At 41.0% G+C, this 116306-nt stretch overlaps 6 protein-coding genes across 6 annotated transcripts; 3 read left to right on the forward strand and 3 right to left on the reverse strand.

Annotated features, from left to right (window-relative positions):
- Nucleotides 1-7307: 7307 nt before the first annotated feature.
- On the reverse strand, nucleotides 7308-10098 carry LOC128711906 (cleavage and polyadenylation specificity factor subunit 6). Its single transcript, XM_053806796.1, has 6 exons — nucleotides 10033-10098; nucleotides 9019-9774; nucleotides 8795-8941; nucleotides 8172-8662; nucleotides 7784-8089; nucleotides 7308-7484 (listed from the first exon to the last, which is right to left on the reverse strand). Exons 1-6 carry the CDS (start codon nucleotides 10096-10098, stop codon nucleotides 7319-7321), a joined length of 1932 nt encoding a protein of 643 aa, XP_053662771.1. The 3' UTR covers nucleotides 7308-7318.
- A 1269-nt stretch (nucleotides 10099-11367) lies between these two features.
- On the reverse strand, nucleotides 11368-15760 carry LOC128715511 (40S ribosomal protein S9). The gene is made up of 3 exons (XM_053810418.1): nucleotides 15538-15760; nucleotides 15115-15301; nucleotides 11368-11545 (listed from the first exon to the last, which is right to left on the reverse strand). Exons 1-3 carry the CDS (start codon nucleotides 15758-15760, stop codon nucleotides 11368-11370), a joined length of 588 nt encoding a protein of 195 aa, XP_053666393.1.
- Nucleotides 15761-17223: 1463 nt separating this feature from the next.
- Nucleotides 17224-19155, forward strand: LOC128713948 (peroxisomal targeting signal 1 receptor). The gene is made up of 3 exons (XM_053808822.1): nucleotides 17224-17586; nucleotides 17649-17795; nucleotides 17860-19155. The coding sequence occupies exons 1-3, from the start codon at nucleotides 17224-17226 to the stop codon at nucleotides 19153-19155; spliced, it is 1806 nt and encodes a 601-aa protein (XP_053664797.1).
- Nucleotides 19156-20367: 1212 nt separating this feature from the next.
- LOC128714161 (3-ketoacyl-CoA thiolase, mitochondrial) lies at nucleotides 20368-22394 on the forward strand. The gene is made up of 5 exons (XM_053809036.1): nucleotides 20368-20386; nucleotides 21003-21436; nucleotides 21515-21820; nucleotides 21895-22250; nucleotides 22313-22394. The coding sequence occupies exons 1-5, from the start codon at nucleotides 20368-20370 to the stop codon at nucleotides 22392-22394; spliced, it is 1197 nt and encodes a 398-aa protein (XP_053665011.1).
- A 15916-nt stretch (nucleotides 22395-38310) lies between these two features.
- LOC128713623 (uncharacterized) lies at nucleotides 38311-87204 on the forward strand. Its single transcript, XM_053808485.1, has 3 exons — nucleotides 38311-38852; nucleotides 48389-50555; nucleotides 87001-87204. The coding sequence occupies exons 1-3, from the start codon at nucleotides 38311-38313 to the stop codon at nucleotides 87202-87204; spliced, it is 2913 nt and encodes a 970-aa protein (XP_053664460.1).
- Nucleotides 87205-91015: 3811 nt separating this feature from the next.
- Nucleotides 91016-93440, reverse strand: LOC128712196 (5-formyltetrahydrofolate cyclo-ligase). The gene is made up of 4 exons (XM_053807092.1): nucleotides 93327-93440; nucleotides 93105-93218; nucleotides 91666-91810; nucleotides 91016-91251 (listed from the first exon to the last, which is right to left on the reverse strand). Exons 1-4 carry the CDS (start codon nucleotides 93438-93440, stop codon nucleotides 91016-91018), a joined length of 609 nt encoding a protein of 202 aa, XP_053663067.1.
- Between the last annotated feature and the right edge of the window lie 22866 nt (nucleotides 93441-116306).

Consider the following 116306-nt stretch of genomic DNA (forward strand, 5'->3'; position numbering starts at 1 on the left):
AGGAAAAGGACAGCCAGCCTGTGCTGTGGTCAAAGAGAAACGCTAGTATCAACCAGGAACTACGAAAATTTCGCAATGGAATAGTCACAGCTGTGCGAAGCACGGTTATATGAATGTGTTAACGACAGTTAACGGTCATCTGAGCGTACGTGTGTGTTTTTTTTCCTTAACTGTACAGCTTTACTTTTGTTTTGTTATCTCTTAAAAAAAATTAACAATTCATACATCACATGTGAAATGGCCCGCGGCGGCAGCAAGCTAACCGATTCGCCGGTAGAATTTATTTAACCACGCACGACTGTATGCGCTAGCAGCAACGTACGAATAGTTTGCTGCGTTAGAAACCCAACCCATCATTGACCCCATGATTGAAACAACCAAATTATTAAAGTACTGTCCCTCAATACTTTAAAGATGAATGAATGCGCCTGCTGTAAGTAAAAAAAATCTGTTCATACAATATTTCCATTCTTCATCATAACACGTGGTCACGGGTGATCCGGTAAAGTATGGGAACGATATCGTATGCTTTCCTCTCGCATATACACGCATACGAAATGTGCACGCACGATCGTGTTCGGGAACTAGCCGATAGTTAGAAAGGGGGCTTCCCCAAAACCAGGAAGGAGGTGAGGTGTGCTGTGTGCGTGTGTAGATCGCGGTCCAATGATTGTTGATTTGTCGATCGTAATGCCCCCGAGTTATGTAGCAGCGGCTCTCACGTGAGTTTGATAATAAATATGCAGTAACCCCTCCCCGGATGTGTGCGAATATGTATGTGTGTGTGTGGATTTGTGGAAAGATACAAATGTCTGTAAAGTGTAAAAGAAGTACTAATGTTTAGCCGTTAAAGTAAACCCGCAGCGCTAAAGGACCGGTAGTGCGCGTTTTGGGTAATAGTAAGGGAAACGAGAAAGATGCGCGGGCAGTAAGTAAGGAATGATCAGTTTAGAAAGTAAGAGTGATAACTGCTGATTGTGTTTGTGTGTGTATATGAATAGGTTGAAATAGGTTTGCGACACGGGAAGGGAATAGAATTCATATGTAAGGCGCGCGCCACCTGTTCTCTTACACCTTCGAAATATAGCAAGATTCGCAATGAACTGGCAAGTGATTCATATGCATCATGGGTAATTGCAATGATACAATATACAGGTGGTAACAAAACCAATGAAGCAGTCCATGCTTTTGTTAGTGAAAAAGGAGTTCAGTAGTTTAATTAAGCTTTGTTTCCCCTTACTCTTCCCATTGAACCAACGATGGCTGCATACACGCCATGGCTTCACTCTGGGGTTGTTTTGTTGTTTTATTTTCTGTTCCTCTCTATCTCGCTTGTAAGTTATGTTGTAGAGGAGGGTTGTTTGTTGAGTCTCATCATGATCTCGCTTGTCATTGCGCAATGCTTCCGGGATCCGTGAGTTGGTTTTACGATGATATTTTCCATGCAATCAAAAGTAGAACACTAATTATACACACCCCCAACAGTAACAGACATTTCTGGCCATCCTTATTGGAGTAGCTTTTTCCTTCAGCAAGTAGGTCTGTGCAATAGCAGCAGTTGATCCATATTCCTCACAACACAACAATCAAACACGCGAAATAATGTTACCAATATTATGTTCCAATATTATATTATGTCCTACCTTCTGCCGTGCACTGCTTTCTTCAAATTCCCGATAAAGGACAGTAGGAATCCCACCCGTGCAATGCACGCGTAAAAGTTGATTTCATTGTTCATCGTTAGGGACGTTAATGTTTCGTGGCCGAGACGATATTTGAATCCGAATTTTTTGTATACTTTTTCCCACATACGTTCGTTGTGTATGCGGCGGTAGGAAGTGCAACAGGGCCACCACTAGGATGTATTACTTTTCCTATGCTTTATCTAATTGTTATCCCAACAAAACTTTAGTTCAACATTGAATGGTTCTAAAAATGGTTTATGGGCCACGCGGATATTGGGAGAGTGTTTGTACAAATGGAGGCGGCTATTGAAACCGTGATTAGGAAGTAAGTTAAGCAAGGAGAGTTAAGAGGGCACGAGCAAGAACGACACCAGAATAAGCAATAGACTAAAATCAGCCGGCAGGAAGAAAATGAAAAAGAAGGAGCAAGATGTTAATCTTTGTTTTTTGGGAAGGATTTTGTAAAATTTTAGTTTTTTCTCTCCTCCTGTCCAACTATGTACATTACAATGCCAATACAAATTAAGGTTCATATGCTTCATGTTGTCCAGTTTCTAATGATAAAGTTTTGGGCCGGCGGGACCTTCCCCACTTCTTAGCCATCAGCTTTAGAAGCGGCTTTTCCGTTGCAAAACACACACACACACACACAAACGAAAGCGATCCTGCACACGCGGCACCGTGTAATGGCACGAGCGTACATTTGTTACTGTGTTCCATAGGTTATAGCTGCTGAAGCTGAATAATAAATACTTTTCTTTACGCAATTATCACCAAACCTTCGAATACCTTCGTCAGTGGAAGCAATAGCAGTAGACACAGTGGTAGTGTGGTGAGGACGGGTTTGAGAAACGATTGGCCACGGCACGTGTGGAATACAATAACGTTGTGGTGTAAGGATCATAGTTGGTAGGCCAACGAAAGGGGGTAAAAAGGTAAACAATAGGATCACATAATCGAAAAGTACAGTACGAATCAGGATCAACACTTATCACGAGGCACGGAATAAAGAAGAATGTAAACATGAAAATCCTTTGTGAAAAAAGCCCCCGCTGTAGTACGTAAGACACAATGGATATAGTTAAGTTTGTTGAGCAGCGGAAGCAGAAGTAGGGAAGCAAACGTGGGGAAAACATACTAAAGATAATAAGCGAGTAGTTGATAGAACAGTTAAAACGAAGCGTAAACATACAGAAGGACAAGCAGGGGAAAAGCGGATGGGTGTAATATGAGATGCGGGACGTTGTAAGATAGGTGCATCCCTCCCTTTGCTTTGTCCCCGTCACGTGTTGTCGGTGGCAAATTGTGGTCCAGGATCAATCTCATCATCCCAAGGCGCCATCCTCCCCCAGACAAAAAGAAGCAAACTAATGTGCGCCACATGTGGGAGGAATAGTAAAGCAACTTTTTTTCCTTTCATTATTCTACTCAAACTGCCTGTCCTCTTGCTATCTCTCTTCTCTCTTTCGCTCCATCCTTAAACACACTCTGAGTTCTGGGAGAAATTAAAAAAAAACCCACACCGGAATATTAATGCTTTAAGTTTAATGCTGAGGAAGCACGGTGCAGTAGAAAGAAGCTGGGAAAGGAAGGAACAGGGACAGGGGGTGGTGTGGTGTAGTAGTAGTGTAAAGTAGTGCAGCAAAAACAACAACAAAAATAAGCAGAGTGTGATCGCCGCAAAAGCATATATAAGAAAAGGGTACGCGATTGTATTTAGGCTAATATTTTGTGAAATCACTTGTGAATAATCTGTGAGAAGGAAAGCGTAAAGCGAAAGAAAAGTGTCGCTGATCAAAAGGGGTTAAAGGAGGTTAAGAAAAGAAGCATAGGAAGGATGAAGGATGAAAACACAAAAAAGGAAAACAAAAGAGATGATAAGAGAAGAGAAGAGACAAAAACATAAAGAAACGGAAGTAAAATAAACATTTAATTTTAAACAATTTCGCTTGTTCGTTCGTGCAACATACTTTTTTTTTCTTTAAGAATTGCTTTTTGTTTGCTATTTCGTATACTATCACAGCATCAGACATTTTTGGTATTATATTCAAGATTTAACTATTGATAACTGTTGGTTTTTTACTCTAAGTTTATCCTTTTTTAGTTATTTTTCGATGACTTTTAAGATTTTACAATAGTAAAATTTACATCAATTGACAAAAAGACTTAAACAATATTATTCGGCTGTTGCTTTTGAAGCAAAGAACATATGAACCGGGGTAAGTACATACCAAAAAAAAGGTTTTGACTAATGCACGAAAGTAATGGTAACATATTTTTCCACCGTGTATTAATTACTTCACACACTGTTTGACACATTCGCATTTTTTGGTTTATCCTTACCTTACTGAGAACACCGTAGTGTAACGATTTACTAGGGGGCCCACATGGACCATATTTTTCCATAAAATGTTAATTTTGTTATGCTACGAAGCCGGTAGGCAAGTAGCTTCCTTACGATGGAGGCCCGGTCCAAACTGAGATTCGAACCAAAACCTTCGGTGTATTAGACCGAACACGCTTACCCACAACCCCGTGGGACCAGCCTCGAGAACGTATTTGAATAGTTCCCGGTTGGTGTAGTTCCAGTCAGAAAGAGAGTTTCATCACAATGTTCAATATTATTACATCGCTTTTAATTGTTCAACATGTTACAATTCTTACAGTATACAGTACACATTGCAATGGGGTTGATATCCCCTATGCAGAAAGAGGAATTATTGATTTCAAACCCCCTAAGCATAAAATGTATCATGAAACAAACAAAACTGAAACTGACATCACAGTTGTGGAAGACATCATCGTACTCGTAGCACATAAGAATGGCGGATACAATTATTTAAGCTTCGGTTCTACTGCGCTTGAAAGCGGAAGACATTTTAAGGGACGGTATTTTTCATAAAATTTTGAATAAAAAGCTTTCAACAGTCCCTAACAGTGATATGGATGAATTTGTTACCGAATTGACTTGTAACAGGAGTAATTGTTCTGTATATAAAAGGAATATTATATTACTAACGCAATGCGAATTGATCGATTGTTGCACTAACATCCTTTTGCATTGCTTCTTTTCGAAACAAGTACAATGGAAGAGAGAAGGAAAATCATTTGCTATCAACTACCTGATATATTGAGTTCCGAACGTCCCTTCGAGTTACATAGTATAACAGTTCGAGATACAGTAGTATAACAAGCGTCAGTGCTTCGTAGTAGTGAGATACATCGGTTCAGCCTTATGTCATATTACTCCGATTATGGAATGTCCTTACAGTTAGGAACAACGAAACCAATACAGTTCTTTCAAAGTGCAATGCCGGCTTTATCCTAAAACGAAACAATAATGACTCATTGCGACAGTTGTTGGATCGATTAAATAAAGGACTTTGCGCAGGAAAGCTTTCAGTACAATTAACTCTTCTAACATATATAGCTCGTGAGATAGTGAAACATCGTGTGCATCCATTGACACAGTCTTCTGAAGCGGATGATTGCGTACAATTCCTTTTCGTGGATCGACGATGTATTCGATCTCTAAACGCAACGCATTTATATACAGTCTAGTTTCTAGTTAGAGCAAGCAAACAAACGATGTGCTTGTTCAGAATCTTGCATTACAAAAGTGATTCTTTCAGAAAATTGTATCTTCTCCATGCTTCCCTCGGATGATCGGGGTTTGCACACACGTGTGTGCGGCTCTTATAGAGTTACAGAAGCTTTCCAAAAAAAAGCCACGCATACGATCATCCATCCATGGATGCGATATTTCGTTACACAGTAACGAGCTTACATGTTTATGCCAGCACTTTGCAAATGGAATACTCATTTAAGATTTGCTTCCTTAACGTACGTTGCAGCTGTTTTGTTGGTGGCAAAAAGCAGAGAAACAGTTTCTGTTTTTGCCACATATTCTAACTACAAGCTACCCATTAACGAGATATGCTACAATTCAAACTTACACAAGTACACATGTTTTTCAGTACGATCGAGTACATTTTGTCATACGGCAGTCACAGCTTGTTCTGTTTTCCTTTCAAAAACAAATCAGGGGCGAACACCTTTTTCACCTTGTGTTTCGATCAGTTCCGTCCCTCTAGTCTGCAGCTCGCATTAAACCCCCTTTCCATTATCGCAAAATTACATCATCACCCTTCTTCAACACTTTAGTCTCATTAATCTACTGCGTGGTTTTGTACAAAGTTTTTTTTTTACAGCACACAAAGTGCATCTATCACATGCGTTTAAAGGAAACTAATACGAATAACTAAAAATAAACACAAAATCGAACAGTATAAATTAGTCGAAGTATATAATAAATATGATTTTCGTTTGTATGGGGGATTTTCGTTGAACAAGCTTATCCTCAACAGGTGTGTTTACAATACATTCGCTTTCGTTCTCTCTATAATCCGATACTGGTGTAGTAATAAAAATGTAGGGACAGAATACACAACACGGTACACAAAGTTTGAACAATGATTTTTTTTTTTGTATCTTTTTTGATTTTTTTTCTCTCTGATTACGTTTATAATTATTGACTTAAAAAGGGGGGGGTTGAGTTACAATCTTCTTTGCGGATCTGTAGCGTCGTAGGGGGTATATCTGGCTGGGTGTCGTCACTTTATAGAATATTGCACCGCATGCTGCTGTTGCTGCTGCTGCTGCTACTGGTGGCGGCGACAGTTGAAGTTTCTCGGCACTTGGTACTGTCGTCGTTACACTGTCACTGCTAATAGCTGCAAGTGCTCGGTCGATCGTTGTGTGCAGGAGACCGGCAGCCGAAGGATAACACGGACAAAAACACTCCACAAATCCACGATCGTCCACTAGCACGGCAATACGGTGAAGTGAAGTTAGAAAGCACCCCCTTTACGGTATGAAACATTCACTCGCACTAGGAAGGAGGACAAAGGGAATAGGTTATGTGTTGTGTTTGTTTGGGGGCATACGTGTATTATAGTTGGATTTATCCACGCTACAAATCTTTGTCAGCATTCAAATGAATGAATTGAGCTGAACCATTTTGCTACTTTCCCACTTAATTTTCCTACGCAGCAGTAATGGTTGCATATTTTCCCATGTGCTCTGAGTTTGTTTTTCTTCTTGTATAGAAATAGTCATAATTTATGTGGAATTAAAAGTTTTCCGGCTTGCTCACCACACTGAACTGTGCTTCTTTGGCTTCCTCGGTTTATCCTCGCGGTAAACTAGATTCTTGCTCAGAAGGACACTAGGGAGCCAAATTCAATCGTAGGTGAGATGCACTCATTCAACTTTTTTTATCAGCTGCTTCCATTTAGGATTGCATTAGTTTTTTTACACTACACCAAAAGAATGGTATGAAATAATTCAATTTAATAAACAAAATCATGAAAAACTCTGTGCTAGCGAAGTGAAATGCTAACACTTGAACAGTTCAGCGAGAAATGATAATTCTTTTTCTCACAACAACCAAACACCAATTGTCGGCATGGACGAAAGTCTGGCTTCAATATTTTCACCAGATGTTTGCTTGTGTAGTGTAAAAAGTTGCTAGGCTTGCACGTGAAACGTGCGATAGATTCATTTTCGCATTAGCAACCGAAGAAATAATGTAACGGATGGGAGGATGGGGAAATAATCATTAATTAGTGCTATTAATGTCGGGATCGGTGATCTTCGCGGCGCTCACGATCGCGATCGCGTTCCCGCTCACGGTCCGACGAACGATAGCGATCGTCATTGTAGTAGCGCTTGGAGGAGCTGTCCGTTGCATTATCGGTGGCCGGTTCCGGAGATTTTCTTGGGCGGGATCGACGTGAGCTAGCGTGGGATCGAACAAAAAACCAAAGTTCGATTAATAAATATGCATATCTAATTATAACATTCGTTCATTATACGACTTAACTTATGTTCAATGTATCAATTTTACCGTAGTTAAAGCATGATTTTACACATCTATTATGTAGCACAAGCCCGAAAATAAATACAAACGTAATCGAGCTTTTTCAAATGGTTTGTTAAGTAACCACCAATAAAACACACTTTAAGCGCATGGAATTGGTTCTTGCGTTAAGGATACCCAGTCCATCACACAAGCATATACTCCACCGTCTACCTACCCATCACGTTCGCGATCACGATCCCGATCGCGTTCACGATCCCGTTCGCGATCGCGCGATCGTTCCCGGTAGCGTGACGTAGAACGCTCCCGACGCTGACGTCTGTGCGAGCGTTCGCGCGAACGGGACCGTTCCCGACGGGTGTAACTCTTCGTCTCGATACCATGCAGAGTGTCCTGCAACGAAACGATCAATATTTTGCACCGCTCGTCTTGGGCGACCTTCGACTGCTTGATGAGCGAGATAGCTGTCTCAAGGGTTTCCGTTGCGCTCGAATATTCGCCAGCAGCGGCATCCGATACGGCTCTGAAACCAAGATGAAGAAAAGTACGCCATTAAATAGAATGTTTTTAGCAAATAAAACATTACAACGCGGAACCCGCTTTACCTGGCAATGGCGGAACTGCTAACGGTGCGATTCCTGGTCATAATCTCTTCAAACTCCGCCTCGCTCAGCTGCGGTGTAATGGTGTGCTCCGGGAAACCACCCGGTGCACCCGGTGGCTTACCACCCTGTACCGGCCACGGACCACCCCGTGGAGCTCCTCCACCTTGTGGGTTAAAATGTTGAGGAGGTCCTCCCCCTTGTCCCTGGGGTCCATGGGGCGGTCCTACCGGGCCTCCGCCGTTTGGATGGTTCGGAGGACCACCGCCTTGATTAAAGAACGCAGGGTTTACGTGCGGAGCAGGTCCTTGCGGACCCGGTGGTCCTCCCATCGACCCGTGCAGAGGTGCACGGGGCCCATGTGGTCCACCCTGCATGTGCGGCGGTCCCTGTCCGGGCCCACCAGGATGTCCCGGAGGATAACCGCCATGCATCGGCGGTCTGTTCCATTCGGGGCGTGGCCCGCGCGGCATACCGTTTGGTGGTCCCTGGAACTATAAATTAAAGTGGAAAAGAGCATGCGTGCATGTTAGTGACAAACGGAACAGGATCCAGGGCACGATTATGCTACTCCTAGTGATGATGAGAAAATGAAGCGAGCAAGACCAAGGCTACTGATAACTTGCCATTTGCGGCCTGTGCTGCATTGGGCCTGGACCGCCCGGGCCGCCTGGTCGTGGACCGTTCATACGTGGTGGACCATTCCATTGGTTTTGATTCTGGAATCGAGGCGGTTGTTGCGGTGGTCCATTCCCTTGATGCATTGGAGGTCCCTAAGGAAGAACACGTTTCATGGGCGGTGAAACTTAAGCATTACGAAAAGTCAAACGTGACAAGCACGGACGCTTACCTGCGGTCTTGGTGGACCACCCGGGCCGCCATGCGGCCCCTGCATGTGCATCGGACCGGACATGTGCGGATGCGGTGGACGCATTCCTGGTGGCATGTTGGGGTTCATCATACGTGGCTGCGGTCCGCCCGGACCTCCCATACCGCCTGGACCTCCTGGTCCGCCCGGTGGACCACCGGGGCCTCCCATGCCCGGTCCACCATGGCCACCTCCAGGACCACCCGGCCCGCCCGGACCACCCATCGGCATGCCCGGTACTGGAGGCCGTGGTCCATTAGTTTGTCCCGGCGCCGGCGGCGTTGGTCTGGTCTTCTGTTGACTCTCAAACTGATTCAGTGCTTGCTTCGTAGGCATCGTTACGACCGGATTTTGGCCGTGCAATTCTTTCTTCGGCAATCGATCCATCACCAGGCGCAGACTGTTCTCCGACCCGAGCGAAATAACGCAAAATCCCTTCGACTGACCATTGGCCCGGTTTTCGAAAAACTTCACCTCCTGGAAGTCATTTACTCCAACGTCCGCCACCGAATCCGTTATATCTTGGTCCGTCGTCCACCAGGGCAGATTACCCACGTACAGCTGATGACGCCGTGGAATGTGGCTGATTGACCAAGCGCCGGGATGATGGTGATACGATCCATTCGTATCGACTCCATCGCCTCGATCAATCGACGGCCCTCTGCCCGCATTGTTGCGGTCTCCGGAAGGTACGATTACATCGTCGTACAGGTCGCCACTATCGCCGCCAAAGTCGTCCTGCAAATAAAGAACCACAGTCTACCATAAACAACCCAATCCTCCTTTACATACGGTTCCTAATTTTCCGTTTTTTTCTTCCTCTTCCTCTTCACAAACACTGCATTTTCCGAACGCACACACATACACACGCACACATGTACACAAGCGCTCTCGCGTAAAACACAAACGCCACAATTATCGCCATTCGGACAAAGCGTTGCACGAACGCCTTCCGCTTCGATACAAACGCTCATCCATTACGCCACTGCTACTTACATTATTCTGTGCGTAATCCTGATCCAAATCATCGGCATACAGATCGATTTCAACGCCATCGGCCATCTTTCTCTCCTTCAGTCAACGCGACTGTGTAAGCTCTTTTACACGGGACGACGGCGACGACACCACCACGGACAGGCAGGAAGATAGCAGCCCTCTACCACTACTATATCACTACCAGCGATACAAAACCCGCTGCTCTTGTGCTGCTTCGCCGGTTTTACGTCTGCGTTATTGGCGTTACTTTGCACTTACTTGCGGGGCAAAATGTTCACGCACTGCAGCGCCTTGCATGCTTTACTTGCACGTTCAAGTAAATTGAAACGTTTGACGACACCAACTTTGCGAGAATATGCGGAAATTCAACCGAAAAACTAGATTTTATTTTCACGATGAGGTTCGACGTTCCCCACTCCGGCTAGCCGCTGTTCGTCGATGGTGATGTGCGCGCGGAAGCAATTGAGCGAGAAGCGAGATTCACTCCGCTCCGGGCTTGGAACAGTATCGTTCCCGTCTGCAACTGGTATAATTTCTAGATTTTGAATGTTTTTATTTTTTGTTCACTTCAATTCGTTGAAAATTAAATGTTTAACCACAGAAATGTTTGAAATAATACAAAGGTTTTTTCAACACATCAATGTATTGCATTACAATTATTAAAGTAGATTAAATCTATAAGAATTTATTACATGTACAGCTGCAATGTACGAATTAATTGCTCGGTAGAAAAGCATCCGGAATCACACGACAGGACCATTCGAACATACCATCCAGACCAATCACACAAAAGGCTGACTATGCGGTTACGAGTAAATAAAGTTCAAGAAGCCAGGGCACTTGACCTGAGGTTGTGCCGATAAAGAAGAAACGTATCGGTTTAGCGATTGGATAATGGAACATAAACGACGTAGCAGAGATTCCGGTTTTGCCGCGTGTAGAAAAGAACCATGAACCGCTCAGCCATGCAGCAGAACAGATATACTTGTGGTTTGACATAATTTGAGGACGATAGCTCCAATAGGAATGAACTTCTCAAAGCAGCATATTCTGTATTCTGAATACGGACTGATGAAACGACCACATCTGCTCTAACGTGGTCAACTGTAAGCGGACCGGTAAAAGATCTCCCGAAAAAAATCCATTCACGAAATAGATCCTATATTTTGTCATCTAAGATAATTAAATACAATCGGTTATCGAATGTACACTAATATACACAAAAAAAAGTATAGCTAGACGAACGCTTTACGTTTAATGATTTGTATTTTTTTATTGCATTTCGCAAAGCAGCAGCAGCAACAGCATAAGTGTTTTGCTTAATAGAGCGAACGTTTAATCTTCCTCCTCCTCTTCAGCGCCACCGCTGCCACCCTGTCCCTTCTTCAGGTTCTTCCTCTTGACGCGACCAGGGCGACCACCGCCGAACGGCGACTTCAGCGAGAAGTCAATATGCTTCTGCGAATCCAGACGGACGATGAACGAGGGAATGTTCACGACCTGCTTACGGACACTGTAAAATAAAGTGGTGCAAATTATCAAATTAAATTCATTGGATCAAGAGTTTCTTAAAATTACATGTTTTGATCGAATTGTGTGGGCTTACAGCTGGCGAAAAAACGTAATTAACCATGCATTATTCTAGTATTCCACAACTGCGTTATGCAACATACAAACGATTGCTTCTGTATACCATAATCATTTTAGTTACAAGCATAAAACTTCTAAACTTTCGTGTGTAATGTTTCTAGCTTTACGGCCCTTTTTCTCCCATAAAAGAGAAAACGGTTCCAAAGAAGAATTTATATTTCCCAAAGTAATTTGAATTGGCCCTCTTACCGAATTGTATTTGTCAGCAGAGGGTGATCTCGGGATTAATAGTGATAGCATCTACAAAATTTACGATAGCTTTTCATATCAAAATTCGTCAGTTCATTACAGTTTGAACAATAGAAAGAACATCATGATGGTGTCACATAGTAACACAGTTGATAGATTAGCACATTGCACTTAATGTTTCTACTAGCTTATCGGCCCTTTTTTCCCATAAAAGAGAAAACGGTTCCTAAGAAGAATTTATATTTCCCAAAGTAATATGAATTGGCCCTCTTACCGAATTGTATTTGTCAGCAGAGGGTGGCCTCGGGATTAACAGGGATAGCATCTACAAAATTTACGATAGCTTTTCACATCAAAATTCGTCAGTTCATTACAGTTTGAACAATAGAAAAAACATCATGATGGTGTCACATATTAACACAGTTGATAGATTAGCACATTGCACTTAATGTTTCTAGCTTATGGACCTTTTTTCCCATAAGAGAGAAAACGGTTTCAAAGAAAAATTTATATTTCCCAAAGTAATTTAAATTGGCTCTCTTACCGAATTGTATTTGTCAGCAGAGGGTGGCCTCGGAATTAATAGGGATAGCATCTACAAAATTTACGATAGCTTTTCATATCAAAATTCGTCAGTTCATTACAGTTTGAACAATAGAAAGAACATCATGATGGTGTCACATATTAACACAGTTGATAGATTAGCACATTGCACTTAATGTTTCTACTAGCTTATCGGCCCTTTTTTCCCATAAAAGAGAAAACGGTTCCTAAGAAGAATTTATATTTCCCAAAGTAATTTGAATTGGCCCTCTTACCGAATTGTATTTGTCAGCAGAGGGTGATCTCGGGATTAATAGTGATAGCATCTACAAAATTTACGATAGCTTTTCATATCAAAATTCGTCAGTTCATTACAGTTTGAACAATAGAAAGAACATCATGATGGTGTCACATATTAACACAGTTGATAGATTAGCACATTGCACTTAATGTTTCTACTAGCTTATCGGCCCTTTTTTCCCATAAAAGAGAAAACGGTTCCTAAGAAGAATTTATATTTCCCAAAGTAATATGAATTGGCCCTCTTACCGAATTGTATTTGTCAGCAGAGGGTGGCCTCGGGATTAACAGGGATAGCATCTACAAAATTTACGATAGCTTTTCATATCAAAATTCGTCAGTTCATTACAGTTTGAACAATAGAAAAAACATCATGATGGTGTCACATATTAACACAGTTGATAGATTAGCACATTGCACTTAATGTTTCTAGCTTATGGACCTTTTTTCCCATAAGAGAGAAAACGGTTTCAAAGAAGAATTTATATTTCCCAAAGTAATTTAAATTGGCTCTCTTACCGAATTGTATTTGTCAGCAGAGGGTGGCCTCGGGATTAATAGGGATAGCGCATCTACAAAATTTACGATAGCTTTTCATATCAAAATTCGTCAGTTCATTACAGTTTGAACAATAGAAAGAACATCATGATGGTGTCACATATTAACACAGTTGATAGATTAGCACATTGCACTTAATGTTTCTACTAGCTTATCGGCCCTTTTTCCCATAAAAGAGAAAACGGTTCCTAAGAAGAATTTATATTTCCCAAAGTAATATGAATTGGCCCTCTTACCGAATTGTATTTGTCAGCAGAGGGTGGCCTCGGGATTAATAGGGATAGCGCATCTACAAAATTTACGATAGCTTTTCATATCAAAATTCGTCAGTTCATTACAGTTTGAACAATAGAAAAAACATCATGATGGTGTCACATATTAACACAGTTGATAGATTAGCACATTGCACTTAATGTTTCTAGCTTATAGCCCTTTTTTCCCATAAGAGAGAAAACGGTTTCAAAGAAGAATTTATATTTCCCAAAGTAATTTAAATTGGCTCTCTTACCGAATTGTATTTGTCAGCAGAGGGTGGCCTCGGGATTAATAGGGATAGCATCTACAAAATTTACGATAGCTTTTCATATCAAAATTCGTCAGTTCATTACAGTTTGAACAATAGAAAGAACATCATGATGGTGTCACATATTAACACAGTTGATAGATTAGCACATTGCACTTAATGTTTCTACTAGCTTATCGGCCCTTTTTTCCCATAAAAGAGAAAACGGTTCCTAAGAAGAATTTATATTTCCCAAAGTAATATGAATTGGCCCTCTTACCGAATTGTATTTGTCAACAGAGGGTGGCCTCGGGATTAATAGGGATAGCGCATCTACAAAATTTACGATAGCTTTTCATATCAAAATTCGTCAGTTCATTACAGTTTGAACAATAGAAAGAACATCATGATGGTGTACTCTAGCTTATGGCCCTTTATTCCCATAAAAGAGAAAACGGTTCCTAAGAAGAATTTATATTTCCCAAAGTAATATGAATTGGCCCTCTTACCGAATTGTATTTGTCAGCAGAGGGTGATCTCGGGATTAATAGGGATAGCATCTACAAAATTTACGATAGCTTTTCATATCAAAATTCGTCAGTTCATTACAGTTTGAACAATAGAAAGAACATCATGATGGTGTCACATATTAACACAGTTGATAGATTAGCACATTGCACTTAATGTTTCTAGCTTATGGACCTTTTTTCCCATAAGAGAGAAAACGGTTTCAAAGAAGAATTTATATTTCCCAAAGTAATTTGAATTGGCTCTCTTACCGAATTATATTTGACAGCAGAGGGTGGCCTCGGGATGAATAGTAACAACTTGAATAATATAGGGATGACTACTTAATACATGGTTAATAACGATTTTTCTCGCACGCCAATAATCATTGAGGATCTACAGCAGATTTTCTCTCAAAATGAAATGTTACCTCATCCGAAAGCGGAATAAATGTGCCACTTCGTTGGCTCATGATGCGTTCCAGCATCTTGCACATGGAAGCTATACTTTCAAAGCAGATCTCAGCAGTGAATATTCATGTTCGCCATGGTGATCATGCCAAAATCTGGATTCTTAAGCACATTTTTCTACTGTGTATACTCAAAGACACGCAGACTATGCAACACCATGGAGGGAACTGAATTGGTGTGAGGCGTTAGAAACCGAAAGGTCATTAAACCCTACAGAGTCTAAGTGGCACTCACGATCATTTGCAATGGTACGAGACCAATGCAAAATCTCTCTAGAGAACTGAACATATAACATATTTCGATAAGTTTCCACGCGATGATTAATCGATCTGTGATTGCCCATCAAGGATATGCAGTACTTACCGGATGTGTCTCTGGCGAATCAGAACACGGGCATGATGGTACGACTTGGCCAATCCCAGCTTGAACACTTGCGTCTGCAGACGACGTTCAAGGAAATCCTCGATCCGCAAACCGAGAACGTAATCGAGCTTCATGCGGGATTCATCCAGCACGCCAATACGCACGAGACGACGCAACAAGGCATTACCTACAAGCAACAATAAATGATTGAAGTATGCTCCAAACTATGCAACCATGTGGTTTTTGGCTGGCTATGTCATTCTAATCAGTACCGCTAGGGCGGCATAATTATTTTCAACAATAATCGTCGTTCTGCCAAGAGGTGTCAGAAAAATAAATATGTATCTCATCACAAAACAAAAACTGTATGGAACAAATGAAAATGAACAAGCAATTTCAACAGGTCACACCACGTTTCCTTACCTTGGAACAGACGCTTCTCATCCTTCTCTTCCAGCGTGAGCAACTCACGGGCAGCCTTGCGGATCTTGGCAAGCGTGTACTTGACACGCCATACTTCACGCTTGTTGCGTAGACCGTATTGGCCAATAATCTTCAATTCCGCATCGAGACGCGGCTTTTCAAACGGACGACGTGGGGTAACGTAAGTCTTGGAGAAGACCGAAGGAATACGGTGGTTCACCATATTTGCTCACAGCGCGACGAACACAGACGTGTTGCCTCGTTGAACTTATAACACGGAAAGAGAAAGAGCCGCCGCAAACCGGAACCAGCATGGTACAATCTTTTGACAGCTGTCAACGTTGAAGCTAGTGATGGGGGTAACCGACAGGTTTTGTTCCGTTCCAATTGATCCAATTGCTGGTTGTAAAATATTTTCGCGAAAGTAGTTTTTTAGCAAATATAAAATAACAATAAATCATTCACATAGTTAACATTGAAAAAACCAGCACGTGTGTGTGCCTCGGAACTGTTTTAACGGTTAATGACGCCTGAAAAAAAAATTATGAATTTTAAAAACTGTTTTCAATTGTTCGTGTGTATTCCAATTATCGTAATTCATGCAATGGTGTAGAATAGGTCAAACATTTATTTTATTGCAATTTTATTGTAATTTTATTGGCAACACTGCTATCAAATCAAAGATGACCCAACTATCATGTTATTTATGAAGTGGCGATGGGAAATACGATTTCGACGCAGAAAACTATTTGGAAAACGTACAGCAAATTCAGAAGTTTCCGGTGGTCTTCCAAAATACTTCAACGTGTTTGAACTTTTCAAAGTACAAAAAGATGCTCGTACTTCTTCGGTTACTCTGAATCACGCATAATTAATCCGAATAATTTCAGCTACTTTTTAATTTTTCGAGCTATTTCAGATTCATCGGAAATAACTTTGGGAATTCCGGGTTTTATTATTTGCTATTCACTTCAATAGTTCCACGTGTTGTACGGCACCTTCTGGGTGCTTAGTTGCACCTATTAAAAGATTAGTTTGGAACAGTTCCAAGGGATGATCGGAAGCTTATGTGGAAAGGGTTTTGTTAATTGGGTGCAAGTTTTCTTGCTTTTTTTTTGTTATTTTGACATCCATGACATTTGATGTCAGGCCAGTTGGCCAAAACAACTATTTTGACAAATTTCTAATAAAAAAAAATATTATTTTAGCACTAAACTGGTAAACAGCAAAATTAGCAACGAAGTGGCAGTATCAGATTGTCTAGCTGAAAAATAATCATGACCTACGAGCTCTAGTACCCCGCTCTTCGTACCAAAGGTCATCGGTAAGCGGACAGTCGGCAGACAGCTTTACGGCAGGAGACTGTTTGTACCGCAAGGAATAGGAAGAAAACATTAAAGACCTGGTTGGCTCTTATCAGTTTATCAGGTCTTTTCATGATCACTCCCGAAATTGGCAGCGATAGGTGAAATCTTCGCCTTTTTTCGCTATTGAACTGAATCTGTACAACAGCTACTTCGTCTCAGTTGGTGTTTGCTTCAATGACAAGCGTCGATTCTGGTTGGCAAAGAACTAGCGATCGAATTGTGGCACGAAACAGGGTCTTGGCGTAATTATAACTTCGGAAGATAGAGTGGCCTTCAAAATTCTATGTGATTTGGAAGAGATCGAACTAGCGTATTGAAGATGTCCTTCAAGGATCTTATCGAACCGGAATGTGGAGGAGCGAACCCGTTGATGAACCTGGGCCGGCAGGTGCGGCGTGATGTTGCCCTACAGGACGAAGGTTTGGCGGGTGGACGAAGTTCTTTCGCCGGAGCAGATCGAGAGCTTGTGAAGGAATACATGGACCAAATAGCACCGGGTCCACAAACCTTTCGCATGGATGAGCTGCTGAAGGAGATGCGTGAAATTGATGCCCACAACCATCGGCAGCAGCAAATGGTAGGGCCGGGTCGATCAATCGATATGGTAGGACCTGGTGGAGCTTGGGCCGAGGAATTTCGCTCTGATGCCGCCCATCCGAGAGAGGAAAGCAAGCTTTCGAGTGTAAGTAATGATAGCTGATCAATGATCGTATGATCCGTGCTGATTTTCTTTTGTTAAGCCAGGTTTGGTCTCAATCGCAATTGCCACCAATTCATGCCAATATGCGAGAGGCCACGAATCAGCAGCCCACCATTCGGCAAGCGGCCAGTGACATGATGTATCACGCTTACGGTGGACAAATGTACAATCCAAACATACGTCAGAGTGAGGTAAGCAGTGTAGTTAAACCCAACTTTTAAGTGTGTTCCCTAAGAAAATTGTGCCTCGTTCCAGTTTGTACGCTTTATGGGCAACGTAAGTGCGGGAAATGTGCGGATCAACGATGGAAGTGTTGAGGTGTCGCACAGCGTATGGGAGAATCGATTCGATGAACTGGAAGCAAGCTCGTCAAAGAGGAAAGTGCAGCAGCAAGAACAAAAACCAGCCGAAACACAACAACAGGAAGATGACTGGGCGAAGGCATTTGTGGACGAAAAACAGGAACAGGATGAAGCCTCAGACAATTTTAACAAGCAGTTCTGGGAGCGTCTGCAAGACGAATGGCGAACGCTGTCGGAGGGCGAGGGCAAGCATCCGTGGCTGTCAGAATTTAATGATTTTTACGATCCCTTCAAGGAGTACAAATTCGACGAAGAAAACCCGATGGAGGACGTGGAGAATGCGTTCGAGAAGGGTAAAGCGTTCCTGGAACAGGGTGACATTCCGAGTGCAGTCCTGTGCTTTGAGTCAGCCGTCAAACAGGATCCGGAGAATCCGGAAATTTGGGAAAAGCTAGGCTTTTCACAGGCAGAGAACGAGAAAGATCCGAACGCGATCGCTGCATTCAACAAGGCACTTTCATTCAACCCCAATAACATGCCGGTTCTGATGGCTTTAGCCATATCCTACACTAACGAGGTGTTGCAAAACCAGGCCTTACGGATGTTAGTTCGCTGGATGAAATGTAATCCGAAGTATGAGCATCTGGTACCGCCGGAGATGCTTCAAGCGGAGGATTCGCCCATAGCAAGCTCGCTGATGGGCGGACCGAAATTAAAGGACGTGCAGGAACTCTTCATAAAGGCTGTACAACAGTCACCAACCGAGATCGATGCGGACATACAGGAAGCGCTTGGCGTGCTGTTCAATCTATCATCTGAGTTTAACAAGGCGGTTGACTGTTTCAATGCCGTATTACAGGTACGTCCGGAAAGTTCCAAGGCGTGGAACCGACTGGGCGCCAGTTTAGCCAACGGCAATCGTGCATTGGAAGCGGTTGATGCGTACCAGCGTGCACTCGCGTTCCATCCTGGGTTCATTCGTGCCCGGTTCAACGTTGGCGTGATTTGTGTCAATTTGAAGGCGTACAAGGAAGCGGCAGAACATCTGTTGACGGCGCTGAACATGCAGGCAAACTCAGCCGCTCGTTCCGGGCTGAAGGTGCAGTCGATGTCTAATCAAATGTCCGGTGCAATCTGGAGCTTGCTGCGCATGGTGCTGTCGCTTATGAACAGGAAAGACCTGCATATTGCCGTAGAGAAACGAGATCTGGAGGTGCTTAATCGAGAGTTTCCGATGAGCAACGACTAACGGACGGGTACATATAGCCGTGGGCGACGATTGATCGTGGTAATGCGAAGCGTACTTTAGCATCAAACCGTTGATAATTAGATTCCCGCCAACAGCGCTACACTTGCACTGTAACGGGTGGGTAGGGTAGTGGGAACTAGTATAAGTGCAAATTCGACAAAGTGGAACGGGCGAATAATTTTATCGCAAAAAAAAAAAAAACATTTGGGTGTTTGTCAAAGCGAGATTTATGTTAATTTTATATTTTGTTATGAACGATTAAATGTATCTTCGTTTCTGTATTTTGCTAGCATAATTATCTAAAGAAGACGTAACAAACGCGGGCAAATGGTTACATTGCAGCTACACTCCGCGTGCGTCCGTTTGGGCTTCGATTGTGAGGAAAATGATTATAAACGTACCTAAACATGGAGTAATTTGGTGGGACGAACGCGTAGAAATGGTTAACAAGCGCGATAAAACGTTGAATGAAGTCCCTACAATTTTACTAATAGTTAAATATACACATTTAAACGGTGCAATACCTGGTTGAAGCAAGGGACATTCATAAATTGTGTAACATTGTACTAGCAATCCTGCCGAAAGAATTTATATAAAGCAGTTCAACACCACCAGAATTGTACAGCGATTATTGGATATTATCAATTAAATGCTCTGCAAACCAAAACGAACTCTCTCGGTTCTGTTTGAGAATGGCTGCCGAATAAGATATTTTTGCACAAATTGTCTTTCTTGAAAATTGTATTCCTTCGCAACAGTAATTAAATTTGCTTTTTAAATAATTTTACATCATTTTAACGTACATTTTAAAACTGAAGCTATCTGCTGGTCTAGCGCCGTTCCAATAAGAACTCAATCAGATGGCTTCAACGTTACTCTTCAAACAACGAAAAGGAAGATGATAAACATCCCAATCTGCAAACAAGCGGGAAAGAGAGCGATACTGTTCCCCGGTATCTGTTCGCAAATTAAAAAAATAAAAAACAGAAAAAGACATTACTATCGGCCGTAAATAATAGGACCTACCGTCGTTTCATTGCTGCTCCATTTGCTTTCGCTGCAAGTTACAACGGTTGTGTATACCGAGATCGGTTGTAATTTGTTGAAATCGTATTAGATAACATAACTTTAATTTACGTTTTTATTCTGTGCAATAACGTATCTTTTTATCTGTGTGTAAAGTTCATTTAACCCCGTCATCACCCTTCAAAAATGGCAGCACTAACTAAAGGTAAGGTCGGCATCTATACGACAACTAACGCCTTATAGGAAACGATTAATAACATAAAACACAGTAGAGAATTATAATTTCCATGTCAAATCGTTTTAGTTGAGAAGTTTCCACTATCTTGACCGTGTCTTTCGTTTTGGATGGACTTTGATCCTTCGTATCATTCAGCATCACTGCCGGTTCAAAGTCCGATCTGATGACGTAGTGAAAGCAGCAACTCTTTTGCCCATCCTGTTGCATATTGGGACATTCTTTTACCGCGTTGATCGTTTGATCTACAATTTCGGCAAGGTTTCAAGCGTAATGTCCTCAGTGTCAAAAATTGCTTCAGTAAACGCATGACTTGTAGAAACATCCATTCTAGAGCTCATTTATCACCATCAAACAGTATCAAACAACACGCGAATAAGGCTCTCGGACAGGTTGATAAGGAAGTGGACCCATTTTTTCTGTCTAACCATCACCCGCACGGTGATGCTGATAATCCTGATAATGATACTACCTCTATCGATAGTACAACGGTGTGTTGCTTGTCAGCAATATGTCCGTGCTTGTTTTGCCCACAATTTGTACACTGATCGTGATCTTCTTATCTGCTTTGCCCCTCCCCCATCAGGAGTTTTCATTGTAGCGGCCAAGCGTACCGCTTTCGGCACCTTCGGTGGAGCTTTCAAGAACACCAATGCAACGCAGCTGCAAACGGTTGCGGCTAAGGCAGCCCTCGATGCGGCCGGTCTCAAGCCGGATCAAGTTGATTCCGTCAACATCGGCCAAGTGTTGGTGCTTTCGTCGACCGATGGTGCTTTTCTACCCCGGCACGTGTCACTCGGCTGTGGCATTCCGATCGAGCGGCCAGCTCTCGGCGTGAATCGTCTGTGCGGTTCCGGGTTCCAGGCGGTGGTTAATGGAGCACAAGACATACTTGTGGGTTCGGCACACATCTCGCTCACCGGCGGAGTTGACAATATGTCCCAGACTCCGTACACGCTACGAAACAGTCGTTTCGGTATTCCGTTAGGCACAAGCCCTGCGTTGGAAGATGCACTATGGGTAAGTCGAGATAGGAAAAACACTATGTTGATAACTTTATATGTTGATGCCTATAATCGTTATGCCCGTTTATTCTAGACCGGTCTGACTGACTCTTACTGCAAGCTTCCGATGGCACTGACGGCCGAAAATCTCGCCGAAAAGCACAAGATTCCTCGTGAGAAGGTGGACGAGTTTGCTTACCGTTCGCAGCAGCTTTGGAAAAAGGCAAATGATGAGGGTGTATTTAAGACGGAAATAACTCCGTTCAAGCTAAAGGTTAAGGGAAAGGAGGTTAATTTTGCCGTCGATGAACATCCGCGTCCACAGACCACACTGGAAGGATTGACGAAGCTTCCATCGCTGTTCAAAAAGAATGGTGCCGTTACTGCAGGAACTGCTTCGGTAAGATTAGCTCGATCAGCTGTAGAAGTTCTTTTTAAATTATTTTTCAAAAAAACATTCAATGTTCATTTCAGGGTATTTGTGATGGTGCGGCGGCAGTTGTGGTCGCTTCGGAGGAAGCGATCAAAAAACACAACCTAACACCGTTGGCACGATTGGTAGCGTACAGTACGGTCGGTGTGCCACCGGAGATTATGGGCATTGGCCCAGTACCAGCTATTCGCAACGTGCTGAACGTGGCCGGCCTCAAAATGGATGATGTGGATCTGTTCGAGATCAATGAGGCGTTCGGCGTGCAGACGTTGGCTTGCGCGCAGGAACTCGGCCTCGACATCAACAAACTCAATCTAAATGGTGGTGCAATCGCACTGGGTCATCCACTTGGCGCTTCCGGATCGCGTATTACTGGCCATCTAGTGCATGAGTTGAAGTAAGTATGCTAACTTTATTTAATGGACAAATACAATTTTCATAATCTGTTATCCTATCTAGACGAAAGAACCTCAAACGGGCCGTCGGATCGGCATGCATTGGAGGAGGGCAGGGCATTGCACTGCTGCTGGAAGCTGTTTAGTAGAAGCGCAAACACTAACAACTTACCTCGGAAAGAGCAATTGGAAACGTACCTCAAAACAAAGTTTGTTTATTTTGCTAAAAAAATAAGTTGAAAAAAGATTGTTTGTAGTATATTTAAGAATCTTCAACGAGTAAACAGTGCATTTTTGTCTTAAACATAGAAAACAGTATAATTCATTGCTATATTGAATTTCATATGGGGAACGGGATTTTAAGCTGGATAATGGATAATTATCCATTTCGGGTTTCTTCCGAACATGCAGTCAATCGTGAGCGACGGCACGCGAGCAGTTTATGAATACATTATTGTAAAGGAAGCACCCTCCACGTAAATCCAATAGACATTATGCATAGTCAATAATGTGATCGCGTTAGTAGAAGATGTGTGCTTTGCTGTTTAATGCAATTTGACAGAAATTGGTTCATGAAAACAAACCATATAGCTCTCAGTATGTATGGAAGTCAATATTCCTGCACCGGTTTATGAAATTATTCCCTATTCTGTGCTTCAAAAATTGTGATCTTGATTTTTTTATAACAATCGTTCATACATGCTCATCTGTTCGTCCAGTCTGGGCCGATCGGGATCATTAACCGGTGTTTCGTGTCAGTCAACCAGGCTGATAAATTAGTGCATACGCATTAAAAGAAGAAGCAAACGCGACTATACGGACTCACACAGATACATGAAGTAAGCAAGACCAAAGAGGCTTGAAAGAAAACACTTTTGCTTTCGTTTGAGTTCTGATTTATCTCGTCGGCGATCGCCGAGCGCTCGATCGCACGCAGAAGTACTCAGGTTTTGCTGATTTTTCTCATCATGCTCTGGTGAGAGAGCATCGACGCCCGAGATATCGCTCACCGATCTTAAGGTCTGTTATGAGAAGATGCGTTGTTTGCAGAAACGGTTTTGCAGACATTCCCCTATGAGGGTAATTCCCGTGGGGGAATTATATTGTTATATTGTCAGGTTGTAAAAAACAAATAGATGTTTTTTTTGTTTTTTTTTTCGAAAATCCAAATCTTATAATCTTTTGGCAATGAATTCAAATCAATTCAACTCGATAAATAACGCACGAGTAAGATTAATCTCATTCATTCATTCTTAATCAGTGCGGACTTAACTAATTAAAACGCATTTTTCTCAAAACATTGTTTCTAAATCCCGGATAACGTAAATTTATTTGTACAGATATTTATCTATATAATATCTTATTATATCTCGGAGATATTCTTCGGAGAAAATAATTATTTTAGAGTTTAATTTCACCTTTTGGCTATACTTTACCGCAAAGTACAAATCTAATGTTCCGAATTATGAATCGTTTAAAATTTACACTAATATACACTATCTGTCAAGCGGGCTGCTCATATGTTCAAAAAAATTAGTGCGCGTTCGGTAGTTAGATACTACCGGGACAGCGAACGGGGCAACCTACTTCAAGGAGTATTTACAGATGGGTTTGCTTCCTCGGTAGAAGCAACACGAGCACCCTGCGCTCTTATGGTTTGCTCTAGTTTCGTGTGTGTTTCGTGAAAAAAAAAATCTGGTGCCTGCATAGGAATCCTCCAAGCGCATTGGAACTACCGCAAGTACCGGGCTATTTTAAAGCATCCACTATAGAAGAATCCCAAAGTACTATCCCGATATGACAGTAATATTAGGTTTATTTCTTGGTATACATTAAAATCCTATGAAATCCCATTCTACTTAGTCAATCTTTTAATGCCTGAGATCGGAATCAGTGGAAGATGATTGGAAAGCTACTAAGTACCTTCATTGACCAGTAGAAGCTGATTGATCTGAGTAGATCTTTCATAAATTTATGAATTCAATGACAGAAATCAATGCAACTTTATGACATAATTAAAGAGATAATTGCTGAAAACTCATAAAAGAAAGCAATGTAAACAAGTTTCTTACATGATACATGATATATGATACTACCAACAACAGCAACACTTTCCGCGGACCGACAAGAAACGTAAAACCACAGCGGAGTGGGATCACGCATCGCCAACCGGCTCTGCGCCAGGTGAGAGAAACTAAGCGGCTAAGAGCGCAGTTTCAGTGCTTTTGGCCGGAGCCGGTGGGATTGCGCACGCCATATACGAGCCCACCATTTGGCCGTTTTGGGGACGACCGTGGTATCGCGTTGCGTGTGCTATTGTTTCTCGCCAGTCGCTTCGTTACCGTCGCATAGAGCGTTGCAAACTTTCGGCGGCATTATCGGTGCTGCACGGTGCAACACCCGGTTCGATCTTTTTCGCGTTTATCGTGTGGTTTATGTGTTGAATGGTTAATTTATGTATTTTTCCGCGCTTGTGCATTATGTGCTTAGTTGAATGATTTCTTAGCGGTGACATCGGTGAGTTCATGTGAGTGTGTGTGCGTTTGTGTGCATCCGTGGGGAAAAAGTGATCAACGCGCGAATGCAACCAGCGCGAAAAGCAGGTATTAAAATGCATCTTTTATTGCACACATAAAATAAATTTGTGTTCGGTAGCAAGGTTTTAAGAGCAGCAGCAATCAAAACCAGTGCTGCTTGCTTTGATGGAGAAAACCTCACTCAGATACAGGACGAGCACCATCATACGATCTTCTTCATCGATCTTTCATTTTGTGTGATCCGGTTTCGTGCGCCATTGTGATCAGAAGTAAAAAGAAAAAAAACGTAAAATGGTCGACTTCTGGGGTGTGTGTGTGCGTGTATGTCCTGAGACCACATGTAATTATAATCCGTGTTGCGTTTACTGTTCCGTCACCATTGCGAGTAAGATCCGCATAACCTCGCAAAAAAGGGAATCCTTTTGTAGGATTTGGTTCGGGAGCTGTGATCATTAATTAAGGAAGGGATTATTATCAGTGTATTAATTTTTGTTCGATAATTTTCATTGTGTGACTTTTAAAATCATCCTGGTAAAAAACCCTCGCAAGCAAAGAGCACTTTTTACGGTGTTGCATTTCACACTTCTGCAGACTACTGGGAAATGCACATTTAACGGAACGGAAAACGGAAATCATGCGTGCTGGTGTGCGTACGTTGCACGTCTGAACGTGTGAGCTATCGGGGGAACACGTGGAACGCCGGGGGTGTGGACGGGGAGTTTTCGCTGCCCGTGAATTTAGCCGTGAGGATGATCGTAGGAGGAAATGCAACGCGCGTTTTCGGTATTTTTTTTTTGTTACTGCCGTTGTTGTTAGCCCATGATAGTGTAGTGAATTTGTTGAGCGAACAAGCGAAAGCGAAAAACAAATAATAGAAAATGCCCCCCAACACGGCAAGAAAATGGCTGGTGAAGTGCAGTGAAGTGGCGTGCCAAAATAAATAGAAATAAAACGAATTGTACTAGCTGTGTGTGTGTTTGTGAGGTAAAAAGAAAGCAAATGAATGAAGAAGGCCAGGTGACGATAAACAATACCAGATTAGGAAAGTTTTGAAAACAAAGCTTTGGAAGGAAAGGGAAAGAAAATACGTAGAAAAGCCCAAACAAGAACAAACAATGAGATAAAAAATCAATTGCAGAAGAAAACCAAACAAACAAACAAATCCTTTTTGCATCAGCCCTGTGCGATAGTGCAGCTTAAAATATAGGTAAAAAGCACAACCTAACAACGGCAGCGAATAATGAATAATCTATATATAATGAGTGCAGCTGGAAATTGTATGTGCCGTTCGCCCGGGCAGCCAACGTTTAGCTTTACGAGCTTCGAATCAGGGACTGATCTGGATTGCGAGCTTTGGCTTTTCCGATTAGGGGTGGAATTTTCCCAACCACACATACCGTTGCATACCGTACGCGTCGAATGTGGCGGAACGGTCCAGAAAGGCGAAGGTGGTTAAAACAAAACGTGTCGGAAAGAACTGATTTCTTCGATTCCATTGAGAACCAGTGATGAAATGGGAGTAGCAAAAGTGTTGGCCCAAAAACAACTGGAAACAGCCGGTATCGAAAAAAGGTTTCCATTTAATATAACTCCTGGTTTGAAGCCAGGGAGTTCGCGTGCCGTCCCGATTCGCTGGCTGTTGGATCCGTTTGAAGACGTGCGAGTGAAGCAAACGCACCGTATCAGCTGGTGTTGCTCGGGGGATAATTAGTGCTTATTAATTGCTGGGGATGTTTATGATTGACTTAGTGCTCCTAATGTGTTGTTAGAGCTTTAATGCCACTATCGGGGCGGGGAAAAGATTTACAGTTGGCCAGTTATCAGCCGGATGGTTCTTTGCGTGAATTTTGGTATCGTTTCCCGGTTCAGGGAAAAGAGAACGTCGTGAGCTGGAGTTAATCCTTGATGATTAAATTTGCACCATATTTCTCCTCAGGGTTGACGAACATGCCTACAAACACACAAACAGCCATCGGGTCAGATGTTCAGGGCGTAGTGATTTATACTGGCTGGCTATTAATCTGAAACACGGTTTGCCGTGTGGCAGAAGATCATAAATTTTCTCACCGATTAGAGTATGCTGGGTCGATTGATGCAGCTGGGCTGAGATGGACCATTTAGAAGGATGTCATTCGACACCGATCAACTCGATCGTTAACATTAAGGATGAACTTATGGATTTTGTACCTTTTTATTATTTTTGAAGAAGATCGACAAAAGTGATTTTTTTCTTTTATATTTTTTTTATGATGAACTTTTCAAACATTCCTTTTTATTTATATTTACTATATAGTGAACTTTTCGATTGATTGGTTATAAATTAATGTGTTTTTTTTGTAAAATCTTGTTCATTTGTTTTGGAATATTTCTGTTAGTTTTTTGAATTTCTATTCAAATTATAAATTTAAAGAATATTTAATGTACTATTATTACTTTATACAGACTGTACTTTATACAGATTATTACTTATACTTTTATTTTGTTTTGATAATTTTATTTTATTTTATGAACTTTATTTGTGCTTTTGAAATTATGTTGGTACAATTTGGTTGTTTAAATTTAACCAAAACACAATTATAGTTAAAAAATAACAAAATATAATTCTAATTCTACAAATCGTATACTGTATCTATAGACGGTTCTTCCTATAAGCGGACCGAGCGGCCGCGGAGGGCCCCGAGTTGAAGAAGATGTGAAAGCATTACATTCCGATGTAATTTTTTGAATAGTATTTTTTGTGCACACACAAACAGTGCACTCAAATGTTGTTTGATATAAATATTGAAGATTGTACTTGGCCTGTTCGTGAAAAATTAATAGGCGCTGGTTTATACAATAAACTTGTTAAGCAGTGTAGATCTAAAGCTTAAAGACCATAACGAGCAGTATGGTTGTAATACGAAATGTTTAAATTTGTGAGGATTTCTGAAGGTAAGATTTTTTATCAAAAACTTGCGTGAACACATAAATAATTCCTTTCATACTCCAAAGCTTGCGAAAAATTTGTTAAAGGCATTAAAACTAACAGAGATGTGTTAACATTGTATGAGTAATTTTATGAATTTATTATCTTTTAATATGGCAGAAGTACGGTCATTCTTTGCAATTAAATTAATTCAGAAATATTGGAGACATTTAACAACATTAGAAAATTGAAAGATACATTAAAAACTGATATGATTTATTTATTTATTTTCAAGTATTACTGTTATTAGATTGCATATATAATGGGAGACGGTTAGGGGCCCCATTAGGTACCACCACTTGGGGCCCCGAAAAGGGTAAATTCACCTCTGACTGTATCACGCAGAACTATTTAATACCTTCGAAAATTGGCACTGTTTATTAGCTCGTTTTGCCTATTTCATGGTGATTAGTGGCGATGATTTTAAGACTGAACACTTTTGGATGTTAATCTCTTTGAACTTATATCCAGCGCCACTACTTGGGTTGACCACATTTTCGGCCACCTTAAGCTGAAATAATAAAAATAAATAAAGTTACCACACGGAAACTGTAGCGAACCTTGTCAACCGGGCGATAGATTTTCTCAGCTTAATTTGATCTGTGTACAGCGTAGCGGTAGAGGACTTTGGTTTGACGTGTCCAAGTTCCGGTGACCCTGGGCTTGAAGCGGATGGATAAGGTAAAGTTTCATATTTTATTTTCGCACTTTACTCTGCCACCGGTGACACCTTGTGGTTCGCATAAATTGCAACCGAAAATTGCTCTAGATTTTATCTACCGAATGCCGACAGGGGGACACTTCCTTCCCAATTTGTCACTCGAAGTGATGTTGGCTTTCTTGCATAAAGGTAGAAGTTTGATTAACGTTATAGAAGGTATAACGTAAAGGTGAAGAATTGCATAACATTAGGAACTAGCGTCGATTCTGAAGGATGTTTGCGGTGTACTGTCTGATATTTTAAGCGACACAATTAATTAACAAATTTATGTGCGATTGATTTGTTTCGATTGTTGTGTTCTGCAGTGGGTCACACGTTTTTAATAAAATATTTATTGTTTCCGCTTTCTGGAAGTTTCTACAACAAGTGTTTCTTTGAATATTATAAAAATTGAAACACATTAAATTTTCGTTGTGTGACCTAATTCGCAATTCGGACAAAAAATAGCTCTTCGCATTTCGTAAGCAGATGTCGTAACGATTTTAATTTAGCTTGAACAGGAATATTTTCTAGTGTTATCATTGGGATTTTTTCTATCTTTTGGTTGACGTGTTAGTTGGTGTGGACACCGACGCCGGGAACGCCGGGTACGACGCCTGCTGCAGTATTTTAGTGACCTTCAAGGAGATTATCCATTACGGATCCTCTCCGTAGGGTTAATCTTATGAGAGTCGATTCTTGATTCGAATTACTCCTTACGATAGAATCATATGAATGAGTCTTCACAAAACACTACTGGGAATCGTCATTGCAACCATTTGAACTATAGCCAAAAGATATCGAACGAAGTATTTTCTATAGTTAATCTGAGGTTTATTGAAGATTTCATATTGTCATAGATTGGATTTATGCTGTAAATAAAAAAAGAGTAGATTTATTGAATAGTCCAAAACGTCCGGTAATATATGGATTCCTCAGCCATACCTGGAGAAGATGCCTTGTGTTTGGTGGGACCAACAGCGTGTAGTCTATTATGAGCTGCTACAACCAATATCACATTGCGAGGAGAGGCTCGAAAAAGTTATTCCACGGCATGACAATGCTCTCAACGAATTGGGAAGCTTTACTCCGTTGCCATCCGTTGTAAGGCACGGTAATTCCTTTTTGTTCAGTCGATTTCAATAATTATCAGGAATTTTTGAAATATGGATGAAAATTTATTGTGACCAAATAGTCGATCTTTTTTGTATCAAGATCCTTGAAAATCCTAAGAGATTGGTAAAAGTTATTAGAGGAAAATATGTTGAGTCAAGTTTTAAAAGCCAATTGCTCTTACAGCGTTGACGAATAACGTTTAAAACCAGCACGAACTTATTTATACTCCCAATATTTGATATGATATATGCCTTCGTAATGTGATACTGTTTAGAAGGACAAGTGCATTTCGATTCGTTTCAGTATTAATTTTGGTGTAACGACTTCTAATACCAAACTTTACGTTAGTTACTGTAAAACGTTCTCCTTGAGATTGTAATATTTTTAAAGCTCTAACGTTTGCTACCGAATCAGCCCTTCTTTTCGTGGTGCTTTTTCATCCACTTGCTGCCATTTGGGAAGTGGGGCGTTACACCTTCAGATTAATGAAATCTTCCAAGATGCACGATGTGGTTCCAGTTCGTTGCTCGCTCACTAACTAATCACTTCAGTGCTCCAATGGTCTCAAGTCTGGCCATCAAACGCAATGTACCCCTAGCTTTTCCGAACCGCTTGGGATAAGAAACGTTGCCGGTTCTCTCCGGTAAGGCATCGACTCATGACTGGGCGTCTTGGTTAGCTGTTGTTGTTTGGGTGAACTGTGTGTGTGTGTGGACGGTTCGTGCGATGTAGCTGTTGCGAAAAGCAACCCAATATCGTGTTGATGTGGCGGGACTACACCGACGATACGCAATGCCATACTGCAATTTAACCGAACGGAAAAGAGCAATGCGGGAGCACCTCGAGCAAGTGGAGTGGATTGTCGAAGAACAAAGCTGGTGTCGATAGAATGGTCCCACCCCAGCGAGTGATAGAGCCAGTTGTCCACCGCCCGGCCATTTGTTTCGGGCAACACCGGTGGTACGTAGGGATGATTTATGCGCCCTGTTTTAGTGCCCTCTCGGTACGGTTTCGGGTGGTGGACGCGCTACGTACGAACGGATCGTATTCTGTGAGCATTCGCTTTTGGCGAAACGAGATGCGACCACAGATACTCGCACTACTGCTGTGGTTAATGCGATTGGTTAGTAGCGGGTACGGAAAAACTGGGGACCACGGGCGGTGCTGATCGAGTTGAACTTCGCGACTTATTGTGCAAAGTAATGCAGTAACATTAACTCAAAAAATGCTACGGAAATATTTACGCTCATGGTAGAACTTGCACAACACTATTTACTGGTTATCTTGTTTTGTAGTAACGCGTGAGAGAACATGTTTATGATGCAGAACGTTTGGGCAGCTGAGGTGGAAATGGTATGAAAATGTAATCTTATTTAAAATTACGCTTAGAAATGCTTTAAAAATTAATTTTATTTGAATAAATGAAGGCTTTTTAATGAAAATTATAAAACAATAACGAACATCTAATCATATGTGCTTAAACAAATCTCATGAAAAGCTGTGATCCCAATTTTTTTGAGACTTAAAAAGCATGATTATTTTGTGATTTATTTCCATTATGAGGTAATATACTGGTATATATTGAAAAGTACTTGAGATAAGTCCCAAAAAAAGCTCTAACAAATATATGAAATTAGTCGATCTTATGACAACTCAGGAGCATTAAGAAAAAAGCGAGAAGACGCAAATAAACTTAAGTCTAATTGGTATGATTTCAGGTAATATTACTTTAATAATACCAATCATACACAGCATGGTTGGTGAATTAATATTTCTAAATTATAAATCATTTACAACATTGGAAAAAATAAATAAACTAAAGGTCAGCTTTCTTCACCTTATGTTGATCTTTCAGCAATATGCATGCTCTACAGTCGGTTGAAATACAACCTTGAGATGGCAGAAAATCCAAAAGCTGCCGGCGCCATTGCTACATTTATTTGCACTCCATCATTTATTGCCGAACGGGTAGCAATATAAATTGGCATAATGTATCTGCACGCCATTCAAATTTCTTCGGTGCCTTGTTCCGGACAGTTGGATCGATTACGGTGGAACATGATAAAGGAGAAGGAAATAGACAAAAAAATGAACAACACCCCATTTAAGACCACCGTTCGATGGCGTAATGAGAAATGCTCCAAATTTTAACATTTCGCCTCCGGTCTTTGGCAACTCGAGCAGGCCGTCCTACCGCTGACTACTTTCACTTTCGGGAGGGTTTTATTTTAATGCTGGTTTTTGCAGATGTTATTTTTGTGCGCGGGTGAGCATTACCTTGCGACTTTACTCGGCAGCTGCATTCGTCTGGTGCACCGGCAGTGCTTTCACCGCTGGATGCTGGAGAGATGCTTGAGGGATGTAGTTGTCTTGAGAGAATTCAGACAGGATCGGCACGCAAACGATGTTCGTGTTGGTGGCAGTAAGCGGTGAACCACGGAGTCCGAACAACGGAGCCCAAACATTCCAATCACGATCCTAAGCTACCTAAGTGCAGGCGGCTGTCGATCAATGGTACCGAACGGATCAAATGGCATACCTCGAGGGGTTTTTAACCGTCTACCAGTTTGTCGGTGGATTGATGGTCGGCTCAACTGTGTGCGGGGCAAACCTTTTTGCGAAAAAAGCTAGGACGTGCTTCCCGAACGAGTTGAGTCGTCAGTGATGCTAATGCTCCTGCGGCAGCAGCCTCCAATCGGTAGGCTTACAGGGGGCATCAGCCCAGTAGATCGTTTTCCGACCATTGTGCAGCAGCGTGCATAAATTTCGATCGTTAAACAGCTCTCGAACGGTTCTCGGACGAATGATGGTTGGGTGGAACTGAAGTGGAATGCAGAAATTTACATCTCAATAAACAAAACCGTCACGTCAGACGGCAAAGATGTCCGTTCGCAAAGCTCTGCAAAATAGAGGGGGCGTTGGTGTGTAGGGTCAGGAATGACCAACAGCTTCCATAGGTCGGCCCGGGTTGGGTCCGAGGTTGACGAGACCTCTGCAGCCTTCTTGTGCAGCATTGCGACGACCTCCTCCGGGAAGATGCGTAACGTCTACAAACAACGTCTGTCCCTATGCCTGTCGGATCATCGCCCGATCGAGCCCATCGGGATGTGGGAAAACGTATTGGAGTATTGTTTACGTGCGCTTACATGCAAATCAACCGTCGGCATTATTGCGCAACGATTCGGCAATGGATCGTTTGCTGCAAACGATTACCAGCGGCTACTTACTACTGGTAGATGCCGGTCGGTTTTACCTTAGCGTTGTTTAATGACCCGTAGGACACATCGAGGAGGGTGGCGCTGAAGTAGCGTGGTCATTGAGACACGCTGACATTGTAATTAATTAAGTTCCCATTACGCTTGCGCCCATCGTACCCATGTTTGACATGGGATGGTTACGTGGGTTTTACCAACAAACATGCTTCCTTTTTCTGCAAGGATAAATCGAATCGAAATGAGCGATTCGCAGAATGAATTTAGCGTGTGGTGGAAGTTTCTTCTTGCCACATTTACCGTGCCAAAACCTCATTCCGCGATGAGCGTATTAAAAATTGATTTTATTTTGTCACCAGCTCAAATATTATTGTTCGTATTAAGTGTATTACGCCTTATTTGGAGCGTCGCTTGTTGCGGGCAGTATTTGCACCAGTTTCTACTGATAGCCGTAGTAAATTGGATCAGTTTTCATTAGTTCGCAGTTCCTCCAAAACTGGAGCACTTTCAATGAGTTTGACCTTATTTTCACTTTAAGATAGCGATCTTGATGACAGGAATGCCAGGATGTGTGGTGGTTAACGAGGATGTCCTTGTCCTGGTGACGGTTGCATTGGGGGTGTTAATATGGCGCCAGTTGCTGGTGAACTTTCGGAAGTCTTGAAGATAGGGGAACTGTTGTTGCAATTATTTTTGATGTCGTTTTGGGCAAGGTGTCACAAGATCCCAAACTGTAAAAAGGTAATAATGTAAAGAGTATTACAAGATATCATTTATACGATATATAGAGTTTTGGACGATCTTGACGATGATGATGTTGATGATATGTTCAAGATTGGAGAACATATGGCATAAACGTTTCATAGAAGGAGTTACATTTCATTAATTGGTTATCATAATATCTCCTTGATCTGTGAATTGAAAGATGAATTGAAGATTGGTATGTTTTAACTTTAAAATGTGTATAACCGGCGAGAGATATAACAATGACAATAACAATCTCAAATTTTAAAAGCTCTTATAGGATATCCTGAAAGATCCTGAATGCGTAATCTTTCTTGGTTGTCTTTTTATTCGATCTCCGGAAAGATGTGCTATTAAACCAATTAGAAACTCTCACAAGAGGATCAATGTCATGATGCCTTCTGCTATAATTGCTTATCGGGTGTCATCGGGTCCAGTTTTTTCTTCGTAGGTCCAAGGTTGGGTATCATCTTCTTGAACGCCTTCGAGCAGAACTGTTTGATATTTTTGATGATATCGCATGAAGATAGTGTGCGAGATTATTTATTTTCAATCTGGAAATAAATTAAATATTTCATAATAATTGTTGGAATCCCATACAAATAGTCTTAAGGACCTTGAGGACATGGTACTTTTTAAGAATATAATATGAAATATATTACCCTAAACAGTCTGGTACCACCTGCACACCACAGAGTCATGAATTTGCACGCACTCTGAGTCTAAGGTCACTTGAAAACTTCCATCCACTCCGTTAAGGCTTCATTCATACTTGTACCTCAAGCCGTACCGGTTGCATCGATTGTGCAACATCCTCCCCGGCCTCAGAGGGAGGTAATGAGGTGTATGAAGATAGTAAAAAAAAGATACACAAGAAACTAACATAAATCTCACATGACAGGTAAAAATTTAAAGTTAAACCATTTTGTAGTTGGACCGTGGTTGCAAACGCCAACAGTCCCATACACACCTTGTGCACGATTCCCACCAACAACCCGACTAACTCGCCATGCGGGCTATTCTAGGTCAAACGCGATACGCCCCGGCCATTCCGGTTCGGGTTGCCCTCATACCCTCCGCGGGAGGAGGCCAGAAGTTCCAAGTTCAGTCACCCTTGGGTGGCACGCGGCCATGCTACCTGCAAGCACTGAAACTGAAGCAATAATTATCTAATACGAGTTGCTGCCCCTATTTTCACGGGTGCGGGAGGGCAGTAAATTTGGCTTAACCTGAACTTCACACCACATAGCGTGAGGGCCAGAGGTGGTGAAGATACGGCGAATCGGAGGGACCTCGACGGGCGCCCGTAGAAGATTGTTGATCGACCGATATGTGGTGATCTCTGGTACGGTCCACATACACACGGAGGATGGATGTAGGTTAAGCAGGTGGTCTGTCTACCACTTGCTGTGAGCAACCACCGCTCAGCTGATTGCCGCAGGGTGATAGTGCCGACGGCGGCCAAATAGAGAAAACACTCCAAAACATCGCTTCACGGCTAGCCCGAAGCCGTGTGGGGACGGATTTTGGAACCAGCGCCGGTTACTTCTGGAGCAATTTGGCGAAGGAAGAAAGCTGCACCTCCCATGGTATTGCTAAGGAGTTTTTTTTAACATTGTTGTTGCGATTTAGATGTAAATAGCGTTTGAAAAGGAAGGCAACCACCAATACACTTGAGATTGTTTCTTGTGAAGCGTTAAATTTAAATCGCCAGGGAGTGCACACTGGTTGGGGAAATCAATTTGCCTGAGATGATTTCGCAAGATCACCTCACCCAAGCGTGCCGTCGGACGGCCCTGTTTGGCAGCTGGAGCTGGTCAGATGACCCAAATCAATCAAAATATTGATTCTGATTACACCGACAGTGTAACGAGGCTCGTTCCGATGCGTCCCAGCAGGATTGAAATGGGTAAAGCGCGAAGAAGTTGCGCAACCTTTGATGGTCTTGTTCCAAAACGGCGACGCCACTTGGAAATCAAATTCGTGCCAATGATTAACGATGCTCGTAATTACATTATATTGTACTCGTGGATAAAAATGCTGATGCTGACGCCCTTACTGAAGACACCGTTTGGGTTGTGTGTTTGTGGGGAGTGTTCCAGTTTCCAAAGCATTAGATTTATCGGTCGGTGCCATCGGGCTGGTGTTGGAGCAAATCCCCAGCGATTAACTGCGTCGCATACCGCTCGGGGGTATCTTCAGACCACGGGTTTCGATCCAATAGCCAATCTGGCCCGTGGACGAGGGCAGTGACATGTTGTCGGTTTTATATTACAAACAACGGGACGCTTTGTGTGCGTCCACCCGACTTCCCGCTCCGTTGCGCCCGAACGTACACCCCAAACTGGTTCATTTAATTTTGGAGTGCAAAACCGTCGACTATCGATCAATCGATTGATCAGCAGCGAGTGGAACGTTTGTCAGCTCTCGGTGACCCACTCGGGTCCCGTGAGTCCTAGGAGCAGTTTTTGTGCGCTGCCTCGACGATGCAGTGTTTGCTTCGAGGGCTTGCGAAATGTTGCGCTGACCCAAATTCTCAACCGGCAGCAGCAGCAGCTCGCATGGGCTGTACCTTTGACCACCGGTTCGATCGACGAACCCGTCGGCGATAAAGTTATTGGCGTCGAGATTGGGCCATTTTCCATTTTCAAGTGGTAAACCGTGTGCTTGCGGCAGGTTAAAGGATAGGTGCACAGGTTAAGATCCCAGGGACTAATGGAGTGATTAGTGAAAGTGATCGCTTAAAGTAGGCACGTGCTGACACCCAGCCCTTACGGTTGCAAGAACCTGCAGAACTCCACCCAGCGCTGAGAAGCACAACGACGGGGAGAATTCCACACTCGGGAAACTGACCGTCTGTGGCGTCTCTGGGGAACTTTCGGTTCGGTTGTCTCGATCGAATGAGTGCACACCGAAACTAGGTTAGAGGTTTGTCTGTTCGCCACGTTGGTAGCTAGCCAGGTGAATGCTAACTGCAATTGGTTTGCCGTCTCGGTCAGTTGTCTACATCGGGCATCGAAATGCGTTCGCTTTCATCGGCCGCCGAGCCGAAAGACGTGGGTAAACTGATCGGACTGTCCACATGTGCACACGCGATGGACACTGGTAGGCAAATCAAGTGACACACCGTCGACCAACAGCTGCATTGAGGGGGAAAAAAAGAAGAACAATGTTTCGATCTAGCGAACTGAGATGGACAACATTCGATTGCACTTAGCACTGGGTTTGGGTATTTGTGGAACTTTGCAGACCGAATGCCAGCACGTTTGTAAAGTGCTAGTGTGAACACCGAATTGGTTGGCAAACAGGCAGGTAAATGGCAACATTTACAATGTTGTTATGTTTGCTGCTGGCAATCGGTAAAAGGGGCGTTCATTCGCTTACTCGCAACTCCAAAAATTTGAAGTTAAGCAAACAAGTGAAGGATTTGCGCGTGATCTAGCATAGCTTATGGCTTCGGTTGCTGCCCTTTTTGGGCACGCTGTGGCGTACGTAAATATTGGAAATTCTTGGAGCTACCGTGAAGCCAAACACAATTACCCAATTTTGTGCCTTTAGTACGGTTCCATTCTGGCATTTAAACATGTTAAGTGATGAAATTATGCGACCTCTTTAATACCGGAATGTACTTCCTGGAATGGCACTCATTAGGATGCTTTGCTAAATCACTCGATTGCACAGTCCATATAGTTGTTTCCGCTTCGGTGGCGCACCGTGGACGAGAGTGGGTCGTCGCTGGTGTCATTCCGAGCTGCTGGAGTGTTTTGAAGCGGGATATCTTTATGATTAGAGGATGCCCTTGTCCTTCGCTTCCAATTAGTAGCGAGGTTCGTCTAGCGAAGCGCACAAAATCGTAACCAAAATGATACGATTGTGATACAGCATCACCACTAATTGATGACATAATCATCGATGAAAGATGCCTCCAGTGTTGATTGGTGTGTGTGTGTGTGCGTGTGGGCTTGGCAGGACTAGCAGTGCCGTCTGTCTGTGCTGCACTTGCTTCGCCTGTCTCAGGTCTACACTTAGCAGAAGAGAACAGTTGCCAAGGAGAGTGGCTGATGAGCTGATCATTGGATTAATTATTATCACTGAGCTGTGAAGGTTTGGTTTGCGCGCATGCTGGTGATGATTGGTGGCTGGACAATGTTTCGCTCGATGGTTGCGATGATTAGCTTTGGCAGTCGAAGGAAACTAACAATTTTTAGACGATATTGAATCGCGTAATCCTGTGGCATTGTATATACCTTTTTTATTATGTTTAGATTAGTGTCGATTGATGAAGATATCTGTCGGAAGTGTGCTGCGATTAGTGTCAATGATAAATTGTGGTCTTTAGGACAATTCCAACGGACGGGTTGACGATTTAGCAAATACAATGAGTAAAAGCAGTGGGTCATAAGACAGAGGTAACCTTCATGAAATCTGGCATCTTCACTTTTGTGTTTGGTTTATTCTAGATCTTCATCCTTTTTCTCTTTCTTTTAGTTTTAAAAATTTATTTAATTTAAATAACACACTGCTTGTATATTTTCAGCCAGCTGTCAGCTTGTTGGGATTGATGCGTTGAATTTATGAAGGTTTCGTTTTTGGCACCAGCAAACAAAATAGCTTTATTACGCGATCATCGGGGCGCTTGATGCATCAAGTAGCATCACCCTTGGAACGCGCGAAGGCATTTTCATCCGTCGCATTTTGGCGGTTCATCGCTGAATATGACACACGCTTTGACGGGCGACTGTCAAAGCAACATTCTCACCGAACGGGTAGACGACTGACACACGTGCGATGCCCACGATGTCCTCCACGTGGATCGAGGAGCGGCCGGGCGACCACGGTGGAAGTCCGGTCGGGCGGCGAACATACCGCGAAAGCTCCGCGGAACCATCGGAAGCATTCAGCAACATCAGCAACCAGAGCACGGGTTCGGGTCGGTCGGGTGTGCGCCGATTCGGGGACATCTTTCGCAACCGGCTAAAGCTGGCCGGTGTGGCGGCGATGCGTACCTTCAACGAAAGTTTCCCGCAGGAGTGCAAGATACGCGCGGACGAGGAGAACGGTGTGCAGACACCGTCACCGAAGCTGCCAAAGGTTGGTGTGAAAAATGTCCGGGCGACGTCGTTTGATGCGCTGGATGCGGTACTAGTAAACGAACGGGCAATCGGAAGCCGGGATCGAACATTCACCGAGCGAAGCAATACGTTGGCGGGTAGTGGTCCCATTGCCGAAGGTACTACTGGTAGTGGTGGTGCTGCTGGTACTGCAGGTCTAAGATCGAGACGGAGTTCGACTATGTTCCGTCAGCGGACCGTACATCGTGCCACGAGTGGGTGAGTACTCTTTTTTTACATCTTCTTTAAGAAATCCGTCTAATTAGACACGTGCCCTCTATCTCTCGGTTAACCGCCCTTGTCATAACTGACCGAGGACAAAGCCATCCCCCTCGAAAGACGACTTTCGGTGACGATTTTTTGCCTTTCTATCCAACTGTACCAAATGCGCTATCAATTAACCCTCCAGTGGTATGGTCTTCACACAGTCGAAGGGCGCCACGAGAAGAACCCTTTCCCAAGGTTATTCCCCCGAAACACTGACGAGTCGCCGAGCTGCTCCAAAGTCGTTCGTCACTGATTGGCGTCTAGGTCGCTGAGTTTGTTTATGCAGCGCTACAGCACCCCATACAGACCCCCACAATGCACACTCATCTCCATGCCGAGAGTGGGGCTACATTTGGGGGGATGATAAATTGTTACATCGTTGTACTTGATCTTTTTTGCTTTATCCAGCCGTCTCCTTCGTGTGCTCGCGCCGCGGTCGGCGCACGATTCTAGCAGGACAATTAATTAATAAGGTCTACGATTGCTTCAGCGGCCCTTCAAGAGCCGGCCTGGCGGAGGTTAAGGCCGGAAGCAGGCGCTTATATTTACAAAGCGTTTCAATTTCAACAGGTTGCTTTCGATTAGGTGGTTGTTTGGTCCATTAATTGAATAAAGTCGTGACATGCCGGGGAGGTTGTTCGAGATGAATGTGGCATAAAGCAACAGCAACGGAACCAACAACAGAAAAGCCAAACAAATCGTACGCTATGCTAATTTCTCAGCTGATCCAGTGAAGCTCGGGATGACTATAATAGGTGTGAAATTCCGCGGTACGAGAATGTTGTCCATTCGTGGAAATGTTTGGGCCTGGGGAATGCGTGCTCGGTTTATCGTTTCGGGTGCAGTCTGAAAAGCGAAAGGCATGGACCGCTGATCAAGGGGGCTGGTGCTGGCAAACAGAGCGTCCCCGCTCCATATCATTCGGATTGATTTATTTGGGTTGATTCATGTGCTTATGTTGAGTTATTTTTAATCACTTTGCAATATGTTGCTAGCAGTTGTGAGAATATAACTTTTCTGTTGTTGGACAAGACACTTTTGGTCTAGGTGTACATTGGTCAATTTGTCTCGTGGTTTTATATGGCGATTTTGGGGTGTTGGTTAAGTAAATGCTTACATACCAGCATAATGTCACGAGCATAGGACCAAAAAATTATGTCCGGTAAAATAATTATTTCTGTATTTTACTATAAACATAATCACATTAAAGACCAAGCAATTTTGAGGAAAAAATATAAAATATAATTTATCAACTTTGAGGAAAAAATATAAAATATGATTTAATAGGGATTACAAAGCTTTGTCCGGTACCATCTGATGTTGAACCAGAATCATGGACCGATTAATCGCAAACTTGACCTTTATGTCAGAGCTTCGCGGTCAGCTTTTTAAACGACCAAACAATATGGCAAACTGGAGTTCCAAATATATTATGTCTCGATGGAGCGAATATGCTGAGCACGTCTCATCGACCACATCTGGCTCCTGTATAAGAGATAAGTAAGGTGAAATGGCTACTTCCATAAAGGAAATTACATTCAGGGAAAACATATTAATCAAACCAAAATGGTAAAATTCTTAAACAAATGAAATGTAATTTTTTCTCAAGAAATGTTTAAACGTCAAAAATAAAATAATGTCTTTTTTAATAAACTTGCTTGGCTTATTACCGACCTAAAGTCATGTTTCATAAAGCGACTATTATGTAAAAGAACATTGATTTCGTATCACTTTTACAACGTTATGTGATTCACACGTATGATCCACAATCGAAAGTAAAACATTTTGTATGATGACTCTTGCTGGTCAAGGGGATTTTAGTTGATTAACGAAATGAGCTCATTAATTATAAATATTAACCTCTCTCCAACTGTCACATAATCAAATGGATAGTTTTCCTTTATTTAATGAGTGCCGATTGTTAAGTAGGTTTGGGGTTTTAAATAGCTCACTCAGTGCTTTAACTAACAAACATTTTCCTTTCGCCATTAATGTTTGGCGAAGGGCATTAAACGCATAGTGAAATCGTGAATCTACACTCTCGAGAATGGCAATGCATGTATAAAGCATCCGATGAGTTGATGATGCTGCCCGATGAAACAGGGCAGAAGCTTTGCGGCCGGAAAATCCGCTTGTTTATAATGTTGCTGTTCCGCCCTCGCGCAGATGCAACCTTCACCCAATCGGTGAGCCGCGAAAGCGTGAAGATCACGATGACGATCGCCAACGAGGTCCGTGATCGGATCAAAGGCGTACCGCAAACGTGAAGGTCTCGCGACCTGGCTAGTCTCATTTGCCTCCGTAAACTCTCCACATGGCTTGGCGTGCGTCACGTGCACGCAAGGGTGGTTAGGAAAAAGGAAGGAAAAGACCACCCCGAAAAAAAAAGGTGTCCATATGTGTCGCTTCATCGCGATCGGGTTGAGTCGTTATGGATAGACGAATAAATATTCATCTGCCCGGCCTGGAACGAATTGAATTGCGGCATTGGGGTGCGACGCGATGCAATCGTGCTCGTTTAGTAAACGATTCGGTGCATTTGGGCGCTTCCAATTAGTCGAATATCATCCGTTTTAATGAGGTCCGCTGATCGCGATGGGATCGCAAATTTGCATGATGGTCCGATCGTGGCACGCGCCTATAATGAATCCTTTCGGTTCGGCTGGTTTGATGGAAAGTGTGAATGAGAACAGTATGCAATAGGTTCTCATGCTGGGCTAAAGGTGAATCATGCATGGTTGGTTTTCGTTCTGGTTTCGAGCCAGACGGTTGCCCTCCCAAAATGGGGCACTCACGACCGATCTGACATTCCCACCGGATATCGAAGGTTATATTTACATTGTCGAATCGAATGCGATTTTCAAGTCCGTGAAAATAAAACCGTGACGCGTCGTGCAGACGAGTTCTGGTTAGCTTCCCCCTAGTTTTTGGGTAGCGAATTGGTGCAAAAATTAGAAGGTTGCTATATGAGGTTTCTGCATGTGTATCATAACAACTCCTACACTCGATAGATCGAAAGACCAATCAGATTGGTGCCTTCCTGGTGCTCCTCATAAATACCATTAATTGATGCTTCCGAAATCTAGCTATAGCTGGCGAACGTGATGGACCGCGCGATTGGTCAATGGGTTTCCTTGGTATTTCGGTACCACAGTGTGGCGTACGGAGTCCTCTATCATTAAAGAATTGCAAAAGGTTATGCCTTTGATCAATGGTTGCGTGCTACTATGGTGTGAAGCGTATAGGTAATGCTTTCAATAGGAATTTTATTTACAAATAAAAACTCAAGAAAGTTCCTTTTGTATCATTTGAGAATTAATGTTGGTATTTAGCCTTAGTAAATATAGTAACTCTGAGACTATGAGATAATATTTTTTTAGTTATTCAAGAGGAAATTATTTTATCTACCATTATATCCCATTGATTTCCGAGAAGGAAACAAATTTGTATAAATATTTCTTCAACATACTTTAGATAGCTTAGAGATGGTAGCTCCCTTATCTGCACCATTTAAGAGACTAAAGATAAAATTCTTCTCATCCTTAGTGTTGTTTTTAAGAAAGTTGTAATATTTACAATTCCCCCAGTACACTCAAATGCATTGCAGATGCAGCGGCAAACTTTACAACATCGGCTACTGGAGGCAAATTCCATACTGGCTCAGCAACAAAAGTTCTTTCTATTACTTTCCTTTTCACGACAAAGAATTTCCGTCCGGCGTAGCTTCAAATTGGTTTCTTTGTGTCCATGACAGGCAATTTTTCTACTCCCAGCAGCGGAAATAACCTTCGGAAGCGGTGGCATTTGCGATATCGACGCATGGGTTGTAGGAAGCTTGTTTTGTGCACTACTGAAGGGTGGGAAATTTAAGATCCCAAAATGGTTTGCTGGCGAAACATTTGCCACCGGTGTGAGATGAATTTCCACTGTAACCATAAACTTCACGAGGAGAAACGTAATTTTGTCTGCGTTGTAAAAAAGGAAGAGTAATCACTCGCATCCTAACATGTTTCCGTGTCGTATTACGGTGAAAAGTGCATCCTGGGTGGTAAGGATGGTAAGCCGTAAATTTTGAAAAGAAGTACTCAGGAAAACCGAACTATAGTTATAGGTAGTGCGCTTAAGTAGGATCTTTATGTGGTTGCTGACTGGCAATAAATTGACTGGCAAATTAGCAAGCAAAAGTTACTTATTTTGTAATGAAAGGAAATGCACTTTTTCTTATATTTTACCATCAGGGAAAATGTTTCACTTTCTTTACAGCGTTGCGTACTGGAGATGTTTGCCGCTTTGTACAGGTTGTTTGTGGAAAATGATGAAAAACTCCCCATTCCCGAAACTAATCGTTGATGAGAGATAATTTTCATTTTTCTGCATACTCCATCGAGGCGTGTCAGTGCTAATTTACAGTGACTACAAAAGTACGGATTGGCAATAAACCTAGATATTGGTTGTTGAGAATCGCCAGTGCCCGCAGAGGTGTTGCGATCGGCAGGCAATCACACAAACTACACACCAAATGGTTAATCGTTGTAGATCGCTAGCCGAGCCTCGGCTCGAGTGTAAACATACACAAAATGCGGACAGATGATTTCACTCTCTTCGAGCCGAACAACGAAGCAGAAAGAAAAAATAGTCATTAATTCATTCAGAGAACTGCCCCGGACCGTGCCCGTATCAGATGTAGCACAATCGATCAATGCAAGATCGGATCGTAATGTGCAATGAGGAATCTAATGATATTTTCACTCCGCTCACCCAAACGATGCCATGCGCTGACCTACTCCGAGTTGTGGTACTAACAAAAAAAATAAGTCGAATACGAAGGTAACCGGTATGCTCGTTAGCTGCTCGCTGTGCTCGCTGCATTGTGCGATGTGTGAAGAAGGAATCTTCACCTGCTCGCCGGACCTGATCAGCTGTTGCAAGGGCCGATACAAACGAGGGATGACCTAGAAACATTTGTTCCAGGATGCTGGTTCGTGTCCGGGTTGTGAGAGTTGGCAAGTTTGTTTTCAATGCTAGAAGTAAGTGTTTCTTTATCTTTAAACTTCCGGTAGGAGTTCGATAGTTTTTTTTTTCCTTTCCGTGAATTGAAAAAGGTGAAAGTGTACGTTAATTTCCGGAGGAGAATCGAAGTTTAATTCCATGTGAACCGTGAATTGACCAATTGGTGTTGAGCCTGTCCTTTAATTTAGTTAGGAATAAAGTTTGACGATTAGAAAGGCCAAGCAGTAAAAAAAGAATAATAAATCAAAAACAATGGAAATTTTAAATAAGCAAAGAAATCTAAAAAAGAGAAAAAGAAAAACGTATTAAATATGTAGTCACAACAAACCTCTACTGTAACCATGTTTGAATATTTGAATCTCCAAAGATGCAATGTTATTTGTTTAACCTCTGTACATCCATGAAGGTTTTACATGGATTAAATGGACTTTCAAAGATACATTACATTCAAAGATACATACTTATGAATTACAAATTAGCATAGTAGCTAGAAACAGTAAATGTTTGTTTAATTGGATCATACACTTGCAAGAGAGCAGTTGTTGATAAATTTTAGATCAATATGAGGTATCGTCATGTATCTTGAGATTAATCCAAAGAATCATAATTCTTTCACAATTCAAACAATAATTCTTTCAAATTTTATACAAAACACTCTTCTCAAAAGTTTCCTGGATCATAACACTAAAGTTTATTACTAACAGACTTAAGGTGACAAATGAAAAATCTACATTTCGTAACATCTTATACATTTTAAATTACGCTTTTCCATGATAGTTTCCAAAGGTCATACAGTTTACAGGTTTTCCCAATATATAATCTATGTTTCCCTTCGTTGAATCATTCGTTCTACGTCTACGACCGAATGGAACTGCTGTTCCTGATTTACTTTCCAGGTTTACTTTCCATTTTCGTCTGGTCTACTATTGGTGGGTGTTTTTTTTTTCACTGTTCTCCTCCTGCTGCTGAAAATCCAGTCCCCGGTGGTGTGACGAAGCTGATCATCACCGGTTTTGCGGTGTTTGCACTGGACCGGTTGGGCCTTTTTCCGTTGTGGTCGTTCCGCTGCTGCACTTTTCGTTTCAACTTGTTCCACTCTCAAGCCAATGGCCGATTTATGTGTTTGTACCGTTCAATTGAATGGGAAATGGAATTCGGAAAAAAATAGCTGGAAAAACTTACAGGGGAATGCGAAGCAGACCGCAAAGGGGCTTAAAAAAGTTTAGGTTAAGGTCAAGAAAACTTAAAGACTAAAAGGAATGTTAAGTAGTTTGTTTGAGTTATTTTTAACAGAATAATAGAAAATGAGTTATTGAGACAGTTATATGAATCAAATTCTCTGCAGTTGATTTTATTACTAATTGAAACTACTTGTACAATATAGATTACAAACTAAAAATATTACGTATGGCTACTACTTACGCAAATATTTAACGAATCTGCTACTGGTGCTGCATTTTAGCGTTCAATACAAAATTTCTCCTACGTACAATTTGCAATCTGGAAGAAAATAGACTAATGCATCTCAAATTGCATTCCGGAACGGGCAAGACCGGTTCGAAACTGCACAGATGCAGTGAGAGTGAAAATCGTACTAACGGGAAGCCTTGCCCCCGGGGCGCCTACACGAACCAACCACACGTTCTCACTTTCTTTACGTTTGTTGGCTTCGAGCAACGTTCACCAGTGTGTTGTTTTTCCATTTCCACCCGTCGCCATCAGTAGCGCGGTTTGCTTTCGTTTGTGGTCAAATCAGTCATCAGTAGCCCGTGCAGAATTCAGTCACTGCCGTTGTTCCGTTCCGTGAGACCCCATTGCTGTGAAAAACAAAAATCTAGATCACTTACCCGTCAAAGCGTCAGGGTGGGGTGGGTTCGAAAGATCTTAGACATTGTGAGTGCGTGTTCAAGCGAGCAGAACAGAGCAAGACCGGATCCAGGTTATCATCCGGTAGTTTCTAGGAATTTGTTCCTGTTTGTTGTGTGTAGTTGAAATGGTTTCGAAGCATCAGATTGTGGTGTAGTTTTACTTCCTTTACATGCGCTGATAGTGTCAGCCAGAGCAAAAACCGGTGGTAAGTTCAAACAAGGCGGTTGCTTATTGGCTTTTGATATCACCGTCAATCGGCTGAGTGTGTGCATCGTTGGCGATGTGTATTGTGCTGTATCTTTCGTTTACTGTTGAGATATGCTACCACAGGGATAGTTTACGAAAGAATTTACCGCGAGGAAGCAATGCTCATGAAAGAGTCGGCTAAACATGATACGTCTACACTATTGCTTTTTTCGTTGTGCTGAAATTGCATTTAGAACTTGCAGCATATGCTGATGGAATAGAAGCGTGGTAGTGATAGGAGTTAGGTAAGTGAAGGTGGCAAACTTGTGAAAGTACAACGTGGTGGTGAAAGAAACACCACAAGTCATGTGCTGTCCCTTCGATACTGTGAAACAATGTACCTACATGTTGTTGGATAGGTGTGAAAGGTTAAATTCGAAGTTTTTGTCTTCATCGTACCTGTTAGGATTTTCTTTTTCGTTAGTGAAGGTATAGTATAGGTTAGGTTAAATGGCAAGAAAGCCTTGACCTAAAAAAAAATGTAAAAAAAAACATTATTTTTTCTTTGTCAGATAAAAAGGTGATGTAATTAAAAAGGTATCTTTTACCACTATTTTTGTGCATTAATGTCAGTGTTGCTGATTTTATAACACCGGATCATCAAACTAGGTTTTGATGCTGCTTCGTCCAATTCCGATTTTCAATTTGGGTTCCAATGTTTTAAAATATATGCTCCACCAACAATAAGTGCAAAGATTTAGTGTATAAAAAAATTAGCCCCAAACAGTTGACGCACAAACATTCTATATTAACTGACCGTTTCTGTTTGGTCACATGCAATTCGCATTATCCAAAATGGGAAGTCCCAACACTCGTCGAATGACAAACCGGTCGAACATCTGCACCTATAAGGTAGCTCGAATAGAAAATTCTCTCTCTTTTGACAAATTCTACAGACCTAACCTCACCAAAATACAAGTTCCTAAGAGACTGAGAATCGTCATCGTTATACCACCACGCTTCAATTGTGTTGCCAAATTAAATATACAGTCATCATCCATGCTGATGATTACTCCGTAGTCATGGCTATGCTGAATAAAATAATCTTATGTGGATGATGCATACGGTCTGGAACGAACTGCATTAAAGTTCATGTCATCATGTTGTCCACTCATATTCCGAACGCCGTATAGTGTAATAAAAATAATAGATCGAGTTCTCTTTCTATTGCAATGCACATTTTGTCCGATGGTCATTGTGAAACAACATTTCGGTTCAACATTGCTTAGCGGCAGTTATAGAACAAGCTGTACGTCCATTCTCCCAGAGCTGCATCTGTCAGCAGAGTCAATGACATTCGTGGTAGTTATTTTTATTGGCCTTGTATTGGCCGCCCCTTCGTTTCGTGACATCCAACCCCGTTCGGCTGCTTTCTTCACCATGTACAGCGCTAAACATCAGATTGCGCAATGCTGCACTGGTTTGGGGCGGCCTAAGATAGTGTCTAAAAAATGCAAATTTAGCAACTGTGTATCACAAGGTGATACCAGCGGTGGAATGGTTTGGTAGGTCCGTTCTGTGAGGTCATCTAAACAGATATACTTTTGCACCACGATCGATTACTACGATGGCTTTCACCTTCTCTAGTGGGATACTTTTTTTTGCTACTTTATTCAAACATTGACAGTAACTAACTGGTAAATGGGCATGCAGTAGCGGACGGTAACCAGACACTCATTCGCCACTCCTGTATTGCATTCGAATCATTTACGACTTGTTCGATAGTGAGCGGCTAATCTGCATTGCTCTGCATATGCGCAAGGGTTCATTGACTAGTCGGTAGGCTTCTCCAGGACGACCGGTACGAAATGGTGTCACTGCAGCCGATGATGAATACAGCTACAAAAGGTGTACTGCTCGCAGGAAAGGGAAATCTCATAGTTAAACCGGTGCCCGGTTTTACTAGTTTAACGCTACGTAAGCATAGCTGATGAACTTGCTGATTCATTATTAATCTAATGAGTTAGATTCTCTCCATCGTTTGGGGTTCATTATGATCATAATGCTACAAGAAAGAAAAATTTTGAATTGATTTGATTTTACGCAATATGTCTTTTATGTCGCGATTGAAGTAGGTTTCTTGAATAGACATTATAGATCTAAATTCGGAAGATTGTTCCAAGGAAACTAGTATGCCACTGCCTATTTATGTACACCACGTGAATATTGCATTCTGGGTAAAGAATCGTTTGATCATATTTTGCATATCCATTTACTATCGGACGAAGGACGTCCTTCCCTTCTAGCAATTAAAAAAATTCCTATAAAAAAGCTCTTTTACCCTATTATTATTATCCTAAGTTCAGAATTCAAGAACTTTATTATATATATATTTATTTATTTATTTTGTCTATCCTTCACAGTGCTAATGCAAAATCATTTGCTGAGGACGAAGTGATCAAGAAGAGCGATCCTGCTAGCAAAGTTGGACACCCGCGACATACGCGCAAAGAGGACAAAAAGACTAAACCGGACGATGCGGTCCCGGTGGCACCTCGGACGACTGATTTCCATGGCAACAAAGGACAACCGGACGGTGAGCGGGGACGGTTGGCAACGCATCCGCGCACCAGTATTGTGCACCGCGAACCAATGGACGAGGTCGTCGTTGGGAAGCCACCGAGCCGTGAACGCGTGAACTCTACCTCACACTACTCGACCGAGAAGAGTGGCTCGTCGGGTTACTACAGCACCAACCTCTACTCGACCGGTGGCTCCTCGGTGGATGAACACATCTACTGTGAACCGATCGATCGTTGTCCACGCACCCAGCGCCTTGAAGACGACAGGGACCTAAAACGTTCGAGCACGGTTAAGTCTGCAAATCAGACGGTGAGTGAGCCAGTGAAGTCTGGTGCAAGCTGTGATAAGAAGCGGGGTGGGAATGATCAGGAGCTATCGGAATTGCAGCGCAATATACGGGGATTGGAGCAATACTACTACCCATCGTCGTTGGCGTCTCCGGCTGTTCCCGTGCAGATAAGTGTGATGCGAGCGTCTGTCGCTCAGCAACCATTGCATGCATCTTCCTCTATTGGTGTAGATAGTAGTGGAGGTGGCGGAGAAAATTGCATCGTAGGTTGTGAAGTTCCGGACCGGTCTGAAGAACAGCAGGAACAGCAACAGTTGTCCGTCATTATGGAGGGCACTGATGGACAGATCCCGCGACCAATTTGGCCACTCGATACGGACGACTCGCTGATGGATATCAATCTGGAATCATTCCGGATGGCGAACCATAGCAGTCAAAATCTGATTGGATTTGAGAGCCCCACGTTATCCTCGGTCTCCGAGAGTGAGATGTATGCGATGCGCGATCAGGCAACGGATGGCGCAACAGAGGGCACTAGTCGGAAGAAGTCTCAGTACGAAGAGTATCTCGAGTTCCATAATACGCGCAACATCCTAGAACAGATACGGGGCAAATTGAACACGTTGCTGGAACAGCGAACGGAGCAGCAACAACAGGATCAAGCAGCTCCAAGGATACCGAGTTCCGGTAATCCGTTCGTTAAGGATCCAGGACCGAGCGAAACGGAGCTGGAAAAGAACATTGCCATCTTGAAGGCGGATCTGGACGGGTACTTGCGGACGATGAACCAGAAGAACGAGAACGAAATCCGCCGGTTCTGCAAGGGAATGAGCCGGGAGCCGAAGGTGGTTGCTGTCCAGAATGCGGTTGAGCAACGCAATCGGTCTCGTTCCGGGTCGATTCTAAGTCTGGAGCACGATTACGAGTTGCTGGAGCGAACCGTACCGTATCCAACGTCCTGTGGTTCGGAATCACTGTTACCGTACTATCAAGTGCTACCACCGGACATATGCGAGGGACGTCCGCCGGCAGCATTACCAGCCGCAGCACTGGTGCTCAACCGACGCAGCCCACCGAATCCGTTTGCCCAGGAAGTGCGCCAACAGGGTCAACCAGGATCAATCGGTGGTTTACATTCACTTTGTTGTCAGCAGCGTTACCTGAACAGTGATGAAATTCGGGTCTGCAATCGGTACGGGGGCTGCGAGCGAACGGATCCTAATGTGGCCATCGATATGCCGGACAGTGACGACGGTGAGGCTGGAAAGACGTTCGTCACGTCAACTAGTCGCGGTGGTGGTGCTCGTAGTGTTGAATGTCGAAGTGTCAGTATTGGTATGCCGGAAGATGATACGGTGGAGGGTGATAGGGTGAAGCGTGGGTCACGTGTGAAGCTGAAAACCGACCCACCGGATGGGTGCTCGGCGAAGGGTGAGTGTGTGAGTGATAGTGGGAGCGGGGGGCCACACATGGCGCACTGTGATTTTAACCAGCTGCAGCGCAACATCACGCTCGAGCGCATCATCCTGATGGAGAGCCTCGGCAAGTCGCGTAACGGCCAGTTCGGTGATAAGGAGAAGATGCTGCTCGAATGGCACCAGAACAAACCGAGCTGCTGGGAGCTGTACTACGGTGCCAATCGGGAGGAGCACCCACCACATCAGACGCTGATCCGGAAGATGAAGCTCGGCCGCAAGAGCACGGTGTGCATTTCTTACGTGAGTACTATGCTTGTTTTACTGCCAAGGGGATTGATTGGGGAACATTACATCACGGGTTGTTAAGTTTGAAATGTGTTTTAACGACACTACATGGAATGTTAGACATAGGTTTCGGTGTTGCCTTCGAGCAGGCACATCACCGGAGGTTTTGGTCTATTATTATTATTATAGGATCAATAAGGGGTCTGTAATGTGGTGATGACGAATAGATCACCATCGCACTTGCTGTACCTCAATTTAAGCATGTATGGTTCCTATGTTCCCTCACTTCTGGGCAGGATGGTACGTTGTCATTTTTATGATATCATTGTTAATATTAAACAGCCTGTAGTTTTGCAGCAAGCAGAACTTCTGATGAGCAGAATCACGACAACCTTTTCAGCTTATTTTCATTAAAGTAAAAGATAATACGGCAAGAAGCCGTCATAGTCATGATAAATAAAAATAAAAATACAGTATTTTATTTATTTGTCCACATATCAGGCTATTTCCAAGCTGTGTCTCGCAATGCTTTAGTGCGGCATTTTTGCGGCAACCAAAAATAGCTCTGACCCTCGCAAGATCGATGCGTTCATATTAAAAAGCTTTACAAAATTTAAAACCCACCTCGCCCGGGCATCATCCAAGTTCATTGCCAAAGTGCTGTTGCTGGTGGCGCTGGCGATTTTGATTGCGTATCATTCAACCCCGAAAATGGCTTGCCTGTTTGTGTGTGTCTGTAGCCAGTGGGACGTCAGCCATATTTCACACAAGTCAGCTTTTGTGGCACCATCATCTGGAAAGCTGCACCTTCCACCATGGGAACGTTCGTGATGGCGCATGATGTGACAACTATTTCGGAGTTACGTTTCCTCACACGATGCGAAAGAATCTCATGGACACACGATCGAGTGACATTGGATGGTTTTCTTTGAACGCGATTTTTAATACACTAAAACACACTTAAAATATCTCAAGGACGCTGGTTCATATTTTGAACAAATTTGTGGTACAACGTTTTGCAATGGAAATTTGCAATGTTAATAACCGTTGCTGTTTACGATCGAACATTTGCATATGAATCAATGTGATAATTTGATGTTGATAAGATGTAAATTTCAGCAAATGTCACGTTTCAATTCAACACCGTACCAACTGGTGGCAATAGATTTGTTCTTATTTTTCGATTGCGCAATGCTTCCATTGGCGGCGGCGCTAAAGTAAATAAGATATTTGACTTGTCATTACCGTGTTTAACATTGACGGAAGTCAGCGGAATGAAATTGATTCGCGGGGGTGCAATGTTTTATCATCGGCATCAAATCAAAACTACCGTCCAGCTGGCAGCTTCTTTGATCGAAATTGCGATTCAATGTGGTGTTTGTAAAACGCTTGAGAAATTTGTTCAGGCGACATTTTTGCTTCCAATTCGTTCGTCAAACATTGACCATTTGCAAACCGAACGAATGGTATTCTGCTGGCCGTTACTTCCGTGTAAACAAAACGGACACAGCCACCATCAGAAAACACACGGCAGGGAAGAGATGATTGTTGCAAACATTCGATTTTGCTGTTGGTTGCCACGACAACCACTGGTCCCGTGCTGTTTTGGACCGTTCCCAATGTGTGGTGTGTAATGGAAAAATGACTAATTTTCGGTGGCTTAGTTTTTCGAGGTTTGAATACGGTTGGCTCACGCGTGGAGGTGCGTTTACTTGTTTGCTTGTGTCGAACAAACGATAACGGTTGCCCGGCACGCGGACGATGGAATGTAAATATCGATATTGCTCATTTTCATACCAACAGACGCACCGAACGATTGGGCTTGTCTCTTGCGTTTGTGTAGTGATGTGCAATAACACTTGGATGTCCAAGATCCAAGGCTTGGATGGTCCGCAATGTGACATTGGGATACGGATGGAGCTGAGCGTGGTATTCGATCAGTATTGGACAAGGGAAATTGTATGGCAGCTCTCTTTTTTCATCCTTTTAGTTATTGCCGATCGCCAAACGTTCGAGAGGAAATGATGCTTAAATTTCATTCAAATCTTAAATCTTGAAATATCACCAAAAAACCTAATTGAGTTTGATTACATAACATAAATGATTATTCCAAAATATATGAAAATTGACATCAACTTGGAAGCTTCTTAAAATTCATTTGAGTTCTTGGTTAAATGATGAATTTAATTCATTCCCAGATCCGACTTCTTACGACAACTATTTACAACATTCGTATTCGACAACAACTTCGACAACAAACAATCAAATACTTTGAAATAATTGTGTTTAGTTTAGAACATAATGTTTGATAATTAATCCCACTTATAACTTATCTTGATTGCGAAACGTTTCCTACATTTCCCATAATAATAAAATAAAATTCTCAATTCTCAATGAAGTTCTCTTTATTCTTTAAACCTTTAAGCCTCTGCTTGTATTAATTGCCGTTGGTACTTTTCTCCTGTAAAGCTTCCTTGCTTTTCTAGAAGCAATTCATTTAATTTAGTACAACATAAATTAATAATAAAAAAGGTCTCGTAGCAATCACATAAAATAAATCAATAAAACATTAAAGATCTGTCTGCACGACGGTAAGCGTACCACCCTAAACAACCCTGATTGAAATCACCACTGTAAAAGCAAATGCTTTCCCGCCGGCGACCATGTAATTGGTTAACCGGTGCTTCACATTTCGCGGAATATTCAACACCCCGTGCAAATCCTTGGCAAGTTAAAATCCTGATTTAGGAGCAAATCGTTCCCCATCGTTTACATTGGCTTCTCCATAACCGTCAGATAATTCTTCCGAAAGGATCACCTTCAAAAGGATCCCATCCCCGCTTTAACAGTGCATTCACTAGGAAGGCTTCCATAAATCATGGTTTCGGTACAAAACTGTCCACACCTGCGTGTAATGGAACTGTGGTCCAGATGGGGAGTTCTACCCTTACCTGACCATCTTGCAAGCGGGTGTAAATGTTCTCCCACGCGAGTAGAGTGGATTTTCAAAATTTACGACCACAAGTTTTGCATCACGTGGTATCGTCAATACCGGATTTCCGGAAGTGTGGTTGCTTCCGCCTAAATAGAAGGCTAGGATGAGAGGAGTGAAAAGTGTTTTGTTTCTATCTTTAGCCTCCAATCGTCTTTTACTGTAGTCAACACCGCATCTGTCTTCAAGCATCTCGTGCACGGGTAGAAGATAATGGAATGTTTCGCTTTTCCCTTGATTGATCCTGAAGAATAGTTAGTAGGTGGTAAGGTGAATATTCTTCCATTTGAAGAAAATTTCAGAGTGGATAAATTTGGAGCATCGAAATTCCTTCTGCCAGTCTGCGAAAGGCGGGTTGTTACATCTCCGGCGGTTGTTGTCGGTTAGTTGCTGATGATGGATTTATAATAAGACCGGGTTTTGTGGCGCTCTAGTATGCTGATACGCGTTCGGGGCTTTTCCACCGAACTACCTTTTTCGTTTTGGTGTCATAATGGGACCGACGAAGAGATTAGTGGTCGGAGCGGGAAGCCATGTCGGAAGTTCCGAATATCACCTGAGGGTGCACTCGTTTTGAGATGATTAGATAAAATCGATACGCGTTCCGGCGTTGACGAAGAACGACCTGCGACATTAGCAAAGAAAGAGAAAGATAGAAATAGAGAGGGAGAGAGAGATAGAGAGAAGGAGGGACGGGATGTGTGCGTTAGCATTTCTCGGTGGAATTTTCACGCGAAACTAAATGAGCGTCGGGATAGAGTGCGAACTCTAGCTGCTCGGTGAAAAGTAATCAGGATTTACTTTGGCATGACTGATTAATCGTCGTGGAGATTGACTCGAAGAGCGTGCCGTTCTGTGGTTGGTATAATGATGTTAAAAGATAGGCTCCCGTGTGTTTTGTTAAGATTTGAGCGGGCTGCTTGCGAGCGAGTACGAGACGGCTGTGCGATCACGTTATTTATCTTTAAAAAAGGCAACCAACTCCGTAAATATTCGCTTTAACGGATCGTCTCATTTGTGTTTGCGTTGAATTTATTTCCTTATAAATAGCTTAATACATATGGGACCATAATAGGATCGTTTGCGAAAAGCGATTATTAAAATGAGTTACCACAATGAGCGGAATCTGTTAAACCTACTACTATATTACGGCTTTTGGAACAAAAAGGCCAATGGAAGAGTGCCAATACTTAGAGCACACTTTAAAGACCGTAAGGTCATAATCAATTAGGGTTACGGTGTCGGATGGGGATTATTATGAGCACCGTTGGGCTAAAATGCCAATTCGTACTCGATTTTATGTGTCGCTTTTGTGTGGACCTTTAGTGTACGAGTTGGTCTTTGGTTCACTAAATGTCATCTACCGAATGGTGATTGAGCCGTTTGGAGGTAAATTGTTGTGTGCTAAAGCATGTACAAAAACTTTTGTTTAAAGAGTACGTAATATGTACTTATGAGCTTTATAATGGTTTTATTGGGCACAATAATCCAATGGGAATAACGTTGAGGACACTTTTGAGAAAAAAGTTGAATTTCATCCATTTTTTGATTGAATAATTCGTGAAAAGGAATACTGTGAAGTGTTTCAGACACGTAATATATTTTCCGATTTCCGTTGAAATCAGTTTGAAACGTCGATGTAATCCTTTATGGGACTGATTTTTCTTTGTTTTGGTCGTTATTCATTTATTAATCCAATTAGTGTGCGCCAGAAAATTTCATTGGAACAGCAGCTATTGGTGGAGATCAAAGAGTTCATAGAAGTGTTTTTTCTTTGAATTCATAGCATTAATTTATGTTTATTTATTTCAATTTATTCCATTTCTTAACTATATTTAATTCAAATAATGATTCATTGTCTTTCTCATCATGAAAATTGATTTCAAAAATGTGTTACAAATTCATTTCACGGAACCAAATGGGAATGGGATTTTTGTATTGCATGATTGTTCCGTTTGTGTTATACGGCTTTTGGTAAAATAATAATTTCCATTTTGTGATCCCACCACAAATTGATCGGAGTACTTAGAATATAAGCGGTATCGTTATCATTCCACATATGCGATTGAACCGTATTTCTTCATCTAGCTTTCTACCATCTCGAATAGCCTTCTCCGAGTTCATCGTTCGCTCAGTTCGTAAACTCTCGATATAATCCTTACCATAAGCACGTAAACCCGTACAACGGGCAGCATCTCTCCTAGTCCATTAAGCTGATTAAGCTGAAACAACGAAACAACAAGTGCTATTTTAATTGCAACAGAGGCCTCGGGTAGTCGCTTGCCGGTTGTTGAAACCGTGTGCCGAGGGTTGCGGCGGCAGTGTGCGAAGGAAAGTAAGAAAGGCGTGCATATGCTGACCCACTCTGGGGCCGGCAGCTGGATCGTGATCGAGCTCCACTACCCGCCACAATTTCGGTGAACGATTGACCTGTGCCAAAAAACTCATTTCCAAGGTCTGCCGTGCGTAATTCCAAGGCGTCCGTCTAGGCGGCAGGATAAACGGGGTAAGCACTTGGGTGAAATATTTTCAATCAAACAACCCCTCCCGAACCGCCCACTTGTTGATGACGCCCGTTTCTTTTTGTATTGCCGCGGCAGGTGGCGTGGGGTGTGGAAGGGAAGGTGGGGCTGGGAGGGTTAATTTCGGGGGTTCGGCAGCACATGTTCATGCGCGCATAAGTTGTGTTTTCGATTGCAAAAAAAAACAGCCGGCATGTGCGCGATCGCATTCCAACAGTCATCCATGCTTATGCGGCAGTAAAATGTGTAAATAATGCATTGGTACATTTGCGCTACTCTGTGAAGTTATGCGATGAACCCACAATTATGAGCTATCGATTGAAAGGATGCAGGTGGCTTGAGAGATTGGACGAGTGAATAAAAAATGTTTTCAAACAATAGTTAACAAATTGATAGTGTAGTTTGGTATGCATTATTTGATTGTTCTACTTTAGAAAAGTTTTAGTTACTAGATTTTTTTTACTACGATTTAGGTACAAAAATATTGTTTAATTTTTTCACAGAACCACTTTAAAAGCTGTTTCTCTATTCTTGAATTGATTTGAAAATAAATGAAAAATAAATTGAATTTATATATTAATAAATTCAATACATTTTCTGAATTTCTGACCTATTTTAAGCTGATTTATTGTATTATTAGTTAGGATTAGCAGCTTTACAATGAATTGTACATTGGATTGGCCATTTATCAATTATCTATTTAATTTTAAGTTTTTTATTACCTTTCATATGTAGCCAAAAATTTAAATCTTTTATCTCAACCTTTGACTCTTTTATCAACATTAATGATGAGCGTTCGATTCAACTAAAATAATTATTTATTATTCTGGAATAGGCGTGGAATGTGTATCAATAGAACTAATCATGTTGTTTTTTTCTAATTATTAAATAAAATAAAAAATAAATAAAATAAAATAAATAATTTCATCTACATGATATGCTAATATTCACGCAAAACTAATGTCTCGCCCAAGTTCAGAGCGTAGCTGAACAATCACCCAAAAATAAGCGTTTCAATCGCGATCTCAGTGCCTGGAGGCGCAATCATGCCTGTTGTGCGTTTAGTGTTCGAAACCTTGTCAAATTATCATTACTCACCATTTGCTTTCGGGCCACCACGTAGCGTTGTAAACATTCCGAATTTAGTAGCTTGCGCACGTACAGTAAGGGGGAGGAATGCATCGCTCACGCGTATGTTAAAACCGTGCTTGTAACGAGTTTTCGGCCGACACTTACGGAATGCAGGTACGAGCCACCTGGGAACCAAAAACCCCGAGCGAAGTTGTTGGTGGCCGGTCGAAGTGCTTAACGATTTATAGCGTCCTTTTTGGGGTTGGTATGCGCGGGATGGTCCGCCGAAAGTATCCAGCCCGGGAGTTGGCAGTAAATAGCTTTGGCGTGAAGCTGGCTAGGAAAATGTAGGTCCATCGGTGGTGCTTCATTCAAGTGGTAGGTCTTCGCGTGCCCTGTCTTTCTCTCTCTTTCTTTCTACATCTAGCCTCACTCGACACTCGAATGAAGCATAATTATGTTGGCGCTTCTTCAGACTGGCACACCGGCACACCAGTTACGACGGGGATGCTGGATGGAAAGGTTGAATGAATGTGGGTTTAAATCATCTGTTTGGTTAGCTTCAACGGTTTCCATTGATGTTGTGGTTGGTGTTATGTACGGCACAACCGAACGAAATAGATTAAGAGACATTTTCTTCACCTCATACGGTGCAAAAGAAAATCTCCTTCTGCTTATGGTTTATGGGTTCGTAAGCCACCTTAAGAAGCGTTTATGGCTCTTCCGAGCAGCTTATTTGCTATCGTTAAATCGTTTACAGCAATCAACGAAACCCTCTTTATTGGTTCTTTTTTTTCACTTCAAGCTGGCATGACAATGCTTGAAAAATCATCTTTGCTAATCGCTGCAATTTAAAACATATTCGATGCGGTTGTTGAGTTTTTTTTTTACGAATTTGTTGAATAAAAAATCCATTTTGGTTGTATACCGAACAGTGCTTTTGTTGCAATAATTATGTTTGACAATTTAATACATTATTGCTTCAATTCAATTGAAATTCCTATCGACACACTATGCGGATAAACAAATTGTGGTATAAAAGCGCGGAGACACGCTGGTACATCACGTTAAATCTCTACATGCTGTAGAAAATCCTGTCAGCGCGGCTATACCGTGCGGTGATACCAATTAGTGGATACCGATGCGGTACACCACGAAATTGAACTTCAACCCATAAACCCTTACATCACGGTGCGACAACATCCCAGCTAGTTCACACGTCGCCATGCATCGCTGAGTACATCCACCGATCATTGCAGCGAGCTTAGGTGTGGATGGGTCAGTGTTTCTCTTTCATCCAGTTCATAGTATCCTGAAGCTGACCTTCCTGGAAGGTATTGCACACATATTGGTGCACTTTAAACATAGTTTGTTGTCATTTTGATCGACGCTATCTTATGCGGGGTAGTTTGACTGTTAGCTAAACGAGTAAGGCTAACGAAGGAAAGAAAAAAACCCATGTTTCAAGATATTATGCAATATATTTTTAATTTTAATCTTAATAATAACAAAACACAAATATTTTTCGAAATCATCGTCATTATCACACAGTCGCACCTAGTCGATTTGGAGGCTATTGTTCCGATAAGCATGGTTGAAGATTGATCATCAGTACAGCCATATTATTAATGTACAATTATTAGTATGACATCATTGAAGGTCGTTCCACGCGAACCATTTCTAACGTGCTTGCGTGTGCACTCCGATTAGTGCTGAAGTAATGTTGGTTCGATTTTACGCTTACATGATTGGGTCGCTTCTCCAATAAGCGTACTCTGCATTGGGAATCAAATGACATGATCAACGCCATGGTCATTTTTAACCCATCGTAAGCTCTTGGGTGGGAGAACTATCGTCACGCCGTCATAACGTCACGTTGTACATTACAAAGCAAACTTTAAAGAAAGGTGTCCAGCGTGTGCCCTGAAACGCTCCCTACCGCTACGGCACGGGGTGAAGAAATACAATAAATAGAAATATGCCGACTCTCTTCTCCCGTGGTGTCATGCATACGATCAAACGCAGAAATACCTGTGCGCGTCCCATGCCCTGTACCGGACGTGTGAAGCGTGTGCCGTACGAGAAAATGGCCAAGGAAAAACGGCACAAGTGCCACCAGCGAAAGAGGCAAACGAAAGAGCAAAACGTACTTGCGGCAAAGAAAAGATGCACATCATCAGTAATAATAAACGAATGGCGCTGATGATGTTTTATTAATTCGGTCAAAGTCAAATAAACACACGTCTCACCGGAGAGGTCTCAGCGCGCGGTTTTGCCGCAGCACGTGGTGGTGTTTTTTTCTGTATGTTTGTTCCGTAGCTTCACGACAAACGACGACCGTTTGGCGCCGTGTAGCAAAGTGGCCGATGGCCACCTGTTCACCTGCGGGCGGGAAAGTGTGTGTGTGTGTGCGGTGTGGAAATTGCATGTGCGGAAAATGGGCACACAACTTCGGTCGATTTGTCATCGGACTGGTACGGTGGAGGGTTGGCCAGTGTGCTTGAATGGAGCGTTCTCTTCGGGCTTTGTTGCGTTGAGGTAGGTCGGTATGCTATTAGTGATGCGGCGCGCACGATGATGATGTGGTTAGGTGTTTTGTTTTACTGTTTTATTGTATTTAAAATTATCGTTGATTTCTTTTAAATGAAATGTGATGTTTTTTTGTTTATGTCATATGCTTTCAAAAATTTCCGATTTGTATTTTACTAACTACTTGAACTAAATGTATCTGCAAGTTTCGTGTAATATATTGAACAAGCTCCACTACCATTAAACATAACTGCACGTAAAGTGGATAAGAATGATTTATTCATTAATGTTTGATTTGTTATCTATTTTTCTTTTTTATTGTTGAAATTGTAAATTAAACTAGAGCTTCGTGGTTTTGGTGTGCTGCTGGAGTGTTCAAGGTAGAATGTGATAGTCTGCTAATCCATTGTTCTGACCTTTCTCCATCCTAATTTGGATTTACCTCGCTTCCTATGTCCCTGGTATCATTCTAATGACATGACCATCCTACCAGAGCCTTGCAAGTCTAATTCATATCACGAAAGGAAGTTAACTTTTTCCGACATCTCTTCGATTTGCTAATAAATCTATCATCTTTTCACAAAAACAAAAATCATCGTACTTATCATAGAGCTCGCCATTGTAGACGCTCCACGATCGTCCTTACGCGTTCAAAACTGCTTCCAAGTGGTTTGCTCTCGAACGAGCCTCCAAGAGATTTTTATGAGCTTGTTTATAACAGTCTTTGCCACTTTAAGCTGCTGTAAATATTGTGATTTAAAACTGTGATTTAAAATCAACGCTACTCGCTCTTTACAGCTGGATCATGATACGTCTCATTATATTTCACTTAGCTATGGTATTTGTTCTACTTTGGGCTATCAATTGCAAAATTTCTCATGCAAAAGCAAAACAACAAAAATATCCAAGAAATTCAACCATCGATGACAACTTTAAACAAATAAAATTCCAATTGAAAACCTTCTTCGGTTGATCGAGTGCAAGGGAGTGCGAAAGGTTAGGGTTGTTACGATCAATTCACGACTCGCCAGCAGCATTCTTCTTGCAGCACTAACGTTAACAGACGATGGGAAAACCCTCCCAAAACGTGGCTACGGATTCCCCTAAAGGTCAGCCACCAAAGGTTCGAAAAGTGACTGGGGTACGGTCGGGACGACGTGGTGAAATGGCGTAACCGGTCATTCAAATTTTTCGTCTATCGTCTACCGGCGCCTGCGTTAGTCCGTCTGTGGCCATTTCTTTCGTGGTCACAATGTCGGCGGGAAGCGGAATGCAGCGGAACATCAGTAGGCTAAGTCTCTCGGGCTTATTATTATTTTTTCGGATGTTTTTTTGGAGGTCATCGTGCAACTCTACCGTTTGACTTGGAGGCGACCCAAGGCGGTCTGCGACTCACGAACTTAGCAGCAGCCTAATAATAGATGGCAGCGTCTATCCTCTCCGTCTATCCATGGGTTTGGCCTCATGGTCAGCTTTTTAACGGTAGCGTGAAATTGAATTAGAGATTAGCTGGCTGGTCTATCCTGGAGCCGAGAGGCTCACGGTGGGTGCTGCACTGTGTTGAGGTGAACAAGTGGCAACGAGTGATCTTTTGTCTCGTTAAGGTCCGTTTGTTGATGCATTTTAATTGTTGGGGTGGTTTGGTGTGGTGTTATTGTTTCCAATTTGCCATCTATTTTCCATGTATTTTTCCTTAGTGTTGAGGATTCCAAATCAAATTTGTTATAACAAATAATAAAAACGAAAATAATCCTAAATGTAACAAAGTAATATTTTTTTGGAAGTGATGTATAGTTTAGTAAATGCTGAGAAGGGTATTACATTGTTTTTTTTTGTATCTGTTTATTTTTCTTATATGGCATAGTAGTTGAACTTAATTCCCATTGGTTAATTTTTTATCTTTATTTTATTAACAAATTCGTTGATTTAGCAACATAATCAACCAGTATAAATAATTTTCTTTTATGATCTTGGTTGATTTCAGAAAAAAAATCCGCAATTTCAATAATCATTAATAATTCTACAAACCGAGTTTAAAATTTGATTACACTACGAAATTATGATTTAAATTGCAAATGATTTAAAGGCTTAGCTCTGTTTTTCATGATTTTTATGCCAATTTCAATCATTTGTTTGTCCTCGGGAAACGTCATTAATTTTTTTTACATCATTAACATTTATTGCGATTGAAATGAGACATTTACTGTGGTGATTTTCATGTTACAAGCTACCCAGATCGTTGGCTACAATATAAGGTTCCAAAAATTACATGCTATCATTTGCTCGTCTATCACATCCCTCTTGACCATCATTTAATTCACTCGTTTGCTTCTGTTACCACTTTTTTCTCCTGAACTTTAACAAAGCAAGGTGCATTCATATTCGATCGATATGGAATGGAGCACAGCTCAACGTGTCTCGATTGGGGATTATTCTCTCTCTTGAGCTTCCCACAGTACAGCAGACGTTGAGTCGGGGTCGGTTACCTTCGGCGCATTCGAGACGGTGCTGCATTGTGCTGCTGCTACTGCAGTCGAATACCGGACGGAGTGAGTTATGCAACCGGTCGATCATCTGCGACGCGCGACCATCGGGTCCAAAATTTACGATCGCGATCATGGCAAGGTTAAGGCAAACCGCACCGATTGTGATCCGGTCTGGCAATGGAACGAATGGAACTTAATCAATGTGTCAAACATTTGATCAACTATTCCCGAGGCATCTCCAAAACGGGGAGCGTCTGGTGTCATTTTTTTTACACTTCAAAGTGCCATAACGATCATAGCAGAGTAATTGCTCTGAGAACGTTGCTGTCAGAGTTTAATGTATGTGATTAAATTTGTGTTTAAATTAACTTTTACTGCCTTAAAGCATTGGCATTTCCTGTAGTGCTGCTTAAAAAAACTGGTCCAAAACATCTTTTGTTATATCATTATGCTGTCGATTGGGATGATCGCAAGACCTGTTGACACGACCATTCCGAGGGATAATAAAAAACATGCATTCATCACGCTGTAATATTGCTTACGTAACATTTGCTCCCTTTTGTCACGAAATAAAACAAAGTAAAATAAAACAACCCTATAGCCCAACATCAACCAAATGGACTGGAGCTCATCCCTTTAGTGGCTCCGTCCCGTAATATACTGTTTGGTGTACTCCAGAAGGTGAATAATTTTGTCTCAGCGACACGAGACACATTGATGCGGCCAAAAGATAGGTTTTTTTTCTCCAAGTATGCCGTCATCATTGCCAAAAGACCGAAAACAGAAACAAAACAAAAAAAACCTTAAGACTAGAGACGAGTGGTGGCATCACGCGAAATTTTTAGAGCGCAACGAAACACCAGGTAACCCTATTTCTGTTTCACTTGGTGAAAATTTTCGGAAAGTTTTTCCAACTGCTGGTGCTTCTTCTTTACTTTTTGTTTTGTTTGGAATTAGGGAGCTATGAAACGGGAGCTTGTGGGAAGAATTAAGTGGTGGCTAGGTGTACTCTACGGGTAGGTTGATTGTGGGAAGAAGTTTTAATAAAGTATGCGTGTGGTAGATAGGGCTGCGTGTTTGGTTGAAGCTTTCGTTAAAAAGAAAATGACATCAACATGCATAGTTGCATGTTAAGTTGCTAACTCTGAAGATGAAATATTTTGAAGGGTGCACAAGCTACATTGGTAAATTAACTGCGGCGACATGATTTTAAACTCCGTTTACCAGCTGCTGTATTACATTTTAAAAGTTTGGATGAATATTTTACGATTTAATAATTCTAATGAATATGAAATGAGTGTTCGTTTAGTTAAATAGTACATTAAAGAAATATTACCACTACGCCACTACTACACCAATATGCGTGCTTATTTAGCTTTATTTACTAAGTGTGAAGCTAGTTGCAAGTAATTACTAGAATTTCCTATGAGCAAGAAGTTATGCCTCATTATTAAAATAATAAAACAAAGGAAAAGCTATCTACAAGCATTGAGGATTTAAAGTCTAGATTCTATGTTGGTCCATCACATACCCAGTATGAACTCTTGACGACGTTCAAAGTAACTGTGCCATCGTTTGAGAATAATCCGGAAGGTGGAATCTTATAAGCTAGGTATCTTATAAAATGAAGCCAACAGGCGACGAACGCTGGCTTGTTTATGTGTGAACAGCGAAATTGAACGACAAAAATGAATCGTTTTTTTGCATCAATTTGTTGTTGCCGCTGCAAAGTGAATCTCCCGAATCATGTCGGAAAAATGTTGAAGAACGTTACCTATACGTTCTCCAACATTTTTCCGACATGATTCGGTCAAGACGCATCTCCGACAGTCAAATTATTCAAACAATAGTATATTGAATATTCATGGTCGGATTATCATGGTGCTTGGTGGGACCAACAAAGAGTGGTTTATTACGAGCTGATACAACAAGAAGATCATAGGGAAGGCAAGCCATGATAAAGTTATTCGACGATATGACAATGCTCAGTCTTAACTTGAAGCGCGGATGTAAAAGAACCTAGAAAAGATGAAATAAAATTGCTGCTTAACTCGGGTATTGTTTCTTTAAATTGCTATCTGGCCGATCCGAGTTATCAAGAAAATTAAAAAATGAAATTTAGTAGCGTTCAAGCTGTTGACCTTTTTTAGTGATTAGATTCACGAATTAATAAGCAGGTGAGAAAAATAATAATTCATATAGAAAAATACGCTCACAAATAGAAGATATCTCGATTAAAAACTAACTCAATTGAGCTCCTCATTAATGTTAATCAAACTGTAAAATGAACAAATGAACAACACAAAACAACCATTAATTTTACAAACAACATGTAACATAAATTCCCAAAGTAACTCTCGAAAATCAATAACCCAAAAAGGAATCGGCATGACAGGTATCTATGTTTGTTCGGAATGTATTTTGGTCTCTTTTGCTATGATTTTGATGATTGCTGTTTTGGTGGATTTCTTTTTTAAACCTCATTCAGGCCACCTGCACCGTCTTAAAACAATCTCTCTCTCTTATAATCGCTTACTGTCAATCGCTCCAGTTGCCACCGTATCAGCACAAGGTGTACACTTGTTTTTGCACCATAATGGAGCCGATTAAGTAGGTGCACTAATTAGGAAACTTCAACCGACTCACCGCTTTCCACGACAAAAGGTCCTAGCTGCACGCGGCCATTCTGTTTGGTTCACCACCGTCTCATCCACTTTTATCACATCGCTCGCCCTCCGAGCGAGAAGGGAACCTTTCATCGCATCAACCATGATTGGTTACCTTTTGCAGTCTGCTCGGTTGCGGTTTTTCTGTGGTTGGTTGCGGTTGTTCATGTGGGGCGTGTTTTTTTTTTATTTTCGGGTGACAACAACAACAATTTTACAGGTCATAGCTTTCGTGGTCGCTTGGGCTGCGGTACGGTTTGACGCTGCGTTATGCAATGCCGTGCTGTCTCGGTAAGTAGAGGATTTTGTTTTGATTGCTTGCTCATGTTGCAGCGATCACTCGTGTGCTGCGTATGGCGTATAGATGGAGTGCAAATTTGGGTATCAGTTGGGTGGCGGGAAGTCTATTCTCGTTCGTCTCTTTCTGGTTTATTTTGGGGCAGAAAAATCTTTGCTTAGAGGCCGGATTTTGGGACACTTTTTGCTTTAAATTGGGAAAATATGGGTCAAGTGTCTCAATTGGGGTGACTGGCCGGCGACAACTATGGAACATGATATCGAGATGCAATAACAAGCAAAACATATGATCAATTTCGAGGGTTTTTGGGAACTGCATCGTACGAGACTGATACGGCACGAAAGAAATAATCCAATAAACATCACTTAAAAACTCAATCTCCCTTCGATTTGGGTTACATTGTGTCGTTTTAAAAGCGATTCTCTACGAAAGGTGAGAAGGCTGACCGTTGTGCGAATTTGTATTGAGACACTGCAACATGTAAGTACCCGTTACACGCGCACTCACAAAGTGAACGTGCTGTGCCAATAATAGCTAGCTGATGATTACAGTATTGGTCTCTGCGGCTAGTGATGGCTGCTCCCGTATTCATTTCATCCCTACCAAGCAACCTGAAAGTAAGTGGTACTCGGTTCAGTTCCGTCGTGGTTCCGTGGGAAATGTAACAATATTTTCTTCACTATCCGTGGGTTTAGGTGGTGGTTTGGAGCATTTTTCCTAGTCTGCACCATGATGCTTTTCCGCTTGGGAAGCGGGTTGATGCTGCAAGCGGCAGGTTTTGCATTGTTTTGCACCTTTTTTCCCACCCATTTTTAAAGCACCCTTCAAACGGTTCGGGGGAGAAAACAAAAAAAATGGAAGGAAACGAAAATCGGAACGAAACGAAAATTGAAAGAGTGTGTTTGTGTACGTTTTGTTTTTCCTTCCCAGTTGGTGCAATGGTGGGTGGGTCTCTTGAATAGTAGGGTTGGTGGCATGACCGAGCAAACCGCTTTGTTTCCCATTCACCACTGTGCAATGAAAATTATTTCCAAATTTGACGATTTATCCACACTTCAAACAAAACCTCTTCGTGTTTCTTGTGCCTTTAGGGCCTTCATTTTGAGGAAGGGTATTGCGGTGATGGCGGGGTCGCAGAAGAAAATGTAACGGAAGTGCATTGTAATGCGGGAGGACGATGATTATGATGACCCTGTGTAGCAGCACAGCACTTCCCTTGCCTTTGGTTTTTTATTTCTTTCGTTAAGTTTCGTTTTTTTTCAGATCAAAACAAAAACACAACGATCCAAAAGGATGAAATGCAAATACGTTACATATTTTAGTACCGTCATTGGGTGCATTTGTTTCTTTTCGGTTTTATTTTGTACTTGTCTGCTTTGGTACCTTATTTTCCCACGGTCCAGTGTGATGCAGTTTCACTGCGGATGGTCGCAGCACCGAAATGCGCTGGCGGAATCACTCTTAAACGTGTCGGTAATTACTATTTTGAAGGCGCCTTGTTTGATGCGATCGGATGGTTTGATGGATATTAATTAAATTTTTGGCGCCTGCTGTTCCGGTAGCTTTTATAATCAGTCGGATGTGATGTAATTTTCGTTGTTGCGTATGCGTTAGTTGTTATCGGGAGCATAGTTTTGATAACGGATTTTGCATTGTTGTGTGTTTTATTGTATGCATGATCTTTTATTGAAAGTGCAAATTAAAGTCGTTACTGATTTATAGCAAACTTAATCTAACGTAATTGTCTGAAGTTCCTTACGTCAAAGAAAGTCCGTGAGTTCTTTAACCTTTGGGTTCCTGCTGCTGCTTCTTCATGCCATTACTGTGCGTTTGTTAAGATAATTATTTATCGACGTTTATCGCCGCCAAAGACATCCAAATCATCACTTCAATGTTGCTGGACGTCTGTAATCTATGCAAATTATTCTTTCAGTGACGCCTTGTCCGCACTTAGCAAAATGAACCTTCCATCACACCATCCGGTGCTTAAAGTGAAAGTCATTAGGAGAAACCTTTTGAATTTGATCTACAAGCCTTACACGTAATTGTGGTTGTCGTTGTGATGCGATCCTATTAATAAGATGTGGAAAAAGGGAAAAAAGTCGTGTAAAATAAAACACTTCAACTCGGGTTTGATTGAGAATGTGTTTGAAACTTTCTCGTGTGGAAAATCTGCATCGCGAAAATCCTGTCCTGATTGTATAATTTATTTATAATGAAAAGAAAGCTCATTACGCATCAGTTTCATAAATGCCATCACGATAATGTAATGTAAGCGAGGACGAGTTATCTGAAGCAATTGTGGGCTAAATGATCCTTATTCTTATGTCATTCAGGCGCTCTATTGGTCTCTTTCTCTTTGACTTACATTTGGTTTGGAACAATCAAATTGCGATGATGCATCGAGAGAGGCGCGTAAAAAGCTGTCGTTCCCGGCACCGGATGCACTTTGTACCCACTGACGTCAGCGGTCGCGTGTGGGATGCATTTTTTTGTTGCATGCACAAAACCCGCATTACTGCAGGCGCGCGCTGTTGCGCAACAGAAGGAACGGTTGCGGTCGGTGTTGAATTTTCGCGATTGCATAAAGGTGTAGCGGTCCATTCCCAGAGGAACCAAATGTCGTGCCCGTTCGTCGGTAATCGATGATTTTTATCCTTTTGGTGTGACGGTAACTCGTAATGCTTATAGAATTGGTGAAAACAGTAAAGCGAGCAAAGGCTGGAAATTTCATTCACAAATAGTTCGAAATAATGGAAATGTCATTTGATAGATTGTTTTTCAAATCCAAGATTATATCGTCATACTGAAATTATAGCCATATTATTAAATGACGAAAAAATATGCGGTATAGTCTCATAATTAATGTAATATGTCTTGTAAACTACTTTTAATAAAAATCTCTTTTTAACCATATTTGTTCCTTTTCTGCATAAATTTTCCTCTGATCTATATTATGTGAAAATTCCCAAAAACCCTGAAATACAAAGGAGGTGGAAACTCCTTAAACGTAGAGGGCAGTGCCTCAATAAATATAAGAAGAAGAAGAAGAACTCCATGTCAAGCAGATTGTACCGTAGAGCTCTCCAATACCTCGTATATCTATCGTTACTTTGCAGATAACGCTTAATTTTAGGATTAAAAAGTATATTACAATGCAACATACAATATATTACTTATTAAATTTGACTTAATTTTTTTCAGTCATGGTTGAATTCTTATGTTAATATTTGAGTCTCTTGCCGTACTGTTGATTTATTAATTTGCTTTGATGTAAAGACATAATATGAGAATATCAAAACATTTTAGTTCGTGCCATTTTGGTCGATTTGTTGAGTTTTGTGTCAGATGTCTCAGATGGGTATATTTTATTGTTACGCTATCCAAATTGACGAATAGGTTGTAAAAACTATTTGGCTAGTTAATACGATGTTCTTTAGTTTTATTAAAGATTGCCATATGGAATAAATATGAATTCTTTAAGAATTGCAATTGCACTTCAATTTTGTCATTGTTCACAATTTCCTAGTTCACTGAACAACAGCTTTCAAGTCGACAGCAGAGCCAGTTGAGAGATTTCTCATCCGATCTGGCTAAATGGTTCATCGCGAATCATTTTCCTACCTCTAGTATGCATTTTCCCGAACTGTGAACAAGAAAACCGTGTCCGGAACTGCACGATCGGTGTGCACCAGTGGGGAACAAAGTGCTCTACTAATGTGCAACACTTACCAGATACTTAGTCTACACGGGGTTTTGTTCGTTCGTTCCGTTTGACGCTTTTCCTCAATAAAAATGTTAAGCACTGCTCTATCTTCGAAAAATGTAAGCACGAGTTTGGATGCACTGTAGCAAATAATGAAGCTACAATGCGTGAGCATAAATCGATTTGCACACATACGCGTTTCGTTTGATAAGCAAATGTTCATGGCTTTTGCCTTGGTTTGAAACTTTAGCGAATAAAACAACGTTTGGCTGAAGGTGTGGGGTGGAATGTACCCGTAGACGCTTCTGCCCGTTTTGATTGTTGTTACCTATTGTTACCGCTCGGGGGAGGAGGTTACATCAAAACCACACTCGCGGAGCACCGTACCCGGACAGGAGGATACACACTGTAAGAAAGCAGGGAAGGGAGTAACTGTTTCAAAGCCACCACTTTGGTGTCCGCCGGCCTTCGGCAAAATAAAAATGAAAACCTTGCATTGTGCACGACCATCGTGCCCGACCGAAAACGGGCGCCAGTAAAATGGCGAGGCGAATCGAGTTTTGATAATAGATTGTATGCCGAGCGATAGATGGTGCCTAAAGGAGACGTTCGGCAGGCCACGCTTGTTGCATCTAGTCCGCACACCCGTTACTACACCGGGCTGCCAGCGTCAGGGCCAATCGAGCCGATAGTAACAGGAGGAAAAATCGATAGAACATACCAAATCTGGCCACCAGTTGAATGGAAGACACACCGGTGCATAATCATAAGGTTTGCCGTCGCGTCTAGATGGGTGGTTGGGTGATTCATGATCAATGCATCACGCTCGCAGGGTGATGTTTTGTGATTGGAAAATGATTACTGGCTTTCATTGCGTTTACCATTTTTCCTTGCGTGTGCCCTTACGGAAGTACAAGGTAAATCGTTCGTAAGAAGCGTATGCTGTACTAAAAAGTTCTTCACTGGCTTACGAATTGATAGTAGAATTGAGCATTAAACAAGCTGAATTTGTATTTGAATTGCGAATTGTTTGTGTAGCTTTGCAGGTCATATTCTATTTTATAGATTAGTGTTTAAATAAAGTGTTAATAAATTGTTTTCAAGAAACCGTGATCATGATTTTATAAATTATATTTTTAATTGATTTATTCAAACGAAATGTTGATTAAACGAAACGAAACCACTGTTCCTGAAATTTATGTTAATAAAATCACTTTAGCATAACCTACTTAGGTTTCCATATTTTGCAAAATAAATTACCAATATGAAGTTTGAAAAATAGGAATCATGATAATCAGCCAAATGATCAACTTTAATTGTTTTCAATCCGCTAAAGCTTCACGGTCTTTGTGTTTTTGTTGATGCTCTATTTACTTTGATGCCACAATCAGTGGTGTATTGTTTTTGGATTTGTCATAATCCATAAACATTAAACCGTCAAGAGAGAAATCAACTTCCGACATCGTTTTGAAACGTTTTGAACCGCAAGTACAACGAGCAGAGAAGCCTGTAAACCATACAGGTCCCGATCGTATGAGGAATAGATTTAATTAAAACTCCGCTGACCCGCTGTAGTTGCGGCGCCGTAGTGTTCGAGTGGTGCTGGTTCTGGTGTGATCTTCGCAGCCTCGGATCCCAAGGAATTGGATACTTTTGTGGGTTACTTATTTTCCCAAGCCCTTGGTCAATGTGAAGGTTTCCGATTTCAACCAAAATCAAGGAAGTGACGGATATCTGTGTGAGGCACTCGAAGGTAGCAGAGGTAAGAAAACCAATTGTTTATATAGCTTTTTTGCAAAGCTATTGATGATGTAATAGAGTGGCAACGAAGGTTTTTGAGCATGGCATAATTTTGCAGTTAAAATCGAGTTTACTTTAAAGTATTAATAAAATCACAGCAATGAAGGTCTAATTTTTTGTGTTCAGTTGATAGGTTTTCATATCAATCGAGGCATTTCGATTAGATTTAAAGACATATTAGACTATAAGAAACAAATCGTAAAAGTAGCATGTCTATGGTAAATTTTTTATGGTTTCAAGATTTGAGGTTGCAAAAAAGGTCAAACAATCGGGCTGAAGGTATACAGTAGCCATTGTTAATACAGTGAAAGCCTTTTATGATCGCATTAATAAATGACAGTTCTCCGTGAACACGATCACACAAAGAAGGATTTCACGTTTTGCGATCGATGCGGAGGCGGTCGTTGCGTAAGAAAATGGAGGACAAAAATACGCCTTCTTGGTCCCGATGTGTATAGATCGAACCTGTCCGAGTCCTGGCTGCGATGCAGGCTAGTAAAAAGTGCGCTATTTCTTCTCAGAAGGCACTTTCACTTTCGGACTGTGGTGAATGAAGTGGAACGCATTGCAAACCACACGAGGGCTGGGTATTGGTTTAAACTGGTAAAATTTCATGATGGGTAGCACCTAGTACAAGCATGTCCCAGCAGGCATACGCATTCCGGGCGGGATAGCTTGTGCGGTATAAATGATCGGTCGTTGTCAATTTCAATTATTCATTCCAGCAGAAGCAAGGTTCGCATACCATTGCGAGAATATTTGAAGAGGATTTGCGCTAAAAATGGCACCGCTGCCAACCCATTTGGTTGGCATGCAAGGTTTACGGAATGGCTTTCTGGCCGGTGTGCCCCCGGCGGAATACAAGTGTGTTTGTTGGTAATTTGCGAATCGAGGAGTCAATCATTAACCCGCATCAATCATCACACGACGCCGGCTAACTTTGAAGGCCGCCATCACTTTCGGCATCGATGAGAGATGGTGTACATTTACGTGCAATCAATCAGATGAAGCTTCCCTAATTTGTGTGATTAAAGATTGGTTCCCGAACGTGTAACGCACGTTCGTGGATGGGTCAGGTTGTTCGGGTTTTTTAACATACCTGCTTGGTTATTGGTTTATTGTGCATGGAGTAGCATACGGGTTGTGGCTGGTGTTTTATGATGAAAAACTATGAAAATGATGCGAAATAGGAAAATTTGGGTCACTAATTGTTGTTACAATAATAAAATTACAGTAAACGGTTGGAAAGCTGGTAAATCTTGCACAGAATTAAGAAAATTTAAGAGTAGACATCAGGAGATAAGTAACGTTTCAATTGTGGAATCACTTTTTGTACACTTTGGTGGACTCTTTGGAAGCTAAATAACTGAATTTCCTAACAACATTTATAACCTTGTACTCGTGAACAGTCAAAGTAGGATAAAAAGATGCACGTACTTAAAAGTACAAAACTTTAAGTTGATTTTCGGGAAAATGCAGATATTGGCACTGACAAAGTTGAAGATAAGAATGTTGTACAGAGTTCTATAAGATGAAAAAACCAACGGAAAAAAGTAAATGAATAATGAACCAAAATAGTTCTTCCTGAAGTTCTCTCACATGACATGACATGACTGACTCTTTGTACGTTTCTACCCTTAGTTCACTTTAGTTTAGTTGATTTTTTTCAGCCCTCTACTTTCATGCGATTTCAATAAATTTTATTGGTTATTCTATTGGCAATGTTTTCATATATTTTAAAAGGTTATTTACAGTTATATGGCTTGGCCAGTTTGGGCGAAAAAAATATTATTTGCATTCAACTTACCTGATAAAATATGGAACTCATTTGAGTATTAAAACATATACTAAGCATAACATATACAAAGCTTCACACCAGGACTATTATAATTGCTTGAAAATGTATAAAAACTGTGTTTAACAAATATTAAACGGATTACAAATATTGTTAATACATTTTGTACAAGATTGAGTTTATACTCTTTTTCCTTGCTATATTCTTTTCCATAATCTCTTGATTGGAACTATACAATTTTTTCATAATTTTGTGAGCAAATATTCGATCGCATATGAATTACACGTCACAGAACTTTACTGTACATAATTCGTCAGATCCAATATTGATAATCCATCATAGGACCTACAATATCGTAACATTCCACGAAAAGATCCATTTGCAATATGCGTACCGTTCTAACGGATGCAATTCCGATCCTTAGATTCACTTTCAATCGAGCATCCGAGCGCACCGGATTGATTTATTCACCAATGCTCGTCAATTATGTCCGCCGCCGTGGGGGATGCTTCACGCTTCCAGCAACACTCGGCACAAATTAGTATTCCGTACGGTTCGTGCGAATGGTGCATCGAGCGTTGGATCGGTGGAGCTGTTCTAATGTAACCGGTAACAAACCTCCACCCACCGACCCATCACAATGTGGGTGCTAAATGGTGTTCTGGCGATCGTGAGCAGAAGCCTTGAATATTGATGAGCCGCTGGGGTGCTATGGTGCGAAGAGTAGCTGTTGGACAAACAAGAGTACAACTAAGTAGAGAGTAATTGTTTGAAGACGTAAACACTGGTAGGCAACGGTAGGAGGCGCTGCATGTAATGGAGTCAATACTAAGTAAAGAGTCATTTATTGAAGTCTGGAGAAGACGTTAAGTAGCACGTGTTGCAGTTCAGTGGGATGCATTTCTGCATTAGTTTGTTCATGATTTTGTGGTAGAAGAAACGCTTCTGATGTTTCGAGATTAGGATGATGTTTTTAAAGCTGATTATATCATCCTTAATGTTTTTTTAAAATTTATATAGCTTGTATAGTACCGAAGTGTATAGTATTCGGTTTTTGAACACTATTTTCCATTTCTTTAATTATGTTCCAGTTATATAATATGTTACAGTTAACAGTGATGTTTCTTCCACTAAGCGTTTTTTCATTGTGTACAACTACTAGAAAAAAGTGCTGAAAATATAAAAAAAAACTACTATAAACAGTAAATACAAAAAATTAATAAATAACATACTCAAATGGAATGACAGCAATGCTATAGGGTTGAGTAGAAATAAACAAAAAACTCAAAACATAAAATCGAACACATGAAATTCGCCGCACGGTAGGTAGAAGCATCATTCCGCAGACCAATCGGAGGTCATAGAAAACCCACATTGACCTCTGACGCTTTCTGTCTGTCATGTCACGAAAGACAAACATATACTGAAAGGCACCGGATCGCTGAGAACATGTGGCGAAGCGTCCAAAAAGCCGGCAGCCTCCGAATGTGTGTGCATGGTACAGGCGTGCGTGGTACCACTCGAACAGGTTTTTGCGTGGCGTCTTATCAGTTGGCAGAAAAGCCCCACAAGGCTGTACGGCGACTCCCGAAAGGATGTGCATCTTCTCCGGCGAAGATGCGCACGGCCCTCGGTGACGACGTTGCGCGTTGTCGTCGTTGGTTTGCCTTGACCGTGTTTTGCTAGCGTTTTGTTGCTGTGGCCAGCGACGTCCATTCGCGGCATGGTCCACGCTGTCCCACGGAGCAAAAGGGGAAGTGGTCGTACGGGTACGGTTGTTTGTTTTCGCCTCGTTAGCGTTCGATGCAGGTGAAATAAATAGCTAGATGCATCGGTGCAGCTTCGACCTGAACGGACAAAACGAAAAGGACAAAAGTAAATCTCATCCACTGAGCAAAGCAGTTTTCGGTAGGCGAGACATGTGGTATAAATTAGACATAATCCACAAGCGAAATCAGCATATTAAAGACATTTTTGATTAAAATAAAGCACCAGTAATTGACTGCAGCGTAGGATGAACAAGTGCCTGAGGCAATGGATCGTATTTCATCTTACCGAAAAACCTTGCCAATGAAGGACCATTTCATCAACTTGTACATCCCATTGTCGATACCGTGATCGATGATCACGAACCTTTTCACGGTCCTTCTTTGCACCTCTCGATGTCAGCAACAGTTCAACGAACGACGGCCCATCGATATGAAATTCACCGAGAATCATCGATAAATATTTTAATCGAGTGAATAAAAAATATAAAGCCGGCACTGGGTTTTGAATGTTGAGGGTTTAAAAACACATTCAAAACTTGTTCGTGCGTTGCTTGTTGTAGACGCATTTCATAATGTACCACACTATCAACACCTTGAAAATTCAATCAAATCTGTTTCTTAAGTGCTTTGATGACAGCGAAATTTGATAAGACTCACAAATTAGAATACCAATTGATTTGGGAGTGGAATTTAATTATCGATGAAACATACAACAGCCATTTGTCCATAAACACTTCCGAGAGGGAAACGTTCGGGCTTCTGCCAGGTTTTATTAAAACGATAATTTAAAACGATTTTAACATTTTACTATCAAGGATATTGCACGAAACGACAGGCTTGGTCGCGACAGTACGCTCCGCTTTGGATCATCTACCATCAATCAAGTTGATAAATGCAAATCAAGTGACGGGGCTTAGAACTTACTTACAACTCAATCGAACTCCCTGTGAAACCCAATTTGGCACGGAAAAAGGCAATTATGCCGCCGTTCGCTGGTTGAGTGTTGATTAATAGTGCAGCATATGGCGCCGCCGAGGGACGGATTCGATGTCGCACAAGTGAATCAAAATGAACCTCTGTCGACTTTGTTGACGGAAGCAGGTCGATCGTTCGATCCGTTCGAGTGGTGATGAATCAATCAATGTAAGTTGGCGATTTTGATTTTCTTCTGTTAAATGTTACAGCTGTTGGTTGTGGATTGTTGAAAATTATTCGTTATAATATTTCAACCCTGATTTAAAAAAAAAATAATGTACGCTTTGTACAGGTCATGAAAATGTGTCAACGATTACCTTGACTTTCGGTAGCGAAACGAACAAGAGACCTTGATCCAACCGAATGCTTTGGTCGAATAAACTGTGCCGGTATTGTATAAAATTAATTTGAATTAATTGTCCGGTGCTTTACAATGTGGTGCTTGCAAACAAACGTGTCGTGAGACATAAAGTCCAGACGAACCAGACGCAGGAAAAAACACGGCCACCAATGTGATGAAACGGTGTCATGTAATCAGGTGACTGTCTTTATGTGCAATCGTTTCTTCCGAAACCAAACTGTAACACTTTCACGGTGACACTAATGGAAAATGAGCTTCCTGAATTACACCGGCGCACGAGGAGTAAATTAGACCGTCCGAACGCTCAGCGACTCAACGACTGTTTGGCTGGTCGGTGTATTTTGGATAGCCACGAGTTTTAACACACTCCAAAACCCTTGGGTAGTTTCGGCTCGCGATGTGCTGCCTTTCATCCCGGTCGTGCTAGATGTTCCTTGAAGCATCAGCATCGCTGGGTAGTCGCGAAAATGGTCCTCCCCGTGTGGTCGAGCCGCAGCATCGAGCCCTATCGATGCCATCCGCTAAATGAGCCATTGTGAATGGCTCGTTGAGCGTGTTATGTGCAAGATGCAGGGAAAAGCGGGTATAAATGGCGCAGAGGTCCACTGGAATCGATTCGGCAATTTGGTGATGTTGCTTTCTTTTACGCTGTGCCTACCTTCTCGTTGCACAGTGGAACTCTTTTCGCACAGTTCGCTTTGGCAATCGAGAAGGCACATCGATTTCATGACACAATTTATTTTAATGCCACTCGGATGTGCCTAGCACGACATGCGGGGTGGTATCGGGGGACGATTGTGGAACTAAATGTCACCCGAAACGGTTGCGGACCAAACATTCAAGGAGGAAGCTTATGTGATCGAGGCTTTTTCGGTGGAACATGTAGTTATATTGATTGGGTTTTATTCAGTGCATATGTTTTTATGGTTTTTAATTAAAGAAAGGAATTACTTACATTAGGGATGATCATAAATTATATGAATTTTAAAGTTTTACACATTTTTTTTCAATTGTTACTACTTATACGTTGAAGCATTGTTTTCATTTTTGTTCGTTTTCTTTTTTTCTCATTTTCAAACGTTTTCTCATTTTATTATATTTGAATATCCATTTTTTTATTTTACTGTTCATTCGTCCAACATTCTACTATCTGAATGCGTACGTAATTTTTTGAAAATAACATGAAAGTAAGAAAAACAAACGTTTTGTTAAACAGTGTTATATTATTTTATGTAATGAGTTATTTTGTGTAATATTTTTTTTTTATAATATAATATAACATATTTTTATGCGAAGATGCATATATTCAATGTTTCAACATAATAATGCAAAATGATACTCAGAATTTATTGCTAATCTAGGAGTCATGGTTATTATTCACTAAAATGTTTGCTCAGGTGTGTTAAACAAATTATTAATACCAAATGAGAGTAATGTTCTAACTTGATTTATTTCTTGTCTTCTTTACGATTTTGTTTTAGCTAATGCGTAATAGTTAAAGTTTCTATAACTGGGATGTATCTTTCTTTTCATAGATCCTTGCTTTTAGAATAGAATTTTAGCTATGTAATTGTCCTTTTTTAAAAAAAATATGAAAAAGACCTTTAGTTATATCTACTTTACATCCACTTGTTAAAAATATTACCTACTTCTTTCCCACATTTTGTTGTACCATTGTTACAATAATCTGTACAATAGTAAACATTATAAAATTATCGTTATTTTATCATATAAAAAACATGTATTTCCGTTCATTCAAAAACATATGTAATGTTTAATATATTACCATATTAGTTGCGTCCAATTTAAACTTGTCATTACCAACGTGTTATATGTCAGCCAAAGTCGGTAGTCGTTAGCCTAGATTCCGGTCAAAATTTAAAAAGCACGCCGTAGCTTAAAAAATTTGACATCTTTGCAAAAATCTCCAAGACACTGTGTTCACGGCTGAATCGATTGCCTTAAAAAGCTGTAACTTTTCCCATCCAGCCGTGCCTGCAGTACATCGATGAAAGCCCATCCGTCAGCGTTCATTATGGTAGCAAACTACAATGGGCATCGGCTACGTCTGCCACTGTGTAGTCGCAAAGAGGTGGGAACAGAATTGTTCAAATTGCTACTAAACGGTCGTGAAACACGCCAACAAGCAGCATGCAGCTTCAATCCGTACGTGTGTGTGCCCTGTGCTCATATGGCAAATACTGGTTGCGCCAGACGATCGTCTGCCGATGGTCCAGGCAAATATTATTCAATCGGAAGTTTATGTAATTGCGGCATCATCGTGCTTACCCCAGCGAGAGATGGCTAATGAAGAGGGTAAACGTTGGCCGGGAGCGTGTATTTGGCGGGGAGCACACGTTGATGATTCGAAGTTGATCTCGAAGACACAGAGAAAGAGTGATGAAGAACGAGTGCCAAGGGAAGGAAAAAACAGCGACACATGAAACCATTATGGGAAACTTCGAATGAGGTTGATCTTGGGCCCGAAATAAACGTCGAAGAAAGCAAAACTGCGAAACCCCCGAACCGATACACCGGTCGATCATCGATCGGTTAGGGCGTGCAAGTGTGCCATTGGGTTTCTGGGTAGAGTCCATCCGGTGTCCATGTGGAGGTAAATCGGAAAGGGCCCACGAAACGTGCACCGATGCGGTTTAATTTGATGCCAAATTGCTTCCACAATTGTTGAGAATAATTTGACCATTTTGGGTGAGATATTTGACGATAAATGATTTTTGACAGCTTTTTTTTCGCTAAAAATGGGTGAATCACCTAAAGGCACGCTCAGATTTGGTGGGTCACAAACGTGTCAAAATCATATTGAGCTTCCATGGCGGGGGAAGACCTACGCACCGTTATACCTGTTGCCGGTCATTCGTTCGTTGACCTTCCTAAACATTTTAGCAGGTTAGTTAATTACTACAATAAACAAGAAATCATTTCCATTTCGTATTTTCCCGGATTGCAACGGCCGGGAGGTGTGGCAGGATGCTTAAATCATAAGCATGCGCACGAAAACTGGGTTCCATAGCGGTTGGTGCGTGCGTGTTTACGTTGTGGGAATGGTTTATATAAATGTAAGACCAGCTCGTGATTTCAATTTACGCTTGTGATGTGGTTATATGCTTTGGGTTTGCTTGTCATCCCTTGTGACATTTTTGGAGGGTAAAGTTTTTCGCTTTTTTTCCAATTAAAAATCAGTTACCCTCTATAATGTGATTGCTATCGCCAGAGGCCTCGTAGTTAAGTGCGTATGACTGAAAAGCATAAGAAGTAAATGAATATTTTAAAATGCTCACTACATGAACATAAAAAATTATTTGATTTACACGTTCCGTACAATGTCACTCAAGTATAGAAGACGTGGAATTTTTCCAGCGGTCCAGTCATGCACACATTTTCCCAAACAATAAATGCAAGATTTTCAATATAAAAATGTATAATATATATATATATATATATATATATATATATATATATATATTATATATATATATTAAAATACATAAAGTTTCTTATATGAATGTGTTTTGAAAATTGCGATAGTTACTTTTTTAACACAAAGGCAACATCACTGATTCGCCTAGTGAATTGAGCAAAAGTAGTAACATTAAAACATGGATTTTGCATAATAAATATTCTAATAAATCAAATAAAACAACATAAACGCATGCTTCAAGGCACATTCCATCAGGTCCCAAATTCCTATCGATAACAACGTTAATCAACTTCGAACATTATGTTCGATAATAGTTCTGCCACTGGTTTTGTGCCAGTTGTTTCGTTTCGTTCTCCGTTGTTTAACATACGGTGGTAGCAGTTTGCAGCAAATAGCATGTTTAGCAACCGTGCTCTTAATCACCCACCCATCCAGCGGCTGGGACGGGTTGGTTTTGTACCACGGCGTTAGATAACAGTGAACATTGGCTACCCCGTGTGTATGCTGTTTTTATGTGTTTATTTTATCTTACTTATAGGACGATAGAGTACTCATCAGCATAAAGTTGGCCAGAGCGAAGTACGAAACAAAATAAAGGAATGATAGATAAGTGTTGATTGTTGATCATGCGTGTAGTGGCAGTGCTGATCGATAAGCGCTTGATTTATGGATGGTTGAATAGGTTGTAGAAGGTAGTTCGTTATGGGTAGCGAAAATTAATCGCGGTAAAAGCTTTTCAGCCATAGCCAGCCCCCATGGGAGGGGTGAATAATTTCACCGTTAATGCAAAATTATTGGCTTGATATGGTTTTATTGTTCACTTTTACTATTCACTGGTAGAACATTGATTCCCCTTTGATTGTGTGGAATCATTTTTTTTTTATCACGTCGTGGCCTTTCAATATTTCATGAGTCTTTTTTATTTAAATAATAATTGTGTTGTCGGGTAGGTACCCCTTGACCGAAAACTTTATGCAATTTAATACTTATTAGTGGTCTTCTTCAGATTGTCCCTATTTTGTAGACCACTCGATTTGCGCTCAATTCCATGTAAGTGCCTTTGCAAGTAAGAAAGGTGCTAATTTAGTCACGACATGCCGCCATGTGTCGATGATAGAGCTGTTTTCGTTGCCAGCCGACTCGCGATCGATGATTATGCTACACCGGTTCACATAACGATTACTACAATCGAATTAGGCAAAAGTCGTGGCGGTGTCGTGAGTGCCGGGACCGTGCGATGGTAGCAGTGCTGTTCGTTGAGTAACATTCGTTTGAAGTGTAAGACAAACAAGGCGTCTTCTTTGAAATGCAATGGAATATAGTAGAAAAAAAATCATGTGGACATTGCCATCGAGAAGATTCCGATTAACCCCTCATCATAAATGCATCCGTAATGTACCATAAAATGCAATCCCGGGGAAATGGGGTGCCAAATGGATGCATCTGGTTTGTTGTTTGATTGGGTATAGAATAGAGATGCATCAAAGCAAGCATAATGCGCTTGAGGCTGGCATGGCATGATGCCTCGTTGCGTCAAGACTGTCAAAACACTGTGAGGCGGGATAAAAGTTACCCAGGGAAAAGGGCATTTCGACAAATCCTCCATAATCATAATAATCATAACGCTCGGTGGTGGCGCATCGTTAGCCCTCCGGGGGGCGGGAACTGAATCCATCGAGCCATCGAAATATTGAATCAAACTACGTGTCGTAAATTGCGATTGTGGGACGATAAGTCATAACCTCGCCTGCCTGGGCGCTTTCGATGGTTTACCGTTGGTAGGGATCAATTCTCGAACTCGTGCTGCAAAAGCTTCCCTACTGGGGGAATCCCATGTCTCATACGGAACGATCGAATAGTGGCATTGGTGGGAGTGTAGATAGAAAATCATCCGGAAAGAAGCATACCGAGAAGTTGAACGTTGGATAGGTTGCTGTTGGAGGAGAGAAAATGAAAAAAAAAAAAACACCTCTACAACCGTTAAAATGTCGCCCGAAGCCCGAATAGCACCGAGTTCGAGAAGCTTTGATATGAAAAATGATAAAACATTGACAGCCCCAGCGACAATAGCAGGAATGCTCCAACGTAAACGTGGTGTTTGACCACTCGGGGTAATGGAACACGAGGAGCATAAGTTGCGCACTTTACGATTTGCCGAGAAATGGCTTCTTTTAGTGTGCTTTGTCGCGGCTCTTGCAGCGATTGTTAGCGATTTGTAAAGTTTAGAGTTTAACATTTTTTATTTTATTGTCGGATCGTAGTAGTGAAGATCGAGGGATACGGTCATAAGTTAAAGATTACTGTTGGTGTAATGGTTTTTACATCATCATCTTCATCATGATTGTTGGTTTCGTCACGTACGAGTGTCATATCACTTAAGTGGAGGAATTTGCTCACAAGCGGACGGTGTCAGTTTGGTAAGAAGTCGTCGTGATGTTTTAAATTGGACGGAATTCTAGTGATAGAATTTTGTTTTATATATATGGCCATTAAAAGAGAATTAATTCAGAAACTGACTTAAAAAACTGCGAAAGAGGTGGTGTTTCGAAGCAAATAATGATGAGTTTATTCTACGGGCGATTAAAATCGATAATGATTCCACATTCTAATCCGAGCCACGCCTGACACGATTTTTTTGTGACATCACAAAATCTTGGTCAGACATTGGCACGCTGTTTTCTGCTGGAATATATTTTAGAACTATTTTCTTTTATTACACTGAACTTATGAAAAATGCATTTTTAAGGTCAAATCTTATTAAAGCAAAACATTATTTTTTTAAGAGTTCTAATTAATCTTGAGAATTTTTTGCAGTAACAAGAAGTCCAATTAAGAAATACATCTATGATTAGTAAACTTCCAGCAATTTTATTCCGTAGTTAATATTCATAGAATTACGATTGCTCAGCTAAAGCAATAAATAACATCAGCAATGTTTGGTTCAAATTTTCTAGCTGAGGGAATTCTGAATATAAATCAGTATCATTTTAATTACTCTAATGCATCGTAGCATTTCGGCATTTAATGGTGAGGTTTTCTTTTAAACTTATTCATTTACAAAATGCATTAACCATTAATATAACCATTTTCTATCATTACCTATACAATAAGCAAGGCATAAACACAGTGCGATGATTGTGGCTCCACAACAGCATTACACGCACAGCATATGTTTCACGCCCCATTCGCCATCGATTCGATAGCAAAACCAACCGATTGTGACATAAACCTCTTCTTTTCATCTTAAAGCAAGTTTCCGTTTCGATTGGGCAATCGTATGATGCGTTGAATTTGTATCCTCCCGCTTGAATTACGACGGCACGACGCGGTTGATCGTTGTGCCCGAGGAAGAGCCGTTTAATTGATGAGGTCTGTGGCTGTGCGAACGATCACACCAACGACCCGGTTGCGGTCGAGCGGTACGATCGGAAGGTCATCGCAACGATGGGCCCAGCTCGTTGGGCTGGACCGACGGGCAAATGCCATCTTCGCTTTGGTGTGACCACACGCGCCAGCCCCAGGATGGGCGCTGAACCATCGAACCAAAACCGCGCCAACGTCTAGCGAGGCGCGCATGGGACCTAAAATGGGACGAAGCCGGTGTTGCGCTCGAGTCCATACCTTTCGTGTGAAAGATGCAGCAGCAGCAGGTGGAATTTTTTGAGCAATTCCGTGCAATTCGTCCAATTCGACGATGGTCAGTACGCGTTTTTTTGTTTGCGGCCATTAGTGTGACGGGGTGGAATTCCCGTCGCGATTAATCGGTTCTACATTCCTACATGGCTTAGGAGCTGCAATTGCTCAATTGATACGGTGTTCGATTTACGTTTGATGTTTGCGAATGTTAGCTCTGCCGATGCGTTCGATCGCAATTGCAAGTTTCACAAGCTGATAATGGCATTTGAGATCAATTGACGTTTGGGGTCGATTGGTTCAGAGCAGCTTTGTGTCACTCAGTTGAGATTGAGTAATTAGTGGCACGAGGATAAAACTTTATATTGTGTCACAATATTACACGAGATGGGTTGCAGAAAACTCTGTTAAACTTAAGGGTATCTGCTTTTTCCGAAATTGTTTACAAAGTTTTCAAAACTGCAATTCACATTTCTGCAGGACCTTCGAACCGATAAATTCAATTGAATTCGAGATCAATTGAATACTTTTTAAATAACTTACTGTTACCTTAAGGGAGTCTGAGAGAGTTTGATGACTTTTTGTTTTATAGCTTGAGCATTGATACATTTTTTAAGCAACCCTATTTCAAGTAACCCTTTCAACATGATATATCCCCCAATTTGTATTCTATTGAATGTTTAACAATCTTGTGTTGCAAGTAGTATTTCAAAATATTTCTTTAATTTTGTTTTATTTTGATATTAGACCATTGAATGTCGTTAATTATTATTTTTAACAAAGCCCCAGAAAAGGTATGGAAACGTGTTTTTGTAGGCTTGTTTTTCATACGTGGTGTAATTTTCGGATTGTTATTCAAAAAATGTCGTTTTCCTTGTGTTGCTGAATGTTTTCTGAATGCTGAAATGTTTCCCTCATTTGTACAAAGGTTACGATTAAACGAGACTAGTTATTTTCTTTTCTAACAACTAGTTTTCAAAAATTATCTTAAATGTTTTCATAAACGAATATGCTATAAACGAAGTGCAAAAACATGTGCTGGAGGATGATCCTACAGCGTGAATTTTCCGAAATTATCAAATCAATAAACGACGCAATATGCATACCACATTTCCGAAGGTTCGTTTCCAAGGAAACGACTCTCGCAGTGGAAAATGATCTTGAATGAAGCACAACATTCGGTCTACTCAGTTGCATCTGTTTCATAGATGGTTTATCGTTGATTTATTGCACACTGCTGCGAATGAAGCTTTGCTGTCGCCTATAACTGCACATGAGTGCATTTTACAATTGCACCGAGCGGTGTGTTTGCGTCAAACTCGTTTTTATTTCCCTGCCCATTGCTAAGACCGTTTTGCGATGCTAAACTCTTTTGCTGCAGAATTTTTATCTTTTTTTTTGCTGTGGCTCGTTTAGTATTGTGTTTCAGAATGCTGGGCGTATTTGGTGCATAAGGATGCATTTTTTTGTTTGCTTGTCACATAAAGCCCCTACGTGCGATGGAACACATCGAAACGATAGTTTTGTGCGACTGGCTTAGCGTTTGACAAGGGTTTCTCGTTGGTTTCAGTGGCAAATGCAAATTCAAATGCTGCCATCGAAACAGAAACGAATAGCGAGGATTCTTTCGTTGTGAAATATGAAAAGCCCCATCAAGTAGTATAACAATTACAGCTTTATCTGTGATGAAAAAATACTTGCTGCTAATGTTTGGCTACTTGCTATTTGTTCTCTTTAGAACGACCGTTTTAAGTTAGCCGCTGTTAAATACTTTTTATAACAAAACTATAATTTACTGTATTTGCATGCAGCTTTAAATGTGTTAGCCATAATGTGGTTGAATGAAAGGCATGGTTTTGACATCCTCTGCTGTAGAGAAAAGTATTCCTAACACAAAGGAATTGCAAAGCTGTGCAAAAATCAGTTCAAAATTCCTCTAGCTACAGAAACAGTTGCTCAAAAGTGAAACTTTACATTTTAATTACTTTCGAAAAACGACACAAATCACTAGCCATTTTTCTATTCGCCTTTTGGCCACCTATTTCACTTTAGAGAAGCATGGTTCGGAAGAGCATCATTGATGAGATGCGACTATGGCAAATCGATCGCTCTTTGCGTTCGAGTGATTGCATTGCGCTTGATTTTCAATGTCGATTACGGAATGTTTAATTAAATTATGTATTGAAATCATCATGCTGTGTCGCTAATGCTCTGGGTGGCAATGCGCAAACCGCGAAGCAGATGATAGAAGGAATCTGACTAGGTGATTAAATTATCGACAAGCAACGCAATGCGTAGGATGAGCCGGAATCGTCGGCATAGGATCGTTTGCGAAAGGGAAGCTTCAAATTTGCAGCCTGAATGAGTTTTGATTTTTTTTTCTTCCTTCAATTGGCTGTCCATTATCTCAGCAGACACACTTACACAAAGCTGGGTGGTGCTTTGTAGCGATAGTGAAAAAGCAGATGAGCAGACACGCACAAACGAACACACAGTGTAACATGGAGTTCGATTGCTGGTAGGAAAACTCAATCAACTGCTGAAGCGGAAGAGAGAGGGGAGTGTGGGTGGGAAACGTGAATGCACGAAGGAAAAAAAACCCGATTTTAGACTTGCTTTATTTTCACGCAAGATACATACCTAACGGAAGGAAGACCAGCAGCGGAATGGAGCTAATAATCTTGTTTTCCTCACTAAATGGTCTATTTGTTTAAAATTCATTTGGTCATCTTTCAAAATGACAGTAGACATTTGGACGACGTCGTAATCACAGTTTTTATTGTATTGAGTCGGTTTTCAGTTTTGGCTTTTCGTTCAATACAATGTTTTAAAGTTGTATTCTTCAGCCTGAATTTGCTGATTCGTACTGGTTAGTTGACTTTAAGTTTCCACATTTTTAGGGTATAAGACTGGTAGGATTGGTAAGTCGACTATGACCGAGTCGTAATTTAGATAAGACTTGTTGATTTTGTGACAAAGATGGACCGCTCAAGAAAGGACGAAAATTATGGTTGTTCCTAGAAATCAGACGAATTCGACTTGCCATTATGTTGAGATAGGGTATATGGCCATCAGCTGCCGGCCCTTTTATCTGTAAGAGGTAGTTTGAGCTTGCTTAAAACTGTGGAGTAACTAGAGAAGGCCCAGGAAGCTGGATTGCCCAGTCATACCGGAGGATTACCTCGCAGAGTGAAGAAGAGGATGGTTTTGAGATTATTAATTTAGTTAAATCTCTTTGAGGATGGCTTACCTTCGTAGTCTAATTTATCAGGTGTCTCAATACAAATTATTTCAACATGACTTGAACATGAACAAGTACCAGCAAAAGTGCTGTAGTTTTTAAGATAAGTTTATCGATTGTAATTGGAGGTGCTTTAGGCAGTCGCGTTCCGGAATTGCTAAGACGTTTTGAGCATTGAGTTACATTTTGTACTGAGTTAGATGACGCCTAATAAATATAATTACATAAAAACATACATTTATAGATTTTCTCACAAGGTCCTGTCATTTATAGAATTCTTACATTCCATGGAAAAAAGCATAAAGTACCTAGGAGTTTATTTCGACAAACGGGTCACTTTCAAAATTCACACAGAAAATACCCTGCTTAAAACGAACAAAATCATAAAAGGCACATATCCATTCTTGAATCGTAAATCCAAATTAAACCTCAAAAACAAACTATTAATATACAAAACATTTTTTCGTCCAGTTCTTACGTACGCAATCCCAGCATGGAAGGGTTTAGCTCTTACACATCGTAAAAAAATCCAAATAATGCAGAACAAAATCCTTAAAATGGTCATCAATGTTCCACCGTGGATCAATACCAAAAAACTCCATAAAACCACCAACATGTGCACCATTCAAGAATTTATCAATCGAACCTGTCAAAATTATTACGCTGGATTCCAAGACAGTAATCTGAATATATTAAACCAGTTAGTAGGATAATGTAGACTAGATTCGTCAGAAGCTAATATTCGTTAGAGTTTTTTCTAGTTTTTATTCGTAGTGTTAGGCTTAAATTGTTTTTTCCCTCGTTGTTATTACTTTTAGATTAGTCCCCCAATTTTCATGGTTTTTTTTTGTCTTTTTCCCATATTACTATCATCATTCATTTATCATCAAAACTCAGCAATAGTTTATTTATACAAAAATTAATGAGGAAAGCAAAGGTGCGAACCCATTATAAGTAACGCGAACCGTTATTATAACATTAAGAAAATCAAATCCAAAATAAAAATACTACTACTACTACTACTACTACTACTATAGAATTCTTAGATTTTATTAGTGGTATTTTTTTTACCACTAGGTCGCCCGAATGAATCGTTTCAACTCAAATTAAATCATTTAATTCCATTAAACACACTTTTCTAATAGTACAACTTTTTCTCTCGTGTTCTCTTTTGCAGCCCTCAACCCGTCCGGAATCAGACTTTACGCTGGACGTCCCGCGTGCCGAGCAGCTGCGACTAAAGATGAAGAAGGAAAAACAGTTCCGCAGTCGGTGCCGCTGGTTTTTCTACTTCTTGAGTGTCGTCTTCTTTCTGCTATCGGTAATGGTGGTCAGTTTGATACTGACCCGGGGAAAGCGCATGTTTGGAAGCATGATATAGTCCAGCCGGGCTGCCAAGAATGCGTCATCCGTTCCCAGATTGCGTTAGTGCCGGTTTTGTTTTCCGCTAAGCTTCAAGCCCGAGTGCAGAAGACACCTAAGAAGCATCTTGTTGATTTTAGCTGATTTTTAAATGTTTTTTTTTCTTAAATTTTAACGTTTTGTCGAAAGTTCTAGTGTAGCTCGTTAGCCAATGACTCTCCATTTGTGTTAAATATTGTAACCTTGTTTTGTAGTCCCGCCCGCACGATTGATGAAGTCTTTCTTTCTTGTTTTGAGTTAAATATGAGGGAAAATATTTAATCCTGCTGCGTCAACCTGAAGAAAAACCGCCGGAACCGAGAGAACCCGATGTTATCGAGACACGGCGATCAATTTGACAGTTTTTCCTCTTTTCCCTTTCCGATCGCCGTGTTGCTGTTCGTTGTTCATAGAACTCTCTTTCGGGCGGTGAAGGCGGTGGGAAGATAAGGTTATGACTTGAAAATAATGATAATTTAGTTTTGATGTTGATCGATGTTTCGAAAGTGAATTAATTTTTTGTTTTATATCACGCGTACCAAGCGTTTCATTCTGATGATGGTAACACAGGAAATTGCGTTCTTGTGTTTGACGAGGTACATTGTGAAGCTGTATGTGAGTATTTCGTTTATTCTTGTCCCTCTTCATCGAATGCGTGTGTTCGTTTTCGATTAGATTTCACTTTAACCCGGACGACCCGATAACAGAATTGTTTCGTGTCATCGACCGAGCAGATTGAGTTTTAAACGAGCGGTAATGCTTTTCGGTTTACTTTCAGTGTGCAGATCAATGTACAATGTAAAATTTGAATAATTTTTAACACATTTGTTTTAGACAGGAAAAGAACAAGCAAACTTAAGGCGCACCACGTGTATCGAGCTATGCTTAGCAGCTGTGGTGCTGGTTGGTGTGCAATTAAAACATCATATTGCAGCCATTTAGGCGCATTCAAAAGACGTAACGCAAGCTTGGGCTAATGTCGATTCCATTGGCCGACTCTTTACAGAAGGATTTAGAAATTGTGTTTTACGTCGTTTAAAAAAAAAGGATGAAAAACAAAATTTAAATTTCCTACGAATAATCTTTCGCAGTGTATCTATCCTGTTAGAAAGTTACGAAGGATTATTCCATCTTACACCGATGATTGGGTTTCGACGAAACCGTCGTCAAGCCGTTGAGACAATTATAAACTTTTGTTTTTTCCTCTTTCGTTTGTTTGCTCGTTGCGATTGCTATCTGACATCCAGGATCGGAATGGTAGCGAGTTGCTCGTTTACGGCTAGGCTAGTTGATAAAGCAAACGACGACAAAACTTCCTCGACGGTGATCGTGTTGCCAGAAGACAGGAATGCATTTGCTTGGTTTTCTGCAAAATCTAGAACGTTTTTATGCTCTGATGGTGCAGATTACGATGTGCAATCCTGTGAGGCATGGATTATGCCGGGAAAGAAAGAACTTGCAACGAGAAGCGTCCCGACCGTCCCGATCACCCTCACCCGTTGTGGTTGATTTGATTTGCGTAGGAAACAACAAGTTTATTTTGCGTTATTGTCTTGCACAAGCGTTTTCCCTTGGCTGGTGGGATTGGCTGCACGAATTGCATTCATTTCCTTCTCTACCGACTCGATGATAATTTCCCTAGGGAATTTAATTTGCTTGCCTGTACTGCACGCGAAAGTTTTGCTCTGTAGTAAACTGTGAAATAGCGTGTAGAAAGGTGGACGAAAATCTGATTGTATTTTATTATTTTGAATGAAACGTTAGTGCATGAAAGACACCCAACCGTATTACTTCTTGTCCCAAGTTTGACGGTTAGGATTGATCCTTTCCGGCCGCAACCATCCGCGTGCTGTACCGGGCGTCTCCTTTGGTGGTGCTGAATTCTTCGAAACCCATTCCGTATTAGGTCCCCTATACCGTAGCACTCACCCGGATAAAAGCCCGGATAGAAGCAAGAGGAAAATTGAATTCGCTACCGAAGAGGACCGATACAAAATGGTATCATTCCTTTCCGATGAATGCTGGCTGTGTCCTTTTCCATTTCTTCGTAACTTCCGTCGGGGATTTTTGCTGGTTGTTATTGTTGCTGCGATTTTCACGTCGACAATTCGTGAAAGTGATGACTTTTTTAATTCTTTTGTGGCGCCATTCCGCAAAGAACGCTCGACCCTGTTTAACCGAACGGAAACGGAGCTGGAAGTTTTATGTGCTGTGAAAAACTTTATTTTTATTTTTTCTTTTTTCCTCGTCCAGGGAAGACGTTCTTATCGTTGGAGTTATGTGAGGACAGGTTAACTTAGCACTTTGGGATTTGGGGGATGGCAAAGATGGTCGCAAATCTTGTTTCGATGAGATACGGAAAGCGTGTTTAAAATAATTAAAACCAGCGCGGGAGTTAAATGAATGAGAGAATGAACGGAGTGGTAACCTTACAATGGATACAGTAGAAAGGATACACTACAAAGGATAGCGACCAAGCAAGACGCAAAATAAAATTAAAAGCAAAGAAAAAAAAAACGAGACGAATTATCCTTTTCAACAATCGGAAATCATGCTGCTTGTAGTCTATGTCAACAGGAAGTTTATCACAGAGACAGGAAACGAGGAACAAATACAACAAACTGAAAACTGAATGATTTCAAAAACTTGGGACGCATTATGAATGTGACCGTGAGTTGAATGACGCCAAACCTTTGAACACCGGAAGTGTAATGGTGGATTGATTGTAATTTTCTTTTGATGTGTCGAAATCATTTCCTGCACGATGAGGAGTGATTGCATCGATACGTATTACACTTTATAGTGTTTCCTGTCGCGTAAGGTAATAGAAACGATAGGGGTCTAGTTATTCGTCACAGATGGTAATGAAAGAGTTAACACACAATAGATTTCCTCCTAACAGTAAGTATGAGTTGTACATAATTTTTCAGGGACAGTTACTGTTGGCGAGAGGAAAATTAACTGAAATAAACTATGAAAAGGTGCTGATGATATTCAATAGTCAAAACGTATCAAAGATTCGATAAAGAAATCAATTCGTCGTTTTTTTTTCTTTTTGAAATGGTGCTGATATATGTTCAATCAGCGATAATAAAACTCAAACATAAAAAAACAACTAAAAAAATATTAGAATGCGGTGCATAAAAGGGAACCCGATACAACCCCAACAAAAGAAAGGATTTTAATGATGTGATTTTAGTCATTACGTGGAATTGTCGGATTAGGGATGCAAAAACTCGATTAATCAAAAAAGCAGGAACAATTTTCAGTGGGAAGAACGATGTATCTATTTCAAAAAATCAAACACCCAGCAAGCGTCATGCTTGGAGATATTCCGGGTTAGGGAAGGTTAGGAGTACGCTTACAATGAAATGTAAATAGGCAAGTGGCCTTGCACACTGTAAATAGCGACCAATGAACGAATAATTTGCGCACGATGCGCATGACGAAATGAACGGAAACGGAAGGAGCAATAAACCTTAACAAGCTGATAAGCTTACGTGGTGTCCGAACGTGTAATTTTTTGGATTTTGTAATTTAATTTTTATTGTTGAAAAGCTGATGCGGTAGGTATGTAAGCGCCCTGCGGTTATGCTAATTACATGAAAATTCTGGAGGTAAAAGAGGTATTTGTAATCCTTAAAACAGAAACACTGGTTCTGATTAGAACAAACTCAAAGAAAAAAAAATGTAGCACAAGAAAGCGACGCACTATATATATAATCGGGCAATACTTAATTAAAATGTTGAGTATGCAACAGGCAACGGTGAAGGTAAACTGAGCGTACAATTTAATCCGCCGTCACAATACAGTCAATCGATACGTCGTGCTCGTCGGAAGGCATCCCACCAGCGGACACAATTTGTTCGCAAAATCCAATCCCCACCAGATGGGTGGTGTGTTGCGGTGCGTTCGGGTGTTTGCCGAAGTACTCCTTCAAAAATCGATCATAATATCCACCGCCGTGACCGAGGCGCCCACCTGCTTTGGTAAAAGCCACGCCGGGCAGGATGATTAGATCCAAACCTGTTTGCAGAAAAGGTGGAGAGCAAAACCGGGGGAATGTAAATTTGTACTAAACTTCAGCTGCAAATGGTATACGAGAAAGTTCGCCTGAAAGTATGCAATGTTATGAGCTAGTAGATTTTGTACTAAGATTGATAATTTCGAGCCAAGTTTTTTTTTTGGCTGGAGTTTTTTGACATTCGCTCGTCTACCTATCTTTGAAGAAAAGATTCATCTTTGAAATATAAATCTTCATCGTGTCCTTAGGCAAATGGCAAATGGTTTCATCTAAAATGGTAAACAATGCGTGATGGGATGCTCAATTCACCGTTAGAATTTATGATGTTCTGCCCGCTGTACCGCTCCGTCTCCCATCTCGAGTTCATTCTCGACCTGAGCACAAAATAAACGAACCAGACCGGAAAGGATACCCACCTGTTGTGAGTCCGTCCTCGCGTGTTGCGTCGTCGAATGCGGGCTGCTTGATATTCCACGTGGTCGTCGGTAGCCGGTCGTAATCCTCCATATCATTGATTCGAACCATTTTCATTGCACTCCTGTTGTACGTTGGTACGAAGACCTGCGGACAAGGCAAGCAATAAAAGAAAGTGCGAAACGATGAGAAGCTAGGTTTTGCGCATAAGGCATCGCACGAAGCAATTCCGCATCGATTTCCGGTAATTGAAATTGCTCCTTTTTTTCGCTTTGGTTCCGACATCCCGTGGGAAGAGTGTTTGTTGCGCCTATTTGTGTGTGTTTGCGTGAATTATTGTCTGGAATGGTTTCGTAATGTGAGATGGACATTTGGTTTGTTTCTGAGGAGAACGTTCAAACCATTTTGATGGGGCATAATTGTTTGCACTAGTTATTACCTCCGGGTACGTTGGTATCAAATGTTTTATGCTTGTGTTCCTTTCGCTTTAGAGCGATTGTATTTTTATGTGCTATCTGTTGATTGATTGAATGTAATTTAAATTAAATTAATGAATTTAATTGCTCCAATTAAACTTACGCCATGGGCAAATGAGAATCAGGCAGATAGAAGAATGATTAAATAAAACAGAATTGTACCTTAACACGCTCATATTTACCAGAACTTTCCGAATGGAAAATCAATGGCACATTTTGGGTGTGAGAATTCAAACAGTTCAGGTTCGGTTGCTCGAATTTTCCGTAACGGGAATTACCAACGAGAGAATAAAACCGATGGCAACAGCCCGGGTTTTCCAATATCATTAGAAATGTCACGGTTCGGCTGGTGCAATTATCGTACTCGATATTCCTTTCACCCGCCAGCTTAACGTCAAGGTGCCAGCGAGCGAAAATCGCACTTGGGCTCCTTACACTCGGCTGTGCGAAAGAAGATGAATAAAGACGAAAAAAGTATCCAAATCTCCCGGGATTCGGTTTGCTCCTTTCACCGTTTGGATCCGGCATGGTAGCACGGCAAAAATATTTCCAGCACAGGGCGGTTAAGCATAATTCAATGCGACACTTCCTTACCATTCTGTACGCTCCAGTTGCGTTTTTCGTGGCTTTACGCCTGGTGCGGTACAGTTTATGTGCATGATTCGGAGGCCACCCCGAAAAGGACGGTCAAAGTTCAATTTCAACTGCGTTAGAATGCCCCAGGCACGAGAAAGAACCCGTTTTGAAGGGAATTTTTAAATTATTGTTATCTTCTTAGCTACTAACAGGATTCCGGGGCCATATCCTTCCACACAACCCCCATCGCACCAACGCAAAAGACAAGTTCCGGATGCTAGCGACTAAACTGTTTGCAATTCCATCGTGGCAAGAATCGTACCCCAGCAAAAAAAAAACGACAAATGGTAGAAATTTTGCGGAAGAATTCGTATAAGCGTAACACGTGCCTGTTTCCGTTGTTGAAACATGCGCTCCAGCAGGGACCTCGTGTTGACTTCGGTGTCGGTACTGAGATAGACACTAATCCTTTGACAGCGCTCGTAGAACGGAAGTGCCATAACCTGCGCCAATCCCCACACGAGCGTTAAAGAAAAGTGAACCAGACGAAATATTAGACAATTGGGTATGTTGATTTGTTTACGGACGTGAGCCCGAAATGTTATTACTACCTTGTCGATGATGATGCTCGATTGTCGCTGACGTTCGTCGGATGTTAGGGTCTGCAGCTTCTGTTTGATATGCTGCCGAAGGGCGACCTTAGCTGGATTTTGAATGCGTTGCATGGCTATAGATGGTAATTTAAATTCGGGAGAATTTTGGTGTGATAGGAGGTTCTGTGTGGTATTAATAATTAATATTAATAGATGGTATTAATACGTATTAGTTTGCTATGGAAAATAGTCTATCTCTCCATGCTACGTAAGCTTGTAGACGTTACTATATTTAATTGTCGATTTAATAATTTATTGTCTATTTATGATACATAAGCTACATTGGTAAACATACTAATGTATGTGATCAATCAGCTTCAATAATTAAAGCTCCATATTCTGTTATTTCTTATACTGTTGTCTTTTAATTATACTGTTTGACGTTGGGGTAGTTGGAAAAGTCACCATCTCTAACCAATCTAAAAAACCTCATGCGAAATTAATCTCGTAGGGCTTAAAATTTCAAGTCAAACCCTACGGACATGGTCTTTTTAATTTCTAACGTAGAGATCTTTGGAAGATATGGAAAATGTGTCGCTTGCAGCGCTTTACCGATTTGCTTCGTAAATGCATCGATGCATCCGAACCGAAAGCAACTGAAATTAAGCATCGTCTCCCACGCTGATCTCGTATATTTTGTCCGTGATCCAATAATTCTTGTCCTAGGGCTATGGAGGGTGGTTTCGCTCTTTTTTGGCGTTTATTTTTTTCTTTTGAACGCACATTCCAAAGTGCACGTCCTTCAGTGGGTATCGTACCGTGCGCATCCAGACCATAGTATACTGGCGTGTTTGTAGAAATCCAATCGATGGTAAAAAATCCAATCATCTATCGAGAACAATGTTGGTTCTGGCAAGCATACTACAACGTACATAGTGCTGTATGCAGATGAGACTGAACAGGGTGCTCCTTTTGCATTTCTTGTTGCTAGCAACTGCGTTCTAGACTATTGACTGCAACTAGAGCCGAGTGTGTTATATTCAATAACGATGGAGAGAAAACAGAGCGAAGCAATAGATTTCATTCGAAATGATCATCAGGACCAGGAGCGTAGAAGCGTATTAAACTTTTCATCGCTGTTGGATTCAGTCGATACAAAAGTATCCATATTTATATCATATCGATCTATTTATTGGAAAAATCATCTCCTAGAACTTTTCTTGATTCAGATAGAACTTTCAGCTAGAAACAGCTGCTTCAGAGAAACATAATATTGTACATCTTGCTCCTGACAAGCTTTACTTGCAGACAATGGTGAGGTAGACAAATAGATAGAAATATGATGGTCCGATATTGGCTATTCACTGTTGCAGCAGCCATGGTTGGTCAACCACACAAATGGGTTGATAAACGGTAACGTCCTGGTGAAAAAATCCGTACATTCTTGCAGTTTCTTCCGCTGTCTTATGACCTTCCCATGAAGCCTTGAAACTACTAAGAGGACTGACTTTTTTATATTTACTTGAGAACATGCAGGCCGTATATACGACCTGAGATACATATATCTCTACATTGTAAACTTGACAGTGTGTTTAGACACCGCATAATCCTAGCGATCGCGCGTAATTTTGGAGATTACGTATGATTTTATAACAGAAAGATTTTACAGTACCATCAAAATCAATTATAGCTCGGCTACCCTGAACCGCGATCACAGTGAAGATTGCTGAGCATAGCCTTGGTGAAATTTGCGACCGCTTGCTGTTTTATGTATAGTTAGACCTATAATTTGATGGTTTGTAATGTATTTGTATTTGTAAATGTATTTGTTTTACGTTTTTGACAATGGAGAACGACAACACAACTCGAAATTACTCAAAATTGGTGTGTGCCTATTTCCAGGGGTGTCGAATTGGAGAACTGAGTCAATATCAGCACGTGTGTGCATTTGTTTCGTTAATTGTGCGATGAGCATTGCTTTTGTTGCAAGAAAATTGACTCTTTTATGACCACTATCTTATACTCTTGCTCTATCTGTTCTCCTGCTGCACTGTCTATCGGAACTATAGGTGTTCCTGTTACAATGCCTGCTGTGGATGCTGCTACTCCTGGCACTTTGCTACACATGGTGTACAACACCACACGATTGCTCAAGCAAATAAAAACTATATCGACACAAGTTGCCTTTATTTACACTCAGGTTTGCATCGCGAGTAGGACGAAATCTTTCGAAAAATTATACGTAATTGTACGTTACACGTGATCGCTAAGATACCTTCGTCTAAACACACGGTAATAAGAAGTTAGTAGGACGACTGGTGGTTTGTGTCTTAAGAATGTGATCCTGAGGTTAAGCACTATGTTTTTAAATTAGGTTAATTACCACCAAAAATGAAGAAAAAGAAAAAAAAGGATGAAAGGTAAAGAAAGGATGAAAATGAGTAGAATAGAAGTAACAATAGAAATACACTCTTCATTGTGTTTAAAATACAAAATAATCATTGTTTTTTTTGTGCATATTCGCTCATTGTCAATTGTATTCCAACCGTGCCAAGTGTAATAAAAAAATGTTGTATTACCCAAAACGTAAGGAAATACCTGATGCATTGCTATACTCATACAAACAAAAACAAAAAAAGTTCGTAGTGTTCGGAAGTAACTATGTTATCAGTGTCCGTTTGCCGAAACGTAACAGGTTGTGCGAATATCAGATTATTTATTTGATAAGCTATTGTTGTGACCGAAAAAGTGGGCCCGCAAAAATAGCTAAAGGTATTGCAAACTCATGTACGGTGGTTGATGGGAAAACGGAAGTTCGATTGAATGCAGGCGATAAACCCTTATAGTTATTTTTAGCACTTTTTTATCAAATTTCCTACATGAAGCGAAAGGATATTGCAAAATAAAGCAACAGTTCCATCTCACATCCACCACGAGGTATAGCTTCAACGGAATTTAGGATTGTTACTTTGATCGTTCGACCTTTATCGCTGGCCGTTCGACCGTTCACGACGTGACTGCTCTTTCGCACTACGTACAAACAATGTGTCTCGTGTTGAGACGTTCTTAGTCCGATGTGTATGCGTTTTTTTCTGTTGTAAGCTAGCAAATAAAACGTGAAGAAATTTATGTGCGAAATTTTCCACCTTCATTCGAGGCGGATTTGTAGCAAGAAGCGGGATAGCACGGTAGGTATTTAATAATGTAGAAGAGACAACCATCGCACGCAGTTCGCGCCAACGGAAAAAAATGCACCGAAAGCTCACTTTTTTGCGGATGATAATATTGTTTTATTTAATTTCAGTCGCGTTGGCAGGGTGTTGCGGTAGCAAATTCCGACAAGCGCTAAAGTATGAAGACGACAGGCGTGCCAATGCGCACCTATCGCGCCGGAAAACGGGACGATATCCTGCAGATGACTTCCCTTCGTACCTTGCTATTAAAAGGTGTTTGTTTTTTTTTTTTTTGGGTAGCATCTATTGTTTGTCAGTTTCTGACCATTGACAAGGTGGCATGTGAAGCGGACGACCGCGTTTGCAATTGACGTCAATGTGCGAGGGCTACTAATAATGTGGCGATATGGAGCTGAACTTTTTGCGAAATATTCTCACGTCTTGGAAAAAGTAAGACAAAACAACAACACCAGCGCACAAACAAACATCCCCATACATACATCCACAAACACCCATAGGGCGTGGGAGGAAAAGTTTCTATTAACGCGTTAACCGATCGTTTCCTTCGTGAAGTCGCGTGAAAGTTGCCGTTATCGCGTAGACAGTCGGGTCGCATGGTGCTCGTTTTTAAATCTCTATTTCGTCGGTACGTTCATGAGTGCGCTCGCAGCTATTCAAGCGCTTAGGAAGCGCTTTTCCATTTTCAATTAACTTCTGTCTATCTTACCGTACGATGTGTTGCAATGTTTCGAGAAGGTTTCCATTGTTCACAGCCGTTGATGCCACCAAATGTTTAAGTCAAAAACTTATTAATGGAAAATTATGTGTTGATAAGCTTGAGATTGCTAATAAACACTAATCGACATTTGAATATACTGAATGCCCGGAAAATTAAAAGAAAATGGATCACTATAAGCTGTCCAGATGTGGTCCTGATAAATCAACTTCTCATTTTAGGGGTTTCATGAAAAAATCTCGGATCAACTGTGATGCACGATTTACTCAGAACGATATTTAATGTTGAGCACACCACAGTGTTTATTATCACGATTATAAACGTTCGAGCTGTTCACAATGTTGATGATGCTGCTAATTGGCATTTGTAAACAAAGACTTGCCTAACCACTTACGCAGTGTTAACGAAAGAATGCGCGTAATCTTAAGAATAAACAAGACGTTGATACAATAGCTTCAAGGTTTCAGTGATGGTTGGAGTTGAAATTGTTGAAATGATAAAAAATATCACAATTGACGGAAAGCGACTCTAAACCGAGCTACCATATTAGATCTAGCGGTATTCTTTAGTAAGCGTATTTAAAAATGTTTAATATGTATAGTAAACAGCTTTTAAAGAGAAATCAACCAAAAAAAGCTACACAATTATTTCATATCCAGCATTTCAATGCAAATGCCACTGTGATGATCGATTTTTTGTTCGCGTCCACAATTTAATATTGATCAGTTAATCAGTTTTGATTCCGTTCAATTAACCGCACTAAAATCGTTCCAAACGAATCTTCCAACACGCGTAAATGATTACAAACACAGCTTGAGCTTAGAACATTACACCAATACTTGACGTTCCGCAGTAACAGCTGCTTCACCGGCAGGGCAATCAAAATAACGACTGCAGTAGATAAGAACTGAGTTTGTTGTAGAATCACGGTTTGCTGCATCGGTTTAAAGAACTGATACAGATGTAGATTAGACATTCTACTGCTAGTTCCATGGTCAGCCGTAGCGCCAACCAGCTCCATACATTCTGTAGCAAATCAGCTACCTTTTCACTTACTTGACAAGCAAAACTTCGCACATAAGACGGTATTATTGCGTGTGAACTGTTGTTTGTGAAAGGTACTTACGTTAGAGGGAAGTATTTCAATTGTTTTAACTGTTGGTTTCACGTGTTTACAACGAATACACTTCTTGACTTACTGAAAGCTGATAAGATGACACTGGTACTAGTCTATGAAAGTGGTAGAATCACTTATTTTGAATTGCAGGGTTCGTATCCGCTATGGTAGGTTGTGATTACATTTGAATAGTGGTTGCATGTGTTGTACAATTTATCTTTATCTAATTGATTGTCAACATCTAGGAATCATAATAAATTAGGGCGTTAATCAAAAGTATTGATGGCAATTTGCTTGAGATTATATTCTTTATTTCGAAATTCCTATAACAATTGATCTCTTTTTTTGATTATTGAATTATGGGCAATAGAGAACGAATCAACCAAAGAATCAACTAGTTTTGTACTAAAAGACAGTTCTTAGGGTAGTTAACAGTGCTAAAAGAGACAAATATGCTGAAGCAAAAGAAGGTTGCTTTGGATGCGAAAGACGAATTACGAGGACGAGGAAAATATGTTTTTATTCTTTTTTCGTAATGAATAAAAATCCAAAGTTTCCAATATACCATTACTTTTGCTACCACCTTAACAATTTCGCCAAACGAAATCGTGTGTGAGTTGTGAGTTCCTCGCGGAATCTCACGAAAGTTTTGCGTACGCAGCAAAAGATATGAGAGTTTTGGACCACTGAGCGAAATTAGAGAGAGAGTGTCGAGAGGAATTCGAACCCTTTTCACAAGGTACCCTTGACATTTTTTAGGATGTTATTGAAAAACGTGTAGCGAGTCGAAACTTTTAAATGTTTGTTTAATGTGTTTTATAGCTCATTTCATGTATGCGTTTTCTTATTAATTATAATTCTCTTCGATTCAAATATAAATTGCAATGGACATGCGTATTTTTACCGTCTTCTCCAAACGTTAAAAAAAGCGTTAACAAAAGCCGAACCGGATTTGAGTTCCTACCCTGAGTACCTTGGGTAGGACGGAATAAAACAAGGAAATAGCAATGGCTTCGGTTTTGGACCGTTGCTACTTCGTGTGACAGGTGCATTTTCCCCTTCGCCAGGGACAGACGCTAAACTTGGATTTGCTCAGATATCCTTTGTGCTGTGCGGGCAGTGGAACTTACCGGTACTGTTCTGGGTTTGCTGCTGCAGTGTTGTGTGTTATTCTCCATCCATTGTCACAAAGGTATTAGCACATCTTTGAAAGAGAAAAAGTGAATCTACCTGACACAATTAGCATTTGGAACACAAAACCCTCACGTGAGAGTGATTTCGATAGAGATTTATCTTAAGTTTTGCGACGCGTGTAGCAAGTGATTTGGAGGACGCGTCTTTCCCAGGGGCTTGCGATTGTCAAATGGACGAACGTAGCTGTGCATCGGCAAAGCAGACATATAACTTTAGCTAGCTGGTAGTGTTTGTGTAACAACATCGTGCTATTTGTGTGCATGTGAGCGTGCTCTGTTTGTATCCCCGCTCCCCGGTGGAAGCACGGTTTGTACGTTAGAGGGGAGCTGTTCAACCAAGTGTTTGAAATTCGAATTCAAGCAAAAGGCACGTGGAGGCAGCAGCAGTGTATTGATGCATTTCAAATGCATATATGTGCGTGATGGCAATCTTTGTTTATAAAGTTTCTTGTTTCATTTGTGCGCGTTTCAGGTTGTAGTAGATCGCACTGTGAAAATAAATTGTGACACCAAACGTGTACAACCAGAACGCTTTCTGCTAAAATTTGTTACTTCAAGTGATTCGTTTGAGCATCTAAAGTGTGAGTTTGCGTTTGAGCATATAAGCAGTGAAGTAGATGTCGCGATAAGCTAAATATTGTTGTGAAAAGTTTATGTTAAATAAGCGGTCACTGGGTGTGTGTGTTATGAATTATAATTAATGTGTTTACGATGAGAAAAATATAAAAAATAAAAACGAACCAAAAGTATAAACGACGAAGCTAACGTTGTATAGGAAATGTGAAATAATTAAAATTCAGTATAATGTAAATGGATTGTGAATCGTATAGATTATATAGAAAAGGCCTTTCTTGCGGCTTTATATAAACAGTGCGCCTGCATTGCTGCAATTTGCATGAGCTCAATAGTGTCCTAAGCGCCGCGTTGCTCTAGAGCAGGGGTCGGCACACCCTTCACGAAAAGTCCCAGATAGTAAAAACAATCGTAAAGTTGCCGGCCAGACATTTCAAACGAGGTTTTTGACTCATGAAATAGGTGATATCATAAGGCTTTTGTTAACATTATAATATAAATTATAACGTATTGCTTAGGTTAGGGTTTGTTTTCAATACTATGGTTGCAAATTGTCTACAGTGCTTTTTAATGCTTCAAACTTAAAATTTTACATTTTTTACTTGTTTCAAAACCCTATAATACTTACAGGATGTAAAAAAACGACGTTACTGGTCAGTAGGATTTTGGAATCATTTACCAAACTATGCAATCCTTAAGTGAACATGGCACCGATAATTGTTTTTCGATTTGAAGGTGCGTAGAACAACTCGTAAAAAAATTGTCTCCATTACCACATGCGTTCATTACCTCACTTTGAAGCAATTTTAGCAAGCTTTCAGATCGGTCAAGAATTAATTGGTCGAAATTCACTGTGAAAGACAACCAAATAAATTTTGTAGAAAGAGGTGAAAAAATGTGAGACATTTGATGTCGATGATGTTTCACAGAGATGTTTCGTTAGTATCGTGGTGGCGAGATCTTGTGATGTTTGTGAGGTCTTTAATTTTCTATCGGGCCAAGTAAAATCTTTTGGCGGGCCGAATTTGTCCCGCGAGCCACACTTTGCCAACCCCTGCCGTAGAGCAACTTATATAGAGAAATCTTTTTTTCTTTTTCTTTCTTTTTTTAAATGTAAGACAAATGGAAGGTTTTTTAAAAGTTAAATAAAAAGTTTTTTTATATTTTAGAAATTAAGAGCTCCTACATGCAGGTTGCTCGATGAATATGTAAGCTTTCCGTGATAGAAAAAATGAAACATTATTAACCGTTTTAACTAACTATTTCGAAAAATTCTCGTTATACGTAGTCAATGTATATTTATTTTCTAACATTTGCTCTGATAATTTAAAACAAGTTCCAAAATAAGTAATTGATAACTATTAAAAATTTGTGCCAGACTGTAGCGCAACACTACTCATAATGACTTTTCTCTATATTTGACATAACGATATCTCCATTTTCTTCTCTGTTTGATTCGTGTAGCGGTATTGTACAGTGGAAATCGAAAAGCATTGCAGTTTTTGTAAAACCATTTACGTTAGTGATTGTAGTGATTGGTGTTACAAAAAGGTCAAAGTTTTACAGTGTGTTATTTTATTTACATTAAAGCTAACCTAAAGCAGTAGACGAAGAAAAAGGCGCATGTTATGTGATTTTTTGTGATAAAGATGGAATGTGATTCTGTGGATATGTTGGCTTATGAGTATTACAGTAAATGAAGTGTTGGATAACGAAAGTGTAATATATTTTAAAAAAATGTGAAAATCCATCTACTGGTGAAAATTTGGATGAGTCAAAGGAATCGTACACTGTCCTACCCCCTACCCGAGGTCAACGTACGAAGAAGGATTGCAATGAAACAAATAGATCAGCAGCATTAAAACTGGCAACACAGGCAGGATCGAAACATGAAACATGTAAGTAGCTGTAGAACAATAAAATACAAGGGATAAATATTGTAGCCGTACGTTGTTTTTGGAAGCATGCATTTTAGAACCTTTGTGCGAGTATGTGCTGTATTTGTGTTTGATGTGGTTTGTTTTGTTTTTCAAGCGTATTTACTTCCTCTCGGAAGGGCTGTGTAGTTTGAAGCGAAAGTGCAACATAAATAGAAACACAAACATGCAGAAAACTGTGCATACGAGCGCACGTGATTTTGTTTGCATTCGTTACTAACCACTAGATTCTGTAACGTACGTTCATGAGTGATTTGAATGAGTTTTCGATGTATATAGAGCATTGTGATTTTTGTTGCCTTTCATCAACCCACGATCAGCTATGGGAGGATTTTCGTTTTGTTTCTAGAAGTTGCATGCTTGTGTTTGATTTCAAACGTTTGTTGGTATTTTTCATGTTTTAAGCTGAAGTTTGCTTTTATTTTTTCTAGGGTTTTTTTTTCATGATGGTCAATTTATTAAACTTTTATCAAGAGGTTAACTGGAAACGAACAAAATAATCTATTTTATATTTTATTGTTTAAATCGAATATTTAAAGTTATGTTTACTACCGAATGACCCACTAGCCAAATTATTACAACATGCAATATAGAGCAATCACTCAATCTTTGCTTCGGGGAACCTGTCCAGATAAGGTTCGTTTCACAACCTTCAAAGTACTTAACCGTGAGACCGCCCCTTTATTTATAGCACGGACATAAACACACTAAATTCACTCAACATTTAATAGGATTAGCAATAATAGGTGCCACCTACAGGTATTATTCACACTGCGATAACCTGTGTGTGATGAAGTACTCTAAATTGATTACAACATACCCATTAAACTATCCATCAACTAGGGAAAAAGCCATTGTGCTGTGTTCTCCAATGTGTTTCGCACATACAACCATTGCCGTGAACCGTTTTGTCGCCGAGTGAAAATAATTTTGTGCACTTAAAATCACATTAATTGTACAATGCGAGCAGTATATTAGAGGAAACTTGTTGCGCACTCACTGAGGTGTACATTATGAAATGCAAGTTTCAGTAGCACATACACCTGCCGAATAGCAGATCAAATGAAGTATTTGTATTTTTCCTCATCATTTGAGTGTGGTGCTTTGAAAGACAAAATGTTGGTACCATAGAACGGCATGCAACTTATCTGTATGCGCTGTGTATGTTAAAGATTAATCATTCCTATTTCATATATGAAGTGACATGTCAGCTGTTGCCTTTAAAATTGAAATGAAAATCTGTAAGTTTAATCAATAAAAAAATGTATATCTGTATATGACTTACTTTCCACAACTTAAGAATCCCATTGTTGATTTCTCTACCTTTCACCACAATATAAGACTCTCAAAGACGATGCAAATTAATGCTGACCTTTCGAGAAATGCATGCAGTCTGGCGCAAAATTAGCACGACCGATTTTCAATCCTTGTCCCTGCCAAACAATTACGCGCCCGATAGACCTTCCAGGCGTTCGGTCTACTGGGAACGGAAATAATAAATATTCCAAAGAATCGAGCGTTCCGGTGGAAGCGTGACGTTGCATTCTAATTACAATTCTCTGTGGTAAAAAATCGTTAATGATATTTGAATGTGAAAAAAATAATTTAAAGCATTAAAAATATGGCATCCTAAATAATACCTCTTCAGCATGGTGTTTCAATGGTGAGTTGTGTGGGTTCTCCTGGCCGGAAACAAACGCACAACGCAGATACACAGCCGTAGATACTTATTAGCATATAAAACGGTTCGTCGTTCGTAATCTGCTCCAAGCAGCGATAGGTACTGATCTTTCCGGTTATGATGGAGTTTGTGGAAGAATTACAAACTCGACATGCTATAGATTCAGGGCAAAATACAAGAATTCTGTGAGTAACGATCAGGAATGAGAAATTTGTTTGTATGCAACGTTGTTTACCTTTAACGGAAAATGTTGGTTTATGTGCGGCATTTGTGAAGAATGGAAAGCAATTAATTTGATAAGAACTCTATTGAAATTAATGGTGCCGCGAATCAAGCTCGATCAAATGACGTAGCAAAAGTGTGTGGGCAGTGATCTGTAAACGATGATCGATTTTCCATTGAAGTTTTGCTTCCGGAGATTCTCAGACACACACAGACAAAGCATACTAGGGAAACCGATAATAGTACTTAGAGACAAAAGAAGTAAAAACTTTCGAACGGACATACTAAAACGCAGTGGCATGTTGGAAGTTGTGGCTGATGATGTTTTTTTTGTGGTCCTTTTCGCTGTGACTTCGTGTTTGCTCAACAAGGGGAAAATCGGGCTCAAAACAGAAAGAACAATCGAGTGCCAAAAAAGAGCACTGGTGAATAGCATTTTTTCTCTTCAGCAATGTATTAGACCTGGGGAAGTTTGATTTTTTTTTTATTTCTTTTCATTTTGTTTTTCTTCCTCGTCTACTAAGGGGATTTTCGGACTATTTTTCCTTTAAAGATTCTATCGGTTTTAGTCTGTAGTCGGTTGGGTGGTGTTTTTTTTTATTTTTTACGGCTATTCCTACTCATGTACAAAGTGTGGGTAAACCATTATGTAGCATCCATACCGAATGCATCCGCTGAACCATGACCAACAAAATTATTTTTGTCCGTTTTCGTCTCAAGGTGAAGATTTTTTTTACTTCATTGGATTTTTTTTCTTTGGAAAGCTTTATTAAGAAGCAATCCTTCCAAGATGTGTGCTTGAGCACCATTTCTACCCCACTTGTTTCTGTCTGCGAGACTAGCGGACGTGATAAAAGGATGCTTACAGATGAGTAAAAACAGTCTGAAGTAGAAGGATTCGTATCGAAAGCTTCAATGGTTCTTTGCGATTTTCTGTACCACTGAAATACGGCTAAGCGAAGAGCTTGTGCGTATGTGTGTGTAAGATTAGCAGTTTGGAAACGCGTGTGGAAATGATTTGCTTTTTTCACAATAAAAAGAAAAAAAATGCAATCCTTTTCGTATGCCACCTTGAAAAGATGTGCAAATGACAGCAGCGTAGACATCATGCATATGCTGGCAAATGCAAAAAAATACGTCTCCATCACACCTGCAATCACCGATCACACCGACATGCTTGGGTTGTGAGGAAAAAAAGCTCATATGACACATCATATGGTCATGATTGGAAGGATTTGGTTTTGAAATGCTGATTCGTACGCCATTCGGCATTGGGGGAAGCTGAATACAGAAACGCACAAAGTAATGCCGATATGGAAAATGTAGCCAGTTCAGGCGGAAGAAGATTTGAGAATGTGTGACAAAGCGTGGGTTTCATGAATTTTTGGTTTTTGTCCGGTATGGTTGGATAATGTGTTGATTTGGAATTCTGAAGTGATTTGACATTTTCAAGTCATCCGTCCCGTGCGGATTCAGGTGGAGGTAATCTTTAGAAAATCTGTACCTTATCACGTGCAATTCACTCGTTTATCATCGGCAGCTTGCTTGGAATATTTAGCTCGTATTGTTTTAAACGTATTTCGTTGCATCATGATGAGCAGATTCAGGATAGTTGATATGCTAATCAAAACCTTTGCTAAAACAAACCCAATCTATAATGGATTTCTGGATAGGTTTTTGGTTTCTCTCCTCGTCTAGTAGAACTTATAAATGAATTGCGGTTTGTTTGGATACGCTGTGGTTGATCAAGTACATTATTTACGAAAGTCATAGAGCTCACACCTGTTGCACTAAATTCTAGGTACCAAGTATGCGGTACAGCGATGTAAGCCTGTTAGACCTGTTAGTGTCAGTTGCAGCTCTGCAAATGAGAAGTTATTGGACTGAAGCAGTTAGCCTTATGTAGCAAGGGGAAAGCAAGAATGGTACCCTGTGTGTATGGCATGTGGCCGACAATTTGTAAGGATATGTATTTGCGTGGGATGTGAAGTTTCTAGCAGAGTGTTTTCGATTTGGCAGCAAGATTGTTGGATGAATCTTGCCGAATTTTATGCCGGACCTGGTTTGATATTGAATTGAATGCCTGGCTATGATGAGTTAGAAGCAATGATATTATTTAGCAATCACGACTCAATGTCAATTATCTGTCGGTTGTTTGTAAATGTTAACTAAGCCCTATTCAATCTTCTAGACATGAGAATTGGAGGTTGTAATAATAAAGAGCTTAAAGCATAACACAACTCTGTCGAAAGTGTAGATTTACAGTGCTATAGCAAAACTTCCGTTGTTGATCAATGTGAAGATAAAAAGGGATTGAGTTAATAAACATTTTAAACTGTACTTTTAACTATGAATTCAATTACTTTAACTGTCGTTTCTAAATTCCCGTACAACAAATAGGACAAATACATACTAAGTATTTAAATGACTAATCACAGCGATTCATGCCAATAATAAGAAATTTTCCAACACTAATTCAAACTTTCATTAAACAAGAAAATAAATTGATTACCAATGTATGTTGATTACTACCGTTTACCGCTCCGCCTAGAAATATGCCACCAAGCCTATTGCATTAAGGAGCCTTCATACCAGCACGGAAAAGCAGTACTACGTTTCCCGAATCCTTCTCGAATCTTTGCCCTGCCTGATGGAATTGAAGTTCCGGCTTCCGGCGATTTGATCGATTTCCTTTCGATTTCGCTAGACCGGGATGCTTGATGTGCTGTGGGTGACGGTGAGCAGTATTGACAGGGATCAAGCGAAGCAGTTTTATCGTCGATCGGTATCTCGGCCCAGTACGATTTTCCCAGCGAGTGCTGGTAATCTAATTTCACCAAAGCGCACATATGATTTCCAATCCTAACCATTCGAAAGGTTTGCCGATAGAGATACTCCGCTTTTTCCATCTTTACTGCCATTGCTCGTTAAAGAGAAGTAGTAATAATCGTGCACCGTGAACGTTCAGCGTAAGCAGAATGCGTATCGGCCCCATTCCCAAGCGCAATCAAGTGCGGCCACATTCCGGTGTATCCGTTTCACTTTACGACGTCGACACGATAATAATAATCTCATCCGTGGTTGATCCTTTCGGGTCTTTAGATGAATGCTTTCAGGAAAGGCGAGTGTTATCCAGCGTTCGTACGTGTGCTGGAATGTTGGGCCCTTTCTGTGCTCGTGCTCACAATAATCGGAGGAAGACGAAACACGATCACAAGCTGCAAGGTGGGATGCGAATGGACGTTTGTCAGATGAGTGGTAAAATTATTCGATCATATTCGCTTTCTTTCTTTCGATATCCCCAACAGAGAGATATGAATCGAGCAGAGCAGGAGAGCGACATGGCCTTGGGAATAATTCGATTGCGATAAAGTTAATCGGGTCAGAATCTGGGATTTCGGTGGAAAAAAGATACCACCCACAGTAAAAGGATTTCTTTAACCAACAGGTGTCAGTTTAGCGCTGTTATTCGTTGATGCGGGCAAGAAAGGTCTAAAACAGTTTCATCTGTTTATGTCGCTATAAAGTTGCACATACACATCGTCTCGGTTTTTCGTCCCGGGCTAATGACCGGAATTATATTTTTGGTACACTTTTGTAAAATATTTTAAGTTGTTCTATTAACAATAAAACATCAGTTCATTGCATAATTGTGTAAAAAATATGATATTTTTGATATTTCATTTTGTATTTAAAAACTGACACAACCTTGCAATAATTGCCATTCAACATAAATATCTCCATAAAGCACAACTCCAGACTCTTGCTCATCTTAAAGCGCTCGACAATGAAAGCTCGTGTGCTTCATTCTGTTTTGTTGACATTTCGTTCAGCTGCAGCAAGAAGATCTCTGGCGTGTACGTCTCGAAGGGGACTTTTATAAATTATTTTATAATTTCCATCTTGCTTAGCCGCGATGCTATGAAATTGCCTTGGGATGGTTTCCAGGTGGATACGGTGATTTTGCGATGCCGAGTATATATCAACGGGAAGGATGTTTTCTTACGACAGTGGCACTGAAGGAAGAAGCGTCCCGAAAGCCATCGTGCGCCTGATTGATGTGCCTTATATTGCCAGCCGGTAGACGTCTAGAAAATTGCTGATAAAGGGCCGGACTGATTGGTGAATAATTGGTTGAAAGTTAATGTTCTGATGAAGTGATTGTTTTTGCAGTCTTTTTTCTCGACAACAGCGTGGACCGGGTGTCAAGGAGTAGACAGAGTTACTAACTAAAAATAATTCACAAGATCGCGTTGCTGCAAAAGCACTGCTATAGCGCGGCGAAAGTTCATAATTGAAGTGCGGAGTTTTCAAAAGCGGAAAGTGATTTTGCTGGTGAATGCCGGTATTCAATTAGTGAGCAATCGTTCATAATTTGGAAGAGTTTTTTTGTCGAATGTTTGTGGACTTTGGATTCTGGAGTTGATGTACTGAGCACCACGAAAGAATTTGGTTTAGATAAGCAATTAAATAACGTTATTTTGTTAACCAAACTAGAAATAATCAAATGAGTTTAATTTGTCTAATGTTGTTTTCTACAAACTCAATTATAGTGGCGTACTAAACCATAACTCATAGTTCGGATAGGTTGCTAATCGATCCAACGAACGATCTAAAGCTAAGATTTATTTGAGGTGATAATGTAAGGCATACCTAGTTTCACCTATCGCAAACAAAGAGATGTATTTTGCCATTGGCACTGGTTGTGAAAATGATACGATTTGTAGTCAAATCGTCAGTATTCCCGGGAAAATGAGAAAATGTGTTTGGTTTCGACTTAACTAAATGTTAGGAATAGTGCAAAGTGAAACATCCAGCAATGTTGTGCTATGGTTGCATGGTCTCATTTTGCGCTGCAGAACATTGCAGGAGCGGATTGGCCAGACTGGGTGGAACGCAGAAAGCTGGGTGGTACTTACTAGGATTGTATTTACAAATCGATGTACATGCTGGTTCTTGAATGTAGCACGTTCAGTGGTGTTTGTTTGTACAGCAATTATATTAAACCATTGTCCGTTGGACTGCAGTCAGAAAAATAACGACGCATGTAGCAACTAGGAATTGTCCAATGAATCCCAATAGGTTATAGCGAAGTTTAGGTAAGGCGCGTTGATGGTTTGTGTTTTATCTGATATTAGAATAGAATGTTTTTGTTGAGCAGAAACAATCTAAATTAGACGAACTACCTTGTAAACAGTTTTAAAACATCTAAACATCTATAAAAATCGTTTATTGTATTAAATACATAGTTTTACTTATGGCAGATGTTTAAGTGATTGAAGGATATTTTAGTTTGTACTATAACTTTTATAACACTAACATTACTCACAACACTACCAGCTTACATCAACCAATAACTACACAAAATAAAAATGCAAAAAAACCATGTTAACTCAAACACATGCCGTAAACTCGTATTGTACTGAGCAACCCTTCATCTGTAAAGCATTATTCCAGCAAACATTATGCTGTGAAATTTTTCTTCTTTGTATGCTTTGTTTTACAGTTTCGGGCGCTGGTTGATTTGTGGCGAACAAAAAGGGCGTAATTTGCATGGGAAAGCTTGTACTAAGCAGAACCCTACACTCACTACTAGTCCCTTTTCGCAGCGGGAACAAATTACACACTAATGAATTATTGGTCTTTTCCACGGTTTGGCTTGGCGTTGGCGTTGGGATTACGTTTTTTCCCCTTCGGTATGGTCAAGCTTCCGGTTGATGATTAATGAGTTTTCCTGTTGCAGTTTGATTTTAAAGCAAGAAGTGTGGAAAATAATCGATACTTGCTTTACACTGCATTTACACTGATCAAAATGAATCGTCTTTATGTTAACCTGTAAAGGTGCACGACATTTACAGTGAAAGTCGTTCAAAGATAATCGTGTATAGAATTATTTATAACTTTATAACTTTTTTTATGTGAAACCATATTTTACCATGTTTTTTGTACAGTTTGTATTATTTTATATATTAAATATAAATATAAATGTTTTCGAATATTCTCAAATATATTAGAGTTTTGTTATCTATTCAATCCCAGCTGAGCATTATGACTATCAATTTATTCTGATTAATGAGCTAAATGCGATAAATGAGATTATTTAAGTCAAAGCTAAGCTTCAAAATGTATCCCGTTGGTGTATAATGAACTATTTAATTTTTCCCTATTTGCTCAAAATCTGCCCTGACCTATTATCTTTCTGTTTGCCATCCATTGCCGCCAAGCATTTCGTGTCCGGCCTAATTGTTCTTCGTGAGAAAGCAAACTATCGCCAGCAGACATCAGCTCTTCCACCGACCCTTCCGGTGAAAACTCGATAATGCTGGAGCGTAGGAGCTACGGCCACCTGGTTGACCTTTGTCAGGGCAAGAACCGTTTACCTTTACCATAACGGTGGGCGATAAGCACTTCACCCAGGGAATATGCTGCAGTCGTCAGTTTGACGTGTTGATCGATGGGCACAGGGGGACTGGGCGATGGGTGACAAAAAAAAACAATCCTCAGCACAGGAAAACCTTACCATCCGACGATAAAGCAAAACCGTTACACTCCTACCGCTATCGTCAACGGCAAAAAAGGGCTGCACAATCATATTTTTTCTTTTGTTTGCCCACACACAAATAAAAAAAGAAAAACGAAAAGTGACTCAAAAAGTGGTGCAACATGTCATGGATACGGCAAGCAAAAAAAAAAACACGCCCGGGAAACTCCATCAGCCGTCGTAAGTTCACACTTAATTACCGAAATGATTTCATTTGAACGGAAGCCAATTTCGAGGCTTGGCTGGTCGGTTGGTTGGCTATTCGAGGCGTTTTTGTGTGTGGCTACTCGAAACCTTTCTATGGCTCATTCACTTTTGATGCTTTCGTGACTATGAGTTTGCCAGCCAGCGAATAGCGATCGCATGTGCATATCGCATGCAACCGAAAGCGAACCTCTCACGGCACGTTTCGGTTTTGGTTGAGCCCATACTCGGGTCGTTCGGACGCATGCTTTTATTTTTGTTTGATCTAATGAAGATTGGGTGTTTTCAATCCCCTTCTTCAGGGTGGTCGGTTTTGTATGCTGGAAAACCATACATCCAACGTAACGGTTCCGCATGAAGAGTACAACCTCACCACAGATACACGTTATCTAGCGGAAGGACTTTTCCGAGTGTGCGCGAAGTAGGTGGAATGTTTTAAAATTGGAAAATCGATTTTGTTTTTGGATAGGACACTCCACACCACGTTGGGGGCAAAATCGTTGGTTTGCGCTTTTTGAACCTTTTTTGTCCGTGTGGAATTTTCCCGGGACGGATCCGTCTCCGTATGGTTGGTAGATGAAGTCGTTCACGGAGATGAAGTTTTGAATGAATTTTCCGGTGGTTATGTAGTTTGGTCAGTAGCAATGGGGAGCAAACCTTTTCATAGACTGAAAATCCGTTGTACGTTTCAATGCTGGTCCTAACGTGTCGTTAGCTAATTTGAATATAGCCCAGGGAAGCGCTTTTTTACAGACGTAACTTTCTGAAAGCGTGCGCTTTTTAACATGTGATATAAAGAAAAGGATTCAAGGTGCACCATAACAGCAAAAACAAATGAACAAAAGAAGGTTTTTTTAAATGTTTCATACAGCTCTAATCAACATTTATCATTAATGTGTGGCCAAAAGGAGACATCAATTTAAATGCATTCTTTCAGAAAGTAAAACGTGAAATGTTGTCAGTTTAATAACAATAAAACATCATGTTCCCATTTGTTTCGTATTGTCAGCTGTCATCCGTGTCGCTAACTGAAAATGGGAAAGCAATCTGTCTCAATCCTTCCAGTGAGAAATGTGAAAAAGTAGTCTTAAGATAAAAAAATATTTGACAAACAAATAGAGTGTTGTATTATACTCTATTAGGTAGGCTTAAAAATATAACAACGGACACCGCACAATGAATAGCATGTCGTGAGTAATGATTTGCATGCAGCCAATGGACGAAGGTTTGGAAACGTGGACAAAGCAAAGCAACCTACTCCGACGGTAGGTGGTTATAATGTACTACTAATGGTAGGTGGTTGTGTAGGTGGAACGTTCGGAAAATGGTCGAATGGGTGGGAGAAGGTAGAAAATGGACCAGAGCCGGTAAATCACTGCCGGTGACATTGGCACCGGTTGCTGCCCTCGCAAACCAGCAAGAATTCAGTATAAACCACGACCAGGCGTATCTGTGTGCTAGTGGTGGTAGTATTATGGTGTGTAAATCCGTAAAGTATGCTCGCTGTCGTATGGCGAAACACTAAATGCCAGGTGCATGCGTGTGGTTGGCTCGTTTTGTGCCCGTGATCCTTGTGGCTGACGGTTGGCGCTGACCAGGCCAAGAAGGGTAGAAGGTGATTTAAAGCAAGGCAACACGGCAGAGAAAGGGTTCAGAACAACAACTGACACGCATGATTGGATGTTAAAGGTAGAGATCAAAGAAACGGGCTGGTGGGATATGAGAAAAAACATGTTTATGATCCAGAGGACCTGATTATGGTTGACCCGTACAAATGTCAACATGCAGAGGCATGAGACGAATCATTAAAATTGTATGTGATTGCGTCAGACAGTAAGCGTTTGTTGCTCTTTGGGGTTTCTTTCGAGGAGACAACTCTTTTATGCATAACAAGTCGCATCAGCAAAGGTTTATTTAAATAATGTCCTCAAACGGATATAGAAACCTCAATTCGATAAATGTTGTTGCAAGTCTTGGCGCGACTGTAAACGAGTAATTGATAATTTTAGCAATATATTTAGGGCTAATGTAGCTTAATTGTTTATTTAATCAAGCTGGTTTTCTTAGTGAAATTAACCGAAAACCAAATATCCACTGTTGTGGAGTAATTAAATATATAATAACTTTTAGCGATCACGTGGAAGAATCGTTGCTCCGAGTTAATTGGTATATCGGTACCCGGCACTAAAGCCAACCCATTCTTCGTTCGTGCGTAATGAGCGAACGTTTGGTGAAGGCTGCGGACAAATCCGTTCCACGCGACGCATGACCATCAACACCGGCTGCCCAAAAGGAAGTCAAATTGATTGCCCCGTTCCACGTGGAGTGGACGTGTAATGGTAGTATATCATTACGTGTCCAGTCCCTGGTACCTGTTTGCGTGCGTTTTTCCCCTATCCCAACCGGAGTCGTATCGTTCCGTTTACGATGAGCTTTTTTTATGCACCCTGTAACACACAACACACATCCTGACACATGTCGGATGGAAAACCAGCGCCGTGGTGTTTGTGCCCAAAAATACTAGCGTACTGATGGTATCAAGTTTTTCTTCGGTCATCTATCTTTCGTCGTTGTCGGTGGTAGACGAGCTAAGAAAGTAGGGATGGATGTGGCAGCGTTGGTAGAAGCAAGGTTCACTGTTTCGTCCTCGTGACTGCGTTGGTTTGTGCGGTGGTGTTTTACGTACGGATTGTTTACGCCCACCTTACACCCAGGTACGTTCCAGGGTGAATAATATGCTTAACAATTGGTGAAGTGGTGTTGTGCTGTCCTCGGGAATAGTTTCTTCCCAGGCACCCTTTTACAAACGCAGCTCAACGTCGGAAGATTTGGTTGGGAAGCATCTTTGTGGGGCGCGGAACTGTACCTCGTCTGTTATTGTACCGCACACATAAATCTTCGTTCGCATAACACCAGGTGACTGATGTGCTTAAAGAGTTCGTGTTTTGTGTCAAATTTTCCAGGATATGCAGGGGTGGGAAAATACATTACGCAATATTAATCAAATTCGTACACTAACGGAGATGATTCTTATGCGTACAGGAAAGATCAACCTGTAAGTGTTCCAAAATTTGGTGATTGTGTTGGCAAAGTCTTCCACTTTTTGGTCTGGAAGAGTTTTGCACTACATCAGGTGAATGTATCAAAGCCAGTAAAATTCTATTCCTTACTTCGACTTGTTCGACGCATCAGCCTCACAATCCAAATCACTGCAGCAGCTTGAGTCTTTCGAAAGCTTTCTGGTATATGTCAGACCAGCTCTGATGCGTGAGTGTGCCAACATACAGTGCCTAGTCGCCAGTACGCCACACAGCAAGGACAGCACTTTTCGAGATCCAATTAGGGAAAAGTTTCCAATTCCCTTCCGTGCATTATCGGAGATGATGAATCGGAGGTGTCCGTATGGCAAACGACATAGATGTGATCTGAGCAGCAAAAAAAACGCTCATTGCCTAGGATGGATCTCTCTAGATTTCTGCACACGGGACACAAACTCCAGCTGACCGTGGACGATATGCGGGTGAGAAGGAGCGATTCAAATTTTCCGTCTACGCGTCTGTCCATTCAGCATGATCTCACCCAATTACTTTTGTGGGAAAAAGGCTTTTTTTCGTGCTCCTGTTGTTTGGTTGGTCCTTTTCCACTTCTTTTCCTTCGCTAAGAACTTCCACGTAGCTTTTGCTCTCCCGTAGGGTTTTTCTGCATGGTGTCCTTTTTTGGTTTTCTGGGATTTCTAGTTCGGGTGTGCGTCTTCGTTGAACCATTCGTCGCAAAAGGTGATGATGGCAACGTCAAGCAGACGGTGTCAAGCCTGGTCCGTTTTGTGACAGCCGTGGTCCGAAGTCTGAGATCCGAGGGATCGACACCCGGTTGCTAGGAGATTATCGCCCAGCTGGAATCCACCCGACTCCTGCTTGTCGTTACTTTCATGTGGCGAACCTTAAAATAAAGGTCCCTTTTTGTGAACTTTTTTACTCTACTCCTTGCAGCGAAGGGTGGATGAATGGGATGCTTAGCTTGCTGTTGGTAAGGAAAGCGTGTCAGGTGAATGCTTTTACTTCGTGCGCTTTTGAAGATGGGTCAATAATTTTGCTTTCCAATGTGTTTGAATTTTAATTTGGGTATGTAAAAACAACTGTCAGGGTTTTATAAAATATCTGGCAAATTGGAATGAAAGTCGCAAGATACCTAGAAAAACCTCTAATCGAAAGTAAAACCTAGCAGAGAAAACTTCCGTTACAACAGCATTTGCTTTCATACAAAGAAAACATGTTTTTCTCGGTCTAGAAGCAAGTGTGCCCGGTATTGAAATTTGTTTCATGTTTTAATAAGAATTTCTACAAGTCTCTCGGTGTTGTGAGATTCCTGCACCAACTTCGTAATCGATCCCTCGGGTGTTGCGGTGTAATTTATGTATACTTTTGCCCTAATAAAGCACGTAATATGTGGGAACAACCTGGGGAAGCATAACCTTGCCCTTCCCCCGAGCCTTTTTTTCCGTTAGCCATACAGACCTTGATTTTTCGTTTTTTCTCGCATCGTAAATGACAGCACGCAACGCCAGCAGAGCACGGTCACTGAATTCGGTTTGGCAATGAAGCACTCAATAAAGTAGAAATTAAAAGAGCACGGTCGTTTTCATCATGCTACCTGGGGGTGGCAAAACCAGCGGTTTCCCGTGTGCGCTGGTTTGCACTTCGTGGAAATTGGTTGCGCGTCCGAGGCCGCGTATAAAGTACATTTTCTTGGTACGATTTGGTTGGGAGCGCGATACATCTGCACCGTTAGTACGAAGCGTAAACGCGTGCTTTACGGGCCAGCTGATGCTCGTAATGAATGAAAATTTGATTAGCTGTCTAATAAAATATCAATACATGTTGGGAATGTGCGACAAACGTTACACGATTTCCGGTGGCACTTTCGGTTGCGTTTAGCGCTTGAGGAAACATCAGCTTGCCAGAGCAGCGCGTTAACGAAGCAAATGATACGCTCAGCTGTGGTTGGGCGGTGTGAAACCGTTGATAAATAAAATCTTTCGGCCGGGTAACGAGGCAACAAACGGATTCTTACAGGACGAACAGTAATGTGGTTTCTTTTTTGTGCTGTTTTGGCTCCCAGTGGAGTGGAAAAAGAATCTCCCACTGGAGCTATCAAGTCACGGAGAGTGCAAAGAGGATATATAATTAAACACCTCCATTTTTCTCCTGCCGAATGCAAAAGGCTACACAGGTGTGCAAATTAATAGGGACAGTAAGATGGAATTTAATTACCGGGATGACTTTATTTTTTGCCATCGCAACCTTCAGCACAGCGCATGAAAAGCGTGGGCGTTGTGATATCTACAAGCAGCAAAAAAGCGAGATAAATAAAGCGAAATTGAAATGCCTAGAGAAAGTGAAAATGTGACATAGATACGGTGTAAATTAAATGGATAGTATCGAACATGAGGTGTGTTGTTGATAAGCGGTGAATTAACTTTTCACACGTAAATGAAATTGAGTGCTGTCACTTTAAAACACTTAGTGCTTTAAAAATGAATTGGGAGTTGATATTGTTTATGCAAAATTGTTTTGAAAAAGCCACCATTAGTTTTATTTAGTTTTACACAAACGTTTTAGACT

This window comes from Anopheles marshallii, chromosome 3, assembly GCF_943734725.1.
Source record: "Anopheles marshallii chromosome 3, idAnoMarsDA_429_01, whole genome shotgun sequence".
In the NCBI taxonomy this organism is placed as follows: domain Eukaryota; kingdom Metazoa; phylum Arthropoda; class Insecta; order Diptera; family Culicidae; genus Anopheles; species Anopheles marshallii.

What these genes read in the sequence shown, in the direction of transcription:
- LOC128711906 (XM_053806796.1), bottom strand. Translation starts at nt 10,098, where the DNA reads ATGGCCGATGGCGTTGAAATCGATCTGTATGCCGATGATTTGGATCAG. An exon ending in GTGGTCCACCAAGACCGCAG is followed by an intron (nt 8,942 to 9,018) that starts GTAAGCGTCCGT and finishes GTTCTTCCTTAG; the next exon opens with GGACCTCCAATGCATCAAGG. An exon ending in AGCAGTTCCGCCATTGCCAG is followed by an intron (nt 8,090 to 8,171) that starts GTAAAGCGGGTT and finishes TCTTGGTTTCAG; the next exon opens with AGCCGTATCGGATGCCGCTG.
- LOC128715511 (XM_053810418.1), bottom strand. Translation starts at nt 15,760, where the DNA reads ATGGTGAACCACCGTATTCCTTCGGTCTTCTCCAAGACTTACGTTACC. An exon ending in TGAGAAGCGTCTGTTCCAAG is followed by an intron (nt 15,302 to 15,537) that starts GTAAGGAAACGT and finishes TGTTGCTTGTAG; the next exon opens with GTAATGCCTTGTTGCGTCGT. An exon ending in ATTCGCCAGAGACACATCCG is followed by an intron (nt 11,546 to 15,114) that starts GTAAGTACTGCA and finishes TTTATTTTACAG; the next exon opens with TGTCCGTAAGCAGGTCGTGA.
- LOC128713948 (XM_053808822.1), top strand. Translation starts at nt 17,224, where the DNA reads ATGTCCTTCAAGGATCTTATCGAACCGGAATGTGGAGGAGCGAACCCG. An exon ending in AGGAAAGCAAGCTTTCGAGT is followed by an intron (nt 17,587 to 17,648) that starts GTAAGTAATGAT and finishes TTGTTAAGCCAG; the next exon opens with GTTTGGTCTCAATCGCAATT. An exon ending in CAAACATACGTCAGAGTGAG is followed by an intron (nt 17,796 to 17,859) that starts GTAAGCAGTGTA and finishes GCCTCGTTCCAG; the next exon opens with TTTGTACGCTTTATGGGCAA.
- LOC128714161 (XM_053809036.1), top strand. An exon ending in TTACTGCAGGAACTGCTTCG is followed by an intron (nt 21,821 to 21,894) that starts GTAAGATTAGCT and finishes TGTTCATTTCAG; the next exon opens with GGTATTTGTGATGGTGCGGC. An exon ending in CATCTAGTGCATGAGTTGAA is followed by an intron (nt 22,251 to 22,312) that starts GTAAGTATGCTA and finishes TATCCTATCTAG; the next exon opens with ACGAAAGAACCTCAAACGGG.
- LOC128713623 (XM_053808485.1), top strand. Translation starts at nt 38,311, where the DNA reads ATGCCCACGATGTCCTCCACGTGGATCGAGGAGCGGCCGGGCGACCAC. An exon ending in GTACATCGTGCCACGAGTGG is followed by an intron (nt 38,853 to 48,388) that starts GTGAGTACTCTT and finishes TATCCTTCACAG; the next exon opens with TGCTAATGCAAAATCATTTG. An exon ending in GCACGGTGTGCATTTCTTAC is followed by an intron (nt 50,556 to 87,000) that starts GTGAGTACTATG and finishes TCTCTTTTGCAG; the next exon opens with CCCTCAACCCGTCCGGAATC.
- LOC128712196 (XM_053807092.1), bottom strand. Translation starts at nt 93,440, where the DNA reads ATGCAACGCATTCAAAATCCAGCTAAGGTCGCCCTTCGGCAGCATATC. An exon ending in CGAGCATCATCATCGACAAG is followed by an intron (nt 93,219 to 93,326) that starts GTAGTAATAACA and finishes GGATTGGCGCAG; the next exon opens with GTTATGGCACTTCCGTTCTA. An exon ending in TGTTTCAACAACGGAAACAG is followed by an intron (nt 91,811 to 93,104) that starts GCACGTGTTACG and finishes CCTTGTCCGCAG; the next exon opens with GTCTTCGTACCAACGTACAA.